General features: G+C 40.4%; 2 protein-coding genes across 3 annotated transcripts; both read left to right on the top strand.

The window, feature by feature from the left end:
• The first annotated feature begins 36,340 nt into the window (after positions 1–36,340).
• RBM24 (RNA binding motif protein 24) lies at positions 36,341–46,975 on the top strand. Its single transcript, XM_054285432.1, has 4 exons — positions 36,341–36,629; positions 37,145–37,268; positions 38,367–38,421; positions 44,885–46,975. Exons 1-4 carry the CDS (start codon positions 36,462–36,464, stop codon positions 45,204–45,206), a joined length of 669 nt encoding a protein of 222 aa, XP_054141407.1. The 5' UTR covers positions 36,341–36,461; the 3' UTR covers positions 45,207–46,975.
• A 27,484-nt stretch (positions 46,976–74,459) lies between these two features.
• On the top strand, positions 74,460–143,028 carry CAP2 (cyclase associated actin cytoskeleton regulatory protein 2). Of its 2 annotated transcripts, none has more exons than XM_054285418.1 (13): positions 74,460–74,823; positions 86,599–86,723; positions 90,304–90,404; positions 107,746–107,823; positions 119,978–120,121; positions 120,328–120,413; positions 122,124–122,229; positions 134,348–134,537; positions 135,372–135,547; positions 136,757–136,880; positions 137,102–137,184; positions 139,721–139,861; positions 141,447–143,028. In XM_054285418.1, the coding sequence occupies exons 2-13, from the start codon at positions 86,600–86,602 to the stop codon at positions 141,528–141,530; spliced, it is 1,437 nt and encodes a 478-aa protein (XP_054141393.1). In that variant the 5' UTR covers positions 74,460–74,823; position 86,599; the 3' UTR covers positions 141,531–143,028. The 2 variants fall into 2 exon arrangements, with proteins under 2 accessions (XP_054141393.1, XP_054141394.1); XM_054285419.1 differs by lacking the exon at positions 74,460–74,823 and adding an exon at positions 80,579–80,671.
• The last annotated feature ends 1,151 nt before the right edge of the window (positions 143,029–144,179 follow it).

Raw genomic sequence — 144,179 nt, 5'->3', positions numbered from 1 at the left:
ATTGTATTAGCAATAGAGAAGAAAACCTGAAAATCACCCTGTGTTTCCTGGAAATTACAATGGAGAAACAGGAAAATGAGAAAAAAACCCCTTAGAAAATAGAGAAGCTTTATTCAGCTGGTTCAAAATTTTCCAACAACCTGACAAATAGGAGAAATAAGAGACCTGAGGATACATTCTCTCTACACAGTTAACCCAAGCTGTTCCTTGAATTTTGTTTCTTAGGTACATTTAGCTAAGGTTATCTGGCCAGGTATGGAATAAAAGCTGTTGTATGCATATACACACATCCATACAGACTGTTCCACTCAAGTGCTAATAGTCTCCCAGTGCCTTGTCATGTTTTCAGAAGAGCAAATGATCATCTCTTTGCAGCCAATGCCATTTCTTCCATTATTTCCTGGGCAAGAATTTTAACTCCCTGCAGCACAAAGCCCCATAAACCCCTGATGATACAGAGAGAAAAGCATAGCATCAGTAAAAGTGCCTTTTTGTAGCAGGACCACTCATGTGGTTCTGTCTGGCTCATCTGTGTGTCACACGTGATTGTTAATCTCTCAAATCAACTCTGCAGCAAAGATACCTTGGAAAAAGCAACAAGAAGTGTAGTACTAATGGCAGGCTACCTCAGATAAACTTCCTAGAATCAAAAACTTAAGATGAAGTTGGGGCATGGTGTAGTTCAACTGGTGGGCTGAGAAGTGATGCTGTCTAGCTTGTCAGCTTTACTTGGGGAGGGCACAAATCTGTTTCAGAAGTGAAACACTCAACTTTTCATCCTGTGCACATCCAAGGACTTAACCCAGAGCAGGTAACTTTTCCACCTGTATCTATTGGGGCAGGGTGCACGTTAAAGGTAGGTAGCCTGGTACACGCTTTGTGAAGGGGTTGTTGTGTTGTCTGACCCCATTAGACCAGGGGAAGAACCATTCTGAGTCTTTCTAGGATGCCTTTTGGAAGAGGCTGAGCACTGTGTGGAAGGCAACTTCAGGGAAAAACCCCACATGGGTTTCTCCTTTTACAAACTTCACAACAACTTTAATAATTGCCTTTATTAGGAGGATCTGCTGAAATCCACAATTTCATGCTTTTTAACACAATAAGCTTCTGAGCCTCTTCCTGCAATACAAGATACAAACTCTTGGCTGGGCACACAGTTTAAATATTTTCTGGATTTAGAAATACTTTTAAAATAAAGACCAAATGTCTCTATTGAGTAAACTAATTTCTGTGTTATTAATAAGAGAAGCAGTTAAAGCCTGCCTTATTGAATTGTGTATTTAACTGAACACTGATCTAACTCCCACTGAAAACCATCCATGTCTTTCCATTACTTTCAGTGGATGTTGGACTTGTCTCTTGATGCTTAAGAGAATAGCTAAGCAGGAAGAACTCAGTTACATTTCTGAGCAAAGAAACAGCTTGCTGTTTTGACTTAGTTCAAGTGAACAGTACATTGTGAATATTCCTGTGTATAAAATTACACTGTGTGTAGCTGACAACTGCAGGGCTCCTCGCCATGGCTAACTGCACAAAAAAAAAACCAGGACAGCAAATAGGTGCCAGGTGTCTGCTTTTAAAATGCCTTCAAGTATTAGATCTCCTCCTGTTTGACTGCTGGGTCTCTTACCAAAACCCTCGGGGCACAGTTCAACAGCTCTCATGACTAAGCTCCACAGACTTGTGTCACAGTCACATTTGCACTGCTCCCTGTCCCTTGACAGGTTGAAAAGGCACCAGCAAAGCAACAGAAGCCCACAACTCCATGGCAACTGTGGAGGAGAGCACTGGTCTCCCTGTCAGTGGCAATCTCTCTCTGCTAGCCACGCATGGAGGGAGACACACAAGCCTAGGCAAGGGTGACTTGAGGAGAAGCATCTCTGGAGGTCAGCCCAGCCAGGGCTTGCTCTCCTCAGACATAACCACCACAGACCTGTTTCCATTGGAGTAATTTGCCTGAATTTATTCCCTTGATCTTTACCAGAGGGCAGCCAGCTTTCTGAGACTGAACTCGAACTGGCAGAGCAACCAGGTGAACAGAGTCGGAGCTGCAGATGTTTGAGTGCATCAGCATCACTGGTGCGGGCCAGAGGATTCCTACCCCGGCTGTTTGGGGACAAGCCCGCAGTCCCTGAGCCTCCTGCTTGCATGATGAAGAAATGGTCGGTGCACGATGCTGTAGCACGTAGTCAGGCTCCTCTGAGCACACAGGCTTGAGCGCAGCTCGCTGCTCCTGCCCTGGGATTTTCCCCGGAGTTCCAGCACAAGGCGCCCCCGGCAGGGGTCACCCTGTCCCGCGGAACTCTGTCCCGGCGCTGCTCCCGCCCCGGCACTGCTACCGGGGGGGGTCAGGTGTTCATTCCTGCGGCTTTTTTGTTTTTTCCCCCCTGAGCTTCTGAACAGGAAGGGAGAATATTCCGTGCCTGCTGTATTTATGCCGCCGTCCCTTTTAAGTCAGTTTCCTAAGATACCCAGCTACAAGAAAGATGTGAATAACTTCGTTCACGCTGTCACCAGGAAGAAAAGCGGGAGAAAAAATAGAGTTCCAAGAATACAGAAAGACAAGTTCAAGGGAAGTAAAATTATGTATGTACTATCAGTTTGCTTTTTCTCTTACTCCAGAGGCAACTCTGCCGCAGGGAGCAATGCCAGCCATACTCAGAGATTTTTCCTACAAGAGTCACCTCTGTTGAAGGGAAATGTTCTGTGTGATGCTGAAATTAAGAGTTCAAAGGAAGGGAAAGAAATGCTCAAAATAATAATCAGTGCATCAGGGACCAGGTTTGATTTTTTTGTGGGGTTGCATCTGCCTGAAGGAAAGGCAGTAGGCAGGATCCTGTGCTGGAGGGAGCTCGCAGTGCCAGGCTGCTTTGCCTGAGGCTGACCCTCGTGTTTGTCCATGGAGCTCATTCCAGTGTGTGAGTGCTGCTGGAGGTCCCTGTGGGGCATGGTCAGAGCTCCTCCCTTCACGAGTCTGTGTTTCTTCTCCCCCCCTCGTACTGATTTAGTCTCTTTCTTTTCCCTTCCTCATTTTGTTCCTCTATTCCTCTGATACTGTTCCTTATGACCCAGTTTGCCTTCTCTCCAGCATGCAGAGGAGTCACTAGGCTTTTTCCTGTCCTTGCTGCACTGCAGTTCTTTATACGCTGAACAAAAATGTTCCATTTAAAATACCAGCCATTGCTGCTGAACCACCAAACCCCTCCAATTTCAAAACAATGTCTGAACAGCTGGGACAAATGTTTGTCTCACAAAAAGTAAGACACAATTTACCACTATGCCCTACATCCTCGGGGAGACACAAAATACACATCTAGACCACATTCTCAAATAAGCCCCTAATAATCGATAGACAAGAGTAGCTGGCAGGAACTGAGATGTCTCCCGTTTTGAGGCATTTGAACTCAACATCCAAATGGTTTTATGTTGCATAAGTCCCTGTTTTATAAACAGCCTGTAGTGCTGAGACAGTGTGCTGCAGCAGCTCTTGGGAGCTCTCTCTTGTGAAGCCACACTGTTTCCTAAATTACTCTGTTCTCACTTTTAATATTATCCAGAATGATGAAACTAAATTTGTTCCTTACAGCTTTGCGTTAACTGCCTGTCTCTGTCAGTGCACTTCAGACCAAGCCAAAATACTGAATGGTGGGAGCACAATTGTGCTGCACAATGCAATGCTTTGGCATGAGTTCAAGAAGCTTAATGCCAGAAAGGGTCAGTAAATAATGTCATTACTCCCTATATATACAGAACTTTAAATTTAATTACAGACTCTAGTACCAAGGGTACAGAAGGATTGTAAATGAAAAAAAAAAAAGAACCAGGAGCCTTCAACCTCCCTTTGTTTTTCAATGTTACCTTTACATTTCAAAACAACTCGTCCTCTTTTCAACTTCTGTTAGAAGTGCTGGTTTCCTTTGAGGAGCCAGAAGTTCTTATTTCAGGCAGCATATCAAGAGAAACCATGTTTTCCCAGCACATAGTCAACAAGCACTGAAAAGAGACTTCAGTGACTGTAGAAGCAACTACTGAAAATATCCCAATTGGTGTAAGATTCCTACGTTTAAATGTGCAGGGAAGGTTTGGGAGCAGTGGGCATAGGGAAAGGGCAGGATTAATGAGGAGGGAAGGCTGGACCAGGGTGCTTTAGGATAGAAAAGTCCCTCCCAGAATGGCAGTAACAAACTTATTTCCCTCCTCCTTTTGAAAAAACAAAGCAAAGCAAAAGAAAACACGAAGTTTTGATAAAACAAAGAGGTAACTTTACAAAGTAAAGCCAGTATCAATCACACACGGCAGGAACTCCATTTAGCACAGTGAATTCATTCTCTTTTCCTGTTGACTTGCAGATTAGGAAGGCACAGGATAAAGAGATCCTGTCAGGGATATTAAGGGAGCTCTCCTGCAAAGATACCATACATAAGCTCTGGTCACAGTCTCTCCTTACCACGGAGCAGCCAGCTCTGGAGACGTGTTTCCAGCTGATTGACACAATCTCACAGGGGGTGAGGACAGAGACAAGCTAGAATGTCCTACCCAAGTGTGTGACCCCTGTGTGCCCTCGCTCACAGCTACTCCATTGCCTGGGATTTAATTCTCTGGAGTGATTTGTTCTGAAATAGGGACCTGACTGATGTATACATAGCAGAATAAACCTGCCCACTATCATCACTTTTCCACTCCCATTAAATTAAGTTTTCTCTTGTTCCTTCTGTGTTTTGTGTTTAACAGGCCATCTTTTATTTTTAATATTTGAACATCTCTGGCAGGTGCTAGATCTGTTCTTCCTCCCTGGCAGTTTTAGCATAAGAATTGTTTGGCTTTGGAGGAAAGTGGGGAAAGAAAATGAATAAGGTAAACATAAACAAATTCAGAAAAATATTTGCAAAGACAGCACTGGAAAAATTCTCTCTCCTCCACATGAGAGCCTTTAGTGCGCTGTGACAATATGTAGTGACTGGCCACTACAGTGTGCTGGTATGTCTGCTTCCATTATTTTCATTCTCTTTATATTCTGGAAGATATTAAAGCCAGCTAGTGATATGGAAGGTACTGGTTACTGGTGATGGCATCTCTGAGAGCTGCTTAGACATGAGTCACACTTCAAAGTCAAGAGTAAGATCCTGCTGCAGAAAGTCCTGCTGGCACTAAAAACTTCCTTCTGAAGTGGTACTCTCATTTAGTTGTGAGAGCCCTTACGTTTCCTGTAACACTCCCTGGATGCCTAGAGCTAAAAACATGAGCTATCAGAGTTGGAATTACTGAGCCAGAGCTCTCAGCCTGGGACTGCAAGGGATCATGATCCTCAGTAAAACACTGTGACTTCCTCTGCAGTGGGAAATTAAACATGCCTGGGGTCCAGTGGCATGGGATGCCAACATATATCCTATTAAATGGCCCTTGATCCAGAGTATCCTCTGAATTGTGCCTGGGAGCTGTTGGGACAGTGCTAGCTGGCCAGTGTAACAACTGCCAGAGGTTGTTCTGACATTTGAACTCATGACAAGTTTGTTTATTCTCAGAAATCTTCCTTGACACTTTCAATTACTAGAGTAGGCACAACCTGTCTGAAACAATGTTTTCCTCACGTTTCTGCCCAGTGTACTATTCCTTCCTCTATCCTCAATAAAATGTGCCTTTAACTGTACTACCAAAATACTTATAATTATCCCACGATTGAATACTTACAAGCTACTTTAGTTAATAAACAGCCATGTGAAATACGAAACTCATTAACCTGTACCCAGTCTGCTTGTCACAAATACTGTGGTTTTATCACCAGCTCTAGCAATTGATAAGTCTCATGCTTTACCATATTCCTTTTCCCTTAAGAGTTCCTGAAAGATCACTGCTTTGCAATGGCAGTTCAAACATTCTTTGTGAGCACTTGGTGGCTGACAGGCAAAAAGGAAAAAAAAATAGAAAAAAAGAAAACTTTCTGATGGATAGCCCTCATAAGCTAGGAAGTCAGTGCTCTCCAGCAACTAAGCTGCTCCTAGGCATATCCATATCAGCCTTCAAAAAACAAAGATATTTCATGATCCTATAGGATACTGAAAACAAGCACTAGATGGAGCAGTGGGTAAACTTCTGGACTCTCTCCCTGCTTTTATTCAATCCATGAAGTTACCAGATAGCCCTCTTGGAACCTGAGCTGACAAGCTGATGCCAGGTCAGTAGTTTGTGAAGACACAAGTGTGCCTTGGATAGGGCTGAACCATTAGTCCGTATTACAGGACTCTTTGGATTCAGGGCAGTTAACACTGATGTGTAATTGGTGGCCACATTCCGAGATGTACTCTTAGATGTTTGTACATTCTTCTTTGTCTAACAGTTCTGACTAATATCCATCCTTTTTGAAAGTTTTCACTAAGGATCTGTAAGTCCACAGTATCCCACTTATCATTTGACTGCTGAGGACGTCAGTCAGCAAAATCAAAACCAGACCTTCCTTTTTAATTATGGATTGTGCATTTTGCCTTGTCTGCCTTACAAAAATATCACAGCTTTTTCATAGCTGAGAGACAAGACTCTGGTCTTCCTTGGTGTTTGAAGATTCCCAATATAGGGTGTCCCTAACATTAGAAAACTCAAAATGTATATGAAGGGAGAGAAATTTTTACAAGGCATCTGGTCTGGGTTTCAGGCATTTTCCCAGTTGGAAAAAAAGTTATCTTGTTGGAAAGGAAAAAGCATATTGTTAGCAAACAGCCTCATGATTCTTAGGGTAACTTGGAGGGAAAGGGGAATGCTGAAATTAATAGCTTTTAAGCATTTGGGAATGCCAATGTGGACTTCAGCTTTCTTTAAAGTACAAGAAATAGAAAAGGGGAGGGAATATTTTCACCTCTTTCCTTGACAAAAACCATCTTTGTCGTGTCAACCAACAGCTAGTGCTGAGCTTATCACTGCCTCCACTCTGCCCTGCTCTCCCATCTCGGTAACCTGTTCTGGCTTCTGAAACTCACACCCTTTGGAACTGATTGAATAATGGACTTTTCACTTCAGGCTCTCTCAAATAAGAGAAAAAAATCCTGTGGGTTGCATATGGAGTTATTAAATCTAGCTTCAAGATGCTACATTTGAAAATTAATTGTAAAAATGAAAAAGGGTCACTTCTAAAATGAAAAAGAGGATTGTTTTGAAAATAACAATTGTTTTAAGGTCTTACCCTGTCTTGGTTTTTTGCCCTCTGGACTGTTTATCAAAACCTGCCCTAGTTTGCCAATTTCATAGCAAATGACTTCAGTTTTCCAGAAAGTGCAGATGTCCCTCACCAGATTACTAAGAAAATAACAGTATTTAATGTTTGCAAGAGAGGTATTTGAAGAATTATTCATGTCAGCAGTTAGTCATAAACCTTTATACAAACATTTATATCACCAGAAAGCTGATGACAACCCTAAATTCTTCTCTTAATTTTTTCCCCTCACTCTTCCCTTTTCTAATGTGCTTCCTAAATGAATCCAATGGTTTGTCCAGAATTCATCCATCTGACTTTATGGCTAGGATATGCTCCAAGGAGGTGGGAACAGCTTACAGCTTGGTTAGAAGGACTGAAAAATAAGTTTCTTTTACTCATGTGAACCTGGCATTTAGCTGAATTCAAGCATTGACAGGCTAATGGTTGTTGTTTAGCTGCAACACCAATTTATTTTACATTTTAAGACCTGATGTAGCATCATGCTCCATCTCTCAATAGCTCCAGAAGCACCTCAAGAGAGAGGCATCAGGGACTTTCTCTGCAAGGGAGAGCCCAGCCCACACAACAGTAATTATTGCTTTGCTCACCTTGCTCCCTTTCAGTCACTGGTAACAAGAATGGATGCCCAGACAGCAAAGAGTGCTCCAACAGCTCACTGTCATCTCCTCCAGCACAGGTACCACAGGCAGTCACTGAGGAGGATGGACCACTGGAGACAGGAAATTGCCACTTTTATCTGTGCCTGAAGCCGCTCCTGATTCAAGGTGTGATGGCAGGACGTGTCAACACCTGACAGCACCCTCATTTTCACAGTGTATGCAAGATGTCAGCAATAAAACCTGGGCCTGGGAAAGGTTTAAAATAAGCAAAGGAATGCTAAATTACATCTTAAAACCCTACTCCAGAGAAATGCAAAATGACAGTATTAACCTGGGCCAAAAGCACTTGATGTTGGAAGGAAAACCCAAGTGACAGTGGCTCAATTGACAGAAAAAAGACCTCAGTTTATGCAAATATGAATGACAATATTGATCAAGAACAAAAGCATCACTGTCACCTAATAGGAAAAGTAATCTGCATATGGCAATATCCAGTGGCAGTATTGCTGTAAATAATCACTCTGAAGTTCAATTTAGTAATGATTATCACTGAGACCATTTTAAAGAAGAAAAGAGTATAGGATGATAGCAAAGTTTTGTTTGTTACTTTTATTAATAATGATTTGTATAATGCCTTATTAATCATCATTTATATTTGTGTAGAGGCCTTCATTACAAAAGTCACTCTGCAGAGAGACCTAATTGATTCTATAGAGAGAACCACACTGATTTGGAAGACATGCACAATAAATATTACATCACTTTCACTTGCTCTTCTGTTGGCTGCACAGGAGAGAAATCCTCTTTCTACCACATACTGTCTCTGCAAAACTGTAGACCCAGATGTAAACAGAACTATGCTAAAACAGTGAGTACACACAACATACTCTGCATTTGCCTAAAATATACAAATTATTGCAATATGCAATTTCCTATTTCAAATGACAGTTGATCTGAATTATGATAAAGTACTTGAACCAAATTTTTACCATTTATAAACATTTCTTGAACTTGAAAGCCATGCACTTATTCAGCAGCATGCTATTCCACTTAATGGGATAATGAAGTGTAGGAGCAAACCAGGCTACCTGCACTTTTTGGCATCCTATGTAGCACTGTCATCAAAGTGATGCTGTGGCAAGGGGAACAGCTCAAGCGTATCACGAAGCCCTGAAACAAGCTGTGCCATTATGTGAAAGTTCCCATGAAGCCCCAGTGACTGTTAAATTATTGAATGTGAATTGCTTGAAAATACAGCATTTCCAGCAACTCCTTTGCAAAAGACTGAAGTGTTGCTCACTACTAGATGTCTCAAGCAATAATAAAATCAAGGCATGAAATCCCTATGCAACAGCAAATTAAAGAGAACGAAGAGAGCATATAGTATTACTGAAAAATAAAATTAAGGATAATCTTGTATTCAGTGTTTGGATTCAGTCTTCATCCAGAAAGAAAACCCTATAATAAGTACCTATGGATTCATCTTCTGGTAGCATGAAATGTCACGGCTTTCCCCACACTGTCACTGTGACCCTCTGTGCAGTGGAGTCAGAATTATTTGGCTCATTGCTGTGAACTCTCTGTTCTGTTATTGTCAGGACACAGCACTCCTTTTCTGTGGGATCTCAGTCTCTCAGAACTGGGGTGCAGGGTGAACAAGACCCCCCCCTGGGGGGCTCGGGAGTCCTGGAATGCTGCCAGAGATGTCTGGTGGCTGGACTTTGATCCCACATGGGAGATGACATCAGTATGAGGACGGGAGGATTTCACTGGGGTGAATGGTGAAGGGACAAGTTAATTGGAGTGTGAGATACAGGGCTTAAGATTTCTGTACAGGGGGGTCTAGAGAAGTAAGATGGAGGAATTGGGGCGTGCCCTTCTCCTTCTTCTTCTTCCTCTAGACCTCCATCTTCTGTGGTGATGTTGGCACTCCGGGATTGGACCTTACTAGGGGAACACTGGTTAATAAGGGTAGAGGGTATTGGAGAAAAATGATAAATATTGTATACGTAACTCCGGGTATAAAGATAGGTGACCGCCCAGGGGCTTTTAGTGTGTGCCCATGGCTGACTGCTGAGCAGAACTCTGTCAGGCCAAGAGAAAATCTTTTAGATAAGCAATTAATAAACACCAAGACCAAGAACAAATCTGAAGCTTCCTCTCGTCCTTTCGAACCCGGGGGCCCAAGGCCATCTTTGGGCTTTTCCCCAGACCATCTGAACAGCCCAGAAATCCCACAACTGGTGTCCGCTGTGCGGGCTATCTCCCACCAAACCTTTCGGGGGGGGGAAAGCCCTGAAGAGCTGAAGAGCCAAGAGAACAGCACTGATAACTCCAGAGGAGGGAAGCCTGAAGAAAGAAAGAAGAAAAAGAAAAAACCGGCCGGGAGAAGCTGCAAAAATCAGCAGTCACTGAGAAATCCCATCTCTCAGCTTCTGCTGAAGACAGCTCGTAGCAGAGCGGCCTGGACTGGGACCAGAAAGGCGCCTCTGATCCATCCCTCGTAATCTGCTGGACGGAGAACAAGGGCCTCCAGACCACGCTGGCGACGGATTCGGTAAGAAGGCCAAAATAAAAATAATGGGGGCAACACTCTCCCAAGAACAACGGGAAATCTTATCCACCTTACAAAGTGTAGCAGAATTATATACAGAAGGGATCCCAAAGAAAGAATTAAAACAGCTGTTATTATGGGCAAGGCTCAATTACCCACTTGCAGAGACTTGTCTGTTGTTCGAAGTCGGGTTTTGGCAAGAGATTAATAGGCATTTATATATTTTAGCAACAAAAAAAGATGAGACAGCGTTAAAGCTACTTTCGCCGGCAAGAATCATGTTACAAGGTATTTTAGTGCAGTCTAAAAGGCTGGAAAAGCAGCGAGAAGCTGCGGCACCCTCAGAGCAGGGGGCGGAGCGGCAGAGCTCCGGGAAAAAAATTGCTCTGGCTTTGAAAGGCCAGGGGGAAAAGGCTCTCGAAAAAAGAGAGCAGGAAAAAATATTAAAACCCCCGATCAAAAAATGCAACAAACCCCAAGGGCGTCCTGAAACTCCAGAGAGTGTGGAGGAGTCAGGAGCAGAAGGGGGGGAGCAGGAAGATAAGGGATCGGGGGGGGGACCTGCTCGCGGCGAAAGCGGCGACGCGGCGGCGGCGGCGGGCGCGAGCAGCGCCGGTGAGGATGAGGACACGCCCGCGGAGGGCGAAACTCGCAAAAACCGGGGGATAGACTCACATACCAGCGCGGGGGCGGCGAGCGCGCAAGGCGGGCTGAGGGAAAACGCGCAGCCCCGGAGGGCCGCCGCGGCGGGACGCAGGAGGCGCGCGGGTGTGACGTCACAGCCGGTGCGACGGTCAGCGCGAATCGCGGGTAGAGCCGGGGTGCCGGCGGGGGAGGCGAACACAACGTCAGAGGAGGAGGGGTCGGATTCTGGGACAGACCGAGGGGCGGGAACTTCGGAGGTGAAACAGGGGGGAGACGATGATGACGTCACCCTGGGGGACACCGGAAGTAGCTCAGAGAGCACGCACGCGCAGAGAGTAAGACGCGGGCGGGCCCGAGCCCGGTCCCCTGCGACGTCGCGGGTGAGGAGGGGCCGTGTTAGGGATTCTACGTCCCGCGGCTCCACACCGTCTCCAGATCTGGTGCCTTTAGTCTCGAGCCTCGGAGTTTCAGTTCCTTCCCCTCACGGGAGACGCCGAGCCGGAAGAGGAAGTAGGGTAGTCGAGATTGCACCGTCATCCGAGCCAGGGGGGCCGGTGACAGCGCCACCTAGTGGCAGGAGGGCAGAAGTGCACGACATGCCGGGTCGGCTCGGCGGAGCCACAGCGCCATCTCGTGGCGAGACTGCAACAATGCAGCAATTTTTTCCAACAATATATAAAAAGAAAAGCACCTCGAAGAAAACAATGTTAACACGACAAAGGGATTATCCATCCACTTCGGGATTTCATGAAGATGATGAAAGCTCAGATGAAGAACAGCTACAAGGGGAAGATGTCATAAGGATCACAGCATCGGAAGGTGTCCCAACATGGATGCTATCAGCAGCAGAAGCAGCAAAAAGCTTCTTGCATTCATTCGATACAGTAAAGAAGAAATATCAACAGGATCCTCGAGTTTCCTTTTCGGATTTAGGAGCAAGGCCAAAAACCTCAAGGCAAAAAATGAGACACTATGAATCACCGATGACATCTACAACACCATTATTCATGCAAATCCCAATGGAATCCGATGAAGAGGGGTTTCAAGAGCCGGTGAAGACAATGGATTGGAGGCAAATCAGAAAAGCATTGGAAAAGGAAAAGCATTTATTCCCGGGATCAGGGGATTTGACAATGCCAGTGACATATGATGCCCAGGGACAGAATCCAAGGTGGGAAAGGATGGGTCATGAGACACTCAAAGACCTAGGGAAGGCAGCTCAGACTTTTGGGCTGAACTCACAATACTTCAAACAGCTATTAAGAGGGACATTCTCTATGTATGATCTCACACCATATGACATTCGAAGTATTGTGGCAATGATCCTCACTGACACACAGAGTCTTGTCTGGGAAAAAAGGTGGAGAAAATATCTTGCTGAGTTGCGGAACAGATACCAAGGTGGGCCGAATGCGAACCTCACAGAAGGGCAATTAGCAGGGGATCCTCCAGATGACAATCCAGGGGAACAAGCAGCGCGGCTTCCACGGAGAGTGTTAAGCGACATCAAAGAAGCAGCGCGATTGGCAATCATGCAAATTACGCCGACAGGAGCTCCGGATGTCCCGTTCTCTTGCATCAGGCAAGGTCCCACAGAGCCATTCATGTCATTCATCGACCGACTCACGCAAGCCGTGGATCGACAGGTGACAACAGAAGAAGTGAAGAGGCCTCTCTTGGAGAATTTAGCTTTCGGCAATGCCAACCCGGATTGTCAACGGGTGATTAGCACCATGCCAGGACGGCCATCCTTGGCAGAGATGGTGGAGGCATGCAGCAAGGTGGGGACGCCTCAGCACGTCGCAGCGATTGTAAAGGATGAACTAAAAGAGGAATGGGAGAAACAGCTAAAGGGACGCTCAGAAGGGCAATCAGAGGACAAGACATTGGAGAAGATGTTCGAAAAATTACTCCATCAACAGGACGAAAATATCAACAAAGTTCTTGCGGCAATGCAGAAAAGAAACAGACCCCAAGGAGGACAGTGTTACGGATGTGGGGAATCTGGGCACATGAAAAGGAATTGCCCACGGACACATATACCAACGCCAGTCCAGAGAGCGGAAAGACCAATTTGCGCACGGTGCGGAAGAGGAAGACACTCCGTGAAAGAATGTTATTCCCGGACAGATGTGGAAGGAAATCCGTTGCCGCATCCGGGAAACGGGAAATTGAGCGCGGGAAATCCCCGGCGCGCTCCGACACAAATACTGGCGGTGTCACAAGAACAGACAGGGCAGTCATTAGTGAGCGACAAGCAGATGCCCTCAGCAAAACCCTCAGTCGATTCCACAGTGACCCAGACCTCCTCCCACCAGGGGCACAGTGTGCATTGGCAGCTTCAAAACTAGTATGCTTTCTAGATGAAAGTCATGCGGAGATACCAACAGGTATCCGCGGGGACTCATACAAGAAACAAGATTTTTTGATAGTTGGGCAAGATAAGTGCAGTATTCTTGGGCTCATTGTCTATCCAACAGTTGTCTCAGCAGACAAAAATACAGAGTTAACAGTTTTGGCAAGGGCGCTTCGTCCACCATTGACTGTACCAGAAAATACTGTGGTTGCGAGAGCCTTCGCACTGCCACCACATGCAGTTGGAGAGGTCATGTCAATCTTCGACGAAGAAGGTCTCCCTATGAAAGAGCATGTTGAAGTACATACAACATGGGTGAAGCACATAGGTCGAGACCGACCCACGCTCACGTGCCAATTGACATGTGGGGACAGGACAATATCGATCAGAGGTATGCTCGACACAGGGGCGGATGTAACAGTAATATCGTACATCTTTTGGCCACGCAATTGGAGCTTGGTCGCGCCATTGGGCTCTCTCTCAGGCATCGGGGGAGCATCTCTGTGTCTGCAAAGTGAGAATTCCGTCGTTGTCACGGGACCAGGAGATAAGACGGCGATCATTCGTCCTTTTGTCGTTCAAAAGCCGATCACAGTCTGGGGTCGGGACCTTTTGGCACAATGGGGCGCGAAGATCGAAATGGATTTTTAATAGGGGTCACTGCAGCACTCGCCACACTGAAGCTGACATGGAAAACAGATGATCCAGTTTGGGTGGATCAGTGGCCCCTTGAGCGGAAAAAATTGAGTGCTTTGAAAGACCTGGTCCAAGAACAATTGCAGAAGGGACACATCAAGCCAACAGACAGCCCTTGGAATTCTCCGGTGTTTGTCATCAAGAAAAAGCTGTCGGGCAAATGGAGGTTGTTACACGACCTCAGGAAGATCAACGAAGTCATAGAAGACATGGGGCCACTTCAGTTGGGACTTCCATCTGTCTCAATGATTCCCAGAGATTGGCAGCTTGTGGTCATTGACCTCAAGGATTGCTTTTTCAGTATCCCACTCCATCCAGATGATGCTCCGAGATTTGCCTTTTCAGTCCCGAGTATCAACAGGGAAACGCCTCTGCAGCGGTACCATTGGGTCTGCCTTCCACAAGGCCTGAAAAATTCTCCGACGATCTGTCAATGGTACGTGGCGCGAGCTTTGGCACCAGCACGAAAGAAATTTCCGAAGACGAAGATCATTCATTACATGGATGATTTGCTCATCGCAGCATCAACACGACAGGAGCTGCAAGAAGCTCGTGACTGTGTGATCGCAGAGGTGCAAAAGGCAGGTCTGGAAATCAGCATTTCAAAGATTCAAGAGGTTGCACCTTGGAAATATCTAGGGTGGAAAATCTCAGAGAAAACAATAAAGCCTCAAAAGGTGGAGATCAGCACAAAGGTCAACAATTTGCATGATTTGCAACAGCTTTTGGGAGAAATCAACTGGATGAGACCAGTTTTGGGAATCACAAATAGTGACATTCCAGCACTGCTTGATCTCTTGAGAGGAGACACAGACATTCGTTCTCCCAGGACACTCACACCAGAAGCAAGAAAAGAGTTGGAGAAAATCTCGGATGCGATACAGAAAAGGCAGGCACATCGATTTGTTCCATCGTTGCCTTTTCAGTTGGCAGTGCTGGGGAAGAAAACGCAGTTCCATGGTTTGATCTTCCAATGGGATGAATCACAAAAGGACTCTTTGATAATCATAGAGTGGATTTTCCTACCGCACAGGCCCGCGAAAACGATTCTCACAGATCTGGAGATGGCAGCACAAATCATCATAAAGGCGAGAACAAGGCTGCTGACAATGGCAGGAAGAGAATTCTCAGTCATCAGGTTACCTCTGAAACGAGACTATTTCGATTGGGCAATGCAACAATCGAAAGACCTGTTGATCGCATTGTTAGCGTTCCCAGGAGCTTGCACAATCCACTTTCCCCAACACAGAATACTGCAATCGCAAATATGCTATAGAGCAAAACCACAGATAAGTGAAGAACCTTTGGACGGGATCACCGTGTTCACGGATGGCTCGGGGAAGACACACAAGTCAGTGATCACGTGGAGAGACTCAACGACAGGGGATTGGGAATCAGACGTGAGGATGGTTCAGGGCTCTCCACAAATTGTGGAGTTGGCAGCCGTTGTCCGAGCATTTCAGTTGTTCAAACAGCCTCTCAATCTGGTGACAGATTCCGCATATGTTGCGGGTGTGGTTAAGAGATTGGAGGGTTCGCTCTTGAAAGAAGTCAGTAATGAGGTTTTATACTCATACCTGACAAGCTTGAAAACACTGCTAGAGAGCAGGGAAAGGGAGTATTTTATCACACACATTAGAGCGCACACAACACTTCCAGGGTTTTTAGCGGAAGGGAATGCTCGGGCGGACAGGTTGACAATGCCCATTTTGCAAACGCTGCCGGACATTTTTGAGCAGGCAAGGTTAAGTCATGCGTTCTTTCATCAGAATGCGCAAGCACTGATGGAGTCCTTTCGTCTCACAAAGAGTCAGGCGAGGGAGATCATTAGTGCTTGTCCAGACTGTCAGCTTGTGCAGCCACCTTCTTCTACCGGGGCCATCAATCCGCGGGGGCTGCAAAGTCTTCAGTTGTGGCAAGCTGATGTCACAAAATACCCATCTTTTGGGAAGCTCAAAAATGTTCACGTTTCTGTAGATACATTCTCAGGTGCAGTCTTTGCTTCAGCACATGCTGGGGAAACAGCAGACCATGCTTGCCGACACTTTCTGCAGGCATTTGCAGCATTAGGTGTGCCTCAGGAGATAAAAACAGATAATGGTCCAACATACACAGGCAGGGTGCTTGACAGATTCCTGAAAAGATGGGGTGTCAGACACACGTTTGGTATTCCGCATTCACCCACAGGTCAGGCAATCATTGAGAGAACACATCACACCCTAAAATCCCTTCTGGACAGACAGAGAAGGGGTGAGCCAGAGGCAACACCTCACATGAAATTAAATAAGGCATTGTATGTGCTGAATTTCCTAAATAGCTCATCCTCGGAACCTGATCCACCGATCGTGAGACATTTTCTAAACAACACACAGGCAAAGCTAAGGGAAAATCCTTTAGTTTTGATCAGGAACCCAGAGACCGGACAAATAGAGGGTCCTTTCAGACTAATCACTTGGGGAAAGGGTTTTGCTTGTATCTCCACAGATCGAGGTCTGAAGTGGGTGTCAGCGCGGCACGTGAAACCATTCCGAACGCGAGAACACGAGAATGCTGATCCAAGAAGCAGAGAGACGAGTACTCAGACAGAAGTCGAGACTCGGGCTGCGAAAAACGACCCAGAAGAGAAATGAAAAGAAACTAAGGACTTTGGGGGGTTTTCACATAAAAGCAAAAAAAAAAAAAAAAGGGGTCTTTTGGTGCAAACAGAAGGGGGAGATGTGGGATCTCAGTCTCTCAGAACTGGGGTGCAGGGTGAACAAGACCCCCCCCTGGGGGGCTCGGGAGTCCTGGAATGCTGCCAGAGATGTCTGGTGGCTGGACTTTGATCCCACATGGGAGATGACATCAGTATGAGGACGGGAGGATTTCACTGGGGTGAATGGTGAAGGGACAAGTTAATTGGAGTGTGAGATACAGGGCTTAAGATTTCTGTACAGGGGGGTCTAGAGAAGTAAGATGGAGGAATTGGGGCGTGCCCTTCTCCTTCTTCTTCTTCCTCTAGACCTCCATCTTCTGTGGTGATGTTGGCACTCCGGGATTGGACCTTACTAGGGGAACACTGGTTAATAAGGGTAGAGGGTATTGGAGAAAAATGATAAATATTGTATACGTAACTCCGGGTATAAAGATAGGTGACCGCCCAGGGGCTTTTAGTGTGTGCCCATGGCTGACTGCTGAGCAGAACTCTGTCAGGCCAAGAGAAAATCTTTTAGATAAGCAATTAATAAACACCAAGACCAAGAACAAATCTGAAGCTTCCTCTCGTCCTTTCGAACCCGGGGGCCCAAGGCCATCTTTGGGCTTTTCCCCAGACCATCTGAACAGCCCAGAAATCCCACACTTTTCTGCCAAAAAGCTGGGATGTGTGCAAAGCAGGAAGACTTGGGCCTTGCCCTTTCCCCCTTGCCTGTTGCCCCTTCCCCCTTCCTTTTCCCTCTCCTTCCCTTTCTGTGCTTTGCTTGGGACAGCAAAAGCAGCTGTTTTATTGGTGTGGTCCTGGAGATCTCAGATTAAAGGGTATCAATTTATACCCAGTGTACATATATATATAATATACATATATTTGTATATTTGTATACACAGCATTTCATATCAGCCAGTGTCACGTGATGATGGGACTTGGTTTGCTTGCTGGGAGAGTATAGTATATCTTTTATTTAATAAGAGGAGCATAGGTATTGCTGTTTTTCCTGGATGCCTCTTGGGAACTTTCTTTGACATCTAAAGCCTTTTTCTGGCAACCAGTTTGTTCTCTAACAACAGCAGGCTGGGAGTTGTGATAGATCCCATTTAGTCTTTTGAGAAACAACTAAATTCTGTGAGCTAACTTGTCTTCTTTTACCATCTAAGGAATATTGGCAGGCTGCAACCATTTTCCTCTGTTAGCCCTTGAAATGATTCTTCATGCTTTTGTCACATAATTAAAATTAGATTATTGCAACTCCCTGCTGGCTGGCCTTAGAGCTTTGTAAACACTCCAGCTGGCCCCTAGGTTCAGAGTGAAAGGGATGCTCTAAGCATATTCTTTCTTTGTCCTCTCTTCTCTCATCTGTGTTGAAATCACTGCACTTGCTAACTGCCAGCAGAATGTATTGGGTTATTGCTTTCTCAGGGCAGTGAACATAATGTTAAAGACATTATGTGCCAAAGTCTCTCTCAAGCTTTGCTTGAAAGAGCCTGGATGCAGGAGCTTTCAATCTATTTTCTCTTTGTTGGTGAGGTCTCTTTTTGCTGAAAAGAAGGGAAAGAAGGGGGAGGGAGTGGAGGAGCACAGGCTCTCCTAACAGAATTCAAATAGAAAATGCATAGAGCTACACAATTTCAAAAGCAGGGGCTGACTTTCATTGACCAGTGTGTAAATACCATGGACATTATGCAGTTGCTTCTTTTCCTATGACAAAATGACTCCCTTCCACCCCAAAACATGAAAGCCATTTTGAAATAACAGCCCTCCCACTACAGCTAGGCTTTCTGAGTTCAGTAGGCAGTATTCCTGGCTGACTTCTTTTTATGTCACATTTGCTTATGGACCGTTACTCCCACATTCACATCCAGCCAGTTCCGTCTTATAAATCTTGCATGGAACATCACAACCGTGTGAGATTTGCCTGATGAGCTTGTAGGGATATCATATTAAAGTTCTCAAGGGTCTGCATGACTAATTGTTAATGAGAGAGAACAATGCAGGGATAATGGTGCTTTAAAAGTAAGTAATACTAATGGCATAGTTTGTGTTTGGATGTGATTGTGCATCTTGCTGTCACATGTAGAGATCATCTCTTAGTGTCCTCTGGTTTTATGAGCCCATAACCTCAGCTCTATAATCAGATAGTCAGTAAGCACTTAACTCTGCTGAAGGAGAATTATCGTGGTGAAGAAGCACAGACAGGCAGTAAAGCTGGCAGTATTGAACTCTGCAAAACTATCAGAGCCTCATCACTAAAACCAAGAGTACATTTATTTGGGGTGAGTTTTTACACAGTCTTGGCCAGCCAGTGCTATGAAATGATGACTATGGCTGCAGAACCACTGGGGTAATACTGTAGAATACCAATATTCTCCTTATTTGTGCTTCACTTTATCTCTCATATTAATGATTTATGTTCCAGCATGGTCACCTCTGTGCCCAGTCATTTTTCTGTGCTATCTATTCCTTTAGACACCAATATTTAGTCATGCAGTGCTGTTACTAGCCAGGGGCTTGATTTTAAATCCCTTGGACAGATTTCCAGAACGACTCCCCCATCCAGCTGAAAGCATAAGCACTGTGGGTCTTTGGCAGCTCTGCAAATCAAGACTGCAGCTCCTAGAAGAAGTCTGAAAACAGTTGATTCTTACACTCAGCTTCCTGCCACAGTGCAGTTTGTGACTGCTGGCAGCCACAACACAACATAAGCTCCGTTTCTTTTCTCCCCTGTTTCATTGGGGATTTTGCTGACAGAAATACGTTACCACGGGTGAGCAAGTGCACGACGCCATGGCTAATGCAGAGAACATCCTCTCCTATGACAGAGATGGCATTTGCCATGCTCTGCTGCCTTCCCAGTGCAAACATCTCTGCTGGGGACCTCACCACTGCAGTGCTGGCATGCCACTGCCTTTGAACAGGGACGGTGCCAACCTCCCAGACAGCCGTAAGCATGCGAAGCCAAGACACCATGTATCAGGGCCTGTGCATGTGTCAAGGACAGGTTTCCCAGCCTGAAATGTCAAAGCAACTGTTTTTTCCCTCAGGAGGTGCATTTGTCTCTATGGTGAAGAAAATGTATTATCACAAGTGTTGCCTTTGAGCTCAGAGCTGGATAAAGACCAAACAGACACTGAATCCAGCAAAATTTCAGCATCCCCCTCTTCTTATCCTCTGACAACTTTTTTCTTCCAAGAACCAGTCTGCTTCCAAAAGGAGATAACTAAATACTGACCAACACACTCCTTGCTTCCAGACTTTACATGACAACTGCTTGGAAAGTGACACTTGAAGTTTGTTCTATTGAGGACTAGTCTCAAGTCTAGTGCCTTGTTAGCCAAATTGGGACTCCACTTCTTGTGAGCCCGTGTCTCCTAATACTGGCATAGATAAATGGCCTCTAACTGGGCTCTCCATTTTGCTCCTAACATTACAGACCCCACACAGAGACACAGCCCTTGGTTTCAGAGCTGGGGACTTGCAGAGGGCTGTGCAGTGATCCTGTTGCTGCTGAGTCTCAAAGGAATGAAGGGGGTGACTGATTCCAGTAGGCTGGCAAGCCAGCTAGGACTCCAGCTCCTGACCTCGCACCAGCTTCCTTCTGGGTGCCAGCTGCTGACTGCGGCTGACTTATTCACTGAGGAGAGCCAAAGGAGCCAGGACCCACAGGGTATTTCACTCTTAAAACATCTTGCAATGCTGCAGAAATGCAGGCTTGTGGAATAAAACAGACAGTTAAGCAGAAGATGGATACTTTATCCCTTTCTCAAAATGGGCAAGCAGAAAAATCTCTAGTTGCCTTTCACAAGTCATTTCATGTTACTTCTCCTGTGTTGCTCTGATGTTTTTGTTTCAAAGAGAGTGAGGGTAATGTGGAGTTTTGGTTCTTTCTTTATTTTTAATTAGCACCTCTGGGCAGTGACCCAATCAAAGCCTCATCTCCCTAACAGAAGGCTGTCTGACCACAACTTGCATGTTCCAATTTTCATTCACAGGCAAAGACTATCTGTTGTCCAAGTATTTTTACTCTGTCGTAATCAAAATACAAATTGTAGCTTAACTTAAAATAGACACGTCAGAAACACTTGACATGACCTGCATACCTGTCAACAAGTGATAATCAAATTTCCTTGCCATACTAAAGTTGGGCAGAAGACATTTATTTTAAAAAAACCCAACCCAACCTATTTAGTTTCCATATTATATTGAATTTCTGAGACACAATGGGAGTTTTTCTTTTATGCAAAGGAGTCTAAACAGAGTACAAGCAGTTAAAGGGATGTCTGCTGCAGCTGGAACAAGGGTACAACTTCTCTTTGAAACAGCTTACATGCAGCATTACTGAAACTAAAGAGCAGAGGTGGAATTATTTCTCTGCTTTTTCCATTTATTGATTATGCAAATACAGTTTCCCTTGTATAAATATTTAGCTTCTCCATTTCTCTCTGAAAATCAAACAGCAGCAGAGCTAGAAAAGCAGGGAACTCAATTGTAAAACTGGCATTACGGTGTATTTGTGAAAGTTGAGAGCACAAATTGTAGTGCATTTTTAATGAAAGTAAAACCCAAACTCACACTGTGCCTTACAAAATTATTGGGGAAAAAATGACACAGCGCCAAAAGGAAACTTCCTACAGAAGAAGATGATTAAAAAAAAAAAGTGGCAATGTTTAGCAGAAAAAGATTAGGAAAGAGAAATTATTCCAGTTCCTTTCTGCATAAACTTGCTCTGGAACTGTTTGCCAGAAACAAAAAGCTCACCCTAGGAATACAAACAAATAGGCCTCTATAGTACAGGGTTAAAATTATCCATGTCTCACTAACTTGTGATCCAGACTAAGCAGGGCATTAAAAAATCCAAAAGAGCACTGCTTCTTCTATTCCTGAAGAGACTGAAAGGGTACACTGACATAACAGTTTCCAACAGCTGTGATAACAGCCTGTGCGGGGTCATGCTGGAGCTGATGGACAACAGCCCCTTGCACGCAGAGCACTGGAGCCGTGCTTTGGGGGCTGCCTGTTGCCAGGCTCAGCTCTGGTTACCTTGTACAGTATATCGCAGACTAATCCTTCTGTACTTGTCTGATCCTCCTCTGAGGGTTCTCCCCCATCTCCTTTTCTGGTTTTGCCAAGGCACAGGAATGCCTTTCCCTGCCTCCTTTACTGGATTTTGCCTGTTTCAGCTTCTGAGGCAAAATGGCCCTTCCTCACCCAGAGGTGTTGTGAGATGCATAGAAGAGAGCTTTTCCTTTCCCCACTAATTGCATGGGTTTGATATGTAAAAGTTACAAACCTCTACTAAATACAGTACCAGAACAAATCATCTCTTTGTCATGACATTGCTGCTCTAAGACAGGAACTTACTGGGTTAAAATCTGAGACACTTCTTAGTTATTTGAACAATCTCCCACTAAGTTCAATGCAACTGTACTGAGAGGAAACTACAGTGAGGACTGCTGAACAGAAAAGCTCACAATTATCAAGTAATTATCCCAGGAAGCCTACTGCTGAGGGAGACATTGTTGCCCTTTATCCCATGAGACAGAAGGACCATGACACAGCAAGCTTTGGCCCTCTTTGCTAGCCTTAATCCCAGCTCTGGGAAGACTGCTGTTCCTCCCTGAAAAGCCACTCCATGGAAGAGGACTATAGAAGCACATCCCAGAATACTTCAGCAGGGTAAAACAGAGGGCAAGCTGCCCACAAACACATATGGTAAGTAAGGAAAGTAGATACCAGGCCTCCTTAGCTGATGAATATTCCAAAATAAATGTCACAGGAAGAGACCTTTCTCCTGTCCAGCAGCACAGCTTCAAGAGGGGCATTTGCAGATTAGGTGTTGCCATGGGATGCCTTCAGATACAGTCTCAGGATGTCTTGACTGTTTCCTGTGGATTCACAGAGCAGGTGAAAGAGTGAATTCTGAAGATATTGTCCTCTCTTTGTATGTAGTCTGAGGGACCTGGAGTCTGACTCTTCGTAAGTCTAAAAAAGTTGCAAACACCGTATCATTTCTGGCGGGAGGAAGTGCGACTGGCACCCCAGGGAGGCTGAGGAGCATTAAAAACTAAAACCCAAACCTGACTTTTTTTGCAAAGATGCCACCTGGATTCTGACAAAAACAGATTTGCAATGCAAATTTGCATATTTTAGGAAAGTCTGAGTGCAGAAGGTTAGAAAGGTGTCAAATGTCTGATATAAACTATGTTCTGAAAATACACGGAAGTAGTATGGATAAAGATGATGTCAGAGGTATTAATCAGTTTTCTGACTATTTGTCTTTGCAGATGGCACTTTATGTCAGTGTAATTTTTAAGCTGCTTGTGGAATTCTCCCTTTCTGTTCCTCCAGATTCAGCTGTCCATTGCAATCCTATCACTCTGGACCATATTCTAATGCCCTCTGTTGTGCCAAATGGGGAGAGAACCAGTTGCATATGTCATGTTTTATAGGAGGGGTAAAACCTATGAAAAGCAGCAGGAATTGCAAATTTTTAACCTTCTTTCTCACACAAACTGACTGTGATTGCATGAAAAGGCAGAATTAACATGTGAGAATACAGAGTCAAAGGATGGGGAATTCATCTTCTAAGCAAACAATGAAGAATAGCTGCAGGACTTTTGGCACCTGAGTATGATGAAGCTTTCAAGAGCATTTCCTCTTGAAGGAACCTGAACTATTGGAGATTACACATACTGCATACTCAGCTTGCACACTTACAGAAAAATTCCCTTTTAGGCAATTGTAACATGCATGTGTTTCAACCATTTCCCTGGCACTAGAATAAACAAAAATAAGGAAAAGAGGGCTGCAGAGGACGATACAGAGAGGCTGACGATTATAGGAAGGATCATGAAACCATGAAAGGTGTATATGCCCATATTTTCTCTAATGCTCACAGCAACTACTGAGTAAGCAAATGGCCACTCCTAGTATGACTAATGGTGTAACTACTTAAGAACTTATTTCCACTGAAGTTTATGAAAGTTAAATCAAAACAAACCACAAGGTTTAAAATAGAAATGTTCACTATCTGCTGTGAGGTGCAGCAGACTATTTCAGCCCATGCATGATTTTAAGCACACGTGCAGCTCTTTGGAAAGAGATGCGGTGCTTAAAACCACCTGCTCACATTGACTGCTTTGCTTAAGTGGGGTCTCCATCTGACCATACTGCGTTGCAAATCCAAAGTCTTTGCAACTTTACTTTGTAGGCCATTAGTTTTGGCCCCACGGAAAGCTATTTATAAATATCTGAAATAATTAAATCAGATCTGTACAGCAGAACAAGGAATCAACGAAATATGGTCACTATGGCAACAAATATTTTCTGGATGTAATTTCACTTCTAATCAGCAATGGCATCCCCATGTTCCTAACAATGGCAAAAGTTGTCAGGCTTTTTTCTTGTTTCCCTGTTTGTATTAAATGTGTTTTTACAGAGTAAAACAATAAATGTAACATTCAAGTATTTTAGACAAAGGTCCCTTTTCAGAAGTATTTTACACTAGTTGGAAAAAATATTAGGAACTTGAGAAATAAATCCATTGTTTTTCCATCTTCTTATTGCTCTCCTGCCTCCCTGGTACAGAGCGAGCCTCTGCTAGACTGAGAAATTTCACAGGCTCTAGCTCTGCATTCAGATGTAAAAGTGATCCCTTCACCACCAACAGCTCAAAGGACGTCAGAAAAAAAAAACCACCACAAACCAAATTGCTGTTTTTGACAGGCAGTGCTGGCTGACTCCTTTGTCAATATTGAACAAAAACAGAAAATAAAATGAGCTCACACTTCACCAGACCCCATCTGCAAAATATTCTTCTGGCCATGTCAATCACAAAAGTTAGGCTCTACATGCAGTACATGCTGGAAGTGTCCAGATCATGTCCTGTTCATGTACATAGTCTCTGAACTCACCAATTTGGCCACAGCCTTCTTGGAGTTTTGGAAATTTCATGCTTTGTGGATTGAGTCTTTGATAGGTTGTAGATTTCTCAGAGGAGTTTGTGAATTTGTCTGCACTTTGTGGAACTCAAAATCACCAAGGAGATGTCTGAGCTTGCTTTCTCTTTTATTTTTTTTCCTTGAGTACATAAAACAACATTTCAAAGATAGTTTGAAACACCTATGTTGTCCATTGCTAAATGAGAGGGCATTTCCAGGACAGGTCTGTATTTCCTCTCCGGTTTTACATTCCTGGTTTTTTTATAATCAGTGGCCTCAAAGGTATGCAGTCAGTTCATCGACTTTTTTCCTTCGCTTAAAAGCTAACAACTCCATTGGCAGTGTCAACCAAATGCAGCAAAGGAGGTCAGTCCTCAGAGATTGTCAAGATTGTACAAGTTTCATGAAAACAGTCCTTTAGTAGAGAGAAGTGATCTTTTCCATGCCATGACTACCAGAAAAGTTTGTTCACTTATCACCTGTGCAAGAATCTGTGTTAGCACTGGGGCAAGAGGCATAAAAGTACCCACGCTTCTATTGCCCCACTCAAGGGAAAAGGTTCAGTGGGAGCTGACACCTTTTTTAGACACTGATATAAATCATAGCTCTTCATGAAATCAGCCTTTGTGACTCCCAGTGCACCTGACCTTGCCAATCTTACACAGATGATTAAATTGTTAATATTGATCATTAAGAGACTCTTCACAGTTACCTGTGCCAACTCAGATGGGAGGTTTTAGATTGAGGTCACTCTCCAGTGTAGATTTATTCATTTATTTATTTATGATAATTATCATGTGATATTTTGGAGAAGAGAAATCTATTTATGCAAGAGAGGCATTAGGTTTGTAAAGCTCAAGCCACACCCTCCACACAGCCAAAACAGCAGCAAAGCCATACAGAGACGCCAGAGCAAAGGATATGCTCTGACTTGCAAAATTTGAGGGTTGTTTTTCTTCTCTTTTATCAATGCAGGAAATTCACGCTAGCAAAGGAGCTATAGCTGAAATGAGGTATTTAGAAAATCAGCAACAAAATACTTGGAGCTGACATGACCTGATCTCTAGCTTCCAAGCCCCTCCTGACACAACTCACCTTCTGGATACAGCAAAGAGAGCAAAGGAAACTGATGACCTCTCACCCACATCAGCACCCACCGCAGCAGTACCAGCACATTAGGCCAGGTTGCTCTGGGAATATACAGCTGGATTTTGGCATAATATTTATCTTCTTTACTCATACAGTGTCTTAAAGCAAATATTCCTGGTAAAATTAAATGCTACTAGACTTGTCTTATGTTAAAGAATGTCTTCATGTCCCCCTGTGCATGGGTGAGGGATTCATAAAATCTGAGGTCCTTTATGTTGCATTGAGAGGGTACCCCCGCCCTCAGTGTGGCTGTTTGTCAGTGGGGTGACAGCTGCAATGCAGGGTTATCTGACATTTGTTTTCTAATGCACATGCTGTTTCAAAAAGAATAATGCAAATGTAAACAAATGCAAAGGAATCCTGAGGACAGAAAAATATTTACAAAAAAAAACACAATGAAAAGCCCACATATTGCTCTGTATTGTTTCACTGACTATATATATATATATATATATATATATATATATATGTTAATTCTTTTAAGCCTCATTTGCCTAACAGCATGGAAACTGCCAGCATTTTAAGAGCTGCTATCAGACAACTTGAAATTACATTAGACAGACCATACAAACAGCACACAGACTCTAGTGACTGTTTCCTTGGATCTGATCTGAGGTGCAGCATGGTTTTGCTACATGTAGACTTTAAGGTTGCTGGACACCACCTGAGTCCCTAAGCTTCTGTGGTAAGAGAAGTTGCACAATATATTGCAAGCAAGGTCATGGCTCTGAGAAACGTCACATGTTGGGGACCGATCTGAAATTTTTATTTACACCCTTGCCAGTCCAGGGGGTTGTTTTTCCCTGCTTCTATCTTCTCATACTTTGCTGGCAATTCTTAGTCAGTGAGATGAGAAAACTGTTACATAATTCCTGAATTTCACTTTTAGGATTGTTTTCCTGATGCATCCAGGGTCACAGCAGTACAGAGAATCCCCAAGCCAGAACTCCCTGTGCTACACACTAACTCAAAACAATCACAAAGAGAGACAGGCGGTATGGATCTCAACCACAGAGATACTCTGAGATCTTGAAAACACTTGTGCATGTACTGAACTCATTAGAAGGAACTCTTTATTATTTTCTAGGGTCTTTTCACGTGTTTCAGAAGATGCCTATTAGGATGACAACACAGACAAAACCAATAAACTTACAAAGGATGCCTTTACAGAAGAGGGAGAAGAACAGAACAAATCCTCCAGAACAAGCTGTATTTCTAGCACACAACTATGCATCCTTTCACAAAGATTTCCTCCATTTAAATAAGATTATGAAAATATTTTTCCATCCCCTGCATATAATGTCAAATTTAAATTACTCTTCTTACTCACTAGTATTTCTCATGAACTTCTCATCTGGTTGCATTAAGGGTCTCTATTTTTTTCAAGCCAGCTGCCTTCCCCCCACCCATCCAATTTTAATAAAACCTGTTAACACGCTTGAGAGTCAAACATGAACAAAAATCTCCCATTCCCTCCAAAGTATGGCATTCATGAAGATGTCATGAATAAATAAACATTCTCTAGTGTTCTGTTTCTTTTGTCTAGCTTATTGGTGTTGAGAAACCCTCTTCTTCATTTATTTATGTTGGTATTTTATTTCCTTATTGAGTTTCAAAGATGAAAAGAGAAAAATAAGTACCAAGGAAATAGCTGATAGACTGAAATGACCAAGAATTTTCCCAGGGATGTTAAAAAAAAGTGCTTTAATATGAAGATGTTGGATTCTCATTATTTCATTTAATATACCTGCTTTTAATATGGAATGCATGACATTCTGTGTATGAGAGTAGACAGCAAGCCAGTATAGTAAAATCACTGTGCAGGAATGCAGTTCCTTCTAATTGTGATTTAATGATATTGCATTTTACACCCCGAAGCGACTGTTGTGCTCTGAAGTGAGGCAATCCTGCCTAGTCCACCCCTGTTCAAATGGTAGAATATGTACAGATCAGACAGCAAGTCAGTTTTGCACCAATCCACTGAGGTCCCCTGCGCTTGCCTGCAGCAGATGCAATATCCTTACCTTTCCCCAGACTCCCTAGAGACACAGTGCATGGCAACATACTTGCAGCTCCCAGTGAAAAGACAATGTGCAGGATCAAGTCAGCAAGTGGGCTGATCTCTTTGTGTCACCTCATACTTCATTACAGATCTTGGTAAATTGAGCAAATCTCAGAAAAATTATTGCTCAGACTCTAATTTTTAAACAAATTGATAAACCTCAGTGAAAATTAACAGACTTTGACAAATGCTAATTGTGTAGGCAAGATGCTTATCTTGAGTCTCAAAATACAGTCTACCTTTTGTGTCTTAAAAAATCCAAGCACTATACCTAATTCTTATATGCAACTAATATGAAATTTTAATTGTTTCATGTTGCCTGGTCCATTTTTCAAAGCCACAATAATTCTTTGGTAGAATTAAATCCAATTTGATCCTTCTACATGGCTTACCAAAGGACAGTGTAGTATCTTTTCTACACAGTGTTAACACACTCACTGTATTTTCTCAGCAAAAGTCCTTTCTAGAGGTGAAAATAGAGGCATTAGAGCACAACATGCTTTCTGTGTCCTACTTCATAACCTCACACCTTATATGAACTGTGAAACTTAAGACTAAGGGACAAACATGACAAACCAGCCAAACAGTACTATTTTTATTCTCATGACAAAGCCTGAGTTTGGTTGGTTGGGTTTTTTTACTTCTTTTTAAAGGCAAAAGTCATGCCTTTTCCAACTGAGGACAATAAAGGCTGTAAGAATGCTTAGAAACCTCACATTACCTTACTGGGTTGCAGCAATAAGTACGGAGATGCTACACTGACAAAAGTCCCGCTACTCAAGCGGTAACATGCTCTAACTTCCACTTACTCTGCAAAACAAAACAATAAAAAAAACCAACCTGCTGCATAGGTTTGAAGCTGTAGCCCTTGGGGCTGGAATCTTACAGGTTAAACTTACAGGTAAATTTTTGACAGAATTTGACTTTCAAATTTGTAGGGTAAATGCAGAAAGTAGTGGTGACTCAGTGCAGGCAGAGCTCCTCCCTTCTGAGTCACTTGTGCTTGGATGTCACAGGAAGACGGGAGCAGTGCTGCATTCCTGCAGGTGTCACCTTACCAAGGGATCGTACTACAGAGATCCTGACCTTTTGGCAGGGGGCTAAGAAAGCCTCCACGATCTTTTGCACATGGAGGGTTATTCCACTTTAGTGTTTGGGCCAAATTCTAACTTACCTCATTCCTACCTACCAAAGAAAGAAAACAGAAAGGGAAAAAAGATATCTCTGAAGCAGCAAAGATAATGTGGTCTGACAGTCCCTGAGGAAGAGGAATGCTGTGTTGCAGAGGAGCGCTGGCCGTACCACAGCAGCAGGTGGTGAGACTCAGCGCAGGGCAGTAAATCTCTCCAAGGTCCTTCTGGATTGAAGGCACTGAACAGCCATCACAGGCTGCTATTTTTTTTTAACAAATCACATCTAGTCCAACAAGTGGAACCACCTAAAAGCTATTGTTATATTGCAGCTATTTTTAGTTGAAGAAACCAAGACTGCAAAGTAAACTGGATAGTAAGAAGCACAGACTAAAAATACTTGACAGCAACATGATATCTTTGGATCAGAAAACATGGCTGAGCTAGTAAACAAGCTACTTTCTCCTACAGCACAACTCATGAGCGCAGGATGGGTGAGACTGGCAATACACTGTCTGTCCAAAGAGACAACAGCACATAAATGGGATGACCTCCAGCTAAAGTCCATCTTCCTCCTCTCTTCAGCCCTTGCAAAGAAAGTCTCAAGCTTTAGTCTGATTGTGCAAGTCACAACATGAAGAAGTCCTCTACATCCCTATCAAAAGATGCTGTGAGAAGAAGATGGAGCACAAACCTAATTCATCTGCATTTCCTCTACATGTCTTTGTGCCCCAGATACCTCCAAAGGAAAGGAGAGGACAGTTCTCTGGAGCAGTTATCTCTCTTCTTTGCTTGTGCTGTGATTAGCAGACATCCCTGGGTGAGTGCTGAGGAACACTGAAACCTCTCTTTTCCTCTTAATGAAAAAGTAGTCAAGGGAACATTTTGGACTCTACTTTTAATTGCTTAAGCAGTGAGGTGAAAGCAAATTTTCTTGCAAACTCAGTTTCCCCAGTACAAGCAATACAAGAAAAACTAAGTCCTTTAAAAAAACCCAAAGGGTTGGGTTGAACTTGACAAATGAGGATGTGGTATTTTCTGGCCATAAATTAGAACCTTCCAGCTCTCTGACAGGAAAGCACAAGTCACTCCTTTGGAGGGCTGAGAGTGCACGAGGCCACTGACACGGCTATTCCTGAATCCAGAGCTGCGTTCATGTCATCAGTTTCTCACTAAGGACTAAGGGGCTGAAGCATGTTTGAATGAGCTCTTCTCTGCATTTCTATCCATGTGTCCACATTTCATTTCTACTAACCTACTTCTGCTAAGAGATGTGCAGAGTTCTATGAGGCTGATGTCTGGCATACAGCTTGTCGACTGCCAGTTTAATCCCTTGTAATAATAACTGGCGAGGGTTTAGTGGCTGTCTTTCACCAGCATCCCCATATTTGTTTCCCCCCCACACTTATTTGACTGCAGGTCAGATGCAACCTGATGAAATTTGGTTTAATTTCTTTGCTTTTAGCAGTGCTTCACCAGTTTAGACTGATTGAGATTTTTTCTCAACAGTATTCTTTGTACCCGACTTCTTGTTTTGCATACAAAATACAAGTAAGTAATGAGTTTTGTGTTTTATCAGTCCAGGCTATGTGTATATGGCTCAGCAGACAGGTCCAAGCACTGGTTTTCCCATTGGGCACTATGGTGGGGTGGGTGTACAACATTTTAAAGATACACAGGAGTGTGCTTAGCAGGCAGTCATTCAGCTATCACACCACACAGAACACAATGGGATTTTGCAGATTTGTCAAATGTCTGTCTCTTAGTTGCCTGTGCTCAGGACAGGTAAGCATGAGACTCAGGTGTTTCACACTCCAATTTCTAAGTTTTAGCTAGTCTGCAAATCCCAGTTTATTGCTTCCCTGACACAACTGCCTTGCTTTTTGTCAACATTAAGAATCATTTTTCTAACCCTGAGCGTGTCACATGGTGGGTGTGAGAGCTTTGTGATTTTGCAGGTTCAGCCTCTGACATCGGCGCTCCCTCCATTACAGCATCATAGGACAACTTCAGTTCACGCCAGGCACCAGCTTCATTCTATTTTCTGAACTGTTCTAGCACTGGCCAGCACTGTTCAGTGTACTACCCATGACTTGGTATTCATAAACCCTTTTCCTTGGGTTTTTTTTTTCCTAACATACCTTTTCCTTATGTTCCCCTACAAACACAACATGCATGGTAACTTTTATGGATGCCTTCAACCTCTGGCTTCACTCATCATTCACCCCTGCCTCCCGTGACATGCCTATAATTTTCCTACAGATAGGCAATGTGTCTTAAATCTACAGTTCCTCAAGCTTTGAATTTTGTTTGCTGGATCACTGAAATTCTGTGTCACCTCTTCCATTGCCCTTTAAAGGGAAAAATATTCCCATCAGAAACTACACCTGGTGGTTGACATTTGGTGATTTAATTGGGAATAAGGACGTTTTCATAGTTGAAGTTCATGTGGTTTAGAGCTCTGATACTGTAACAAAAGGGACTTTGGAATATGGCATTATTAATAGGTATCGGGGAAAAAAAGAATCCTATAATGAAATCTGTTATAATAGGGACACTATCAGGAAAGAGGTGGTGGAAGCTTCCCCAGTTAGGAAACTTTTAGCAGAAATTCACAATTCAAGAACTTATCCTAGATAAAGATTGTAGATCAGCAAGAAGAGTGAGAAAATGATGAGGCTTCCAATTTTCCCTCACTGTGATCTGCTGGAACATGAGTGTACTACCTAGTTTATGCTTCCCTAGACAAAGTCAAACTACCACCCATGTAGCACACACTGAGCAGAGCAGAGGTTAGACATTCTGCTCTCCTCTGTAATGGGACGTGGTTGGTGGAAGTGCACAGATTAGCAGACAAAGCTGTGCCTAATGTTATTAGCCAAATGCTTTCACAGAGCTATGGCATTATGGAACTTCAGCAGAAATGTCTCACTGACCAAACTGATGCTAGGTTAACAGAGAAAGGATTACTTTTATTTTCAGCCCTGCATAACAAATCATGGTGGTTTATGCCCCAGGCATTCTAATAATAGTGTTAGCAAATAAAGTGTGCATTAAGTATATGTATATGAGGTATATGTATATAGAAATTCCAGCTGCATTTAATTGATGGTGCAGTGAATGTTCTGAAGACCACTATTATTTACTGAAATAAAGCACTAGCAAGAATGACTGGTGTGCAATATAATCACAGGTCTTTGTTGCTTCCAGAAACCTAATGAATGAACACACAACATCCATTGGTTTCCAACATGACAGGCATATGGTGTTCATAAATAAATAAAAAGCATGATATTACAGTTACGCTGATACCACTGAGTGGCAACATTTGGTAAACTGGAAAGCTGATTATTCTATCCTATCTTGACAGCAAAAACACAAAATCTCTGAGTAAAACCAATTAATTGTGACTGATAGCTTTTGGGGTTTCCTCCCATTAAGCTGTGTTACTAGGTTCCAAATGAAACACTAGATCACTTTTTCATTTATAGCTTCAGATATATATTTTAAAACCATTAAAAGTACATAGAACGTAATTGGCAGCTACAATACCCTTCAGCAACAATACCTCCATACCTAGGAGAGATTCCCAGCGATATATAAGACTGCAGCAGGAGCTGGGTGCCTAATCTACTTTGATTTAAAAGTGAGATCCTGAAAAGGCCAAAATAGCTGCCTGCAGGAACAATCCTGCTCTTTTACAGTGATCTGCTGTTTGTGGTAATTACCAAAACATGGGTAACCCTGGTTCAATTTCCAAATTTCCATGCGTTTAGGAACCTCAGTTTCACATCTCTCCCAGGAATGCTCTACCTAGACACTCCTCTTCTACATGTTCTCACTTCTTTCCCAAACTGCCACACTTTCACCAGTGGCATCATTCCTGCAAAATCTGCAGCATGCAGGAATACATTTCTTTCTGCTACACTTGCATTCTGAAGCCACAACCAGATCCCTAGCAATAAGTGTCAGCTGATCCATCTCAAAACACCAAAATACACCAAAATACATATTATCTTAAGCAACTGGGGACATGACACTTGTGAAGTTGTTCACAGACTTCCCTTCAGCACAATAAATGTTGTACAGTCCATGCCTTTAAATCTTAAAATCCATCAGTCTGACTGTAAACTTAGCCAGACATCCAGCATGGCCAGGTAAACACTATCCCATCAACTCAAGCTAACTTCAGGCTAATCCTCATCTGAATTCATCCAGATTCATCAGTTTTCTGTGGCACCTACAGGTTCTGTAGATAATTCTCACTCTTCAGGCTTTGGAGAAATCTAGCCCTACCACAAAGACACAAGCCCCAGTCAGTCCAGAACATTTTCACAATGGGTGAATCAGAAAGAACTCCCTTCCTAGGCTGTTCATGGTAACCTCCTTTGGGCTAACACTAGCCCAAAATCTGAAGTTAACATATGGTATAGGAGAGAAGCATACAGTATATTCCTGATCACTAAAGTGTTCAAATGGTCTTTAGTTAATTTCCATATGATAGAGGTCACCTTTCTCTTTGGGTAAACCTAAAGTGATGATTAAGACTGAGATATGGTTGGAAAAGATTTTTATTTTTGAGGGCTGCTGAAGGAGTAGATAGCCTGGTGCTAATAGAATCATATCAGCCACAGTTAGGTCATAAGATCATGCATCCAAGAGCTGGAGGCCTGTTTTTCACAGATTATGCCATGCAAAAATAAAGGCTTGTGTTCACAGTGGACTGAATGGATTAGAGGAGGTTGCAAATGATGAAGTATCACTTCTCTGGGGTTTAGGTAAGGATTCCTAGGAATCTTAAGGCTGGAAAATCTAGGCTGGAATCACCCTAGATTCTGTCAAGACCACAAAAGCAGAAAAAGGTCTGATGCTAGAAGGGATGTAAGGTAAAACTGAGTTTTGAGGAATTATACTCCAATAAGTAGGGGTTGTTTTCCTGTTATGGTGTTAGTGATACAGTTCAGTTATAGGAATGAATGGGCTAGAGAACTGTATTTATTCCTGAATTTTACTGGGATTGCCATCTTAAATTGAGGATGCTAATACAGTAGTAGGACTGTTGTAGCATAGCTTAGAGGATATATTTTGATCTGTTAATGGCCAGCTTCACTTCTGGTTTTACAGAAGAGGATGTGTTAGCCTGTCAGAGTAAGTCAAAAACTGTACTGCAGATATTTTGAATTAGCAGTACAAACAAGGGCTGCATGATGAACCCTACCTACATGCAAGAAGTTTGTCTTTTGTTGAGACTTAGGCATGGAAAATTAGGGGTTTTTTCTGAAAAAAAAAACCCAGGATTTTTTCTGAGTCCTCAAAGACCTGCTGTTGCTGCTAGACCAAAAAGCTAGATTTTGGGTTTGGGTCTGTCAATGTCATCAGTCTTCCCCTTGGCCTGAAAAAGCTGAATTCCTAAACACATCTGCAAGTATTTCTGTGATAGCCAAATGTTGCTTTTCTGGCCTTAATACGGGAGTTTGTGCAATGACTAGAAAGCCAGGCGAATTCACCCTTTGTGCAGACACCACAAGACACTCAGGAGTGCTGGGCACAGCAAAGGGAAAGGAAACGTGATGGGGTGGACTGCATTTGGTTTGAGATGAACGTTTTAGAAGTTCATCTTCCAGGTCCACAGGGGTCTGAGAAGGTAAATGCACTACTAAGTGGGCTGTGTGCTGCAGGGCTCCATTGAGCACTGACACCCTTAGCTGGGCTACTATTTAAGTTCAGGTCACTGGGCTAGAGTTTAAAGTTACTATTAGCCCTCGGAACAGAAGTGGTTGGAGTGTCAGGTTTAACACAATGTTCCAGACCAACAGGAGAGTCAAGCTGGAAGACATTTGGGGACAGAGTTAGCTGACCTAACCAAATTCAGGTGAATGTTAAGGGCTTGTCGTAATTTCAATTGAAAAGCAACATTTATGTCTCATCCTGCAGGCGCTGCTAGATTTCACTTGAGTTAGCCTTAACGTGTTAAACCTGAAGGGTCAACTATGGTTTAGTGACAGCATGGCTTAGGACTGGTATAGGTATAGGCCATTAGAACTAGGAAAACTACTGATGACAAAATCAAATGGAGAGCTAAGGTCAGATATGGACAAACAGGGCCTGAGCTTGGGGCTAAGTGCTCTCATTACAGTTAATGTTTGGTACCAGAGGGGCTGAAGAACTTAGTGAAAGTCTGTCCTGCAAATGATGCACTGCTCATTTTTCTAAGCATGAGAGTCTTCATAGGGAAAAGCCTAGCAGACAGAAGAAGAAAGAGGAAAGAGGCACACAGTACTTATCAAGACTTTGGGACTGCAAGAGAATGGTTTAGAAGTCTATACACATATGCACATCTGTTTTCCTCAGTCTTTAACCTTCGTCCCATCCTTCCGGTCTCCCTGCGAGTCTCCCTTCCCCCCAACTCCCACAGTCCTCTGTCTCTTCATGTCACACAGACATTCCTTTCTTTATGTTTCTCTTCATCCTACCCAGTCCCAGCATTGGGCAGAGGCAGCAAGAGAAGAGAAAAACAAGGGAAACAGCTTTACCATTTTTTTTCATCTTGTGACCAAACGAACAGCAAGAATCACAACCACCAGCACCACCACAATAAAAATGGACGTGTTGCAGCACCGTAGTCCTGCTAGCCGGGAGAGAGCAGTAAGTGAAGGCTGCAGAGGTTTGACCACAAGCCCTCGGGGAGGGATCGAAGCATTTGAGGACCGCCAGCAGCCGGTGAGCCGGCTGTGCCCGCGGGCTCTCTGGCCGGCCGGGCACCGCTGACCCCACCGGACCCTGTCTCCCGGCACTTGCTGTTTGCAGCAAACCTGCCTCGAAGGGCACCGGGCGTCCCCGAGGGGCACCCCTGAGGCCGCCCCTTTGCCCGGCGGCCCCGAGGCCCGGCTGCCGCGGCACGGGGGGCATCCAGCTGTTGCCAACAGCTGTGTGTCAGCCCCGGCCGCGCCGCGGCCGAGCGCGGGGTCCGCCCCGCCGGCGTCCCCGCCCCTGCGAGGAGGAGGAGGAGGAGGAACCGAGAGTGACCGACCCGGTGGCTTTTAGGGGGGAGGCCACTCAGTTGTTAGAGCCCAGGCCCTGCACTCCTCTTGCAGCTGCTGTTTCTGCTCGTTTCCAGCACTACGGCCGCCAGGCTGGCTGCTGCCCGGCCTCCCCTCCTCCTTTTGCCGGTACCTACCTCAAAACCGCCCGAGGCTGCGAGGCTCCGCTCTTGAAGGAGGAGGAAGCTGGGTCTGCAAAGGCAGAAGGGAATTGCATTGTAGCTGGGTGGCGGGGGGAAAACGGGGGGCGGGGGAAGAGAGGAGAGAGAAAAAAAAATTAAAAGGAAAAAAGGAGCGGGGCTGACTCTGGAAGCGGGTCTCGCCGCCCAGGACCCGCACGCCCCGGCCGCCACGCGTGGGTGCAGATCGCGGCGCGGCGCGCAGGGCCGGGCTGAAGATGCACACGACGCAGAAGGACACCACTTACACCAAGATCTTTGTCGGGGGCTTGCCCTACCACACCACCGATTCCAGCCTGCGCAAGTACTTCGAGGTCTTTGGGGACATCGAGGAGGCGGTGGTCATCACCGACCGGCAGACGGGCAAGTCCCGGGGATACGGCTTTGTAAGTGCCGGGGCGCGGGGCAGGGCGGTGGGCGGCTGCGGGGGGGCATCGCGGGGAAACTTCGGCGGGGGCCGCTCTGGGGAGCTCAGGGGCCGGGAAGGGCTACCGAGCGTCCGGCTTTTTGCTTTTCTCCCTTTTTTTTTTTTTTCCTTTTTATTTTTCTCCCTCCCTGCTGGGGAGTTTGGATAGAGGTGGAGGGGGTGGGGTGGGGAATTACTGAATAAGGAGATTGAGGGGGGGAATTACCCAATTCCTCGCACACCGCCGGCGCGCCTGTTGCTCGCTGATACGGCCGCTGCGGGGTTTATCTGCCGGCGGCCGAGCTCGGCCCGCGCCCTCCGCCCTGCGCCCGCCGCGGCTGCCGGCGCCCCGTTCCGCTCGGCGGGCGGGCCGGGGCCGGGGTCCGGCCGGGGGCCCCTCGGCGCCGCCCGCGGGCACGGCCGGGTCGCTGCTGTGGGCGGGAGGCTTCTCCTTCCCCGCGGAAAGGGATCTAATGCGCGGCATCGCCCGTTAAGGTCACCATGGCCGACAGAGCTGCTGCTGAAAGGGCTTGTAAGGACCCCAACCCCATCATCGATGGCAGGAAAGCCAACGTGAACCTGGCGTACCTGGGTGCCAAGCCGCGGATAATGCAGCCAGGTGAGGAAGCAGCCCTGAATGGCTTTTCTCTCCGTACCTCAGGTTTCTGAAGAGAGTAAAACTTCAAAAAAAGGTAGTGCTGCCCTCCACCTTCCTGAAGTACGCACACAGTTGGGCGTGCTTTGGTTTTGATGTTTAAATGCAGCATGTAGTAATTTTCTGGCTATTTTGCACATGTGCCTTATTTAAAAAACAAAAGCGATCAAAGATAAAATATCTGAAGCTCCCCAGGAAGACTTCCACAGCTCAAACACTTCATTGGTTATTCCTGCTGCTGGGAATGTGGTGGCGCTGACCATTTACAGTATCGTTGCAGGGTAAGATTGGCCTAGGAGTGAATCGCTTCCAATGTGTGCGGTCTTATTAATACAAACAATATCTTAATACAAACTTCTTGGGCAGATGGGAGCTATTATGCAGATTTTAAAATGAAATGGCTTTTCCTAAGACCACATCTGAGACAATCTGATGTCCTAGCCTCTTCCCAGACTGCTGCTTTGCAGCAAGAGTGAGAGGAGCGTGGAGTGTGTGCACATTTGTGCTCTAAAGGAGGTCATTCTGAATTCCCCCGTGTTTAGCCTGATGAACACTTGTGCGAGTAATTAAGTGCCCGCCAAGGAAAGACAGGGTTTACGCTAGGGTGTCTGGAGAACAGAAATGAAGTTGGGATTTGACCCCCTATGCTAAGTCCTGATGAGTAGAGGTGACTTAAATCTTTAAGTCTGTAGAAATTGCACAAATACACCAATGAATGAAAAGTACCACACAGTCATTCAGATGTTAAAGTTAGGGATCCAAATGGAGCACCATGTAAAATGTGAACAAAAACTCTGTACTTGTTTAGAAAAAGTCATTTTCCTAAACATCTCTACGAAAGCGTGTGCTTTACTGGTTTAAGTTCTCTCTGTGTGTGTGTCTATGGACTGATATATTTTACTTTCTAATTTGGGGTTCTACAGCCTTTTTGCTGTTGTTACTGCAGGCTGTTAGTAAAGGCTCTTACTCTGCGTTTTTTTGTGTGTGTGTGTGTATACATATAGCATAAATAAGTGGCCAAAAAACACCCATACAGAGAATGCGATGTGTTTTTGTTGGTAGGTTTTGCCTTTGGTGTCCAGCAGCTTCATCCCGCTCTCATACAGAGGCCTTTCGGGTAAGTCTCAATGGGACCTCAAACAGGGGAGGAAAACAAAAAATCTTTTTTAAAAAAAAAAGGAAAGAAAAAGTATGATTGTTGAAGGCCTCTTGCAATAGCATCCTTAAAGCTGGCCAGCAATGCTGAAGCTCTCAGATTTATAAATGTATACTCATAAATGCGCTCACCTTGTCGGTCATGTTCTAAATGCCGCAGCTGAGTCAAGTTGTGTGGGACGTGGCCCTTCCGACTAAGCACTCCAGTCCCACATGACCCTATGATAAAACAAGGAGGTATGACTTGATGCAAGATTGCTGTGCCCCATTTCTCTTTTTTCAGCTTGACTCAATGTTATTTATCTCTTTCTAATCTGACAGGGATCGTTTACAGTTAAGATAACTGATCAGAAGGATATGATGATAAGAGGTGGAATAGTTCTGTTTGGAATTAAACTCTGTAACCAGTAGACTCAAACACAAACAAGCTAAAATGGTGATTAACGATGCATGTATGTTTTTTCATATAGTCAATAGACCTCCGTGTGCTTTTTTTTTATTTATTACAGTAATGAAGTGGTGTTGATAGCTAAACTGTGTGCTTTTATTTAATTGAAAGAGCTGTAGTGAAAGTTTTTTGGGGGGGATCTTTTTTAATTTTGGTTTTGTTGTTGAGGAGTGACTTTGCCATGGGGAGCAAAGGGCCTTTTTTTTCCTTGCTTTCAAGCTGTAGCCTGTGACTTTTTTAACCATATTTTGTAGTGAGTGCTAAATTGTGTGACTTCTTGATTTTTAAGTAAATCAACATATTGCTTGCATGTTCATAATTTTTGGGAGGTTTGTTCTTGGGAAGGGTGTGGATCTCCTTATTAACGATGTGCGTCCATTTGGGCTTTCTAATTTGAGGGGATTTTTTCTTCAATCTGTCTTTAATATCTAGTGCATTTCTCCTGAATTTGAGTATAAACTATTCCTAAGTGGATCTAACTCTTGCTTTTTATAGGCATATCATTAGGAGTTGAAGTCTGCTTTTAAGCTTTCCATAGTGCCACTTCACTAATGCACAGTGACTGAGAAACTCATTGCGAAATAGTGTCTTTTGCTAATTAATGCATAAGCTAACAATTAAGTAGGGAAAATGTATCATATATGTATTTTGTTTATTTGGTTAGAATGGCTTTAGAATATAATACTTATCTGTTATTAAGCAACAACAGCTTCTCAGTAATTTGATTTGTCAGAATGGAAGGAAAAGACAGTTCCTATCCTGAAAACCATAGGAAAAAGTTTTTCCTAGAAACTTCATTTTAAAAGAGCATGCTGATTCTTCCAAGAGTGGGGAGGCTGTAAAAACTATCTTTTTTTTTTTACCTTGTTATGATTATCCTCTACTGTATTTTGCTTGCTTCTTTGAAGTGTGAGATGACAGTGTGTATGCAGTGATCAGTTTATGCTGCCTGCACTAAGGTAGGCAGGAGGCAGAACACCTCCTCTCCAGAGCTGTTAAAACACTTGTTGAAAAGGGAACTACTGAATTGTGCAGGGATCAGCTGTGGAGAGACTGAGTATTTGCTGAGCACAACAGCAAATTTGTTGTGGCAGTCCCTTGCTTAAAGGACTCTGCAAATGTAGGTGTCTTTCTTACTTTCCTTACCCAAAGCCAACAATAGATGACATAAACCATATTTAAGTCAGGGAAATCCTTCCAGCAAGCTGAATAAGGTTAGATTTCTAAAGCATTGCACATAAATCTGAAAGAATGTTTGTCACAGAGTATATATATAAATACTGGTATATATTTCATGTATATATGAAATTGGTAATTTTTCATTCATCCTTGGTTGTTGCATTTCTTTTACTATGTAAACAACAGAGATTACCAATCCTTCTTCCTCCTCAAAATTTCCAGTGACCTGTACCTTTATCTAAAGTATGTAGTTCAGATTAAGGAGAACAGCATTCATTAGGATGAATGAACATGTTCATTCACTTCATTGAAAGTAAGAGGGAATGTTTCAGCATTCTTTGAGTCTCCTTCTGTTGAAGAGTTCACTTTTGCTGTGTAGTTTGCATTGAAATACATGGTCACCCTAAAGCCTTTTTTCTTCCTGTGCAGTTGCACTTTGGAAGTACACTTCCCTGATACGCTGTGTGAAACAGGCTGTAGTGGTGATTCAGTGCCAATACTCAGCTAATCCATACACAAAAGCTTCAGATCTTTTGTGGTTGAGTTTTGGGTTTTTTCCCTTACAGTGCAAATTAGTGAGGTGCTGCCATATTTTGGTACGGTCAGCTGTGTTTTAGAATCACAGAATCATAGAATAGCCTGGGTTGGAAGGGACCTTACAGATCATGTTGTTCCAACCCCTGCCATGGACAAGGACACCTTTCCCTAGACCATGTTGCTCAGAGCTCCATCCAGCCTGGCCTTGAACACTCTCAGAGATGGGGCATCCACAACATAAGGTTTCACATCTATCAAATAATAAACTTAAAATAATTTGATTATGTTACATTACTTTTACTGAGAAGATGCAGAAGTTCAATATTCTGACTTAAGTACAACACAGTTATGGTGGAGGGAGAGAGAAACTAGATTAGCTTCAACGCATGATGCATTTAAAATGCAGGGAATTTTTTTTATTCAGTGCTGCAGAATAACATTTCTTCCTGCTCTTTACATTCAGCATCTATCTTACTGTTGATGTGTTTCATAGAAAGCTGTTTGATCACAGAATTGGTTATTTATACAGCTTTGTTTTCAGGATTGTGTACTAAAATACTGTTTCTGAATTCAACAGGAATTTATGGAGGGGGAAGATGACTTTGTTTCCCAAGATAGCTTTTCTTATTTTGCTGATCTAATTTTTACTTTAATATTGGTGGGAAAATTCAAGGTTATTCATAGGTATTGCTGAAGGACATAACTGGTGTGGAGATTTTTTTATTTTCTGTCTAAAACCTGTACTTATATCAAAATGAAAACATTCCCACTGTTTTCAGTAAGACCAGAGTTAAATCCAAAATTATTAAACCCATTATCAAACAGTTGGCTGATATGACATGCTTGATATCTTCCAAGATTTAGGCAAATCTGCCTTTCTTAAGAGAGAAGGAAAAGCACCCTCTTGAGTTTTTGATCAAAAGATCTGTATAATACTAGACTACAGATAGTCTGAAAAGAGGGAATGAAGCTGGAACAGTCAGAAGTTAGCCTGCTGTTATGTCCTCTTAGTGGTTATCAGATAAAAGGAAACATAGTAAGGGTCTTGTATGTTTAATGTTTATGCAACCTATTTCTCTTTAAAGGAGAGCTGTTCATTGGTGAAAATCTGCTCTTTAACTATGCTTACAAAAGCAAACAATGCCATGCAAGGGCCAAAGCAAAACATTTTTTTTAAAGTTGAATATCTAGTTTTTTTGTGAATGTAATGCTGAGAGTTCTTTAACTAAGATGCGCTACTCCTGCTGAATTTCTGTATGCCACAGCTCTCTGCATTAATCTCAAAAGTCTTCTTTCCTTTGAAATTATCATTCCCTTTATTGTTGCCTATAGGATTATTCTTGAGGTCTTTAGTTAAACATAAATCTTCTGTTATAACAACAAAGAAAGTCTTAAGGCACATGGCAGGGATGTAGGTCATTGAATTTTGAGTATCTCAAAGCTACAGTTATTGCTAAAGTTAAATATGGCTTCTATTTTCCTTTATTGCAAAAGCATAAAACAGTAAATACACATTCCAAAATAAAAACTACTGCCAGGAAAGAGAGCTTAAATCCTGTCAATTTCTCACACTATCACTTTGAAAAGTAAAGCAGCAGCTTTTATTTAAAATGAAGGATACTAAGGATTTCTAGTGTAACTGGGAATTGCTTTTTCAGCTTTTGACCTGGCAGAGCATGAAAAGCAGTTGGGTTCTGAATGGCTGAGATCTTCGTGTCCTGGCCTCTGCAGTAGGTAGAAATTTACTTTGGCCATATAAAGCCATTTTACTTGACTGAAAACAGTTGTAGCATGACAGATGATCAAAAATAGCCCCACTGCAGCTTATGCTGTCAATCATCATGTGTTAAATGGCATGGTGGAGAGGAGCCTGCACAGGGTTTATGTTTATTGTAGGGTAAGATGTGGCAAACAGATAATGTTTCATAACTTCACCACCTGTTAGTTTCTTGGCTTAAATAAACCAAGTCACAAGAGCTTAAGTAGAAGCACATGTATCTTTCTGTCTTTTTCAAGGATATGGCCGAGTATCCAAGTGTCTTCAGAAAATCTTAGTAACATCAGTTCAAGGCAACACAAGCAGCCTGAAAAGCTTTCTTATTGTCTCTTCTGTTAGAATTACTCTCTTCCACAAGTGCTGAATGTAAAGATTGCTTTGATGTGATGTTAAATGGACTCTTCGTGATGCAAAAGAGGCTCTCTGTGACTCAGATTTGTTTTTATACTTCTGTCCCTAAATGCTTAAGAAATATGGTGTAATGTTTATTAGAATTGTACTTGGTTGGTGACCAATACAAATTGCTTGCTTATGCTCATCCATATGGAGAGCTCAGGTAATGATGTGTATTTAAATGCACAGAGCCAGCTTAAGTATGCTTCAAATGCACTTCTGGCTAATCACTTCATAAATTAGGTGAGTGTTAAAAACCCAACTTATGGTTTCGTTTTATGTTTTCTTTCCCTTCCCAATCCCTCCCTATTTGTCACTCTTTTTTTTCCCCTTCCCACAATAGGAAATGAATTTCATTTACATGTTGGGTTTTTATGATTGTGGTGTTCATGTCTTAAACATGGCAACTGAACATTTCTCTCTGCTAATACTCCTATTCAAGCGACTGAGCTCTTTTTTTCTGAAAAAGAAAACTAAGCTGTTTTAAAGTCTATCACTTATTTTAAACTACGTTTTGCTATGATTCCAGTTGACAGTGTCCCCTCTGATTGCAAATGTTTCCTTGTTGACCACTTAAGTACATCTTAAAGCTGTTCTAAAAATGAAACAAAAAAATACCCCAACAAACCTTTCCATGAAATCTTGAATTTGGAGAATAGAAGACACTTTTTACTACTACAGTTTTCATCTGTGCCTAAAGTGTGTTCAAAGGTTGGTGCAGTCTTTAGAGGTGTCTGTAAAGGTAAAGAAAGTTCAGTATGAAATAGCAGTGAATCTGTACAGGAAGTTTTTCATGCATTTATAGAGATTCACTGGCTGGGAAGGGGTTGCATATATGAAGGACTTCTCTTTGGCAATCCAGATGCAAGACAGGGTTATGAATGTAAAAGTATTTTTTTAAATCATAATATAAAATCCAACCATGAGATTAACATGTATTTACACTTGTGTGCTAAGACAAAGATATGACCAGTTTTTAAAATTAAAGGGCTAAGTAAACAAGCCAAGAAAGCAAATTATGTGACTTGGACAAGATGGGAAAGTGTTTACTGATCTATTCAGAATGGTTCTTTCTTAAACTGTAAATTTGTGGTTTTTTTGCTTTTGTTAAGCACCAGATCTATTTAGACTTAATCTTATGCCCACCTCCCAAAAAACTCTATGCTGTATGTCTTGCATAGAAATAAACAAGCTGGCACAAAACAGGACATCAGTGACCTGATAATCAAACAGGTTTGACTCTTGTGTCCTTATGAACTTTTATAAAAGTGTGATGCACATGTACTTAGGAGTCACTGTTATGGATTTTAATAGCATCTATGTAGCTTCCCCTCAATGGCCTCTTGTGACGGAGTGAGCTGCACTATCGTTCGTTTGGAAAGTGTGATTCTTGCTGTGTTTACCACACTTGTGAACTCTATTTAAACTCCTTTGTCGCCTGTGTTGGTTTTTTTCTTATTTTTAATAAGGGTGACTGAGGTTGCAGAGAAATTAATGTGTGCTGAGTCTGCATAGCAACTTATGTAGGGTTGCCACAATACCCTCTTAACATGCCTCCCTGGGAAGACTTGACATAAAGTCAGAGTTCAATAATTTTGTTGCCTTATTGGCTGTTGTTGAACTCATTATAGTGATGCTGTCAAACTGCTCAGTTACTAATAATAAAAGTATTGCAGGAAGTAATTTTACTAAGAGTCAAATAGTTAAGAGAGAAGAGGGGTAATAAAAACGACTTACAGGTGATTTGAAAAACAAGTACTGCAATTTTCCGGATGGAATAATCAAGTCCTTAGTCCTTCAGAATTGTCTTAAAACAGACATCAGTAATGCTGGTACTTTGAATGGCCTTAAAGATAATATCCTTAAGGAACACCGAAAACCCCAGCTTAACTCAGCTACAACGCTGTGCTTTGGAGCGATGCATCTCTTTGGGCCAGTGAACTGATAATTGGTCCATCGAGTCAAGTTATTGTGGCAACCCTATGCACATAACAACAACTAAATTGAGTTTGTTTTAGTTCGGAGTATGGATATGACACTTAGGCGCTGACTCGCGTACCGACTCTAACTCCCTCTCCCATCTTTCAACAGGATACCCGCTCACTATGTCTATCCACAGGCTTTTGTGCAGCCCGGAGTGGTAATTCCCCACGTGCAGCCCGCGGCAGCCGCTGCCTCCACCACGCCCTACATCGACTACACCGGCGCGGCGTACGCGCAGTACTCGGCGGCGGCGGCCGCCTATGAGCAGTACCCGTACGCCGCCTCCCCGGCCGCTGCCGCCGGCTACGTGGCGGCCGGGGGCTACGGCTACGCCGTGCAGCAGCCCCTGACCGCAGCAGCGCCCGGCACGGCCGCGGCGGCCTTCGGCCAGTACCAGCCCCAACAGCTGCAGGCAGACCGCATGCAATAGCGGACGGAGTTCCGAAGGAAGCTCGCCAGCTCTCTCTTCCTCTTCTCGGCCTTCCAGTAGAAGTAGTTAACAGAGACAATTCGTAGTAACTAAGGAGCTTTAAGGAAAGCGATGCTATTGCGAAACTAAAGATTTTTATTCCGCTGTCTTCATACAGTATGCATCCAAATCTTGTTGTTAGAGGGGAAGGGTAGTGCGGCATGTCTAGTTTCAATTATCAAGCCAGAAGAAAATGGGGGAAAAATACTGTACTGTCATGAAAGAGTGGCAGGAGTACCAATGGGACTTCATGTTTTCAAACGAACAAAAAAGAACCAAAAAAAAAGCAAAGATGTACTTTCTACAGTATCAGGGAAGCAAAACTGCCTTTTATAAGTAAGAAAATGGTATCTGAAAAGTTTGAACCAGGGAAAAAACTTGAGTCAGCAATATGTAACCTTTAACTATTTAAGAGGAAATGAGCTTAAAGCACTGATTGTCCTTTCTAGCTTTCAGAAGTTGTCTTTGTGAGATAGGACCTTGTCACTGTCTCACTGACGGGCACCGAACAACCCAAGGAAGATGGCCGGCTGGTAAGATGGCGGACAGGCACCAAAGTTATTTTCTTCTCTGTCCTCTGGATGAGTGGAACTATGGAGCAAGTGATGTGGAAGTAAGGGGTGCAACAGCTGTAGAGACAATCAATAACACAGACAGTTCTGGACAGAACACATCACTCGTGCTCATGTGATGAGCTTGTCACATCCTAATCCCTCGCCCCATCCCGTTTCACTTTTGGGAAACTTTAACTGCTGGTGTCAGCTATTCTGATTCTAAAATAGGATCAGCCCTTTACTACAACAGCCTTCTCTTTCTATTTATTGCATCTATTCGTAACTTGTGAATAAAGGCAGGAAGAAGCCTAATTAATTAAAACCTTTTAAGAACTGTTTTAAGGGAATTTTCTTTTCTGAAACCATTTGTACAATTTTAATATCTATTTCAGGATTATATTTAAAGTATTTATTAGCAAATACACAGTACACAAGGCAACTTTTTGTTACCAAGACTGCAGTTCCTGAAGGGTTAATGGTATGTGATTTATACTGTGCCTTAATTGTTATGCTATTTAAAAAGAAATATTTATTTTGAAAGTTTTACTATGCTGCACTCTAAAGAAAGCGACTTTAGATGTGACACTGTAAAATTATGTATTCATCTCATGGTATAAATTATTTAGTAGGCTTAGATGTAGCATATTAAATATTAACCTAATTAACTAAGGATGTTGACTTGGATTTATTTAAATTCAGTATGTGCACTGTATGAGGGTACTCTTAAATTAACACTTTTTTAGGTTTTTACATAAAATATTGCTAGTTCATTCTTTTTCCCTCTACTAGTTATTCATGTAGACCTCTCAAATACATTAGTGCCATTTTCTCACTCATCTGTATGTAGACTGACTATTTTTCCCTTTGCTAGAAAATGCTGCTTTACATTGTCCTGTGAAACTACAATACTTGCAATTTTTATTCTTGACTGAAATGGAATTTAATATTTTACACTGTATTGGATTTTTTTATACTTGAACAATTTCATACAAGGGAAGACAGGATAGCATTTTTATGGACTTTATCCAATGTCACTGGATTTATTTGAAGTATTCTGAATACTAGCCAGTGTTACAATGTAGACGTGACTCTCCTGTGCATATTATTTATTCAGTATGTATATTGCTTTACAACATTTCAGATCTCTTAATCTATTCACTCGTATTAAAACAATAAAAAAAATGTTGTTTCATCCTGTCTAGTGTTGTTCTTGCCCAAATTGTCTTAGATCTTGTTTAGTTAAAACTAGAGGGAAAATCTTTTATATAGTTTTCCTGGTCTGTGGGGTGAATAGCAGCATGTACACTGACTTCAAATACACAGAATGATGGGAACTGTATTACATGGAGGAGATTCTGTTGAGGAGATGGAGAAGATCCATTCTGAGGTTTGTCATAAAGTAATTCAGAATGGAAGGGACTTTGGAAGGTCTGAGGTCCTTTATGTCTTTGTCCAGTCAGGTCTTTAAAAATCTCCATATGGAGACTGCACAACACTGGATATTCTATTCCACTACCTAATTATTCCCGTTGTGTCATTTTTTTTCTCCCTTCTATCTAACCAGCACCTCCCCTGCTCGTTACAGCCCTAGTCTCATAGTTTGGCAGCAAGCCCAGCCCTATCTTCTTGGTAATCTTCTGTTAGGAACTGGAAAGTTGCTGTTCTCTTCCATAGGCTGAACAAACCCCAATGCCTCACCCTCTCCTCACAATTTTCATGCTTCAACCTCCGGCCGTCCTGCTGACCCTTCAGTGGAGTCATTCCAAGTCTGCCACAGCTGTCATGTACTGGGAGCCTCTAGACTGGACCCACTATGCCAGCTGTGGTCTAATGAGTGCTGAGTAAAATGGAATAATCAGTCTCCTTGATCTGCCATCTGTGCTCCTGTTGATACAGTCTGATGCACTTTCACTGCTGCCAGAGTTTACCACTGACTCCTGTGCAGCATGCCCCAAGCCTCCCATGTCCTTTTCAGCAAAGCAGCTAACCAAGCTGTGGGGATTAGTCCACCTGAGATAAGGAGTGCTCTGTTTGTCCTGACTGAACTTCATGATGTTTCTGTTTGCCTAGTCCTCTGGCAAGTATAGATCCTCCTGAATGGCAGGCCTGATCTCTAGGGTCAAGTACACCCTCCAGTAAGTATACTCAGTCTACAGACCTCACTATACTGCATCCCATCTCTCCCTCCAAGTTCACAAAAGTATCAGACCAGCCAGATCCTGAAGAAACTCCACTGAAACCAGTGGAGACAGAGCATAAACCCTTTTGACCAATGATTCGGTTAGTTTTTTTACCTAACTATCGATTTGAAATTGGATACAAGGATTCTATGGGAGACTGCATGGAAAGCCTTGCTAAACTCAAGGTAGACAACATTGATTGCTTCCCCTCTTTGACAGATGAAGTCACCTCATCACAAGAGACAATTAAGTTGGTCTGGTGTGATTTACCCTTGTAAATTCAAGCTGGCTGTTTCAAATCACCATATTCTCCTTAATGTGCCTGGACACTTCTGCCAAGATGGCTCCATGGTTCCATGGATGGTTCCGTGATTGTTCAGTGTTTCCCTAGATTGTCCTGCATGCCCTTTTTCTGAAGGTGAGTGCATCGTCTGCTTTTCTGCAGTCACAGAAGACATGTCCAGCCTCCATGACCTTTCAGTGACGACAGCAAGCAGCCTCAGAATGACAATATCCTTGGGTGCAACCCATCAGGTCTAATGGTTTATATGGACTGAGCTTCCTCAAGAGGTCCCTGAATCAATCTCCTTCCACATCTGGCAGCTTTTTGGTCCTTGAACTCTTCCTACAAGCAAAGTGATGTTACTAAAAACCTAAAGGTCAGGACATCTTTTTGCATATAGTAATTGAACTGGGAAGCTGCTCAGATCCAGCTGGTGATGGATTTGTAATCTTTAGGACTACTTAACATTTCAGTGTCAGTCCAAGCCACTAATGACCAAAAGGAGTTGCCACCTGATATCTGAAAGAAGGCTGTGTGAAATGCATGGCAGCATTAGCCAGTTCTTTGAGGAATGGGGGGATGTTCATACAATCTTCACACTGAAATTCATCACTGCAGCTGTGACTCTTACTGTGACTTCAGCAGAAGCACAAGCTTGACTGCAGAATTTGAGCTGCTCTTTCATCCACAAAAAGGGTCTTTTTCATCTGCAAAAGAAGGGAGTAGTGAAATTGAAGGGATAGAAAAGATTTTTCCTGGTCTTGAGGTCAGACTTCATTTCACCATGGACAATTATGAAACTCCAGAACTGAAACATTCACTAACATCCTGGCTTGACGCTGCCATGGTTCTTAAGAAGTGTTTGAAGCCTGGCTGCTGAGAAGTGTTGCTGAACTGCCTTTTGCAATCTGACTTTAAGATCTTCGACCTCGCAGAGCACACTGTAGTGCTCTTTCTGCTAATAAGCGTGTAAACACCCAGCAAGGAAGTGAGCAGGAAACAATAAATGCCATTTTCTACTCTGTTCTTCTATTTCCTTACCCTGGTCTTGCTCCAAGAGGCTTGCATAGAAGACATGGTATCAAGCAGGAATCAAAGTCAGAAGTGCCTCTGAGAGAAAGGCTGAGCACGCTGCTGGCATGCTAACCTTCTCTTGGATACAGGATGAAGACAGCATCCTTTCCCTACTGATGCAAGCCCCTGACAATGTCCTTGGGCCTTCCCCTGCCTCTGCCTGGAGGTGACAGACACCCCCAGGGAGGGGTGTGAAGGGGAGTGCTTGCTGCCCTGGAGGGGTCTATCTTGTGGTAAGCCACAATGGGAACAGAATAAAAGTTTATGACTCAGCTTATAAAGATCAATTGCATGCTGGCTCTAACTTGACAGAATAAATAACATCAGCAAAAATGTAAATGTGTGAGCTCCACTAGCAAACTTAGCATTGAGCACACAACATGAACACTAATGCTTTCTTTTGATAAATGAGTAGCTGAACAGACTTTTGTACATAAAATACACCTCAGTAACACCTCACATACATGAAATGCCAACAGTTCACATTACCAGGACCAAAATAAAAAAACTGAGAAATAGCAGCACATAATTATTAAATATGTGAACGCTCAGGAAAAAATGTTATCATTTTACTTGAGAGATGGTATATATGCAAAAAGCTGCTCACAATAAAATTTCCAGTTGAGTTTCCAAAACCTTCAAGAGAGTTTCTATATCGAAAAGTGACCAGAGCCAAGTTTCAAGAAGCTGAAACTAGGAAACATTGCTAAGGAATATGTAGATCAAAAAAGGTGCAATATTTTGAAAGGTTACATTGATGACCTGGCTCCTAGAATTGCAGTTTTTCCTAGTATAGTTATTTTCCTATTAACTAGTGAACATAACTTGGCATTGCTAAACTTCATTGATTCTACTTGTTCTTGGGTTTTTTAAACATGTAGAAGGATTATCTTAGGATGAAAATAATGATGCAACCACTCAAAGCACCTCTTAGTCTTGTTCATCAAATGGTTACCCATTTTAAACTGAGCAATTCCCTAGCTATGCTCAAACCCTTGTGAGAAAAATCATTCTATTTTAAACTGATGTATCGGTTCTTAAGAGCCTGCATATGTTTAAAAATAACATGGTTATGTGTGAATTTACAAAATGCTTACTTAGACTGATGATTGGGCTTTGGGGGCTTGTTTGCAGATACTTTTATCCCTCCAAAATGCAGTGTAAAATTATGAGAAAAAATTAAGATTGACACGGTGTCAAAGAATAAGGACAAAACTACAACCATGACTGCATTCAGATGAGCATACAGAACAATTATCAGCTTTTCTCATCCTAAAGAAAATTAGCTCTGGAATGTTTCCCAGTTCCATGTGCCAATTTTGCTGAGATAAGCCATGAATTTGGGCTAGCTTACACTATCATAATTTTTGACCTAAACAGTCTGGGAAAAGGGAGGAATCCACCAAAGTCTGTTTCATCACCAAGCATCTGAAAGTCAAAACACGCTATCCAAATTAATTGGTTAGAGGTCTCTGATATACATATAATCCTCAGATCAGTATCCTCATGTTAATCTTTGGATCAGACTTCACTGTGCCTCCTGCTTCTTCTCTGTTCTCCACATGTGGCTGTTGTGGGTGATTTGTTCCCCACTCCTTTACAGGGCAAGGGCTCTCGCAGCTGCCCAGTCACTTCCTTCTTAAGACTTACACTAAGTAAAATAAGAAAACCCCATTGTCTTTCCCCTCAAAATTTACAAAATCTGGACAAGTCTTTACAAAATAGCTCTTTTTGTCTGCAGCTCATCTTCTTCTGAATTTGACGACTCCATTTGAACCTGAGGAAAAGATGTCAAAATACCAAAACCGACAGAGCTGGGTCATAAGCAAAGCTCAGTGAATCCATCAGCTCTCATTAGGCTGTTAAAAGAGTTTTTTCATTGCACTTGCAAGGACATGAATCAATCTTTATAATACATTTGAAGAACAGAACACATTTTTATCCAGAAATGCAGGTAAGGGATTTTGCCACCCTGTAAAAAACCTGGACTTTTGTTGCTGTTGTTGTTGATGATGTTTTTTAGATTTGTAGTGATAACAAAAATAAGCTGAAGTATAAAACCCTGAAGTAAACAAGATTATTTCCCATAAAACTGGTTAATTAAAAAAACATTTTATATTAACCCCCCTATTTTTTAAAATAACAAATTGCTTAAAAGCAAAATATCCCTGCACTTAGAAGCAGAATTAAGAGTAGATTGTTTTTGTTTTTTCCTGACAAGAACCAGTAGAATTGAAAGGCTTTCAACAAACACACCACTGCATATTCCAACTGCTACAAAGGGAAGGCTGATTACTTGCTCAAGGCTGTGGATACTATGGTGTTGCCAAAAACTGGGATTCCCTGGCTACTTGTTCAAACTGCTGGAATTCATCTACTAATTTGATCACTAATAATATTTCTGAATGAGGATAGAAATAATGGAAGTCTAGAGGAAAACCTTGTTTTCACTGAGGGTAGGTGGTCAATTTCGGAATCACAGAATCATTTAGGTTAGGTAAAAAATGTTAAGATCATCAAGTTTAACCATACTGTTTTATGCAGACAAGTAAACACGGGGAAGAACATAAGCATAACAAAGCTGGAATACAAGCTTTTTTCATATAATGACCAAAGCTTTTTTAAGTGATGGACACTCTCAATTAAAATGTAATTTCTTCATCGCAATAGCAATGAAGGATTTAAAAGTGACTGCTCTCTTTGTCCAGTATGCTCTTGCCCTAGCCTTGGAAGATCATAAGTAGCACATTAGTGGAATGAGGAATGTTTACAATTTCTTTTTCAATATATGATTATGGAGTAGTGTGAATTCCTTTATATGAATTCATGTTATGAGCACTATTTAAGGAAAATCTGTTCTTCATTAACCAAGGCTTAGGCATCATAGTATGTAAGTTTATGCATCAATCTTTCTTGATTTTCATCAGTATTAGCTTTTTCTCCATTAGAGAACTTCTTTATCAACTAAAATATTTTCTCCTTTTCTGTAAAGTGAATCATTTCACTAACCCAAGTGCCATCATCATTTATGCTGGTTTTCATGTTAAGTGAGAGTGAAGAGATCTCCAGGCTTTATTCTTCTGTAAATGTCACCAGTTCCGTGTACACTACTGTGTCTTGAAACTGGTTTTCCTCTGACCTTATCAAGAAGGGCTGTCTGCTCTAACAACACCTGGGATCTTGCCAAAAGAAATCAGAATCTGAGATAGAGTTCTGAGAACAGCAGCTGAGTGTGAAAACAGAAGTGTGCCCACCAGCCTTCAGAGGGCTGCTGTCAGCGGGGAGCTGCCCCAATGTGGCTGCAGTGGGGTGAGCTGAGCGAGCGCCTGAGAAGGGCACGCCACAGCTCAGAGGCTTTCTTTGCCTGCATGCATCAGCTTAGCTTAGCAAAGGCCAGTCAAAGGGCAGAGAAAGCAGCTCTGTAGTGTCTTTCTGGGGAAGAATGTCTTGGTGCCCACTAGAACTTCAAGAATGAAGCTGGCTTCAAAGATCTTGTGTCTTGTCTTCAATATAATGAAAAAAAACGTACCAAGTGCCTTAGCCAGATCCCGACAACAGCAGTGGTGCTTGCCAGCAGTTCTCTAAGAATACAGGTTGGCAGAGATACAAACAGTGTGTGGAGGAGCCTCAAGGAATCTGGCTTTCCTAAATGCAGGGAGTGGCAGTATTAGGCAGAAGCAGGCGCTGTCTCTATTGCATTTAAGATATGGTTTATTTGAAATGTGGCTGCTCTGTATTAATGACCCCTTGTTTCAGCAGGACAGCTGGGATGCTGACTGCCACAGCCATTGCTGCAGAGAGAACAGAATAGCAAGCTTTAGGCACAATCAAATGAGCTTAATTTCCAGCCAGGGCCCAGACTGAAAACAGAATGCATGAATGTGCCCTGAGAGAACTGCAGGAGACCAGAAAGTTTTGCTCCAAAGGGGTAAAAACTAGTCTGCTTGGTAGTGGTGAAAGTACAACTAATTGCAAACATTAAAAGAGTTTACTGGAGTCTCAATATTTATTGTGGTGTTTAATGCGATTATGAATATGGTATGATTGTCTAGAGATCAAAAACTGGATGAGAACAAGGGCAGTTATTGCCCATTTGTTGACGTCTGAGGACAAAATCATAAATATGCCAACATGAAAAGAAATTGTTTCTTGGTGGGATGTTCTTCAATCTAAGCAGGTTTACCTACAAAGTCTCCGGTTCTGTCACTCATACAGGTAAAAGATCTAATGATACTGACTTTTAATTCCTAATTCAGCAGTGATCTCAAGCAAAGAACATTTAACTGCACTGCTCACTTATACTGGTGTTCAGAAGATTCTTGGTGTTTGCAAGTCTGTCTGGCTACCCCAGAGAACAACTCATGAGGGCCTTGTTGTGGAGCAGAGCAAGCAGCATGCAAACCCTTCAAGCAGCTTTGTGTTCTACCAGGCATTGATCAGCTCTCAAACTTACAGAATGGGAACAACTCCTAATACCTGTGTGGGTTTAGTGGAAGAACAATTCTGCTGTTCAATTGGATGTGCTGGAAAGAAGAAAAAGGCAGGAACATGTTCATGTTTGTGATGAAGGGTCCTCTTCAGATAATGACTCGGTGTAGAGGAGAGGAGGGGAAAAAGAAATATTTAAGCGATGCTCAGTTTCTTTCCCAGAGTTTGAAGCAAATCATCAGTAGTAAAATTTCACACGTTCTCAATTTTTGAGGAACAGTAAAAAGCAATCTTGGGATTGTTTGAGAAATGATGTTTTGAGTAAGATCACTCACTCAAAGAGCAGAATGTGTGGAAGCCATGCCAACTATGAAATGCATGTATCGTGATCCATTTAAACGGAGCTGCCTAAGCACATCCCTAGTCTGTAGATCTCACAGAAACTTGTCTGGATATACAGGTTCATGCTCCTGCTGCAGGAGGTTCTGCAAATTCAGTCTTTCCATGACTGCCTCATTTTAAATAAAAATATAACTGACCAAACCATTTTTCGTTCTGCAACTGGAATCCTCCTTTCTCAAATTCTACAGCTGCATGACCCTGGGCACCTTTCCTGGGGGGAAAATTCTCCTAAGTCACAAGGTGGTGCAACCTACAGACAAACACCTTCTTAAGGTACAGGCTGGAAAGCAGGATGTGCAGAAGGCTGAGTGATTTCAACTACCAAAAGCAATGCATTAAATAAACCTAGCTGGACAGTGCCTCCCCCATTATTTCTCAAATCCACTATCTCACTTCTTTTCAGATACGTGCACCAGCGCTCACTTCTCAATTTACTTTTTTTTTTTAAAGCAGAAGCCATCTATATTTACACCAGAATGTAGAATAATGAATTGCCTAGTCTGCTGCTAATAATGGAGAAAATAAAAAAGTGAAGATGAAATTTCTTATTCCAAGAGAATAATTTATATAAGTATAAAACATCCAACACTACATCTTATATGTAGAATTTCTTGCAATTTTTTTTATTAATCAATTTTATTAATTGCTCCTGTTAGAGATATATAATGTCAAAGACTTCCAAAAAAAATAGATCTTATTTAAAAGACACAGTCAAAGGCTTTCAGGTGACTGAAAACTTAATTTCAATGCTTTCATTGAAAACAATTCCTCTGCACTATGAACATGCTTTTTACTCACTCCAAGTATTTTTCTCTTTGTCAGACAAGCATAACTTTTCATTACTGGAAAAGGGAAAGTGCTTCCTGTGCTTTCTGTCTCATTTAGTATTTTATCATATTGGACTGTAATCCTTTGACAGGACAATATTATTTTCCTTAATTAAAATTTTTAGTATAAGCTGCATAATGAATTATATTTCAGCAATATGTGGTAATAATTCAGATCTCTTTAAAAAAGGTTCATTCTAGTATATTTTAATATGCAGTTTTATACTCTTTCCCCCTTTCAATTTGCTCTATTATATTATTACTCCACAAGTCTATTTTTATGCCCTTCAAAAATGCTGTTGCTCTTCCTGGACACAACAGTGTGCTTCAGGCAGCATAAAAGATATCAAGAATTTGATGCCTGATTATGGCTTTGTTGTTGCAAAATAATTATTAACTATCTCGATTCTCTTTAATGTGTTTTGCATCCTTCTCTCAGTTGGCTATTTTTTCTTCTCACAGGTTTCAAGCTGAAACTATGCTCTCTAACATTTTCTAGTTCATTGGAGGTCATTAGCAAACAGCTTCAGAGAAGCTAGACAGCACGTTTGCTCTTTTCATGTTGCTGTATTTCGGATTTTGATGGGACAGAATCTATTAAGATCTTCTCCTGTACTTTTTTTCTCACATAAGCTCTTTGTTCCTTATGATCTATAGGGAAAAAGTACATACATACTGTCTCTTGCTTTCACAGATGAAAAACAGTAGACAAAGGTAAAGAACATGCTATTGTATCAGATATTGGCATATGTCTTTACATCACTGGTGCACACACCTCCATAGATTCAAATATGTGATCGCATAAAAGTAAACTAAAAATTCTACATATGGTAAAATACATACAAAAATACACTCGCAAGTGTAAAACCTCGAAAATCTGTGCATTTTTGAAGTTGACTTTCCAAAGTCACCATGTTCTTACTACAAACTTGGTTTAGACCCTGCCACATTCTAGAGGCAGCTGCCCAGGCCTGCCAAGCCTGCCAGCTCCTCCAGCTAGACCTCTGTAATACAAAGCCATCTAAATCTTACAGGTCCTACCCAGAATGACACTTGGAGCTACTGAAATCCACCACTGCCTGTGCATTTCCTTCACAGAAAATGATGTTCCACCAAAAGGTTTTCACATTCACAGTAACAGGCAGGTGAGGAAACAGACAAATAAGCAGTTAAAATTTTGGTCTTAGAGACTATGAACAAATGAACTGTATTGTTCAGAAATACTGATTTTCTGTGGAGGAAACAAAAGGTCAAGAGGAAGAAGAGGCAGCAGAAAAAGCCACTTGCAGATTCTGAAAAAGATCTGTGAAAACAAGAGGAACTTAGGAGAGCAGAGAGGAAAAAAAACCAAGTAATTAATTTACCCATTCAATAGTCAGCAGAATTTGCATATCCATCCCTTTGAAATTTTGTTTTTCTCCAGCTGTTTTACTTATCATTTTGGCATGTTTTCTCATCACATGCAGCCATTTAGCTCTCAGATGCTCTCACTAACAGACTGCTAGCACCTTTCAGCTGCTCCCAGGCCTTCTCTTTTAAATCTCCCAGCTGTCTCTCTTACCCCTCATAACATGACTGGCCTACCCGATTTTTTAAAAATTGTTTCCAGCTGCCACATTTGTTGCTCTAGATATTTTCCATTCTCTCCCCCAGAATATGATATTTTGGAGTGTTTCTGTGGGCTGATGGGATGACAGCAGATTTCCAAAGCCTTTTTCTACCCTAATAGGAATCTCATTTGAGTCCTTTTGATATTTTCATGCACCAAACTGAAATTTTTATTTTTTTGCTGTTAGTGGATGCTGGGAAGCTAAGAGGAGGAAGAGAGCATGGTGCTAAATCACCAAAGGGGTAAAAATACAATGATCTATGACCAGATAATCAAATCTCACCTCTTGCTGTTCCACAGATCTCATGTATCTTGGTTCTGCCTTCTCTTAGAACCTGTCAAATCTCCCACACTGTATGCAACACCTCTGAAATTTAGAAGAAATTTCAGGTCATTTCAGCTCACAATTTGGAATCACTAGCCCAAGAGCATCCCAAATCCTTACACTATTCCTGCAGACTGCAACCTCTGGAACTGACATGGAAAAGGCTCTATGTATTTTTAAGAAACGTAGATTGGTACATGTTAGTCCTTTAACTGTCACAGTCAAGAAAAAAATCTTTATACACAGATTCCTCTTAACTGCATAAGACAGTTTAGACACACCTGGTGGTGATTCTCATGCAGCCTTCTCCACTTTAGAAAGCAGGTAATGCTTTCATGTAGAATGGTTTGTAAAATTTTGTCCCAAACTTATATGGTTATAGGAAATTCTGATTGCCATCTAATTAAATGTACTCAAATTTCAAAGCTATTTGTCTTCCTTTTTTTTTCCACATTTGGGCAAAAGTAAAATGGAATCTGGACATACGAGGCATTTAGAAATTATAAAATCCTAACTGGATTTTAACAATGCCGTTTGAATAAACATACTTGAATGCTCAGAAAAGAATAATTTTTAAAACCCCAAAGATCTGCATATCATTTAAGTTTCTATGTGATTCTCTCAGAGCTGTTCTTTTTTATTCAAGACCTTTTCTTATCCAGACAGAAGCTCAGATTTAGCCATGGGAGAGGCCTGGGTGAAGAATCTTTGTGCAACAGGTGCCCACTGTGCCCAGATGAGCCAGGACAAAATGTGTTGGCTTCTGGCACTTATTTTGAAATAGGTCATGAACTCAGAAAATCCATTTATAAACATTGCACCAGGCTGTAGAACAAGGCACATGTTTGGTGGTGTCTGAGAAAGGAACCCTTCTCTACCATGGTGGAGGAAGGATTCTCTGCTCATATTCTTCCATTCTCCTCTCTGCAACTCATAGCACAGTGCTGCAGTTCCATTCTAACTGGAGAACAACTGGCCAAAATCAGGACACACAGGAAGAGGAAAAGGACTTCTGGATCTGTGTGCTCATTCTAAAACTGTTAGAGGGAGAAAGGAACAGTATTATGAGGCCTTGAAAAACACTAAGAGCAGCTTGCACCTTGAATTTAAGAACCAGTTAGGTCACTACAATGGCCATTAGAGAAGCAACCATAGAATTGACAGGCTCAAGCAGAAGGAGAGGTAGGAAGAGAGGCTTTTAACAGAATCACAAACATTTTCATACTGTCTGAAAGCAGTTTCCCTCTCAAAGGGTCTAGTGGTGTTCTCCACAGCACAGTGAAATTATGGAGAGCTCTCCAGATACCTTCAGAGAACTTTGTGGTGGGTCTTGTGGTCTTGTCTTCAGATTAGATGGATATAATAAAGTGCATTAGCAGACGTTTTTAAAAACACCTTAAAAGTCATAAGAGCTGTGAGATCTTTGCAAGAAATAAGATTGCTACCAGACCTGAGAACAAAAATCCTAGGTTCCTTCCCAGATTGGTTCTTACTGCTTGCAAAATGCTTCTCTGGTACAAAGAGAAGGAATCTGGAAGTCAGCTCATGAAATAAAGGAGAACCAAATTTTACAATTAACTAGGTGTCCTGGTTTAGGACCATCATCTAGCACACACAGTTCTCCATTCCTGCCAAGTACTATCAATACTCTAAAAAGAACCCTATTACTAAGAAATGTTGTTATTTGGAATAGACAAAGTTGGGGTTGCCTAGTTCCAAAGAAACCAAATATGCTGACCATGACACAGCACTCTGAACTTTCCACATGAGATCACTAGATATCTTTGACAGTGAGAAATGAGAAAGGGATTACATATTCAGTATACAAAACATAGAATCACTTTCTATATCTAGGCTGCATCAAATTAAATGGCAAGAATGGATTTAAGTACTTTCCTTCTTTAAAAAAATCAAATAGTATATACAGGATAGTATATATCCTGTTCCTGTAATTAATTAGACTAGCATTAGCAGATAATGACAAATGCTATGATTCTCTATCTTACATTTTAGCACTGAATACTGTAGTCTGATGCAAAGCAGAAAAATAGAAACAAATTGAGAGTCATTCCCACAGGCTTAACTTTACTCAAGAAAAATTGCCCTAGTCCTATTTTGTGGTCAAGAGACAGACACATAAATCCTCTGAATTACTGTCAGAAGGATCCTCTTTCTCCTGCTTGTAAAAGGATGCAAAGAGGACTAGCTCACCTAAGGTAAAGTTTGCTTCTGTAGTGTTATTTTCTCAATGTAAAAGATTTTCTGCTGTTTGTTTTGTTTTGTTTTGTTTTTTCAAATAGAAATAGAAGACAGTCATTGCCTAGCTTTGCCTCTCTGATTAATACTGAACTAAATCCTAAAGACAGTTCCTAGAGACAATCAGAAAAGCAATATAAAATCACAATAAAATATTAATGTATTATATCAACAGCAACTCTACTGCTAACTCACTACCAGGTTGATAGATATGATATCAAAAAGTGGTGCCTCCAGTACAGAGTTCTTTAAAAAAAAAAGTCAAATAGAAATAAAAAATGGAAGGAATATGTAGCGCCACACTTCTCAAATTTGAAATTTTGTAAGTACATAATCCAATTAAATGTTCTTTTATGAGGGCAAATGGAAGTGCACAGTGATCTCCAAGTCCTTGGTGAGAACTATATATTTTTGATTTGGTTATTTTCAAATTTACTGGTATATCTAGTGTCAGCATCTAGTTAACAGAGCTGACACAGTGGGGATGCTGTACAATATGCACATTAAATGTGATATGTAGTCCCATGTAGCTTCTGCAAATGAACATTTGCAATTCTCTAAAGACCCCAGACTGTAAGTTAAGAACAGATGCCACAGACTTGAATCCCTATCATGAAATACTAGGGTATGAAAGAATTAACCAAATATAGTAAAAAATTATCACTTAATTGCATATTGAATTTATCTTATGCATGATGTGGAATACCAAACATGTATGTAACACATTCACTTTATGCATACAACATGTATTTTTTAGATATTGGTTGTTTTGTTCCAATCCACAAATTGTTTTACTGCTGGCACAGAGTTTCCTGTTTTCCCTTACACACATACAGCCAAACATAGTTGGGTAAAAGTCAAAAGTCTTTTCTACATAGCCTTTTCCTGAACATTTCTACTTTGTTTTGTTGCTCAGTGTGTCACCTGTGTTTAGTCACTTCTGCTCACTGCAGTGTGAACACACACACACGCATGCATCTGTGTGTGGACTGAGAGCCAGACAACATGTGGAACAACTAAGATGTACTTGCCAGGTATCTAGCACAGGTGGAATGCTACAAAGCTGCAAACACAAAAGCCTCACATGACTGTGTACATGAATTTCAAATAAACTCAGTGTCTGTGGGCCAGGTTTTGTTCTTGTGTAGCTTCACCGAGTTTATCTTGTGACATATTGTTGTGGTTGTGGTTAAAAAAAAAAACCTGCTAGAAAAAAACAGCATTTTTCTTTACAATAAAAAGAGAAGGGTGGATTATACAAGTTATTTTGAGATATTTGAGCTGGAATTATTGTGATCTTAATAGCCATTTCTACCTAGCCAAGACAGTGAATCAATACAGTGTATCTATTTGTTAAAGGAATTCTCTTCAAACAAAAGAAAGTAGCAGGCATTTAATGAATAACTAGTCATAGCAAACCCATAACTTTTAAAAGATGGGCTAAGAAGTTGCAAAAAAGTGTAAAAAGTTGTGGCATATAAACAAAATTATGATAGAAAGTTTCATTTCTTCACAAAGCTGCGTCAGATTTTCAGAAATGATCAGGGACATGCAATGAAGTCCAACATTCCCTCAATTACTGAAACACTAATTGTATTAAGTTGAGCATTATCTGATGCACTACCACTACTATCCTTCCTTTTTTTTTTGGACAGCACCACAAGTGTAGTGTCAGTAGTTACAACTTGTAGAGCCAACCAAATGTTTGCTGTTACAACATGTTCATGGAGCTGGTAATGGCCAATCCCACCTCATCCTGTACAACACTGGCCAAAATAGCCAATGGTGCTGCCAGACTCAAATTCTGTCACTATGTCCTCCTGATAATACAAAAGGACAGAGTCCCACAAATTCAGATCTGTCATCCTTTTGAAACAGATGGACCCTGACCGGAAAATTATCAAAAAGTTAATTTAAGTCAATTGAGCCAACTGAATAATAAAAAAGTGAAACAGCCAAGTGATGCATATTCCCCTGCCTTTTGCCATAGACAGGCACAATCTACCTTTATTCACTGCATATACGATTACTGGTATGCAGGTTTGATGACAAGCTATTCCTTAGAGCACATAACAAATTCCAGGTGAGTGTATTTGTGTTGAGCTGCAACACTGCAGAGCTATCTGAACCCAGACCCTGCAGCAGCAACAGGTATCACTGGAACTCTCAAGTGCAACTTATTCTGATAAAGCCCAGTGCAAAGTTCAGCCACTGAGCTTTTGATCCACAGGATCTGGTCTGTGACTCACATATTCAAATTTTGCTATAAGTACCTTGATTGAGGCTTCTGAAGTTAATAAAAAATTATGAGGTAACATATTTGACTGATCTCAGTCCACAATTCACTGATCCCTGTCAACACCTCAGAGTTCCCACTTCCCAGGGTCATATCTGTGTCCAGAGTCTGAATTCTAGGTCTAGCAGGAAGTCTGTGTGACCTAAATGACCTAAAAATATTCAATATAGAAGCTATGTTTGATTGGCATGCATTTTTGCTACACCAGTCACACAAATGAAGTTTTAAATCCTTAGCAGCATACACATTCCTAGTTTCAGATCATATTTTAGTGAAATAACTCCATGGACACTGGGTCAGATGTGCAGTAGCTATAAAGCAGCAGATCTCTGAGCTTCCTGTAAGCTCTGGAGACCTAGAAGAACTGAGCATTTAACCCGAAGTGTACTAGGTAAAAACAGAGTCTCCTTCTAAAATATCAATGGAAAAATTTACTGAATTTGTCTCCAAAGATATACTGGCTGAATAATACTACCTGAACTCAGTTCTTGCCTTAAACAGGTGCCCTAATCTAAGATGCAAATAAACACAGATAAAGGAAAATAGTGAAAATATTATACTGGAGAGATTCAATACAGTAAAATCTGCAGCTTTCACAGCCTTTTCAGTATTAAGGTCTATTTCTCAGAAAAACAGAAGTTTGAAGGAAGAGGGGGAAAGATCATATATTTGTCATGGTCCAAATTTAATCTTCATTCAAAACTAAAAAGCCCCACAACACTGTCAAAGCAAAACTGCCACCCCAAGCCACCTCCAACTGTCAAAACATTTCTATTAATCTGTTTAAAATAACTTTAATGGCCTCTCCAGATTTCTTATTCCTAAAATGATCCTCTAAAATAAAGGAATTAAACCCCTGTGTTTAAAAGGTCATTGGCATAGGAAACAATGAGTTAACAATAATGAGGTATTAAGAGCAGTAATGAGGTAATTTTTTGATCCCAAGCTAATCCAAACAGTTGGAAGATAATTCCCTAATGTGCCAAATAAGTTCCATCCCTCTCAACTTTGAGAGAACAAAAAAAAACAAGCATGAAAATAGGAGTGAGGTTTGTACAAAAACACATCCCATGAATGAATCTAGGAAATCATTAAAACTGTAATAAATTGGAAATAACATATATGGAGCCACAGGATGGATTTTTAAGCTCTTTCAACACAAATTTTACTTCCATTTACTGAAATCCCTCTCACTTAGTATGAAACTTCATTTGACACACATATTGTGCCTCAGACAACAAAAAGCAGTGGCTTGGCCAAATTTCCTAACAGATCTGTGGATAAGGCCACAAAGCTTTAGTCTGCAGGGAAAAGCAGTTGACTTGGCAAGTCTGCCTATGGCTCGCTGACCTTTGTTTCAGAAAAGGTCACTGCAGAGTCAGGTTCTTGAACTTCCCAGGGATTCTGCAACTCTAAAGCTAGGGATCTTTTAGACTATAGCATCATGATATCCTAAAGAAACATGAATAAATAAACCCTTTTTTAAAATTCCCACAAAACCTTTTCAGAAGTCCAGGAGCAATCAGGAGTGATACCAGTCCAGTTCTTGGTTATCAGCAACCAAGACATTGTTGAAAAGCGCTGTAAGAAGACACAAAACCAGCTGCATGTAGGTGGAAGGCTGAAGGTTTCTGTGTTTGTGTGAGGAGCTCTGATTGTCTCTTGTTTGCCCTGAGCACAATTATGAGAGTTTAGCTTACAGTGCTATCAAGCTGGCTCTTCTTGTTACATTCAATACAACAAAAAAATGAAAAGGCAGTGAATTTTTTTCCCCAATTATTTTCAGTGGAAGAATAGAACACTGTGCACCTTCGGCTGCAGGAATTAAGCTGTGAGCCAAGGCAGATTATAATTGATTTGCTAAAGGAGCAAACAGAAACCCTTGAGTTACACAGCATTTTCAGCAAGAGAATGACAGACTGAAACAGGTTTAACACTGATGCTAGGTTAAATCTTAAATTAGGCATGTGCAAAGCCTTTCGGTTTTTCAGGGTGTGGCTCACATACGGAATGAACAAACCAGTTTTTAAGAGGTGACACCTCCACAATTACAATGGTTATTTTAAAGAATCATAGAATAAATCAGATATGGAATTGTAAATGCTATAAAAAAATCATCCTATTATTATTAGTTCAAAAGGACCAGTAGCTGCTGACACTGCTGAACTTTGTGATCATTCTTCTAGATTAAACTACTAGTAATTTTCTAAAAAGTGAGTTTCTTTTCTATACTTTATGTAATTTAAATCCTTATCTTTGGTTTCTTTTTTAAAGATGCATCAAATAAATGGTTTAAATAAGACAGAAGAAGCTGTATGAAACTAGTCTTGCTGAAATGGAAAGGTTGCTTTCTTTGGAAAAAAAAGATAATTTAGGGGCCTGTGGATTTGATGACCTCAAAAGGTCCCTTCCAACATAAAAAATTCTGGGATTCTCTGATAGATATTTTTATATATTATATGTTCTATACTTCGTGAATTTAATAAACTTTCTCTTTTATTTTGCTTATAAATATTAGTTAATATTAAATATATTTTCATTACACATTATGCCATTTTATGCATTGTATTTTACATATTCTATCATGCAAATAAAACAAAATCAAACAAGAGATAATGTGGCCATTTTTCTTTAAATAAAGTTACAAACTAAAGAAGTACTGGAAAAAATTAGTAAGAGAGAAAACCAGATGTTCCTGTGTTCTTGATGGAGTATTTTAACAGCAGTCTCCAGTTCAATGTGTACAGTGACAACAAAGGAGCAGCCACCATGACTATTAGCACTGCAATTCCTTATACAAATGGATCAATAGATCCTTATACAAATGGATCTGTACACACACACACACACACGAGACAAACCTGTCCCAATAGAACACTGGTTCATTTCCATTCATAATTCTGTGTGCAGTCACACCTTTCCACCTATCCTGAAGATCATGAATTTGCATTTGGTGGGGGGATGGATGTGTATTTCCAGCACCCAAAATTTTTGAAAAGGGGAAACTGCAACTGCTTTCCAGCCAAGTATTAACACCAGGCTGCATCCACCGGTGCTGGATAGAAACTGAGTAGTCCCGACCTTTGCAGGCGGAGCGTGGGAGGTGAAATCCACCGTCAGTGAATGAGGTTGCTGGGCAAGACACACACACACACTCCCACACAGCAGCTGCTGCTGCTGTTCCTGTCAATAGCCCCAAGAGAAGGAGAGAGACTTTTTCAAAGGTGAGCTGATTCAACTGCACAAGGGTTTAAGGACATTTTTACTAATTATTTCCTGAATTAGAGCTATCTTCCACTAAATAATGGTAACTGCTCAAGCGGACTTTGGCTGGAACAGGAGCGGACCCCTAAAAACTGCCACCCACTCTCTCAAATCAATGACTAAACTTGTGCTGACTTCAATCACCCTGGAATAAACATACCTTTAAACCTGAGGCTCTCCCTCAAACAAAAATGGACTAAAGTCAGCAGGTATTTTGCTCAGAAAGGCTCCAGTATGAACTTCCAACTACTAAAAACAGCCCCTGGACACATAGAGATGCACTGCCCATCATCCATCAAGTCTCTCTACTGAAATGTAGTCTTGTAGAAAATCTAAACATCTCTGAGGAGCTGAGCTTTTGCTTATCATTCTCCTTCTGGAGAGCATCAGGAAACATGAATTAATAAGTGTATTTTCACCTGTACTAAGGGGGTCTAACGCTTGTTATTTGTTGTCACTCAGCAAACAGTCAGAAATGTGACACTAACTTTTGAGTTTTGGTTGTACTCTTGAAAATTAGTGTTTGCATTTCAGAAAATGAAAACATTAAAAAGGTTGAGACTGATGTTATAGAACTGACATCCAAAATGACAACAGGAAAGTGGAAAATGTAGAAACAAATATCAAAACAACTAGTAATACCAAAACAGCAATTGTCCCTTCTTTTCTTCCCTGCTTTTATTCATTGAACAGTAAATTACCACAGAAGATATGCATACAGCCTTTAGGCTGGAGATCTGTATCACACAATAATCAGTATAATCAATCTCCAGCAACTCCCATATGTGCAGCACATCAGGTTCTCTACCAAATTTGTTCAATAACTAAAATTAACACTTTAAGGAAGATATGGTATGAATACCACAGGGATTCCTGGAAAAGCTGCACTTCAGGAAATATTTAAGCTTCTTAAATTTTATAACATTAATGCTGATGAACCATTATAAACACTGATGAATGACTCTAGAAAGGGATCATGTGTTGTTCAGCCCAGCTGATGACATAGATGAGCCTGTGGTTCCAGGAATGTTAAGGGGACCATCTTTCCCCAGAAGATTTCACTCCAGTGTTCCTATGACACATTTTAGTTTCTTTTTATGAAGTGCTTAGCAGAAGAACTCTCTGCAATTCACTCCCTGCTGCTGCTGACCCCGAGGCCCCAGTGTGGCCCCTAACTGTGCTGATCTCTAAGGTACATTCACAAGAGGTGACAGCAGCCACAGACAAACCACTGATGCACACTGAGGCAGCCAAGCACAGGCAAGCAGAACAGGTTTAGCTGATTATTGTAGCATGAATGAAGCTGGTGGCTGGAAGAGGCTGGATTGGTCTGCTCAGAAACCCGAACAACCATTTGTAAGCCATGGCACAGATGAGTGCCTACTGGCTTGACTTTGTAATTACATTCCTCATGGCAATACCCAACTATTTGCATTAAAACCATTTAACCTTTTATAAATACCACAACATGCAGTTTTGATGCTTTAAACACACTTCACTCAATCTGTGGTGCCTGAGTCTATCTTATAGCGGGGAAATGAGTTGGAAAAATGTCCCAGCTCAGCAGCTGGGCAGTAGAGGTAGGTGACCTCCTACAGACCAGAGGGACAAGATAGACCTGAACTTCACTGGGATGCGGAAAGGTCTCTTGCTAATCTGATGTGCACGCCAAATGAACAACAGTGACCTAGTAACAAGCATCTGTAGGCCACAGATCATCTATGAAGGTGCTTCTAGGTTTTTTTCCTTTGCATCTAAACTATTTATATTTCAACCTAATGGGATATATAGGAACTTGGATTAAAAGTTCTTTTATCAACTATTTGTTTCACAAATATTACAAATTACATACTATTCACAGTTTTATTTAGATTTTACTCCAACTATTTCTTTTCTCCCTTCAAAACCTACATATATAGTTAGCCTTATTAACTCGAGGTTAAATATCAAATCTTCATCATATTTATTGTTCATGCTTCTTTTCATACTCTGCGATGTCAGTTAGAGTAGTGGAAATCTGTATATAATCAATAGTATTGTTCCAGAAGTACTGAAACAACTGAATTAGAATCAAAACTGCAGTTCTTATTTACACCAAGGTTTTATATATTTTTACTGTTCATGGTTTACCTCATAAATCAGCCTTAGAGTGTTGTTTTCCTTTCTTTTCCTTTATGAAGACACAAGAATGGCACACTTGATGAGGGATTAAAAGAGAACTCCAAAATAAATTATTCATGAGAGCAAACAATATTCTTTTCTAAAGAAAATGATAGCTTTTAGAAACTCAGTGCAATATATGCAGACCCTTTGTAAATACAGAGAAGCAAGAAAATAAGAATGAAATAAATGACTGGTTTTGAAACAAAAATAGTATTTCTGGTACCTAATGATTGGCCTACATTTACTCAAGGAAAACATTCATTCAGACATGTAGGCTGAAATGCTGACCCTGTCAGCCAGCAACAAAACACTTACTAACTTGAGGAGAAACAGGATTTCATCCCTTCAGTGTGAAATATTTATAGTTCCTCCAATCCATTTTAGATATTAAAATTAAGCATATTTTGTTACTTTTCTTTCTGTTTTGTTACTTTACTTTGCTCCCCCTCCCTTTTTGAGAAAGAAAAAAAAAAGTAAGGTAATGTGGCTATTTAGACTAGATGATCATTTGTAGGTCCTTTCCAACTGAAATATTCTATTCTATTCTATTCTATTCTATTCTATTCTATTCTATTCTGTTCTATTCTATTCCTTAGCTTGATTCATCCTAGACCCTTTTTTGGCTTTGTATTTCCAAAATAACACCTTCTTTATTCAACAGAGGAAATCCTTCTGCCACAGATGTTTGGAGAAATCATGTATTGAGAAAGATTTCAGAACAGGGGCCTAGCCTTAAAAAGCTCTCAAAATATTTTAAAATAAAAAGATGCCACTCCACTTGCTATGAAGAACATAAAAGCTGGAGTAAATGACTGTGCTAGGCTCTGTGCTGCTGTGCCTGATCAGCTCTGTGTCCCTAATCTAGATAGTTATAAATTGCAAAATAATAATTTAGTCTGACAAAACTGCATAATAATGTAAGTAATGTACTGTACCTAGGGATCCTTGCCAGCAGTGTCATTTTGCAGGAGGATATAAAACTGAGATATCCTGACTCTTCAAGTTCTTGGCTGAGGGAGAGGTTGAAAGATCAGGAGAAAACTTGCATTGCTGTGGGCCTGGCAGGGCCTGGCATTCTGCATGGGGAAAAGCATAAATCACCTCAGATTCTTTCAAGAACTAGGTAAAATATTTCAAAGACTCACATTCAAAACTCATGGGTTTGCCCCCCTCTATTAGGGTAGTAGGTGTATTTACAGAAGATAGCTGTCAATAGCTGAATGGGTTCTTACAGGAGAAGACCAAGCACGGTGACTATGTTGACGTAAAGGTCTTTATTTACTGCCTGAGTGAAATGATCTAACAGGGACTAAGTGCTTCTCTTGCTTTCCCCTCACCCACACAGTGAAAAGGAGCTTGGAGATGGACAAAACCAACTAGGAACAGCCTTGGGAGAAGGGGGTAGCAAATGTCACCTGGCAGCTTATTAACAGTTGAGGAAGAACAGAGGAATTCTGTCTCTAAGGGGCTTTTTCTTTGATTTACTTGTCCTGTAATGACCACAACTGGGGTTACACTACTTAGGAACCACTGTTTAAATAAGGGCACAGTCTATGTAAATGCTTGGAGCAACACTAAATTTCTTTCAGAATACACATTGGTTATCTGTCCTCATTGTTATTTGATCTTACAAAGTCTTCTCTCTGTAAAAAAATCTTATTAAGTTATCAATTCATGTGATTTTACCACAAATATTGCACAATTAGGTGTTTTCTTTGAAGCACCATTCCCTAGAATCAGGCAATTCTGTATTTTAAATAAACAAAAAAAAGTTTCAAGCCCAATGGTTTGCACAGTAAATGTTGAATTTATTAACAAAAAAGAATCTCAAATATCCCCAGTTTTTCAGGAAAAAAAATCTTATTTTTTGTGCATCTGGATTTTTCAGTACCTCTGCTGCACCAGCTGTCAGGGCTTTCCTATGCAACAAGAATATTGAACTCTGGTAATCATTTTTAAGTCTTCCCAGGAAAAAGTTTAGAGCTGACTCCATGCTTTCTACCACTAGCAGATGGAAAAATAAAACAAACTAGAACCTGGATTTACTGGGGGGAAAAAAGGAAGTCACCTCCTCAGCAATAAGCAAAAATGACTTTGACTGATCACTAAATGAGTGATTTTAACTGTCAGTAGTACATGAAGAAGACTGATGCATTTTACTGATGTCGTAGACACAGCAAGCCTTGACAAGCTCTGATCACAACAGTGATCCCATCACACACACATGGTGATGAAAGAAACACAGCAGCAGACAACAAGGAAAAACATGTCACCTACAAAGAAAAAATGCAGCTGCAAGAATACCCAGATTAAAACACCAGACTTCCATGCCTGACCCATTTGCACATTCTGAAAGTGACTGGAGCTTCAGGGATAGTGGGACACATAAGTCAAAGAAGCTGTGGCATGCAGATGACCATGAAAAACTTTATTTAACTTCCAGCAGTGTTTGGGTGCACTTGCATTTTTCTCTGTTGCAGATGGCTTACAAAGCACTGGCAAAGACTAGGCTGAGAGCGTGAACATTTAAGTAGCTGCAATTATCCTGCTCAGATGGTTCACAGCTCACATCTGGGTCTGGAACAGTGAGCCAGCATCATGGTAAAGTTGTCCTGAAACTACCAAAGCAGAACTATACATTCAACTTCTCAGCTGGAAGCAGTAACTTGCTCTGTTTAGTTGTGTTGGGGCCTCACTAGAGAATACTGCCAGTCTCTCTTTAACAATCTTCTGCATCCCAGATTGAAAGGAAGGTGAAAACAGAACCAGGAAGCTTAAACAGAAATGCCAAGATCCTAAAATGAGAAAACTAACACTGACCAATGAGTAAGACTTTGTTATTCCTTTTGACTACTGCTTCCATAGCTTTGATCCACAGCAAGAGAGATCAAGGTGGCACAATAACACTACACTCACATACTTGGAAGATTTGCTCAGTCAAATCATCCTCACTAGAAGTTCCTTGCAAATTTCTTCCTAATTAAATGAAAACCACAAAATTTCACTTGAAATCCATATCAGAATGCAGTAGTGTACTAAACAGGTTGTTTAGCAAAAACACAAACATGAGCATCAATAGACAGGGCAATGTAAATACTTAGCAGAGCTGAGCTACCATATCCACTGAGGAGCTTTCCCAAAACTTCTGTGGAACTGAATTAAACCACACAACTACTATTAGTAAAAGTAGTCACAAAGATTAGTATTTGTGAGATCAGAACAGTTTCCCCTTGGAAACAGCAAAGCCCTTAAACATATACTGAATTATAAAGAAGTGAGTAATTCCATCCCTATGTGACAAGCTGCTTAAATACAACAGGAATGCTTAAGTGCTCTGCTACACAGGGCTGCCATTACTCACACACTTAATGATAAGCGCGTGCTCATTACTTCACTTTTTGTGTTGCCATGTCTAAAAAGAAGCATGCGACTAATTAATGTACAATTATGAGAGCCCACACCCCCAGAGCTCACTGCATAAAAAAGAATAGATAAAAAAGCAAGAGAATGACAGCTATGAAATGAAATGTAATTTGAATCTGCCTGCATATCTTACAGGTGAATGAATGACAGATTTCACCCCAGTTTGAAAGAGGAAAAGCTGTCCACTTCTTTGGCAGAATCTTCCCTTAATTTTTTCCTGCATGTTTTGACACTTGATCTGTACAAGATAACCACAAAGGGCTCTTCAGGGATCCATTTTGCTAATTAGCTATATGTTGTTTATCAAATTCTGTAGACTACACAGCAGATTTGGTAAGCAAAAACAATCCTGACATGTCCTGAATGCACTCCAATATTATTTAAGTACCTCTAGCAAATCACACTACCAATATTTTCACATGATAGTCCAATTTCTTTTCACATCAGTAAGTGCTTCTGCAATTTTAATCCATATTTTCTGCATTGCCCCAGCAAAGACAGACTGCATGAAATTAAGGCAATAAGCAACAATATTTGTGGTTTTCTCCAGACTCATCTATGAATCATTTAGGTGCAACTTTCATCAATAGAGAAATTTTACAATCATATACATTAAAAGTCCATTTTCAACACAGACTAGGAAAGTAACAATTAACATTTTTAAGTCTTTTGCTGTGGAAAAAAATGTATGCAAATAAAAGATGCATCAGAGTATTTTCTTCTAAGTAGGTTACAATGCTGTCATTCTACAGAGATTTTGATAGCCTGCATCTACGGCTTCTGATGTGTTCTTTGGGATCCCTGCACAACTTTAGAAATACACTCTTCTGTGAAAGGGAATAAAACATGTCAGCCTTGGCACAGATTGTCTGCAGCAGCAATGTTAGGAAGTAAAATGAAAAAAGAATCATAAAGTTGTATTAAATCAAATCTACTACACTCCATGAACTGCTACATTTTAACAGGGAAACTTCCTGCAAGAGGGCTATTTCCTCTTTGCACCTCTTTGCTTAAGAGGAGCTCCTCAAAATTTCAAGAGGACTATGGCCCAAGTTAGAATTTTAAGGCTTCTTTGGAATGTTTTGATCTGGAAGTTGGTGACCCTGTCTTCACTAAAAAAGTACATCAATAAAAATCTTTAACTGTTAATGTTTCAATTACAGGCATCAATGTAATTTCTGTATATCTGAATGTATTGTTAGATTGAGGGCAAAGTGGCCAGTCCCAAGGCCTGATGTTCCAGTCATTCCTTGCTCAGTGCTTCACTTGACGTCAATTCCAACACCCACTTTCAAAACTTATTCTTTAATGCTGTCCAATCCCTTTTCCTGATGGAAGAGAACAAATGCATGCTATCTACTCAATTTTTTGCACATATAGTATTTTGCAAAGTCCAAAATTTGCACATCTTTCATATTCTTCTCTTTAGGGGGATGTTGCTCAGCCTGAATTGAAAGTTCTGAAGTTCTTCAGATCACCTTTATTTATTACAGAAACTGCAAGGCTTTCTTCTCTAGCATTTTCAGGCACTACATCTTATATCTTTGCTTGTCATTGGGTTTCCTGCTTTTTATGAGGTCACTTTACAGTTACTGAATCTCCCTTTTTCCTCTTCTTACTAAATTTATTACTTCTTGTTGTTCCTTTTACCTTAGACTAAGCCTTTTATGTTTGCCAAAATTCTCCTTGTGGTAAGAAGAGTTAAGCTGACTGTTTTGTGAAGAAAGGACTAGAAGACAGGAGCAAAGATGGATTACAGACATGTTTTAGACATGTAGGGCATATGGTCATTTGGTAGCCTCATAAAACTTTCCATAGAAAAGAAATGCCTCATAGTTTCTCCTTCTTTTCTGTATGCCCATTATATAAAAGGATGATGTGAAGTGCTCAACTGAGCTCTTACAATAAGAGCTTATAAAAATTTTCATCACTGTTATGTTTGCCCAGTTATCCCATCAGAAAAAAACCAAACAATATTAGAGGTAGCAGCAATTTAATGGGATATTTTAGAAAATATATAAAATCGGATGCACTTGAAATATTGACAATATAATTTGATTAAAATAAGGGATAATTTGGTCCCAATAATAGCGCATAAGCAAAAGAGAACCGTGGGGTACGGAGGGCAGGGTTCTGGGACCCTTGCCACCTCATGTACGAGCTTGCCAAGTGAAAATCACCCCTTATATGCCATGTGCCAATGCCATCTCCTCCCATTTCTGATTCATCACGCTTCTACCTCCGCCCTCATCACCACCTTCACCACGCATGCTCCACCACTCATTTAGGTGGTCACACAAGTCTTCGGGGGTCGTTTTTGATGAAGACCTCTCCTCTTCTTCGATGTCCTTCAACTCACCCCTGGGTTACGCATGCGCGCCATGCCAGTACAATGTAAGCCAAAACTAACTTATTACTACATTTAAGCATCAAAGCAATAAATTTCTTATAGCTGGCATTTTCCTGGGACCCAAACAGATCTTCCCTTCTTTCTGTTAATTTTTAGTAACTGTTATCTCTTGCTTTTTCCTGTCCTTGAACATCTGCAGGATGGGGGGGGGGGGGGGAGTGAACCTCTCCTCTCCCTTTCTTTCTTGGCATTACATCTTTTAACTGTTTTATTATTATTTTCAAATATTAATTACTGTATCAATATTGATTACTGTTTCAATTTTGCATGAATCATACCTATTTACCACATCACTTAACCACATTTTCTCAAATTAAACTGAGATTCTACAGAAACTCTACTGCATTTATCATCCTAAAGTTTCAACTTATTATGCAGCCACTACACAAGTCTTGAGACTTTTTTTTCCTCTGAGTTGTAAGAAATACAGACCTGGAGCTTTACTCTAAGTGTAGTAGTTTCACTGTTTCTTAATCCTTTTGGGTTTTCCTTCCAGAAGGAGATCTTCTGGCTTGTGTCTTGTCTCTCTTGAGTAGTTTCTGTGTTCTGTGCATTTTTTCAATCAGGTTTTCAATTCCATATTACCTTTACCCTTCTGGAAGTTTTGGCAAGACCCTCTGGTTAAAACATGTGCTGTTCTGTTGATTTCATCTGTCTGCTTGTACACGCCAAGGAGAACTAGTTCGTTTCATTTCATACGGGAAACTGTGCCACTGATTTTTTTTGCAATTTCCAATGCCAATTACATTGTCTGCATTACTGAGCTTGGATCCCAGACAGATCCTTGCAGTCTGCTTGCTTTTGCTTAACATCGACTTTAGGCATGTGAGGTCTGTGAACTGCTATTAACCATGGCATTCTTGTTAAAATATGACTTTCCTCAGCCCACACTTAACTGCTGCACAATTAAAACAAATCTTTGTGTTCTATGTTTTACAGTGGTGCTGTCAGACCATCAGAAATGAAATATAAATTCTTCTAAAATAAGCTATATATATGACAGAAAAATGCGCTACCGTGTTTCACATAACCACATGGTTGAATTGAAAAATATATTGACTTGAAAAATATATATGGCCTTTTTTATAATCACCATCTAACAATTTTTTTTTTTTTCCATTCAGAGCATACTGTTTTTCTAGAGGCTGTGAATTCATGGTCCTCTCCCAAGACTTCTGCGCAGAAAAGCCAATTCATTTGCTATGAGCACATGAAGCAGATTTCAGGTGAAGGTCCCTTTGGACCGTGTGGTGACAAGCACCGCACAATTGCAGAACATTCACGCTTCCATTGGGCGCGGGGTACAGACTGGTGCGAAGCCCGGCGAGACTGACAAATGAGGCCTAAGCACCAGGGTTTGCCCACTGAAGTCCTGATTTCACGGCACACTGAATGAAGGCAGCAGCCCCACCATGGGCCCAGCTAAGCTGTGGTCAGGCTGACACAGTTTAGTCCAGCCCAGAGCAGGCAATGAAGTATCCAGGTGTACATGAGGATGTCCTCGACCCTCCCTGCCGTGTGAGGTGAGGGGTCTGATGGTTTCGACAGGAGCCTCACCCTTCCCACTGTGGACCAGAGCAGTGTCTTGTGGGATGCTCACTTCCAACCCTCTCAAGCTGTGCCCGACGGGCAAAAGCAGGGCCACCGTATCAGCGGCCATCCACCCTGGGCTGCCTGCAGTGTCCCCTGCTCCTCCGTGATGCTCCACGCATCCATTTCCCCACAGATTCCCAGCCGCCGCCGTGAGACACCTCTCCCTCTCCCTCTCTCTCCATTTTCACACTCCACCCACTTTTTGCTTTCTTTCTCCATCTCTGCCACCGTCTCTCTCCCTCTCTGGACTTGTCTTTATTTGGCACTCCCGGAAGCCGCTGGGCATTGCTCTCCCTGCCTGCCCGGGCAGCTGATGTGACTGACTGACACCGGCTCCCGCTGAGGAGGAGGAGGAGAAGGAGGAGGAAGAGGAGGAGGAGGAGGAAGGAGAGCAGCGGCGAGGCGAGGGAGGGGGGGAGCGAGTGTCCGGCCGCGGATTTTCGTTGCAGAGAGGAGGGGGGAAAAAAAGGCTACGCGGGTCATCAAAACAGGTAACTCAAGAGCAGGCGGCGGCGGGAGGGGCGGGATGCCGGGAGCGGCCCGACCCCCTGGCCCCGGGCAGGCGCGGCCGGGCCCGCGGGTGCGCTCCCGCCGGTGGCGGCGGCAGGAGCGGCCTCAGCGGACATCTTGGGGACGGGGGAAAGTGATGTGGGGGCGACTCCGGGCTCGGCCGGGGGTGGCGGGGCGGCAGAGTTATTCCTTGGGCGTGCAGTGCTCTGGAGGTATCTGGGTCAGGGACCCGCGCTGCCCCTCGACTTCCCTCTTGTCACCTGCGCCGGCCTGCGCACGGGAAACCTTACCCTCCCTGCCTCCCTCCCTTCCCCCGGGTGCTGAGGGGAAGGGAGTAATCTGGGCTGGGAGAGGGGAGACCCGAGCGAAATACCACGGCATGCGAGGGATCCTCTTTGGGGCCGAAGGCGGATCTCCTCCGCCGAGCCCCCCGTCAGCGCAGGGAGCGACTCCGAGGGGGCTTTCGGCTGCGGCCCAGTCCCCGCCCCGGGTCCCGGCAGCGGACGGGTTATTAAAAATGCCCTCGGCTTGTTTGTGCAGACCTGGCTGTCAAGCGGTGCCGGTGCTGAACTCTCCTAATCAGCGTAAGATGATCTAATTCTGAGGCAGGCGGCTGTAGTGCCGCTGGGTGTTGGGGCGCCGAGCCCTTGGATCCCCCTGCCCTTGGAGCCCTTGGAGCCGGAGGTGTGTGTGTGGTGGAGGTGGCCGAAGAGCCCGCAGGTTTAACCCAGAAGAAAGGGTTAAATAGCATCTTAGGGTGAGCGACCTAAAGGCGTAATATATACCTTTACATAAAAATACGTAAAGGATACTTCAAATACAGGTAGCTTTCAGAGGGGGCGAGAGGAAGGTAGAAGTGAAGCCGAGGTCCTGCATTTTGCAGTATCTTGACATCAGGAGCACTCCTCCAGAGACGCAGCCAGCACAGAGCCGAGAAGAACTTGTTGTGACCTCACCCAAAAATGTGCAATCTGTCCTTTGCTTTGGGGATTGATGTAGATTTGTATCTTGGCATTACAGCATGAATACTGAGGATTTTTATCAAGTAGAATTCAGATTTTGTAATGTGTAGGGGCAGTCTTAAAAAACAGACCATCTGGTGAAGAAAGCTTTTTTTATATACCCTACCTAATTGTTTTTTGAGTGATGGAAAATGTCAGAAAAAAACCCTTCACAGAGGCCAGTCCATTTGGAAGTAGTTGGAAGGGATCTGTTTAGCAGGGGATCTGAGTGGGATAAACCTGCAGATTTTATAAATTTGTTTCTAAGCCAGGCAAAAGTGACAGTGGTTTATGGACTACCATGTTTCATTGTTTTGTGAAATTGTAATGAGAAGACTCATCCTACTTCAGAAATGTAACTGGAAAAATAATTTAGAATAGTAACATGGTAGATGGAATGAGTTGGAACTCAGTACAGTACTCTCAAATATGGCTTTTTAAGACATTACTGTGATACCCTAATTCTTGTGCAAATTTTATCCTAGCATTTCCTTTTAATTGCTTATTATGCAAATGATAGTAAACTTTTTTCTGGTTTTATGCATTTTCAGTAGCAGGATTTCATAATACTGGCTCTATTTTGAGCAAGTTTGCACAAAAACAAAGGCAATCTACCTTCTGTAACAATGCCAGGCACATACAACAATATGGTCTTTTTGGTCTTGAGCTTAACAAAAATGCAAGTCTTCTGAATACTCCTATGATTCCTTTGTGTCTTTCCCCTTGAATGCTGCTCAGATGTGGAAGGTGGACAGGCAGAACTCCGAACTTAATGAATAAAATATGTTTTCTCAATTAAATAAAAATGAAGAGGATGTGCATTATTTACTATAATGGTAGAACCAACCTCTGACATGTTTTCATTATTCTTTGTCAGCTGTGGCTCTCACTTCAATGGAGAAAAGTGCTTCTTATTATACCATAAGGAGCAAGGGTACTAAGATTACATGTATTAAATTCCCTCCCATCATTAGATATTCTGATCCCACTGTATCATTTTTATTGTCCATGCAAAATACATTGGGCACCCTAAGTTTAAAAAAAAAAAAAAAGTCATTAAAATTCACCCAGGTCCAAAATTCTTGGTAATCTGAATTAGCAGATACTGGGAAAGTAAGAGTGAGTAAGGAGGACTGAAAACCAGGCAACTTGTATTCAACTCTCAGGCTCAATGTTGACTTGCAACATCACCTGAACAGAGTCAGATAATCTCTGCTTTAATCTGTGGCCTATCAGTGGCAATAAAGTTGCAATTGGTTTGAACTCTAGGGAGAGAAATGATGAACTGCCAAATATGTTAAAGAATATTCTTAGTGGTTCTGCACGAGTTCTAACATCACGTGCATCAACAGCAAACTCAGTAGCTGCAGCTGCTGCCTACTGGAACATCTGACTATATGAAAGAGAACATTCTGTGCTTATTGGGGCAGACCAAAGAAACACCCATGATAGATAAGGCATACATTTTTTGCAGTTATTCTTCTGCTTTATTATGAACTGGTTAAAGGATTTTGCCTGATAAAGTACCCTGGATATTTAAAAATAATTTAAATTCCTTTTTCTAAATTTTCAAGTGCATCTTTTGCAGTAGAGGGAACAAATGGGAACGTGTCATTTTCATGTGGTACGGAGTCCACTCCAGTTGCTTACATAATACTTCAAACTCTAGAGATTCAGCTCTTCAGAATATCACTGCTAACAACTATACCAGATTAGCGACACCTTTACTAAGCACTGTATGCTGAAGTGACAAAAGCATGCGTGAGCACAGCTGCATCTATGGCAATGATTATGCTGATTCAGATGCTTCATCAAGAGTAGGGAGTGTGGAGCTTCTTAAATCTCTGTGACCACTGTCACCATTTAGCAAGACTTTATGGCACAGACACCACTAGAGTCTACACATACTGCCTACTGCTGCGTTAATTTCACCTGTATACTTAAGGTATTCTGACTAGCAGTTTCAGGGACTTTTTGTTATTTAAAAGGTCCCATTCAGACTACTTTCCTGAGTATATGCTAATGGCAATTGCTTTGTCTGGCCCACAACTTTTCAGGGAACAGCAAGCAAAATAGGTTGCTTGTAGAATTCCAAATACCAGTAGTATGCTGGGAATTAAAGCCTTAATGCTTTTGTGGGCTATATAAAAAATTGAAACAGGAAAATGCTCAATTACATAATTAAATAGTGGCACATTTTTCCAAGATCTGCTCAGATCCTAAGCTTTAAGCTATGTTTTGTATTAGTTTAAATATTTAATTAATTGCTCTTTGGAAGGAATGCAAAGAATCATTTACATTTCTGCGCATAATCTGTCATTGTCTAGAAACAGCAGACTAATTCACCTAGAGCTCTGGGTCCTCTAAAGCAACAGCCACCCTCAAAAAGGCTGACTTTTACAAGCCTCTAGGGTAGGTCCAGTTTGATTGCTCTGTGTTTAGCAAGACCTCACGCTGAAATACAGGAGGGATAGACAGTTAAATGTCTAAGATCTTGTATGTGAGCAGGTTGTATGGATTATCATTAAAGCTTAGGACCTCTTAAGCAGTAACCAGGTTATATCCAGAAATAAAGGTCTGTTTTAGTAGCAGCTGGCCCATTTCATCCTGAATCAGAAGCAAAGGCACAAATTGTAATGCCAGCAGTATTGCAAAATCAGTGGGATGAGTTTTAGAATGGGATGCATGAAGACCTTAAGTTTTTGTGACCAGTAAAGATCCCAATTGAGCTGCAGAGCAGAGGGAGGACTCATGGCAAAAGGTTTGCTTACGCTCCGTTGGCTGCTGCTGTGCTGGAGGAAGAGCCACTGGCTACGGGCTGAGTGGAGCAGCCATGATGAGCCTGAGACCATCAGACACAGATTGCAGCAGAGTGTTCTGGTAAGAGCAGGAACACTTGCAAACTTGGCTGAAATCAAGCCCAACTATTCAGGCTTCAACATAATATGGATATGCATGAGAAGTAGGGTGTGGAAGTTTTGTGAAAGGCCACCAGCACAGCAAACAAAACTTTTACAAACCTTGGTACTGAATAACTCTAGTCTTTTCTTCAGAAGTAATTTCACAGTTTCTGTTTTTAGAGCTTGCAATACCTTTCACTTAGTTTTAACTCCCTCCTTTGTTTTTTTCCTTTCACATCCTGGAAGTACTGAAACATTTGTACTTTGGAATTTACCCTTTCAGAGAGTTCACATTTACCCTTTCAGGGAGTTCAAATTCAATTTGTTTGGAACCATAGCATAAAGATCTTACTGTTCAGTTATTATGAACTGCACTGAAGCACTTGAATAAAATCAATGCCTGCATACAGTATTTTCTCGGTTCAGTAATTGGACTTGTGACAGGTAATTAAATGGCTTGTAAGGCCTTTAGGATGCTTGATTACATGAAGAGCACAACACTAATATCTAGTAAATGAGGTGGCTAAGAACACTGCATTTCTGTTGATTGCACAGATACTAAAACTCGTACACTTCATTTGAGGGAGAGAAGAAAATAAGTCCAATACAAAGACCATGAGCAGTGGTGACATGAAAAGTGAGCATAAAAGGAATAGGAGAATGTACTTAGAAAGTGGGTTGCCTTGGTTATTTTAAGTCAATCATGCTTACACAAACTGTCAAGCAGTCTTGACTGCTTCAGTATATCATTAAATAATGAACTCGCTCTTTGTGATCACAAAATTCATGACAGTCAAAATTATTCAGCAAGGGATAGAAGCTCTTCACAGAACTTCCCAATAATTAGGAAGTGAACTGATACTCCAGGAGATACTAAGCAAATACATGAACACATGCCATATTTTAAAGAATTCATATTAAATTATCAGAGGCCTACTTGCAGTCCATGTTGTTATTATTACATTGACTTGTAGACATACAGCTTGATGTGTGCAGTTACCCATATTATGGGACTAAACTGGGATGTGATAAGAAATCTAAAATGCATCAACAGTCAGAGGTATTTGTCAAAACAGAGATTGGTTTATGATGCAAGTTTTACAATTTTTTCTGAACAGTGGCATGAATAAAGGGTTCTGTTCTTTTTCAACATGGTTTTGTAGACAGCAGCCTGATCACTAGGAGAGGGAGAAAAGCAGAGGAAGAGCCAGAATGCAAACAGAAAATTATGCTTTGTGGTACCAACAGCATAAGGCCAGACAAAGGAAAACACTTGGGTTAAATGGGAGAGATTCAACATGAACCTGCTTTTACTTCTATGCAAATGTTTTTTTGCTTATAAAAAGTAGCCCTTTAAAAACACAGAGGTTAGGCCAAAGAAAGAAGTCCACACACAAGATAGTTGATGTAGCACACTCTTATGCACAGCCATAAGGGACTCATTTTATAGCATAACAGTGGCTTTAACACACAGAGTGAGCTACAGACAGAAATATTTTATGACGAGTATGCTAGAGTCAGCCAAGACTTCAGATCAACTTAATAGTGAAAATGGCACATTCATGCACAAAAAGCAAAAGTCATACAGACATTTTTGTCTTTTTTGCTATTTCAGTTATAACTGTCCATTTTAACAAAAAAAAAGTCAAAATTCTAATACTGTTTGATATACAAAACTAAATATTTTAACTAGGTTTAAAAATTAATTAATTCTCTATACTTCAGAATTAATTGCTCCCAAATGAGGTTGTAGTAGATTTAGGGGTGAAACAATAAAAAAGGCTCTGATTTGAAACTCAAATCATTCTTCTCACACAGGGCCTTACTGAGAGGTCTTCTGGTTTAATCCAAATTGACATCAGTTTGAGAAGACTCTGTTTACATTCCTCCCCTACAGCTAATGGAAAACAAAATACAAACCATACAAGGTAATGTTCCTATTGGTCTACCAACACATACTTTCTTCTCACCACCGTTCCCTTTGCATTCTCTGCCCAGAATCTTTTGTGATAGCAACCCAAAGAATTTCAAGTGCTCCTTCTTACCACCCACCCAGTACTGAGCTGCTTCCAAGCTCTATCTGGGAATGAGGAACTCCAGAGACCCCAAGCCAGAGGGGTTCTGAACAAGAATGGGATGCAGCAGGAATTTGGGTCTCATGGCAAAGGTGGCAAAGAGACTGCTTCCTCAAAACAGCTTGGATTTTTTAGGTGTTCGAATGATGATATAGGAAAAAGAGCCATTTCAGACCCAGGCTGTCTGTGTTTGTGTCAGAAATGAAGTGCTGTAAGATGCTTTTGTAATTTGAGGGGATGTTCAGGAATGCATTTCTCCTCCCTTGATGTATGTTGACATAAATTGTACAGAGGAACTCTCAGAGGACACGGTGCTGTAGATCTATGAAATGTTCCTGACTGGCTTTCTGATAGCACCAGCTGGCAATCTGGGGAGGTGTGTATTTTATTTAATATCTTGGTAGCAATTTATTAAAAGATTAAGAGAGAAAGCACATGTGCAAGGTGCTGTACTTCCAAGGACAGTGTGATTTTCCACTTCCAAGGCAGTGCAGCAATGGTGAATACAATTAATATGCACATTGCTGCCTGTATTCTGGTTTAGGCATCTGCCCTTTTTTTGAATAGAGAGGAAATCCAAATCTGACATGTAGGATATCAGATGATGTGCATGAGTGAGACCTGGCATCAATTTTCAGATGCTAGATGAATTTGGAAGAACTGGTACTGAGTGGGCCAGGGGAGGAAAGCGAATAAATTAACAGGACATTTCTTTTCCTTTCAAATTAGTAGAATGCTAGAAAATAAAAAAAACTGTGGAACTTTGTATTCTGTCTCTTGCTGATCTTTGTGAGAATCATTTCATGCTTTACAAGGTAGCACCACTCCTTTGTTCAAAACTCCATTTTTACATGCCTGGTATGTCAACATATGGGGTTTCCCCTTTATGCTGCTGTACTGCTTTTCCCTGTGCATTCATTACAACTTGTTTCTTCTTGAAGATGGAGCAATATAGTCCTCTGTTGTAAGTCACATACAGTAGTAACAGGAATAGTATGTGTGTGTTTTGACTTACAGTTTGGTGTTTGGGATCAGTATGTCAGGAAATTCTAGTCTACAGCCAAGTTTTTTTCCCCGATAATAGATAAATGGTGCTTTGAAACAGCTGGGGAGGAAAGCAGTGATCTCCCAAGGCCTGTCAATAAGAAGAAATCCACTCTTTGAGTTTCAGCATGCTTTCTTCTACATGGTTTTGGCTTTACTTCTTTTGTGGAAGAAATGACAGATGGTAGTACTACCACATGCCTTTAGCACTCCCAAAAAAGATACCACTAACAGTAAATAGGGCAGAGCTGTGGATCTTCTGTCTTGATTTTGTGCCCAAGAGACGGTTACCAATGTTGTGTTTAAATGATTTGTCAGTAGATGTGTGTTAACACCTTTCCTCACTCTTAGGTGACCTTACTTTCAGTGAAGGACAGTGTTCTTCACCAGGAGAGCAACTGGATAAGGATTATATGGGAGTTAAAGCATTGTTATTTTTGACTCTTTACAGGTGGTCAGCATCAGCTCTGGGTAAAGATACATGGTTAACCCTGATAATCACTTCAAATCTTTAATTAAAATCCTGACAGGTGAGATAGAGAGTCTGTCTTGAAGTAAAAACACATTTTATGAGAGTGGAAGCATGCCACAGACATATTTGCATCCTCTTTTCTTTAATGTGCAGAGATTTAATTTGACACTGTAAGTAGACCAATCTTATTATTTATTTATAATATAAGCTCTGATGCTGTATCATGGCAGATAGTATCTTCAGAGTCAAGCTTTGCCATTTGTATTCTGATTCCTTTTGAGCTGTGGCTTTGTGGTGTCTCTTTGACCAGGCAAAGTGCAGTGTGGAATAAGTAATCAGATAAACAGCTGAATATAGGCCAAGAAAATGCTGAAGCGTGTCATAACATGAGCCAAATATGTAAATCTCAATGTATGGGCAAACATGTCAGTGTTTAGATTGAGAATGGATGAAGAGAGTTTTCATGCTATTGTTCAGTGGATGTTTAGAACAGTAACTTGAATTGCTGTGTTGTTTGTAAGGTAGATAACACTGTGTCATTTAATGGTAAAGAGAGGTGTAAATGTAAGATTTGAATATGTACAATTGATTGCTCTTTTAGTGTTATGGACAGTAATCACAAAAATGTTTTTGCACTTTATTCATACATGACAGGCATAACTGTGTGTTTTCTTATGTGCATGTACATATATGTATAGAAATAGATGGAAATACCATGTACTCATGGTTATATAAATCTACAGATAAAAAGGTAGACGGTGTAAAAATGACGATTATTGAGTGTAATATTCTATATAAAAAGAATAGAAACCTGACATCCCTAATATTAGGGTAAAAACAGTTTCTACATCTGTTTAAAGACCCTGACAATATATTATTCTATGATTGTTGGTGATGCCTGCTTTTGGAAGAACGTTGTAGTTCTCCAGTTAATGGGACTAGAATAAGACAGTGACCAATATAGTGAGTAAAAGGCTATGTGGTAGCAGGAAGGTATTGCATAAAAAGATCCTTCAGGTTTTTGAGCTGGGTTATTCCCCTGAACTTCTGACACCACAATGTGTAGTTTTGCTGCCTTACAGAAGGTCATTTATTGGGTAATACATTAGAAGTCTGCTCATTTGTGAGACTCCTCAGACCTCCTGGTGTGTGCACTCAAATCATTGAGTTTGTCATCAAACAGTCGGATTCTTTCACAGGCAAAATCGGGCTGAAGAGGCCAAAAAGTAACAGGTCCTCCATAGAAGTTTGTGCATAATTTTTGTGACATTTGATGACATCATCAAGGAAAATTTTAAGGCAAATGAAAAAAACTCAACTTACTAGACTGTATCTTTACATAAAAAAACAGGTGCTATACTAAAAAAATATTTTAAAATACTGATGAAATTAGTTGACTGTATGCTATGTTATGTATTAGTATGCTATGTTACACCATCCAAACTTTAGAGTGATTGAAAACAGAACTTTTAAAATAGACACTATTTTAGGCTTTTATGTAGTAGGGTAAAATGTGAAAAGAATGTACTCATAATATTTTTTAGGATTAACAGTGCTTTGTTTTAAGAAAAAATTTAATATTCTCATAAAAGTTTGAATATTTCAGAAGCTCCTCTGATCCATTCATCTCATTCCTGCCAATATATTTGTAACCTTACAAAAATTTAAGGTGTGTTTTTTTAAAGTGAATTGATTTTTCAAACAGAATAGTGTGCATTTTGCAGTATAAAGAAAGTACATTGCCAGTGGGTGAAGAAAGGTGATCCCACCCCTTTGCTCTTCACCTGACTGAACTCTTAGGTCAGGTCAAGAATACAAGCAGTTCTCATGGATAACTCACCTGGCATGGTGAGCTGTCTCCTGTTCTGAAAGCAGCCCTGGTTCTGCAATACTGTGCTTGGATAAATACAGATTCACCTAAATGGACTCATTACATGACTAATGAGCCCTGGTGAGGTCACACCTGGAGTGCTGTGTCCAGTTCTGGGCTCCTCAGCACAAGGGAGACCTGGAGCTCCTGGAGCAGGTCCAGTAGACAGATGCAAAGCTGACCAAGCAAGTGGAGCATCTCTTCCATGAGGAAAGGCTGAGGGAGCTGGGCCTGTTCAGCCTCAGGAGGCAGCTGAGGGGGGACCTCATCAATGTCTATCAGTATCTGAAGGGAGGGTGCCCAGAGGGCAGATCCAGGCTCTTCTCAGTGGTGCCCAGCAATAGCACAAGAGGCAGTGGGCAGCAGCTGATGCCCAGATGTTCCACCTGAATACGAGGAAGAACTTCACTGTGCAGGTGACCAAGCACTGGAACTGGTTGCCCAAAGGGATTGTGGAATCTCATTCACTGGTGATATTCAGGAACTGTCTGGATGCAATCCTGTGCTATGTGCTCTGGGATGACTACTTGAGTGGGAAGGTTGTACCAGATGACCCCTCTGAGGTCCCTTCCAACGTGACCCATTCTGTGATAAGAGAAGAGAGCCCCTCTGAATTTTTACACTGTTCATGTGCATCCTGTTTAATGTCATCCTCCTTGGGGATTTGATTTTTTAATTTAATATAAATAGGAAAACTCCATAAATTCCAAACAAAACTTTCTCACAATAATGATTCTTTCAAGGATTTCGTGCTGTAAAATCTTCTGCTTCACTTTTAGGTCAAACACAAACCTCAGTACATTGATAAAGTCTGAAAGTCCCACCCTGTTTGAAAGGCAGCATGACTCAGAGTACAAGAGCTTTGCACGTGTTTCCACAGTCCTAGTAGCTAATTTCCTCTCATGCTTAAAATTTTAGTAGAAAAATATAACTGTATTTTACTAATAAGAATTAGTAGTACTTGTTTGTAAATGAAAACATTTATTTCCATGGTACTTTACTTATTAATTATAATATTTAGGCACTCTGCACTGGCTGTGGAGACACTGAAGCAGCAATGTTTAGTTTGGTTGCTGAGTGTTGCATAGTGGTGCATTTTATTGGAATCTGCTATTAGGCTTTAATATCTCTGCAATACTAGCAGGCTGTTCTTTAGGAACTAATACATTTACACTTGTGTTCCATGTCTGCCTAACTATTCTAGTCTCTGAGCCATAGAGGATTCAATGTCTTGTGGAAGAACACCACAGGATGATGGCCCCAGAGAGCCTCTGACTCGCTGCTTATTCCCCTGTTGCTCCTGCCTTTGCACATCCCGGTGCTGGGCAGGGGATGCAGCCTGGTGTGGGGGCTGGGCTGGAAGTGGCCACAGGGAGCATGTTAATCAAGAGCCATCATCACCACATGCACCCCTTGCCAAATGTCACTTATCAGGATCAAACACTCCCAACCTTCAGTGGGGAACATGTACCTTAAACTCGCTCTATTAAATGATAGGGGATTTAATCATAGCTTTGCCTTTGCTTATATAACTTTCTCACTCTGTATGGTATACAGCACTTTCTTCCCAAGAGATTGGCCAATATTCAAAAATGTCAATGCCTACACTGCCTCACATGTAAGAGAGTAGATAATCACATTGTGAAGAAAGAAGGCAATGTGTGAGTTGTTAAAAATGTAACCTAATTTCTATTTAATCTTAAACCAAAAGCACTGCAGCAGTACTGCACAAGCAGGCCTCTGAGGGGTTTTTTCCTATCCAAACGTTAATCAGCATATGATTTTAAAAGCTTGGGAAACACTGGTTCATATCGGGTGCTTCTGTAAGAAAAAAACTGATGGTAAATCATATAAGAAAAATAAACTGGAGATCTTCTTGGATTTTTGTGTAGTCTTCAGTCAAGTGGCTGGGTGCTTCTAGATAGTATAAAAGACCGAGGCAAATTTCAGAATGAACCTTTTCAAAAATCTGTGAGTATTAATTGTGTCTGTATTTTAGTCTCTGTAAATGCTGACTCAAATCATTGTAGGCATAAGATTTTACCAATTACTTTTATGACTATTCCAGTTGTTTCAGTATCTGGCTGGGAGCATATATTTGCATTTTGTCATAAGCTGTTCACGTGCAGACAGTTGAAAGGTACACTAGCAGTGGTTGGAACCTGCTACTTAGAAGGAAGAGCCAGAATTGAGTGCTGATCCCTGCTGACAAAGAAGCAACTTACCCTTGAGAGCTGCTTCACTGCAAATGTTTATGTGCCAGAAAGACAGTGCTTAAAAAATGAGAGTTTTACCATAAAAGAAAAAGCCACAAGATGAACAGAACTGCAGCATGAAGCAAGGGCTTTACTGAGAGGGGTCTAACACTGTTTCTATCATAATGATTTTTTTCAGAATGGCAGAGACTCATGGCTTGATGGAGAGATTGGAGAAAGCAGTGACTCGACTTGAATCATTGTTTTCAGATTCACACAGATCTGGTGGAATGGAGTGTGATGGCATCAATGGAGTCAATGGAAGTAAGTATGTTATTTTGAAGTACCATCTCTCTGTTATTAAAAAATTACAAATAATGTATATGTTTGTCTTCTAAGAGGGAATGTGATCCCACCTCCTATAAATTCTGTATCAAAATTAAAAAATTTTAAAAATTATTTAGAAATACCATGTGACAAGCTTAGTAGCATGCACAATTCTAAACTAATATGGCCTAGAAAATTAATGATTTTACTGTTTTTTTAATATACTGTCCATGTCTTAAGCTTTATTACTTTTTCCATTTTAGCAATTATATTTACAACTTATATCATTGTAAATAACTCCCCTGGTGAAGATGTCTGCTTGAGCCCAATTAGCAGAAGAAATGAGACATCCCCTAAATGTGCAGCATAAATATTCCTGTAGAAGTCACCAATGTAACTATTGATTTGCCAACTCTCTCTGGATTTCACAGTGCAGACCCACTTAATTTGTTTAACATCCTTAATCAAACATGAGTTTGTCTGGAAACATTTACTCACTATAAATCCATGGCTTTACATTCTTACCTCTTGAGCTCTCTGTTCTCAAGTGGCTCTCCAAAGCACTACAGTGGAGAATATACAAAAAAAAGCTTGTTCTTTGTCTACTTATATCATATCATATCATATCATATCATATCATATCATATCATATCATCATATTTTCTTGTGCCTTAATTTTGTGGTACCTGAAGTTATAGGCTAAATAACTTTACATATGTGGTATTTCTAAATATGATGGAATAGAAGTGCTCTTTCCTTTCTCCAAAACTTCTTTTTTTGTCCAGAACCCCAATATGCATCTCTTTATTAGCTTCATGTTCATTGCTTTCTGTATTCCTTGCCCTTTCTTGCATTCTTCATAGAAGAGCACATCCCAGCATGGACTCAGCTGCTGTACAGAAGCTGCAGGACACATCTGAAGTTGCAGGCAGTTTCCTTTACTGACACAGCAACAAGTGAAGTGTGTGAGGTGCTGTGTTGTCCCCTATGCCAGCTGACACATGTGAGGGATTTTCCCTGCACCCTTGTGTGCCATGGGCCTGCACACTGGCAGCTGCTGTGGGGCAGCTGACTGAGAGCAGTGTGTTTCTGTGGCAGGAAAGGAGCATCTTGCAGCAGCCTTCCATGGCAGATGAGTTAGCCAGACACAGAAAGCTTCACTAAAAAAAGTGCTTGCAGTCCAGAGAGAACCTAGGCAGCTAGCAAACTGTAGCAAAGTCAGGAGAAATATCCATATACAAACTGACAAATAAATCAATCACCACTAGGAATTGTGCAATTCTCAATGAATTTAGTAATGTAATGAGTCCATTTAGGTGAAACTGTATTTATTGCAGAACCAGGGCTACTTTCAGAACAGAAGATAACTCACCATGCCAAGTACTTCCATGAAAACTGCTTGTATTCTTGACCTGACCTAAGAGCTCAGTCAGGTGAAGAGATTCACCCCCCAGGGAACCAGAGCCTGAACGCCCCAGCAGATCCCTAGAAGAAACCAACTGAGAAGCCTTGTTGAAGTGTGATTATAAAATACACCCACTGGGAGACTGCAGTAAGAAGCTGAGATGAGCAGCACCATGGGGTGCTTGCCAGGCTGCATGATGTCTCCAGGCAGAGCTGTCTCACGCAGGGACTCAGGAATTAGCTTTTGCTGGTGCAGTTGGGAAAGTCTTCAGTTTGTGTGCCTGGTATGCCTACAGTGCCCCAAACACCACTCTGTGTGCCTGTGTCACTGTGCCTCTGCAGAGGTTCACATTGCCACAGACACTGCAAAGGATCAGTCTTACAGGTATCTTCTTTCTTTTTCTCCTTCAAAACTGTCACTCAGGCCAGAGTGTGACCTTTTTAAAATCTCCAGTTGAAATGGAGGTATATTTCTTCAACCATGACCTCTATCCCCTAAAAGACCATTCCATAATTAGAGTTAATAAAAAAAAAATAACCTTGGCTTTTCAATTAGTACATTTTCAGAAACAGGATGGGAGATCTGTACCTTTACTGTTTTCCTAAAGGGCATTACAGCAGCAGAACTGCAAATAAATCATTCTGTTGCTCTGCACGGCCCACAGCAAATTCTAGTAATTGCTCCTGGGAGCGAGCTGCATTGAATAGTAAAAAATAGCATCGTTGCTTTCTAGTTCTGCATAGGAGAATTTGGTGAACTGTTATGTAAAACTCTGCTCTGAAAGGAAAATGTTACAATGAATCTTTTGGAAGAATGCACAGATTTTGAAAAAGAACATAAATGTGCTTTGGAAAGCATCTCCACAGCTAAAACCTTTTGTACATTAGGTCATTTGAGGGGTTTACACACAAACACTTAATATGGAGGAAAGCCCAGAAATTCCTCAGAATTATAGGTGAATGGCATCAAGAGAACAAAAGGAGCCTTGAAATCCCACCTAGCTGACTAACTAAATGTTCTTTTTCACACAGGCCACTGCAAACTCCAGTTGCCAGAGCCTGTCTTTTATTCTGTCATAGAGCCAGATGACTCTTGTGGAATAAAGGGGGCTTTCATAACTGTGAATTTGGACACAATTGTTATATAGTGCCAAAAGGTTAAAGCAAATTCTCTGGGGAAAGCTTGGTACCTCTTCAGAGTAATCCTCAGGCTTTATTAATGAGGGAAAGAGGCAGGGAAGAATTTTAACCTTGTTCTCTCAGATCCTACATATGTCATAGATTCACATGTGTGTCATTCATGCTGGATCTGGCAAAGGTTCTGAGCATAGACAAGACACGAGGGAGTAAAGGAAGGGTTGGAAAGCATCCAAGGAAAGATTATTTTTGCTATCTTAACAGGTACCACATAGTACTAGGTAGAAGCCAGGTGCTTAAGAAACTGAGACTGATCTGCATTTTCTGATTGTTCACCTAATCAGGAAACTGCTCTGTGTACCATATAGAAAATAGCAGCTTTATTCTTTCTTTGTAATGTATAGTATATATAAAGTCAGTAGGATATGTTGTCTGGAAGACTTGTTTGAGCTTCCTTTACCCAGTGACAGTTTCGCAAGGTGAGACAACAAAACGAGGCCATTACAAAGCCATATCTCACTGCATAAATCTACTGTCAACCCATTCCAAAGACTCTCTTACTGGGGATGGAATTGGTTGCTATTAAAAGCCACCAAACATCACAGAGCTCTTCAGGAATGGAGTAGTATAAAAATAGTTGTTAAGTACAGTGCAGGTTCTTTTTAGGGGATGATATTTGGTTAAAGTACAATAGGGGAATTTTGTTAAGAGAATTACACTCCTCAGGTCCTTTGAAGGGCTGAGAGATGTTTGTTTTAGCACATGTTATTTTAAGACAAAAGAGGCTTCCCATTGCATTATGCACAGGAAATTTTCTTACAGGTTCCTATTCAAATACTACCAAGAGCAGGATTTTTTCCTCTTCTTTCTATCTAGGACGGAAATAATTTTGCATCCTTTTTCACTGATTTCATAAATCAGAAATGAAGTTACTGAAATCTCCTCAGTTTCTATGATACATGTCCTCCATCTGCTACACATCCTATGCATTATATACTTTATGAACCCATTATAATGGAATGTTCCTCTTCTACAGGCATAGCACCATATGTGGAGGCCTTTGATAGGCTGCTGAATGGAAGTGTTGCTGAGTTTCTCAGGTACAGCAAGATTCTTGAAGGTGATGTGAAGACACATGTAAGTATTGACTCAGATTTTCCTGTGATGGTGGAAGTGTACAAGTCTTGGAATCTGTGTGATCAGCCTTGATTTCTGAGTAGAGGAGTATCTTAATAACAGAACAACCTCTTAAGTTATTAATGCTTGTAGTTGAGATCGCCTGGCATTACACACTGAGTACAGTTGGTTCGGGAATGGCACAATGTTGTGTGGATTCATAAGAAGAGATTGCTTGCCTTCTACAGCACCAAAGTTGAACACCATAAAATGCAAAATATATAAATATTCTCAGTCACAAGCAATTTGAATAGTTTTATTGGCTGCTGAGCTCTTTGCAGGACAGGAACAATTAAAAACATGTGCCAGCAAATCAGTAGTGAACAACAGGTGGGCCCAGGCAATGATATCTTCCTGTGGTTGTTTTTCTAGGCATGTGTATCATCATTCCAATTAATATAGAGATTTTGTTCTGGTTGTTTGTTTTATTACTCACATCTCTTTCATTTGTAACAATGTAGCAAACTAAAAATGATTCAGCCATTTAAATGACCTTCTGTTAAAAATATAAGTTGCATCAAGGAAGTACTATGGTATCATTTTCATGATGAGAATACTTTCTAACCTTATGATCTTAACCTTGTGATCCGAACTTGTTTGTGTTGTTTTATTTTTTTAAGCTGCTCTTCCCTAAAATGGGTGGTGATGTAATTGACAAGGGATGGACTCATTTTACCAACAGCTTACCAATATAGATTTGGGGAAAAAAAAAAACAGAAAGCCATCCCACACACAAGAGAGCTGGGGTCAGTGCAGGCTGGATCTGAAGGAGTGTGATGCTTTTGACTTTTCCAGTAGATCCATGCCATCAGGCCTTCCTCTGTGTGTACGGTTCCCAGTTGATTGCTGCTGCTGCTCTACATAACAAACACTGTAGCCAGAAAAACATGCAGTCCTACAAGCTACTGAGATTCATGTTGCAAGGCCAACATAAATATTCCTATTTATGTCTACTTACAGAGAAAGATGACTGGATTATTTTGTCATCTGTGTTTTTTTCCTCTGGTGTTACATCTTCTGATTTGTGGGACAGAGTTTCTGACCTAGTTAGGCCTAGAAAACAGGAGGGAATAGGAAGACCAGACAATCCTAGATGATCTTTGTTTTTCTAGGAAATGCTTCACTCCCTTTCTATTTGAAAAAGGACAGACAATTATACTATAAGCTACAATATATGTACTTTGTTCTTCAGAGAAACTAGAGGAAAATAAATAAATGGGAGTCGGAAGGTTGGAGGAAGAATTATGGACCTAACTGAACAGAGGATTGCTCCCTGGAAAGGATTGATTCTAACTTGGTTTTTACATTCATTAGACATCATTATTTTGCAGTTGATTTCTCAACAGTTTAGATCTGAGTGATACAAAAATAGTCTTCCTACCAATACTAAGCAGGGAAAGGGATTGCATTAAACATTCTAAATTGCTAAACCCTTTTTAATATACACTATCTGTAAATGTTTAAATCATTAAATCAGTAAGTGTATTAATTTATGCATTTGTCACTATTTCTTACTCATAATTGAGTCCATATAAAAGATTATTAATAATTTGTCAGCCAAGTCTGTGCACAATCTCTAGCATATTGTTGATGATAGTGTAATGCAAGCTGTGATATGGAGTATTTGTTAGTGCTGTGAGCTTAGACATTGCATTAGCTTTCTTTACATAAAGAAACCGGTGATTCTGATTGCAGCCTACTAAATATTCTGAAATCTTAAATTCTGCATTTACAACGTTGAGCAGACTGTGGTTGCCTTATGCTCATGCTTATCACTGAAGCAACATCTGTGCTTTACCTTAACAAGTGGAACAAGGAGTATTTTTTTTCTGGGTGTCTTATAGACCATGTGTCCTCAGCATTATACTTGCAGCTGCTGTCTCTTTCACATAATGAGCTGAAGGGAAGGTTGTATTTTATTTCAAAAAACACCTGTTGCCTTGAAAAAGCTCACATACCTGATGGACCAGAATGGTAATATGAGAGAAAGAGAGACTTCATATTATGCTAAAGAAATGAGGGATTTAACACGATGTGTTTTGGCTGTAACAGTTGTGTGGTTTGTGTGCCTGGCAAAAGGAAGAATTCAAACACAACTGGTATCTGTTGGGGAGCCTCCTTCCTATTTTTTCAGCATGCTGTACTCTAAAAAGTCTGCTGAAAGAGAACAAAACAAACAAACCACAAAAAAGAACTAATAGCTAGCTTCTGGCTCTCTTAAACACAGCAGCACAGTGGGCTTTACAAATATTAGTTTATCAGAGTCCTGCTTAGGCTCAGTCTTGAGAGCAAGATTATTTCTCATTCAAATTACAGTACATATAGTGGTGAATCTCTGAGGTCAACTGCACTGAAGCAATGAACCACTTTTGAAAAGACAAGGAGAGTGGTTAGGCTTTTACATACTCTATTTAAAGCAAATTACCCTAAACAGCTAAGATAAGATCTTTTCCCTATTCTGTCACTGTGGAATAAAGATCTGGTGATTATATGGATATTTATATGAAATGCAAAGTCCCCTACAGGCACATGTTTTATGAAACCACTTTCTGCTGTCCATGTCACAACTAGAGCATGTGAAGTCAGTGAAAGAGTGAAAGTCAGGACTGCCACCAACCAGCTGTCTTTGGCCTGACATACCAGTGTCTTGGAGGCTGTCACCAACCATAACAGGCTGTAACAGCCCTGAAGCTGACTCTCCATACATGCCAACACCAAAAGCTGCCCTTCTGTCAGAATGAGGGAAATTCAAAATCAGTATAAAACAGATTGTGACTCTACAGCATAGGCCATGAATCCAGCACTGCAGAAAATGTGTTAAGGATGGCAAAGAGCTGCTTGTGGAAGACATAGTGTACCTTTAGATTGTGTCCCAGTGAGGAAGCTGGGTTCAAGCAGGTTTGCTGGGCTCTTCTCCTTGGCAAAGCAAAGAAACCAAAACTTTAGAAGGCCAAGAAGCAGGTTTTTGTAATGTGTTTATTATGAATTTCTTCACATTATTTTTGTTTATGTGCTATCTCAAGTGGTGGAATACTTTGGCTTGAATTTGATTAATGTACCAGATGAGACATCACGATAGGAAGAGAATGTACTGGTTCTACAAGAGAAGGATAGATAACCTCACATTTCCATATTTTTAGTATTTTTGTGGTACAGAGCAGAGCATAATTGCAGCCTTCTGTCAAACACATAAGCTAATACTTGCCTTTTAAAAAATGTTTATTTGTAAAAATCTTTTAACCTCCCAACCCTACCAGTTGAAAGAACAGATTGTCTGTGTGATTCATTTATGTTCCCTCTTCTCTCATCCAAGCCTATTTATCTTGGAATGGAAAACTATAAAAATATGGATGCCTTTTCCCTCCTTTCTTCCATCAACTTCCAGCTGCTGAAATGCAGAGCTCAAAACAAAAGCTGAAAGAGCTTGGAGCATTCAGAAATGAAGTGGTAGGTGGTTCAGTTGCTCCTTATTGGAAGAGGGTTTGGATGCAATCCATTATATGTATGACTGCCTGAACAAGGTTAGCACCGAGAATTAATTCACAGCACATTATCCAATCTGCAGGAGTTCTCTGTGTGCATGCACTTGTTTCTTATCATGGTGAGTAGAGAAAGCAATGTGCACCCCACAAATGTCATATGCACATACCCAGAGAATTTCTTTATCTGTTACATGAAAGCAGTGACATTCTTCTCTTCTTCCCAGTAAAGTCCACGTAAATAGAGAGCTGAAAGCAGGAGATATGTTTTATGAGATATATATGCACTTTGCAGAGTGCCACTCTGGTTTGGATTGTCAGTGAAGTTAAAAAATCCTACCTTTCTGGTTTTTTCAAAAGAGTAGTTATGACACATGAAATAGCTGCATGTTGTCTTTTCATGTGAGAGATGCTGTAGGAGTCAATGATGTTCGTAGCCCTGAACTTTGAGCAGGATGTGCTGCTGTCTGTGCTACACCAAAAAAACCCCACTTTTGCACTTTATCTTAGCTTATCTAAATGCAGACTATCAACCCCATTATTTGACTGATTCCTCATTCACCAGGCAATTTGCTTACAGGGCAACAGAATGCACAAGTGTACTCTCGTGTTCATCTTTTGTGCTCAGAGGCTGTGCGGTTTTAGGCATTGTGTTGAAAGTTGAATTAGAGCTCAGAGAAGAGGATGATGTCAACATGCCCAAAGAGAAGCTTGCTGTCAGGCTGCCTTTGCATTTCTGTGAGAGGTATTTTCTGCTACATGGAATAAACACCAAACCAAGGTGCTAGTGCAGGACTGGGGAAAATGGAATACATAAAGAAAGAATAAAAAGGTAGATATTTTTGACAGCATACAAAGTGCACTCAACTGAGAGAAAGAGTCTTAGAGCGTAGAAAATGGTACTGCTGTCCAGCAAACGGGAAAATAAAATAAAATCATCGGCCTTGGAAATCTGTCAGTGTTAAAGTTGATTTTGTAATGCTAATTCAGCTATGTTTCTCACCGTATGTATGTACTACAAGATACTTCATAACATGAGCAATAAAGAATGTTCACTTTAATAGAAGAAAGATGGAAATGCAATATATACAGTCTAGCTGAGAGGCTAATTTAGAGGTTAGTTTAGAAAAAAACCTGACATTTCCAGGAGTTTTACAACTTTTGATTGCTCTGTTCTAAAGGACAACTTCCCATATGGCCCTAGGGATTGAATCTGGCTTTCAAAACAAGCAGGATTTGTTGAGGCAGGTGCACTGGTGTGCAGACATGCTTGTACCTGTTGGACTGTATGACACCTGGTTGGGAATAAAGATGGCTCCTGAGCAAGAAGGACCTGTCCATTCCAAGTCTAGAACACCACCTCCTGAAAGAGTGCGTGTTTTTCCAACAATTATAATGGATCAGGGTGTTAGTTTCTTGACACTGACATTGCAGTAAATACCACTTGTTTTCCTTATTATTTGAAAAGGCAAGGAAGAGATAAAAGTCAAACAAGTATTGAAAAATCAATGCCATGGTGGCCAGTACTGAGCTTTGAATTGTGTATTGCTGGCACGAGAAACATGCACCTGTAAATCTGGTGGGGGATAGGGGTGGGAATATATGAGAATATTCCATATGGCATTTAGTCAGAAACATAAGAAATCAGAAATACAAACACTCAAGGTTGTCAAGAGTTATTCATAACCTGTTTTCATGGGGGTTCTTTGAATGTGGAGTAGTTCCTGACTTAATCCATAAGCACTGATTTCAAAGTAGTGCAGTTGATGAGGGACGTTACAGACCATTTTTGACCAAGGTCTAAAATTATTTTCCCCTAAAAAGGATATTATGTGTATATGGTTACTCAGTGCAATGGGATTTTCTGATCTCCTGAGTATGCTAGAAAAAGATATCAGAATTATTTCAGTGGGTAACTTTATATGCAGTGTGAAAACAAAGAAAAATCCATCATGTTTGCCCAAGAAAATGTTAGATAAGTCACTCTTATGAAAAAAATCTGATCATGAAGGGTTCTTGAATTGACCAGATGAATTCAGAATAATATTCAGTGTTCACACTAGATATAAGGTCCGTGTTTTACCAATCAATTTACTTAATGAATAGAACAATTAATCAAGGCATGCATTGCATTTTTGGCCATTTGAAGTCAACGTCAAAACTGATCATATGCTTTAGCTCATGCTAATTTTGCTATCCCTATACAATTTTTCATTGAAGCCCTTTAAGAAAGTATTTGAGTCAACTGGCAAGAAATCAGTTTTTCTTGGTGGTTTTCCAGGAGAAGCAGTGTACAGACTAGAGGCATAAGAGTTCCACAAGTTGAAAACCACTGCGTCAGCTTAACCAAAAATCATAAGGTGATAAAATTACATGGCTAAAAGAGCGAGCTAAATCACAGATGGCTTTAGAGTGTGAACCACCTACACTCAGAGCCACAAATACAGTGTGAGAGTGTCTCTCCATGAGCCCGTTGCAAAGCCATTGCCTAGGACACTTGCTGGTGTAAAGTCAGGAGAAAACTTATCAGGGAGGATTGAATATATGGAGTTGGCACAGAGCCAGGGTCCATGAGGAAGCCTTGGTAATGACTTTTCTCTCTGTTTCAAAGCAGTCTAGGATCTAGAGAGTATATAGGTGACAGCCATCTCAGGCACTCAGCGTCACAACTGCTGTGAGGTGTGTGGTTCTCACAGCAGTAATTTCTGGTGAACCACTGCCAAGTTACACTTTCTTGATCCATCAGAAAAACAAAGGCAGCCTCCTTGCTATTGTCATCAGCATGAACCTCTTGCGATTGAAAATTCTTTTTACTGGTGCTCATAGTGCTTATATCTCTGGTGAAGATTATGAGTTGGAGTGGTAATATAATTCAAACCCATTTGTTTCAGTCTGAGAAATACACATCCATGAATGCTTTTTTTTCACTTTTTTGGGTTTGTTTTTTTTTTCTGTTTTGGGACACATGCTTGAATGATGTCATTTGTTGCTACAGGCTATGAGTAAGTCTTTTATTAATTTTCAATCTCATTCTTTCTGAAGAGCACGTGTACACTCTTTTCACTCATCTGCCTCCCCATCCCTGACCTGCTTTTATTTGGCTAGTTGGTTGCAACTGTTTTGAGTGTATAGAAATGCTGGGCTTGGAAACTGAGAAGGCTGTTCATTGTAGTCAGCAAAAAATCAAACAATGAGCTCAGAATCTGGCTCTTCAGTCAGTTTCTAGTAAAAAGGAGTTCAGTGAATAATGAGAATTAAGCCACAAGGGAAACCAGTGTGCGGTTTGAATGTTGTTTTAAATAAGCTGGGAGTGCTGTCAGGAGTGATGAGGGTATAATGTGGCCATAAATGTGCATTGCCTCTTTTTATCCAGTATGAATTGCATGATCAATATGGTCACATTTCTGAATGTTGAAGAGTCCATTAGGATAGATTAAACCATGTCACTGTCACTGCTAACTTCTTTTAGTCTACTGACACCCATAAATGGCACTATGTATTTCCACAATTAATCTCCACTGCAAAGCAGTTTAAGTATTGGTGCAGAGTTTCATAAGCTTAATTATGTGTTTTATCCCAGAGACACAGTAAAAAGATTCATTAAGCATCTTTATGTAGAACTTTGAGGCTGAAACATTTCTTTCTTGTTGCTTTAATACACACTTTCTGTTTTTAAAAACACCTTAGTTCAGATCTGCTTTTAAATCACATCCTTGCCTTTCAGAGAGGCTGAGGCTCCCTCTCCAAGTACATGTAGGGTTTTGTCATTTAGCACCTCTGAAAAGGAAAATATGGTTCAGGTGGGAAGAAATACTAAAATATTATTATAGATGTCTGAGCTTTGAACTGACTTCCACGTTAGCAAATTTTGGTTGGGTGCCTGGGATTCTTTCAAGGTGATGAAAATGGAAGTGAATTTACAAGGAGACAAGTTCTGGCACTTTCAGCCTTTGAGTTGCTTTCAGAGAGCTCAGAGGGACTACTTGCAGAGTGAGGTGGCAATGTCACCAGTTGTCTTGAAGTGCATGAGAGGCAGAACATAGAAAAAAGTCTTATCTATATAAGAACTTATTTGTCCAAGCTTTCTCTCTAAAGGTAGTACAATTTCTTAGAAATCAGTAGGTCTTCAGTCTTTATCAGGCAACTTGTCAGACAAAGTCAAGAAATCAGTTCTTCACAAGGGTGCTCAGTGATAACTGCTTGAAGAATATTTCTGAAGTAAAACCTCAAGAAGTGCCATAACCTTTTTAATTTACAGAGAGAAGCATCTGAACTTCCTAGAACTTATATTTGTTAAATCAGGGACACATCTAAGGCCTGTGAAATTTTAAAGTCTTTTCTGAAATTCCTTTTATATGGATTTGGACCTTCACAGAGAAGGGCTTCTGACAGAAGAGCTGGTGATAGAGAGTGAGGGCGCTCAGCAACAGCCTCAGGGACAAAGCAGCCCAGCAGAGAAATAACCAGAGTGCCTGCAACCAGCACAGCAAAAGCGTGTTTGTGCACATCACAATGAGACCTGCAGGCCCCGAGATCTCTGTGGTTCTCTGATGTGCTGGCTTACAACACGTGCTCCATGGAGGAAATGTAGGTTTGCTTTTCCTCAGGGAAATGAGGTCTTTCCACAAATAGTTCCTCAGTGCTAGCAATCAGGTCCTCCAAAGAACTCTGAGCTCAGATGTTCATGGGAAAGAAAAAAGGCACCTGAATTTGAAAAACTGTTGATCTTGGTAATAACAAAGTTTAGACTTCATTACTTCAGTGTATTATATGCAGTTTCTGTTTATTTAAAGAAATAATGCACTTTTTCAGAGAGGCATAATGTAGCTCCAGGTAACAGGAGAAACTGTAGGCTTCAAAGAGCTGTGAAACGTTAATGTACCCCACTTTCTGTTCTTCAGTCAGATCATGAACTAAGCTGGTTTCCCTTTGCCATCACTCTAGGAGAAACCTGCTTGTTTTTTTGTACACTAGTCAGGATGAAGAGCTGTAAGAGCTCTGAGGAAGACTGTGGCCAACTTCCTCCCTGTGCAGGTTGGGGTGCTTTCTGTCTACTCTCCCTAATACAGATTACCAAAAAAAAGAAAAAACATTCTGCCATGGCATAATCTTTGACATGTGATACAAAGAATATTCATGTAATATTTTTACTTAAATGTATTCCCCCTGGAAAAGCCTTTCATCTCAGGAGTCCTGGGGTATTTAACAAAATGGAGGCAGGTCAAATCCCGCTTATCACTGATTGCTCTTACTCATACTCTAATGCTTATAAAATACAGTATTGACAGTCTTTGGTTATTAGAAGCTCCAGCCAACAGTGGTGGCCTGGTATTTTAGTGATGAAGAGAAGCCATTTGTTCATATGGTGGTTTTATGCTTGTTTTTAAAATGTTTGGCTCTTTTTATCTGTTGTTTGTTTCTATGGTGATCGCTAATGACATATTACAGAGGCAGAAAGTGACAGCACAAATCCTGCACAGCTGACAAACAATTTTGTGGCTGAGTCTGGTCTATAGAAGAGCACCAGGGACCAGGTGCTTACATCTAGATCAGGTGCTGCAATGTGACAATAGCACCCTTTGCTTCTACTGATGTGGAGACCTCTAAACATGGATCCATGGCTGTGTGCTGTGCAGTGAGGTGGCAGGAAATCTCCATCAGGTGACTCGGCCCTTGGCAGAAGTCTGCGATGGAAATGGCAAACTTGAATTCTTGAACATTTTCAAAACTGCTCAGAAAAGAAAGGTGGTGTAAAACCACCAACACTTTAGTCTGTAAATAGACCACATCTTGAGTAATGAGTGGACTTCTTATTTTTGTACACAATTCTCAGCATTTTTCTGTAGGAGAATAGAATATAAGAAAATAAAGGTAGTGTAGAAAGTAATCTTACACCTAAGGAGTTGCAGCTGGGCCAATTATCAAAGATTAGGAACAGGCCTGACTTTAACAGGCCACAGCTGTAACCCATGAGAAGAAGAGTGCTATAAAAGAATGGGGTGGCTGGGTGAGAAGGGAGTTTGAGTCAGTTGGCTCCTTTGTGAAGAAGAAAGAGTCAGTGCTCTGAGGAGCTGCCTGTGAGAAGCACCGAAAAGGTATGAAACTTTTGTGATAGGCGACAACAGTATGGAATCCCTGCAATAACATGACAATGTTTTTCTGTGCTGAATCTTCTGGAATCCCTAACTATCAGTATGTTACATCTGTTCTTGGAACTTCTATGTCAAAGTTGAAATGAACAGAGGTCAAGAGACTCATATATTTTTGGCTGTTGTCAAAGAGATTAATGAAGAATTTGTGAATCTGGAAGAAAAAAAGCAGTCTGAGCTTTAGGAGAGCATCAGCTAGTCAATAGCTTTGGTCTGGCCTTGCTCTTCCTCTCTTATGGGTGGTGAAGGTTATTTGAGACATTTTTGGAGAATATGATCTCCTATTGCTTCACTTGGCAAAAATAAATAGCTGCAATGGCCCTAAAGCAAAATATTTATGTCCATTTGAAACAGTGACAGATGAACAAAATAATTGACTATTTCTGCTACTAATATTAATAATTATTTAATTAACAAAGCTGACATTTCAGTAGTATTCATTATGTTTTAAACTTAACAGTCCCTTGAAATCAATCAGAAAAGTACGTCATTCAAAACGGAGAGAGTTTAGAGGAAATTCTGGAACATTGCGGCAAACTTTGTTGGTGCAAGTGGTGCAGGACATTTATATTCTTTACTCAAGGCAATTAATGTAAAAACAACTGTTGTGTTTTTAAATATCCCTTTTTTCTAATTCATCTGTACAGTTCATGTTTCAGATGGAGAAATAAAATGACAGCAGCAATTTACCCCAAATGATTCTATCCATTTTACATCATTAATTAGCACTGAGAGATCTTAAAGAATGGTATGGTTTGAACTCCACCAGAAGTAAGAGCGGTTTAAGTCACAGTGAAGCTTACTAAAAATTAATGAACAGAGACATGGCTGCTACTCTGAAACAAGTAATACTGTGCACTGTTACATGACACAGTGTTTAATACACTGTCAGAGATAAACATCCAAAGAGACCAGCACCCAGTTGACAGCACTGATTGATACTCTACAGGCAGCAGCACTGCTGAGAAATTTCAGCTAAAATTCCCTAATATAGACATAGCCATAAAGACTGAAAAACACCAGAAAACCTCAGTATAGGGAACAGCTAATTGGTGGGAGTCAATGTATCTGTCTGAAAGTAGAAAAGAAAATATCTCAGGTGGTGTCTTGTTCTGTGAATACCAATGGCAAATCTCCCACTGACGTTGATTTTGACTTGAATTTCAACCCTGTTTTTCTGCATGGACCAGTGAGAGAAACGTGACAGTTTTTTTCTTTTTTACTTCTCGTTTTCCAGAGTAAAAAGTGCTTTGTTTGTAGAACTGCCAGTGACTCATTAAGGATTGGTCCAGTTTTTAAAAATCTCTGTCAGCCAATTAGCTGTTCAAAATAAATACTGTCTATTTGGCTAGCCTGGGTGGTTTCTATAGCAGCCCCATCTTAACTTAAACTCCATTATTTTTCCATTTCTTTCCTCTCCCTTCAAGCCAGCAGCCACTTTACCACTTCACTTTGAAGATGCTTTTGAAAGCAAAATGGAAAAGACAAACTGTGTCTCTTCCTCTGGTAGTGCTGTTCCTCTTAGAGAAAGGCTGGGGGCAAAGAAACTACATCTGTAGTTTTCATGAGCTGAAATGAAAACTACAGGCAGTCACTGTGTCCTTTGCTAGATACAAAGGACCCATAATTGTTTCTGCAGAAACTATATTTTGAACTAAGGACCACTAAACCCCATTTTTCCCTTGCGTCCTCTTTACTATCTAGAACTGTATTTTGATTTACTAATTATCTCTGTTAAAGTTAGCACGTCTATTATTCTCCAACAATAGAAATCCAGTGGATTCTGATATTTATACTGTGCTTTTAAATGCTATGATTTTGAGGAAATGCGGTATTAAATACAATAGCATTTGACAAATTCAATATTATAAGGTCAGTAGGGTAATTTTCTTGATTAAAATTTCATAAGGAAATCTTATGTTTGTTTCTCTTATTTCTATTTAGTTTTGGGTTTTTTTCAACTAGTGAATTTAAATGTAACTTGATCAGAGTGCATGTGCCTGCTTGTTCTTGTAGCTTGCCTGGCACATAAATAATATTTCTTTATTGGTACTTGGATACCAGAGTGAAGGTCAACTTAGATTGAACAGAACATTTAAAGTGAGAAAGAGACAGATCATGAACCAACATATGCTCTGGAGAGCTGAACCTCAGCAAAACAAACTGGAAATTTAAGCTTCAGGTCCAGTGCATCTCCATCTACTCAGTTTGAAACAGTGCAAGTTTGAATGGAATTTGTACTCATGCTCCTTCAAACAGGTCAGCAGTGTTGTCTTCATTAGACATGTCTCACAGAGCCTCTGGCAATTTTTCAAGCCAGAGCTTGTCAGTGGCTTCTGACAAATATCAGAGTTTGGCATTATGTTACGACAGAGAAGGTTAAACCAGTTGCTATTTAAAAGATTATTTCTAAATACATATGATTCTTCCATTAACCTCTGCAGGCTTAACTGAGAAGAGACCTGTGCTGTTACTGCAGTGGCAACAGAGAGATCACTCACTGTGGTCAGCCACAGGTTTCCACAGCCTGGAACTGGGCTGTCATGGCACACATGTCCAACTTCAGCTCTTCCAGCCACATCAGTCCCCTGAGTCAGCTGTCAAACACACCTGAGGTGAAGGATTAAGATGCATTATTCCACACTATACCAGTGGGGAAATTGGGGTGGTGCATGGAATGCCACATGGTTCTGGAGTTCAGGTCCTAAGTCAAAGCTGTCTCCTCCAGCCTCTAGAACAAATTGCTAAAAGCAGAGTAGGAAATGCTGTGAGGAATTTGTTTCCTTCAAAATATTCACCTCATCTGAGGAATCTGTCTGATGATTGATGTGTCTGTATGTAATCCCAGGAATGCCAAAAGGATTACCCTGAGTTATCAAGTGTCAATTTTCTGGTTCTCCAGAACATGTCCATTTTTGTCTGCAGATAGATGTGTGCAAGTTGGTGGTGTACTCAATTCTGATAAATTTAATCATGATTCCTATACTATTTTTGGCATTCAAGCTTCATTATTAGAATTTAATGTAACTGAAAAGGTTTCAGCTGATTTCTTCTGTAGCAGTCTTTTGTCTGAGCCACACAAGCTGTTGAGAAAGATGCCCTCTGTTGCTCTGTTGTGTTTTCACTCATTAGTCTTTGCTGCTTTGGGGGGGGGGGGGGGGGGGGTCTCATGAAAGAGTCACTCCCTCCAAAATTGTAGTGCTGCCTGCTTAGTTACACAGCCTGGCTGCTAAGCACAAGGAGGTAGCAGTGAAGTGTCACATTTGAAAGACTACAAGAAAGAAGTGGAATGGTGATAGACTGAACTAATGCATTCTTAATGAGAAGAAACTCTTACTTTGAAGGGATGCAGGGAAAGAAATACAGCATGCTCAGAAACAGTAAAAGTCTGAAAGCTGTTTTTAATGCTGTTGCAGAAAGAAGGAAGTCACTGTGGCAGAATTCTTATAAAATTCTACTTGTTAAATGCAAATACTGTGTTAGCATGATCGTTTTATTAAGATGTATATTCAGAAGTGGGAGATCTGGCTGCTCTGATCCCTACGCAGTTAAAAGTTTTGGGAGAGGATAAATTTTGGGCACATAGCACAAGCCTTGCAATCAATATATTGTCTACTGACAACTGAATGTTTCAACCATCTTGTAATAAATTTTGAATAATAAAAAAAATGCAAGAAGCCACCATTTAAATGTAGCATTCTTTTGAAGTAACTCAAAAGAGTGTTACCTATGGCTTGTGTGCACTCAATAGCACAAGATTTCTTAAATACTGTTCCCAGACATTTTGAGAAAGTGGCCTTGGCCACACTCTGCACTAGAGGAGAAATAATAGAGTTCTGGAGGAGAAGTGAATCCTGGTTCCACATCCAACAATAGTTTTCACACGCATGTGAGGCATAATCAAGGAATGTCAGTCTTTTAGGAACATCCGTGTGTATCATCCAATGGTCTGTCTCCAGCTCTAACCAAATTCCAGTGCTTGATCAAAAAGAAATTAACAATGAGACAAGAAATCAGTTGTTACTTTGTACTCAGAGTGGAGGAAAAAATCCATCTTCAGCCTCCATAGTGACCACTGGGATCCCAAAAGTGTGTATTTAATGCAGTGCAGACAAACTGCCAGACAGACACATTTTTCAAACCTCATTGATGTTACAGCTCAGTATGTGTTCAAGAACTCAATAAACAATCTTAACTTTCTATATCTAAGGACTGTTTTCTCATATTTATGATCTGTTTGATCAGCATTTAAAGCTCTGTCTTAAAATAATGCTGCCTCTTTGGAGGAATTGGAAAGATCCCTTCTGAATGTCACTTTTTGCATTGTTGGAAATCTTATAAATTTGAGACCATATTTACTCATGGCCTAGATTTCAGACCTGTGATTATGTGCTGACACTACCATTTTCTTCATTCTCTAGTTGCATTGTCTGTGAGAAAGAATTGTCATATTCCTCAGCTGCTTTCTTGCTAAGAAAAATAAGTGAAACTTACATTTTCTTTGTGTGACAGATAGTCATTGTTTTAAAAATCCAAGTAGCTTGTTTCAGCATCAACTCTGATTTAAGCTCATCTTTTTTTTTTAGCACAGGTGACTGTTAATTCTGTGCACATAATTCCAGAGGAGATTCTCTCTAATGACACTTCTGTAGATCTGCTAACAATACTTTGCCATATCCTCTGTAGAACTGCATATGTTCTTTTCACAAAGCCACCTTCCTGGCATTTATACTTGTGTTTTCCAGTTTTCAGCATTTCCATTTAATCAGTTCCATATTTACACTGAGAACTATGCATTGTTTTAAAAAGGTACTAGGGAGGATTGGTAATTTTTTTCCAATTCATATTATCTGTACCAACAGAATTGTCTTACTCTTCTTAAGTGATGAGCGAGTCCTTCTTGACTGTGTTAAAACCTCCTGAACTTGGGTTGCCCAAGAATGTTATGAGTGCACACCTAATTCTTGCTCTTATGACACCAGAAACATATTGATTGCTCCTAAAATTAATCCTTGAGGAGAACAACTAGCAACTTTCCTCCTCTCAAGTAACACCATCTGTAATATACCTTATTATTGCCTCTGCTTATCAAGCTTCTTATCCAACTGAAAAATTTTAATACTAATTTGTGTCATTTCCACTCAAAGTATGCATTTCCCATGAGGACCCACAATAAGCATTTTATATGATACCCAGAAATACTAGATCTGGCACATTATCTTTGTGTAAAAAGTAATGATTTCAACCATAGGTAATCCCATTGTAGTTTCTTCTGCTTTTCATTTCCATGTGTTTTAATTATTTGTTTCAAATCTGGTTTAAATGTTCATGGTGCTGAAGTCAAGCTAACAGTCATGATATCACTTGATTTAACTTCCCTCCCTCTTCTTGGGCATCTTTGCCATCATTGTGTATTTCTGACATGTAGTACTATCTCCAAATAATATATATTGAAAATATTTTCTACTTGTGCTTCCATCTGCCAGTGTCTTCAGTAGTCTGGAAAAAAAATAATGTGGACCCAGCATACCCACAGCTCAGTGATTCTGTCACTGAGCTGTGGATATTTGACTTCCCTTTCAAATAATGTAATTCCCATTGATTTGCCATCATTCTCCTTAGCTACCCTTTCAATATCTTTATGGACATTGACTTCCTTGAAACTGAGGAAGAGCATGTTATTCAGCAGCAGATAATCTATACATCAAAAATAATGTAAACATACCAAACTTGCCCTTCAGAGCAGTGTCAGGGCTTCACTTCATTGCTTTGTTTCTTTATTGTTCCAGTAGCTAAAAAAATACATCTTTGTTTTACTTTCCCATGTGAGGTACAGTTCAAAAAAGCCTTTATCCATCACTCCTTTGCTGTATGTGTTACAGTGCTTGAAAAGAAGTTCTGCTTGATAATCCAGGCCTCCTCTCACTCTGTGAGGGTTTTGTACCTATTCTTATTATATTGCTTTCATTATTTGTTCATGTAGAGACTCTAACCCTTTCCTACAATTTCTCCCTCCTGCCCATTGCACACAGGTTATTTCCATTCTTAGTGTAAATCCATCCTTTTTCTTCATTCAAGTAATTAAGTTCCTCAGACCAATCATCATCTTTCATTGATTTTTCTATTTTCTAAAAGCTTGCCTTATACTAAGCCTTAGTTACAGATTTATTTTTATCCATTTTGCAATCTAAGCAGCACTGAATTCATTCATAATCACTTCCTCCTCAGGAATATCAGTTTTTTCTCAGCTGTTTTACAAGGTTCTCCTCACAGACACAAACCCCCCCAGTCTTAAAATAACTCACACCTTGTTGTTTTATGAATTTCTGTACCAAAAAGAAGTCATCTGAAATGTCTAAGAATATCTAAACCTTGCTATTATTGATTATATTTATGTCTCTGGAAAATTTAGGCTTCCTTTATTATTTATTCCTTTATCTATTTATAGAGATGATTATACCCTACCAAATCTCAGCATGTCAGACCATATTATCCCTTTCTCCCCAAATACTGTCCAAGCTGGGTCTCTTTTACCATCTTCCTTGCAGTGACTTTCATCCTAACAGATTATGTTTTATTCATGCCATCACATTTTAAGATGAATAAACACAATTTAGCTGTTTTACTTTGCTACAACATCAAATTTCCTGACTTTCATGTATTTTAAGTTGCATCCACGTGAGTCTGTATATATACTTACCTTGTTTTCTTTTTAGATTGAAAAAACCCCAAGGAAAAATGGCATGCACTTCCCCACCCTTTCACAAAGTGATTATAAATGTACCTATTCATATTAGGTTAACTTAACAGCGTTTGGTTTGGCTTGGTTTGTATTTAGCAATATATACTAGTTATGAATAATTCTTTTCTATGCCAGTAATGCTTTTTCCTAGTCACTACCCCTCCACCTGGATGAGGTAGAGGTGATACTGGAATACTCATTCAAATCAGTGTATATCAATAAGAATGTACAGAAAATGTATAGGGTTCAAATAAACGAAAAAGACCAGAAATTTGAACATTAGTAAGCAGCCATGAGTGTAGAGATTTATCACCCAGCCAGACTGGTGACATGAAAGCATACTGTCAGGTGCAGCTCTAACCCAAATGCTAGAGTTCTGTGAGTGGAAAAGTGCCCAAAAACCTTCAGCCACCATCTCTCATGGCCATCAGTTGTGCCCACAGATCACAGGCAAGGAATGAATTACAGCATACTCACTCAGCAAATGTGCCAAGCTCAACTCATCCTGAACATCACCACAGCCTAAGCTGCAGTTCAACACAAAGCTTGCAGATTGCTGTTCCCAGTGGTAATAAGTTCTTGCTATGCACTTGGGTATAAGCATCACCATTAAAATGCCTAGACGTACTCTGAAGTGTTAAAATTAAGTCCTCTGTGACTAAAAGTAGGAATTATAACTAAAAGCTTATAACTGCTTATCAATTCATTTTATTTCCTGTCTGAAGAAGATAGGGAATTTAACCTTAGGTGTAAAAAAAAGAAAATTATAGCTAAGCTAGTACTTTAATACATTTCTTCCAGTCAGTGTTGCTGTGATTTAGATGAAAAGCAGCAAGGAAGATTTGAGCTGTCACACTTAACTTTCAGCTGCCACAGAGAGGCACTGGAGGTTACAGGCTAAGGTTTAATTTATATTCCTCCTTTTGTTACAGGCAGAGATGGTACGTGCTGCTTTCCAGGCGCAGAGATCTTTCTTGCTGTTAGCATCTCAATGTCAAGAGCCTCAAGAGGTAAGGAAAGTGACCTGGAGCTTCAAGAGGCAGTGTATAAAAGAGTCTGTGTTGCCGTATGTTATTGATCCTGCATTTGCTTTGTTTGTTCCTTTATTTATACAGTGCACTTGGGGGCTTGCTTTCACTTTCATAAGCATGGTGTGCTGTAATAATCAGAAAGCCATGGTCTGGGGTTAAGAACCTTTTCTGTGATGAACCTGTGAATATAAGATCATTGAAGAAAGCAAAGGAGTGTCCACTTTACATTTGTAAGTGGGATCAGGCTTTCTCTGGAAGCTGGAAATGGCTATTTGCCACTCCCCCAGGGATGCTACGTGGTAGACATTGAAGTCAGAGTATAAGCTAGTGAGAGAAAAACCAATATTAGCCCATACACTCAGTATTCCCCAAACTGAGGTCCAGGTTAGGCCAGTTCTGGGAGGAGGGGAAAGCATTTTGTCAAGAAAATGAAAACTAAACTTTTATCAAGTTGATTTATATACTTGTTTCAGTGGCAACTGTTTAAATTCTCCCCTCACTAGAAAGCTCATGGAATCTGTGGAGTTGTTATGAATCTCATTTGTAGCTTTTAGAAGGCTCAGGGCCAATAGCACTTTATCATTCCTGGGAATAGCAATCAATTAGCTCTTCTGTGGGACCACCCTTGAACCTTCCTCCTTGGAGTATGCAGAGAATTGTCTTCCCTTGCACAGTCTCATCATGGCCTTCAGTTCTGCCTTTTTCCACTAGTTCCCTGCTCCAAAGTACATTAAAATCCATTTTTGCAAATCAGAACTCTCTGCACATGGTATAATTTATTGAAGTTATGCTGTCATTATTGTTCTTAGAGACACAAATTGGAAGTTTTTCCAATCAGTATGTTTTAATGGCAAGGGTGCTTAAGGAAAAGAAAAAAAAAAGCCCATAGATATTCAAGGGTAGACTTCAGAGTTCCAAGCAAGAAGGGATCAGTTGTTTTTCCAGCTGTCTCTGATCTCAGGGAGTAAAAGTGGGTCATGGCTCACACAGAACAGGCAAAATTCCCATTGGTACAGGCCTCAAGCAGTCATTTATATTGGCTGTGAATACAATTGCACCTAGTGGCCCACAAAATTCTACATGTTCATAGGTAAAATATTCCCCAGTGACCAGTTTCTGAATGGCCCGTAATGTAATGCAGTGTTCTTGAGTGTTGGGATTGTCCCAGCTCTGGTACAAGAATAAGCTGTGGGTCCTGCTTTGGCCTCCTGTGCTGATGTGCTATCAGTAGGATTCTGTCTGCTTTTCCAGTGAAAATGGCAATGGCTTCTGCCTACTCCTACCCTTACAACATTCTGACCTCATGTCAGAGGTCAAGTTTGAGATTTTTCAACTGTAAAGTTTAGAAATTTTTTTTAATGTCAAAAAAACAATGCTAAAAAACAAACAACAATGAAAGAGTAGAGGTAAAAAGAGATTCTCTAGCAATCTGGGATGATGGTTACAGAAGCATTAACAAAAGCAATTAATAATAAAAATCTTGTTAAAAACATCACCAGAGCTGGCCATCCATATGTCTTAGTTGTACATTATCAGGCTTGCATAGATTTCTGCATCTTGCTGAAGGCCAGAAAGTACACTTTTATCATTTAACTATCCTTTAGCACAGAGGACGTGCCACATGATATGTGTGTACACATCATTCCAAAGTTAAAATACCAGGAATATTACAGACTAAATTTTCTTTTTATCAGTGAGAGCAAGCCCAGTCCAAGTTACTTACTTTTTTAAAAACTGTTAGCTACACATTTTTATAGACATCAAAACACACACTGTTGTCCATTCTTTTTCTCTTTTTGCATATTTTTTTTTGCACAGATACACTCAATTATACTATGGACAGATGTGAAAGTAATTGAAGGCTGCCTGTTCTGTGCAAATTGAGAATTTTTTTCCCACTGCAGAGAGTGATGGTTCCAGGCATTAGGTTTTTTATATCTCCATCACAATGAGGAAAAAACTTTATAATAGAAAGTCACATTGGTTAAGCATGTTGAAAAAGCTGGTAATCACCAGCTAACCCAGGAGAAGGAAAGAAATAGGCATCCTGCCCCTGCTCCCCCGGGGCCTTACTGCTGTGATGTCATCTCGGCTCTGGTTGTATTTATAGCCTAGAGCCATGGAGTCAGTGTGGAATCCAAACAGGAAAGCTGATCATTAGTGTATCAGAATGCACAGAGTAGAGAAAAGCAAATGAAGATGACAGCATATCTATAAATGCAAGAGAAAAGAGAGTAATTCTGTCATTCAGCTGTCTAGACTGTTTGCTTTATAATGTAAAGCTGTGAATGAGCCAGCGAGTTGCAATTATGGCATAGGAGCTTTGTAGACATTCAGAGACAGCGGTGTGGAGACTGAGGGGATTTACTGAGTTCCTGTCAGGTTGGGATGTCATACATGGTGCCTTTAAAAAAAAAAAGAGGGAGGGGAAAATGTGCTGGAAAAATAAATTAGCTCAGCTCCTGCAGCTTACAAACTAATGAATAAGGATTTCAAACAAAAAGAAAGCTCCTATATCTATAATAATCCTTGGATATTTTTGTGCTCAGCAAAGAGAGAAACATGTATCATCAAAAAGTGGTATTTTTTTCTCTCTATGAAAATGGTGAAGTTATAGAATTCATTTCACTCTTTAATTTGTGCTCTGAGTCACTAGCAAACATTTTCAAACAGTCAAGATTGCTAAAAGTTGCTTTTGTGGAGTTTTGCTTCTTGTTAATAATGCTTTTTTTTTTTTCATTTGGAATCTGTTGCAGTGCACAGCCTTTATTATCTGTATATGTGAAAATAGTAGGAGCCAGGAAGGTAATTCCAGCTGGCATACCAATCTAGCATCAACTGCAATAAATTACTTTGCAGAGAGCATGTTCTGTTACTTTTTATGGTCATGTTCTATATTTGTGTGTGCAGTGGAGGAGATCACATGACACAGCCACCAGTTGATATTCCTATTTGTGTATGTCCCAGCTAATGGCTGCTAGATACAAGCTCATTCAGCAAGATGGGATTTTTCAGTCCATCTACTTACCAGAAATTATTATCTGATACAAAACTTCAAACATTAAAACAAAAAAATGTCTGTTATAAATTGTTTACTACTATAAATAGAATAAGATAATAGATGAGCTCATAAAAGAGTGCAAAGAAGATGGGAAAATAAATTAGAATATTGCTGTAATCTGTGAGAAGTTGTTTGAAAAGATATTTTCAGACCATGTGTTTGCATGTTGCTTGAGCTATTCAGAAGACAGGTTTTAGCATAAACCTTCACAAAACATTCTAAAACAGTTTGGATCTGCTTTTCTATTTCCCACAGTCTAAGCCAAATGCAATTCTGACTGAAATGTGTTTTTTATTTCATTGCATAATAATTTTAAAAGTTATTAGTGTTCCTGAGCAAATTTATCTGTTTAACAACTTTATTTAATTTGCAGTCATGAATGCCGATCACTGCTCAAAGTCACTGCATTAAATTCTTTGTGAATGGTGACTCATATACTGCCTTCTCTTTATGAGTTGTTATATTTCACTTTAAACATTCAAACAGTTTTAAGAGTTGTTTTGAGGGCTTGAGGAATCCATTGTTCCTATGCTGAGAACAAGTTAATGAGATTATGATTTTTGTGAATCAATATAAGCATATGCAGGGTGAGCATGTTCATGGTGAGAAGTACTTCAAACAGATTTAAATGACAGATGCAGTTCAGACTATAAATGATTACGTAATTTCTCATTAGAGAAGAATGCTGAGTTCATATGACTGCCAAAGCTCATGGATTTATTCCTAACATTGTGCAGACAAACATTCCAATTAAATACCTAGCTTAAATATCCAGATCCTGCACACAGGTGGGAGGAGAGGGGTGGAAAAAAGTGAGAGGTAAAGGAAAGCTTTCCCTTTTTTTCCGAGAAAAGGGAGACCTCACCACACCTCACAGAAACCGAAGAAACTGTATTTGAATTCGGACTTAGAAGAAAGAAAAAGTCCTTCTGTTTTTATTTTTATAGCCAAGCAAAAAGGAAAAATAAAATCTATTGTAGGACTAGAATAGTTGTGGCAAAATCTTCGAAGAACTAATTCTCAGGATTTTTATGTAGAAATCAAAAGATGAAGATTCACAGTTCCCTACTCTCTGTCAGTGCGGGATTGCTCATTTTCTTCTCTATCTATTTTAAAGTACTTCAATAACAGGACTCCTGGGACTTATTATTCTGCATTCTAGCAGGATTTGTTTTCTAATTACCTTGACTTGCTTATGCCGTTCCATTTCCCCCTACTTTTCCTCATGCTTACTGGGATCACCCTTACTGTTTTCCAAAAATACAAACAGTAGGATACTTCTCACCTTGTTAATTTAGTACATTCTAATGCAAAAGAGTTTGAGCTGAGTTTCAATGCCATTCTCTCAGCTGCTGTGAGTTCACTGCTGCTAACCTGCTCCTCTGTGTCTAGAAATAGCTTAAGGAAGAATTTAGTTCAAGCCTTTTAAGGCCCTCAGGCCTCAAACTCAGAGAAGGTGCCAAGAGTGACATGGACAGGGGCCTGAGAGTCCTGAGCTCGAAAGGGAACCCCTTCCCCGGTCCTGTTCTCTGAAATCTTGCCAAACTGTTGGCATACTTCTGTTATCTGCAAGCCTCCAACTGCATGTGACGCGTGGTCACAGCCGCAGGGACGGACCAACAGTTTCCAGTCTCTAACCTACTGCAGTGCAGAGTTCACAGGCTCATTTGTGGGTACTGTTGCAAGCTCTTGCTCTGTTTCACCTCCAGATAGCCCCTGACACCTGTTACCTCGTAATTCTGTCTCAAAATCACTCATCTGCATTTTATCAGCCTCAAACTCATTGTATTTTCAGTTCATAGAATCGTTTAGGTTGGAAAAAACTTTCAAGTCATCAATCATAAACCCAGCACTGCCAACTCCACCACTAAACCGTGTCTCTAAGCACCACATTTGCACATCTTTTAAATACTTTCAAGGATGGTGGCTCAATCTCTTTCCTGGGAAGGTTATTCCAGTACTTGAAAACCTTTTTGGTGAACAAATTTTTCCTAAACTCCAATCTGAACTTCCCCTGTTGCATCTTGAGGCCATTTTCTTTTGTCCTGTCACTTGTTACCTGGATGTAGAAACTGACCTCCACCTCACTGCAACTCCCTTTCAGGTAGTGGTAGAGAGCAATAAGGTCTGTCTGAGCCTCTTTTTCTCCAGGCTAAACACTCCCAAGTCCCTCACTGGCCCCTCATAGGATTCACTCTCTAGATCCTTGACCAGCTTCATTGCCCTTCTCTGGACACACTCCAGCCCCTCAATGTCTCTCTTTTAATTAACTTCTCTAGGAATCCTCTCCCATTTCACTTTCTTCGCTTGTGTTTGCCAAAACCCCCAGGTCAATTAAAGGTGGATGCATTTGAGATTCACTTGTGCCCCAGGGGCAGTGCACTCAGCAGTAAGAAGGCCAGAGGCACTCAGGGATCATGGGAATGCAGAAGGGCCATGATCAGTGCAGCATCACCCAGCTTGCACAGAATGGAGGCAGAGATTCACATCAGTGGCAGCTCTGGACTGGCTCACACCAACATCCCCAGGCACAGACTTGCCAGCAATTCCCATTCTGTGCAAGAATCAGGCTCCAGTAACCAAAGGCTCCTTGCACTTGTGACCTCCAGTGTACCTGTGTACTCTGGATCCTCATTTGACATGCTAAGCAATTCTGGGGATCTGCAAGCCTTTACTGGATTTCTGCTGTTTGTAACATAATGTCCAAAAATCACCAGGGTAGTTTTCAGTCCCTGTAGCAATGTTCATATTCAAACTGTGCCATGTAGACCCTACTGAGCTAAGCTGATAGGACACTTCCTCTCCCATTGAGTACCATATTCTTTATTTCTGCCAAACACAAATCCCAACTAGTACTCTCCTTTCTCTGTGTTACACAATTCTTTCCTGGGATTTATGCATATAACCTTCTAAAAAGGAAAGCACAGGGGGTACAGATGACTGAAAAGCAGGGCTTTTTGATTCACAAGTTAGTTAATTATTTTCTTTTTTTCAAATTTTATTTTGGTCTAAATCAGACCACATTTGTGAATTCCAAAAGTTATGTCAGTTCCAGGACTGCTCAACAAACTGGACAGTCTTACAGTTTGGCCAAAGATGGAAACTTGCAACATCTAACATCTCTTTCCTGGGACATGCCCCATGAAAGGTGATTGCTCTTAGCAAAGATTCAGAGGATCTCAGACGTTGTGAACAAAGCAACTGTGGCTTAACAGAATCTCCTTGCTACCTGGAATGCCCTGGACCCCACTGACATGGACTATAATCACAGCAGCAGGATTGAGGAGTAGTAAATCAAAAAGTTGAAAGCAGTTTATTAGTTGTCATTGTTCTTGTTGATTAATTGTGGGGTGTTGCCTGTGTGCCTAAAGCAGGAGGAGCCTTTCTTGTTGAAAATACTGCGCACAGAAAGCTGCAGTGGACAAGAACACTACACACAGAACATTCAAGTCAATTTAAAACCAACCAGTCCCAGCCAAAGGCAGTGGGTGTGATTCTGCACTGCTGTAAACTGATGCATGCAGGTTGTATCAGGCCCTGGATTTCTCCACTGGTTAGAAGTGATTTGTCTTTCACATTCCTCTCCGTTTGCCCTGCCTCAGAGTTTATATTTAAAAATAAACCCACAAATGACTGAAGTAGTAATTTGTCGTGTGGGGTTGTGGTTTGGTATTCCCTGTTTTTTCCCACAAAGGACAAAACTGCCACAGCTGATATTGGCTGTTAGATTGAGAATTTTTGTGCTATCTAAGAGGAATAAAAGCCAAATACCAATTAAGTCACTTTGGAAGCACACAAATGTGTCTAAGCTTCTGTGCTGATGAAGCTAACCAGACGGTAATGCAGATTTGTCTCTCTGTGTCATAGTCCTGCTGCTGCACAGCAGTGAGTTGAAGTGGCAGAACCTGTACTGTTGATCAACACATCAAATACTTGTTACACCACTGTGTTGAAAATTTACAGTCTAAAAAAACTAGGCCATAATAAATTAATGTAGTTAGGTAGGAGGAGAGGTTTGAACCCTGAAAATATCGGAATACTAGAGTATTAATGTAGTGATCTCAGAGAAAAATCTCACTTATGGTCTCTACAGCCAGTCAGAAAATAGTCACAGAGAAAACATTGGATTTAGGTGGAGTAGGGTAAAAAAAAAAAATATTTTATATAAATTTAAATAAATAGGTTATTTCTTAACCTAATCTGAACACTGATTCCATCCAGCCTATGTATGAAGGCTTAAAGAAAAACACAAACCTTTCTTAAACTGCATACCTACAAAAAAAAAGTATGAAGTTAAAGTCTTCTTTGCGTATTTTGAAAATATAAAAGAAAGGGAAATTACAGTTAATCAAAAACTATTTCAGTTCTAGAATCACAGCCACTTATAGCAGAAATGCATCTCACTGGTGATCTTAGACACAGGATGGGCTTCTGCTCATCATCTTTAAACTGTCAGGGTAGGAATGTTGTGTAAGGTATTTTTCTAGGCTCTCTTAACAGTAATGGCCAGCACCTCTAGAGTCCATTTCTTCACATCTATTAATATCTTCTAACATATAGCCATCTAGTATCTATTAATGTGTGCAAATAATTCCTCAGAGATATTTCTTTCCTCATTTACAGTAGAAGGAATCAAGTCTCAGCTGAGAGCAGATGCTGGTCTGTTAAATTGTTAGAGCTGAGTGTGGTGGTTGCTATCCGTGACATCTTTCACCCCTTGAAAGGATGGGGTGTGGGATGGGACTGTACTAGGCAGTTTGCCGAGATAATGGCTGTGTCTCTGTTAGTGTTTTGGCTCACTGTGGGACTGTATTTCTCCTTCAAATCAGCCCTGTTTACTATGTCATGGTTTACATTATAGAGCAGCCTAAGGTGTACAAAGTGGGTATCATTCTGAGGTTAAGTGGAAGATCCACTCCCAGGCAGCATCTAAACCACAATTTACAGCTAGTCCCAAATAGCTCCTCCCTTACATGCATACTGTGAATGTTGGAGCCTCAGCACCAACTGTTTTGCTCTGCAGAGTCATTCCTGTTAGGCTGCACTGCTTGCCAACACATACAAAGGCACCTGATTCAGATCAACTCCATGTTTCAAACTTGCTCCTTAAAACCACAAAGCAAGTGTGATGGAGATTTTATGTAAGTATGAAGGAGAAACTAACAGAACTGTGCACCATGGAATAAAGGTTGTACTCACACTGTTCGGGTTGCAGCTGAGTAAAAAGAAGGGGCTGTTGATTCCAAATTCTCTGAGTTTTCTTTTGCTGCTCCTACACCAGAGGTTGCCATGCCCTCATTTTGCATGACTTAAAAGAGTATTTGTTCTCCTGACATGTTTTTTTCATAATAGGTCAGGTTGATTTGAACACTGTAATAGTGAGTCTGAATTGTATTGCCACTCATCAACATAATTCTTCACTAAACAATCTCACCCCTCAAAACCATGTAAGATTAGCTTAAAAATATATAAGATCTTTAAAACTATAGTTTTTATTTACCTGCTGTGTTTTGTGCCTTTGTGATTCATGCTGGCAGGTTTCTGCACAACATTGTCCTGAGAAAATACCCATTTTCCCAAATTAAAGCTGAGATTTTCAAGTAATCACTGGTTCAACCAGTCAAAATGTAGGCAAGCCATTCAGTTTAATGTGACTTTACAGGCAGATTTCAAACATCACAAAATCCAAAACTTTGGCCTTTCTCCTGAACTGAGTGTCCCTGTCCACCAGTCCTATAAGCCTGTCACCTGGGGAATTTCTTGTGTGGGTATTTTCTCCTTCACGATTATATGAAGGAGAAGAAAGTCTGTGTAGTGTGGTCTGTTGGGGTACTGGTATTTTTGGAGTACAGGCTATTTTATGACACTGGGCTGAGACTCTTAAGTCTCTGCAGCCAAAGCCTTCCACTTCTTTGGCATGCTGGAACTTTTTTGGAGTGATTTGGCTAATCATGGCAATAGTCTTATTACTCTTGATTTTCTAATAAGAATTATAAAATATTATAAGTTGGTTGTCTAGTTATTTGTGTTTAAAGTGACAATCTTGGTTTTAACCATTATTTAAAAAGGAAAAAAAGGATACTGGGAATTACTTCTGATATTTGTCAGTTGTGCTCATGTTGCATTTTTAAGCATTTCAGCAAAACTGATATTATAATAGGAATGGTGTTTATAAAGAGATTCTTAAATTTCTGTTAAACAACTGTGCTGTGTCTTAAATGACAAGAAATTTTATCTAGCACATGCCAAAGGCATGCTGAAGATTTTTCCAACAGTTCTGATTCATCTCCTGGAATTCCCTTTTCTTAGAGATACAATATAGACATTAATTTTATTAAGTCAGCTGTTTTAATATGCATTGCAATAAAGAGATTATTCTTCTTGAACCCTCAGCACAACTGTTTCTGCATTGTAAAGCCAAACAAGACTGATTACTGCCAGAATTAATGAGCCTTTCTGTGCCCATATGCCATATACACAGTAACTCATCTGCAGTTTAATCACTAACTAAAAATTTAGAACTGAGACAGAACTCAATTCAGTGATTCCTTGCAGGCTGTGTTCCTGTGTCAAACCCTTACACAGAAACTTGGAAAACAAAAAGCTTCCACAAACACACACATTTTGTGCAGCCATTGCAGAACAGGATGAGTGCAGAGTGAAGGGGAGGCAGACTCTGCTGCTCTGCCAAGACCTCTCACATGGGACAGAGCTGAGCAAAGCCTCCAGCCCACTCTGGTGTCACTGCAGTGCCAAGGGAATGATTACTTTGAGAAAGTTTCCCTAGCAATACATATTTCATCTTGAAAACTTGCACAGGTTCTGTGAAATTAAATAAATCCACTACATTTTTATAAACATTTCTTATAAATATCTAATCACTGGATAGATTAAGTCCTGTGTTTTGAGGGACAGAAATAATCTCTGTGCCACTGACAGAAGATCCTCAGAAAAGTGGCTGAGAGCTTTTCTAGAAGGAATAGGAGGAGGTTTGGGTCATTGTGAGTCATTCAGAGAAATTTTTTGACCATAACTTTGCCTTCTTATCTATAGAAATCCAAGTATTCTACAAAATAAAACAGCTGTGTTAACACCATTTCATATCTAGGAAACTGAAGCACAGAAAGCTAACCCAGCTTTACTGAAACCTGATGAAATTTGGTGGGAGAGCTGCAAAGAGAACCCCCCTTTAAGGACTCCCACTTCAGTGCACTATCCACAGAAATGTGCTGCCTCCCAGTGCTGTCTAGATATAGCAGGCATCTGTGGAGCTGTATTTTTAGGCCTGATATTCTCTTTGTCTGGAACTGGGCCATGAAGATTCACAGTAAGCTCAGGACTGTAAATATCCCTCAGACTTTATGGGAGGAAAACTGGCATAATATCAAAGCAGAACAAGCACTTTCTTAAATTTCAGTTTTGTTAACTACTGTCATACTTGAAAGATTTCCCTGAAAAATAAGAAAATACCCAAGAAAATACCAGCTGCAGCATGTTGTAAACAAGCAAAAATTAGAAAGGAGAATTTCTGCAGACTTTATCATGTTATGGCAACAAGATCATGTTTTCAGAACTACAAATCATGGGAGTTTCAGGGCTTTTTCAGACTTAATGACTTGTGCTGGTCATTAGGTCATCAACAAAAAATTTTACAATTTACAGTAATACTGTAAATATTTGTTTTCTCCCAACCCATTTTGTTGTAGGGAAGATCACATATCCCCATATATTTCTGATGCATAGGTCTTTCTCAGAATTACTCTACCACTAAAATGTTCAGGCTCTGTAGGTAGATCAAAATACTTTTCAAAAATGCACAACCTCTTTTTGACACGTTTTTGCCGTGTCTTTGACCTGTGTTGATCCATAGTAAACATGCTTATTCTAAGATGATATAAAATTCTCTAATGCTGAAGTCTTCTAGAAAGGTGAAAAGAAAAGCCTTAAGATGACAGAGATCAAGCAGGACATATGTGCCCATCATTTTTTGTGTGTCATGGCAGCATTAGTCCTCAAGATCATGAAGATTAGTTGTCTCCAGCAAGCACATCACAAATAGTCCTGGAAAAGGTGAGAAAAAATGCAGAATTCTGCTGCAATCCTGAGTGGTTTCCAAGTGAAGTGCCAGGGAGGATCAGAATGGTGCCCTGCCTTTGGTGGGACATTGTATGGGTTTGGGGAGCATACTTTTGCAATGTTATAAGGTTGCAAGGTACAGCAGTTGTTTTGCCTGTAAACTGATGATTCCATGTCCCTCAATCTGCTGTTTTCTGAGTGGAAGAATTTTCCCCAGTGAATTAGTGCTCTAAATTAGTTTTTCTGAGACACTGGGCCAGTGTGATTAGCATTCACTTTGCACAGGAAAGAGTTTGGATAGCTTCTGCATTCTTTTTGCTTTTCTCTTTGCTCCAGACACTATTCCTTCCACTCAGCAGTCATTCCCATGGATACCATTCGTTTCTGATTAACCCAGGAGAACTTCCCCAAACCATGGCTTGCAGGCAGCAATTTCCCATGAAATCCTCCTGCATTGCTTGCAGCCAAAACATTAAAATGTACCAAGAAGGACAGGTAAAACTGATCTTGCCTACAGTGTCTTACTTTCTCAGTCTTGTTGCCAGATAATAACAGGCAACTAACAAGTAGTTTGTGTTTCTTGGGAAAAACAACTTGGTTAATTACATGAAAAATTCAAGAATCTGAAGAAGTTCAAGGGATATCAGATGAAAATGACAGTCATTCTGCTGAGTCTGACCTATGGGGTTGATATGGGTCTTAATCTGGGCAGCATGTGAAAATGCTGCCAGTGCTGAGAACAATTTTTGCTACAACACATTATTAATACTTAATGTCTGTGCATTTTATCACTGCAACTGTAGGAGGGTAATTAAACTGTTGCTGTAATTTATGATGACCTTTCTTTATAGATGTAAATCAGAAGGCAAGGAGGACAATATTAAACTACATGGTGCTTTTGGACCACCCACTGTTAACATCAGTCCCTCTCCTCTCCTCTCCTCTCCTCTCCTCTCCTCTCCTCTCCTCTCCTCTCCTCTCCTCTCTTTTTTGCAGAATGAGGTGGCAGTGCTTCTCAAGCCAATATCAGAGAAGATTCAGGAAATCCAGAACTTCAGAGAAAGGAACAGAGGAAGTAAAATGTTCAACCACCTGTCAGCTGTCAGTGAGAGCATCCCTGCCCTTGGGTGGATAGCAGTGGTGAGTGACACATGGTATGGTTGGGAGGGCTGTTAAGAAGCTTCTGGATGGTGCAGCCCAGGATAGTTCCAAATCATGCAGTGCTCTGCAGTCTCTACTACACCCAAGCAGGTAATAAACCTAGTATGTCAGGGGAGGTGTCTGACTAATGTTTTACTTCCTTTCTCCTTCTGTTGTTTCCTGCTACCATGGGGTGATGGTCCTAGTCTCCTAAACCAGGCCCTTATGTCAAGGAGATGAATGATGCTGCTACCTTTTATACTAACAGGGTATTAAAGGACTACAAGAACAGGTATGTTACCAAGCTCCAGTGTGGACTAGCCAGAGAACAGAGCATTAACCATACCAGTAGGGTTCACAGTGCTATCACAGGAAGTGTTTTGTAAACTAAAAAGCATTTGATGAAACCTTCTTGCAGTAGCATAGTTTCCCCTTTCACCTCTGACCTGCAGCATGCTGCAGTGAGAATGGCAACAGTGTTAGCAGTGCTGGTTTTCACCCTCTGCACATTTTAAGATTAGTTTTAATTTTTCTGGCATTCCAGCATCATGAGCTTATATGCAAATGCCTGTTTACATAGCGACGTGTGGCTAGCTGGCTGCTGTGCATCCTCCTCTCCTTTGTGCTCTCATACTGTTGCTGTTCTTGCTCTTGGCTTGAAAATGTGTATTAGGTGGTAGATATATACAGATTCAAATTCCATAGCTCCTGATTTGATTTTTCTCTGCACCACTTCACTATTCTTAAAGAGCACAAGGAATTCAGAAATAAAGTTCCATGAATGATATCTGTGAACTGATGGAGAAAGAGAAAAAAATTCAGGTCCTTCTTTGAAAAGTCATGTATAAATTCTGCTGACTTGATGCTTTTGAAGGCCAGATTTTGGGTCTTGATTTTCATATCCCAGTGAAAAACGGTATTTGCTATTGAATTTTTCCTCATTAGTGGGGAGAAGGTTTTAAGTATTAAAACCTTTCACATGTATTTATGTTTCTTGAATATGTATAAATATAAATGATATGCTGTATCAGGTATGTTATTTTATATATATTATATGTTATATCTTATTCCTAAAGCCTGAGTTTACCTACTGAAGGTAGTAACTGATGCTTGGGTAACTGATGATTTTTACAACATAGTATCAGTGTTTACACTGGAGAACAAAAATGTCTTCTGTAATGGTATAAATGGAGTACATTATTTAGGTATTTAATTCTTCCTTTAATGAGGAATTATTTCCCTGTTTTTCACTGAATCAAACCACAATGTCTTCCAAAGTATGGAAGGCTTTCCCTTGACTTCAGTAGGCTTTGGATTAAACCTGTTGACCCAGGTCCTCCCCATTATTAAGGATAAAATTCCAAAGGAAATAAATAGAAGGTAGACACACAAATCCTTGTAAGCAATCATTATTCACTAATAATTTGTTATAACTATGGACTTCGTCTTACAAGCAGCTTTTCTCTTCATTATTTCCTGGTTTCATTAATGAGTCCCATTGAAGGACTAAAGACAAAGATTCTAAAGCCAACTTTGACTTGTACTTCAAAAATTCTTCATGTATAAATATTTTAGTCTGATGACTGTAACATGACCCAGTATTGCCCTGGCCACATTTGAACATGGCAGCCAGAATATCTTACAGAATCCATGGCTATTTAGTTTTCTAAAGTTCAGCACCCTAAAATTATGTCTGGTTACCTGCTGTAAGGCTCAATGTGCCTTTAGTGATTTTTCAGTTGACTTTGAGCCTGAGAAGAATGGTGACACACATTTCTAGCAGGAAGCACTCTCTGCTAGAGGCATCCTTTGCTCTTGTTTGTCCTCTAGAAGGATCTAGAAGCTTTCCAATGTAGTAGCTTCAGTCTTTGCAGCACTGGGCTGGTTGTCTGCCTGCTAACTGATTTGTCCATATCATTTGGTTTACCTGCTTTAAGCAAGAGTAGCACTGCTCTCTGATTTTAAATACATTCATAGATAAATATTGCCTCTGTTTTTACAGTGACACACGCCATGTTGATTGGGTGAAGTCATATCTGAACATCTGGTCTGAGCTTCAAGCTTATATCAAAGAGCATCACACCACAGGTCTCACCTGGAGTAAAACTGTAAGTACTGTTTCTTTCTTAAAGAAGAACCATAAAAAGCCAGTAACCTCTTTGTCTTCTAATGTAGGTCATTAGCTCAGGAAAAATAAATATCTATGCCAGGAACAGAAGTCATGGTCCATGGATTTCCCAACCAAGGCAATAAATGTTTGAGATATAGGTGGAGATGTTCAGGCCATTATGGTACACGTGTGGAGAAAGAGAAAATAATTACTTGGGATTATTATAGACATAACCCTCAGCTGCAGATGGTAAAGAGAGACAGACACAGTTCTTCATGCCTGTAGAAGGTATGCAAAACATTGAAGGACATGTCAAACCAAAGGAAAGGGAGGGAGCGTGTCATGGAAAGAAGGATGGTGGGAAGAATGTGAACAAAGAGAGGGATTTAATAACAGGGAAGACAAAGACAAGGGATTCATAATATTGTAGACATATAGCTTTATAAAACTATTATTTTAGATGTATAGAAATAGCTTCTGGAAACAGAGAGAGTAAATATAACTGCATACCTAATTATTTATGCTCCTTATATAACCTGCTTCTGTGTGTTACATATGAGATGGTAGCAATGAATATTTTTCTCTAAGAGAGGTATAAACATGAAAAATTAATTTTATATTGGGTATAAATGTAAGAGTTTATGTCTACCATCTACATTGATACAGTGTTCTATTTTACTTTAATAATGTGCTTGTGTTTATCATCTGATTAGGAGAACTGCTGAAATATATTAAAAATGTAATCATCCTGCTCTTTACTGATACCATCTCCTAAACCTACCATATACTTGCACATGCAGTTTTTCACACCAAATTTATAATTTTTTAGGTGTACACAAATATCATTATTTTTAATTTTAATATTCAGAGGACTAATGCAGGTCACCATTTAGTTCTCAAAACAAACAGTTTTAAGAACTTGGGAACATAGGGAAGTGAAGTAGAACTTTCAGATTAATGGCCTTCCAATCCAAACCATTCTGTGATTCTATGAAGTGTAGCTTAACATGGAATAAGAGCTGCAACACCCTTCCTATGAAGACAGGCTGAGAGAGTTGAGATTTTTTCAGCCTGGAGAAGAGAAGGCTTCATAGACACCTTTTTGCAACATTGCAATATATAAAGTGGGCTTGTGAGAAAGACTGGGAAATACATCACCAAGGCTTGTAATGACAGGACAGAGGGCAATAGTTTTAAATTGAAAGATTGAATATAAGGAAGAAATTTTTTATTTTGAGGGTGATGAGACACTGGAACAGGTTGCCCAGAGAAGCTGTAGATGCCCCATCCCTGCAAGTGTTCAAGGCCAGGTTGGGTGGGCCTCTGATCAATGTGGTCTATGAAAAGTGTCCCTGCCCATGGCAGGGGGTTGGAACTGGATGATCTTCAAGGTCCCTTCCAGCCAGACATTCCCCTGATTCTGTGGTACCTGGAAATGTTGTTTTCTCTCTCCCTCAATGGAGGTTATAACCATGTAAGAGAATGTAGGTTACTTGTGCTCAGCAACAGGCTGCAGCTTTCTCTTCATAGCCTTCATGAGGCACTGTACAAGGCCTTTCAGTTCTCAGGTATCTGAGTGCAGGTTCAAACATGGGAGAGAACTGTGATCTACATGTACATCTTAGTCTGAAGCAATGCAAAAATGTTTGAACAGGATAAATTAGAAGACTGTAATTATTAGCTGCGTTGTAAGTTTCTATAGTAAAAAATGTAAATATTAAGCATGATTCCTTTATTTAGTACAGAATTTCACACTTGGTACATCCTATTCTTTTATGATCTGTGAACGTGAGAAGATCTAATGATTTCTAAATTATTATTACATAAGGAAAAGGAATTGTAGTACCCCATTAGCTGAATTAGCCTGAGAATCTGGGATATCATTCATTCTGTTAATACAGAAAAAGAATAATCTTCACCTTTAATAGAACTTCACTAATATGGAGATAGTGTTATAAGGTAAAGGCTTGTTACAGCCATTTGGTCAAACAGGAGGAGCTCTCGGTGCTGGTGAGTACTGGTTGTCTTACTCAGAAGGGTAGCTGTTGAAGATTATGTTTGACTGGTCCTTAAACCAGTACCTCAGCCATTGTGTCTTTATATTTCTCTGTCTTCAGCTGTCCAAGAAATTGCTGAAATCTAGGTGTGACTCGTTTATTTATATTAAGCATCATTTCCTGCCAACAGTGCTCATTCCATCATGAGTGATGAGCCCATCACTGCATGTGAAGTACTGATTTCACTTCACTTTGGATATCACTCATATCTGGAAGTTGTCTTGGAAGTATGCTTCATTTAAATTATCCTTTATGTGATACAAGTCTCAAAGATTAAATTGCAGACTCATTTTTATGGATGTATATATTTTTTTAAGTTTTACTAAATGTGTGTGTAAGAAAATTAGAATCCAGTAAGTTAGCAGGTTGTTTAAATCGCTTAAATGTTATTTAAATATTTCTATGAAGCTTGGTAACAAATACATTACAGAAAGTAATGAGCTGCTCAAGTGATAATTTCATTTTTGTTATACATTTTAAAGGGTTGAATGGAAGTCACAGATTCATTTTGTGTGAAGTTAAGCATAAAGGTCTGCAGAAGCAGGGTCTAGACAAAAAAATGTGATATATAAAAAGGCTGTAGATATATTCCAGACACAGTTGTTAATCATTGCACACAGCAGCTTCCACTTACATGCATAAAAGGAAAAAAGGAAAAAGCATTAGTTTGGCAAGGTGTTAACAAAGTGGAACGTTTATGAGAGGCAGACATTGGTGTAAAAAAGGTATTTTATTATAGAGGGGGAGAGAAAGAGAGAAATGTCTTGGGGCATGTAAGTACAGATTTCAAAGTGTATTATACCAATAATTTACCCTTCATATCTGCTGAAGTCAACAAAGCAATGCATGAAGTTTCTATAAAAAGCTCTTAAGTAGCACATTTGGATATTTCTAATGAGAGTGAAGAGTCAGGAAGAATATTAACTATTTCTTCTCTCCCAGCTGTATTGTCAATGCTTGAAATCCAACCAAACCCCAGGAGCATAAGCCTAGATCAGAGGATTTCCTATGCTTGGGTTTCCAAAAAGGGGACAGTATTTTTGAGTTGGTGCCTGGCCCACTAAGCTATACTGTGGTGTGCATATTTGTGTGCATGCAAGATCCCAAAGCTGTGCCATTTCCAGCTCCCCATACCCTTCCATCAAGCTGCACAGGGCAGCTGCAGCCAGCCTTGGAAGAGATCACTAGTACACACAGGAAAGTGTTCCTGGCTCTGGCAGCAGGTACACAGGCAGACACTTCAGAGGAAAGAGAAAAAAAAGCCTTAATAAATTAGAAGACAGACACAAAAACTGGTGCAAAGGGTTGACATAATGTTCAAGCAGTCACTTCTGACAATAACGCTTATCTCTATCTGCTTTATAAAAAGTTTGTGATAAAAACAGATGTTCATGGATTTTTGGATCTAACACAGTTCTGTCTTACTTTGGTTGTGCCAAGTTGTGTGACAATATTTTACTTATTAAGGGCACTCTATTGAAATGTGTGACTGTGTGGGGAGAAAGCCAAGGAAATAGTGAAGAATGTAGTGTATTCAATAATACACACAGAAGGAAATAGTGTAGTTAAGGACCTTTAGACTTCTGTGCATCTGAACCTGTTTTGCTCCTCGTGTGGAGTGGTGGTACAGAACCAGACTGGACTGTGTAAATTGGCATTTCAAGGCATGATGGATGTGGTTAGTATATTTGATGGTACTGTGCTCACAGAACAAAAGTACGTATCTAATATATGTTCGTGAGCAGGATTGTCCCAGAGAGTAAAAAGTTCCATGTGTTTTCAGCACAATCTGAAATAGTCATTTTCATTCATTGATTGTGCCTATGGCAGAGAAAATATGCTTGCCAGTGCAAGTCAGATGGATCTACAGTATTTCCTTAAAAGTGTAATTTTGTAGTTCGTTATCTTGGATGTAAAGTGTCCTTCTGCCTCCTACACCCTGTGCTGAGTGGCCATTCACTATACTCACTACATCTCAATTTAGCTATCTTGACAATGGGGACAATAAGCAATTACCAGCCTAATGGAGATTTGTTTTAATTTGCTACCAGATGTGACATTCGTAGATGTCAGTGAGTCTTTGGAAAAAGCTGTTGTTACAGTGAAATATTTTAAGTGCCCAGGGTAGCATTTTACCTATGCAGTAATTGTCATTTTTGCTTGCTACAGCTTTCTGTTTTTAACAAGCAATCCACAGCTGTAATGTGACCTGTCCTTTTTCAGTTCTTTCTGATAAAGAGCAAGTGCTTTTTTTTCTTTCTTTTTTTTTCTTCAGAAGGGATTCTGTTGAAGCATGCCTCTTTCTACCCTCCACTTCTTTTTGGTGATGCAAATAAATGAACAGCTGTAATATAAGCTCACAAGAATGCCTAATGAAAAGTTTGTTTGCTGCAAGACCTGCATGAGTAATCTGGGGGAAGTGAATCTTCTGCTCCTATTTCTGTAGGTTAACCTTGCAGCAAGAAAACAACCAGTAATAATAAGAGACTGCTGTAGTTTTCCATATATCAAATAAGAGTTAAGACACAAATCTTGCTCAAAGATAATTGTCTTGAATGTTTCAGTTGCAGGTGGATCTGTACTTAACATTTTGTTCTTTGTATACAATAGTAATTTAGGATAGATTTTACCAGCAGAATACAGAATTTCACTCAAGTGATAAGTGAAATCCTCTCCCTCTTTACAAATCAAAACAACTTAGGATGAAGTCTGCACATCTTTAAAAGCAGTTGAGATTTATTTAAATCCTGTTACCATTGAAGCCAGTGTCTTCAAGTCTTTTTTTCCCCCTGAAATAGCGTTTTTAAAAACATTTATTACTCCTTAGATAGTACTCTAAAAACATTCTTTAAAAGCTGAAAATCTCCACAAGCTCCACACCAAGAAGTACCATCATAATTCCTACATTAGCCTTATTGAGTGCAATTATCCTAGTCTCAGTGCAGACTTGGGCATTTTATTCTAGTCTAAAATAATTATCTCCAGACATTTTCTTATAAATTGGCCCGGCCTTTCTCCTGTTCTATCAAAACATTTTCCTGTAATACATCATCTCTGTACATATTGATGTGAACAAGCTGCAGAAGACCAACTTCTGCGGGCAAAAGCCTCCTATTATCTGTCCAGTATCTCTTCTGTGCTGTGTTTAGTTTGACCTACTTATCAAGCAGCCATCGTCTGAGCCACTTCACTAAAGCTAAAGGTCAAAACTGTAGTGCCAAATTCCAGCCACAGCCAGGACTGCAATCCCAGAGGCCTTACTCAGATAGAAGGAAGGGCAGCATGGATATACCAATTTAGACACCTGTATCTCAGAGAAGACGTAGACATTTCCACAGCGCTCAGTTTTTTTCAGTAATAGCCTTTTCTCTCCTTTTCTGTATACCTTCCATTCCTTTCTCTACCCTTCCCCTTCCCTATTCCCTATTCTCTTATATTTTTTTTGTTGAAAAAATTGCATCCTTTAGGTGCAAGTGTTTCTTTCTCAGACAATAGGCAGTGTTCTGGTTTTTGGTACAGGGTCAATTAAAAAACTGGCTATCCTGGCACCTCTACAATAGTTGCCTCTTTGGTGGAGACTGCCTCAATCACATCCCTGTCCCTCTGAAAGAAAGTACTTTTACTCTCTTATTCTAACAGTGGGTGAAAATATTTGTCTTTACTGTTTATCAGTTGTATTCTCTAACTTGGACCAAGCACCATTCAGACATGTTAAGGGAAAACCTGGGCAAGGCCTGCAGCCTAGTTCCAGTGGAAAAGGGAAAGGAAATACAAAATTGAAAGTGTGCAAGAGAGAAAAGGAAAGGTATATCTATTAAAACTTCACTATCTTGCTAAACAGATTGGTCTTTTTTTTACCCAAATTTTTCTATAAGTAAAAGATGGTTGAATCTGCCTGTTGGAGCACATTACGTGTTGGCGATTACATTATCATACAGTTCTCAAATGATTTAGAGAGAGCATGGCTGTATAAAACATTTCTGGTTGGGTAACTCTGAAGATGTAAGCACCATTTTAAATCCTGAACAGGTGATGAACGGCAAAAGTATATTACAGGGGGCTGCAAAGCTTGAAAACTCTGCAGATAAATAATTCTGCTGAGACTCAGTAACAAGAAAAGAACGGAGCCGGGTTTTTGTTGCTTTGTGTTTTAACTGACAACGATTACAGGCCCTGCAAGTCAGCTGCTTCATCCAGTAAATTGCAGCTCTCTGGGCAGCATAACTCCTTGCAGACAGGTGGCTTAAACAGAGTAGGTAATAGAACTGTTGTGCTAAGCTACTTTTACACAAAAAACACCTTAACAAGAGCTCTGTGCCTCTGAGTCACAGTCCACCTGTTCCCAGAGGTTGATATGTGATATTTTGAGCTTCACAGTTCTTGTCTTTGGCTGTGCATATGTATGAAGAGAACAATACAGAGTGCTGTAATCATTTTAGGTGTGAAACTAGGATTACTATAAAGGGGGAGAAAACAGCTATAATCTTCCTTTTTTTTGGGGGGGTGGGGGGGAACAATATATTCCCCATTAGGATTCCTGTTTGTCTGCTGCCATGAAAAGAAGGCTTTTCAATAAATTAAGGGAGGGATTTCATGGCCTCTCTAAGCCACCTGTTGCTTCAGCTGCAAATAGATACTTACCTCTTAATAGGAATGACCAACAAAATAGGTACTGTATATCATACACATGCATGTATCATTTCTTTAAATGCATTATATAGATGCTTATAATCTTCTGGCTCAGAGTAAAATCAACCATTGCAGCTACAAGAAATGCATTGTGTCAGATGCTCCCCAGCAGGTTCCCAGCACAAGAACTTTGTTGCCCTCAGTGTCCAAGCAACACTGTGTCAGCCAAAAGCTGGATAAACACAGAGGAACGCTGCGGGTGTTTGTACAGGGTCTGGCACGTAAGCCCCTCATATCCCCAGAGATAGGAGCGTCTAACTGGGGCTCCTTGCTGCTGCACTTCTACAAATATAGTAACAGTGACATGGAAGGCTAACCCAGGGAGCTGTTCAGCAAGAATAGCTCAGGAAATAGTAACATCTGCGATAAGACATAAAAAGAAGTTCTTACTGTCTCTCGGTAGCTGGGCTCAGACCTGAAGACACGTCAGGCTGCATATGGCCACTGAAAATTAGTGACAATGTGGCATCCAGAGCACTTGTGTTATATCTGAACAGCGTTTTGTTTCTCTAACAAGATTGGCTTTGCCCTGTGCTCCGGGGGAAGGAAGCCTTTAGGAGAAATGTGCTTAACAAGGCCCAGCTTCTCAAACGGCTTCGCTCAGCTCTGCTGTAATTTCAAGGGAATGAAATGAGAATTTCAACCAGGCAGCTATCTCAACATAAACAATCATTTCTTTCTTCCAGCAAGGCAGTTAGGTGAGAAAAAGAAATGTACCTCACCCTTCTGCCAGTTGTACAAGATGAAGGTGGAGAGATAACATACTTTGAGGTTGTACCGCAATCCTGCAAACCCTGCACAGTGAAATTTATCAGACCCAGCAATGTCAGCAGCATCAGACACTGTTGCTAAAGGAAGCTTCTCTGCCACAGTCAATGGGAGGGGGCCCTTGGGCCTCTCTGCAGATGGCTTGGGGCTATCCAGTAAGGAGCAAACCCTGACCCATTCCTGTCACCCCATTTAGAGCATGGGTGGAAGCTGAAGACAGCCCTGGGGGAAATTTCTGAAATGTTTTATCCCCTACAGAGCTCTTAGTACATGGCCACAGGGCCTGCATCTCCTGTTCCTGATAGGACCTTACTCAGGGAATTACATTTTCCTCCATTTCAAAAAGCTCCAGGAGCACATTTCAAAGTGCTCAAGTTCACTATGATGCAAAGCTACCAGGTTAAAAGTTACAGCTTACTTTTGTGTTATATTTTCACACAGTAAGGATGATTCTATCTGTTGTTCCCTGCTAATTCTCACTAGGGGCATATTTGTAAATGATGGAAAAATGACCACACAAACTAACATGTTAATAGGAGCAGTCAGCAATCAGTGTAACTTGACGTGGTGTCTGCAGACACCACAGCACTGAGAGCAGCAGCTGTTGCCCAGGCAAACAGCTGAAATAAAAGAGGAAGAAAGACAGCTTGCAAACAACCGCCTTCACTGGTCCAAATGGCTCCTAATACTTTTTATGTAAAGACACACTGTTGTTAACATCTGCGTGAAGTTAATCTGAAGAGTTGTTTGCAAATAGCAAAGCTGCTAAGCACCTGCTGCTTTAGGATAGATGAACTTTTGTGGGCATGTAACATGCTATTTTATTCCCAGCAGCTCTCACAAACACCACCCTATACAGAACAGAAATGAATGGACTTTGTTAAGGGAACTTCTGTTGAAATTGGATAGGACTATACACAAGTATTACCAGATACCAGAACAGTTTAAGAACCTGGTTCAGAAGTATCCTAGAGCCTGAAGGGTGTAAGTTGTCTTAGAAGAGGAACTAAAGAAAGCAAAGTAATTGTTGGTGACTGAGGTTGGTAACTTGGAGCTTCATTTATTAATAGATGTCAAAATGAATTAAAAAAAAAATCCTGGAACTACTTCACTTGGCTGATTTTTAAGTTGCCCTTTACATCAGTGTGACTGAGTGCAGCACAGGTCCCATCTTCCTGGCATGCAGGGAATGCAAGTGAAATGTGTATTCTACATTTCCAGTTACATTTTGTGCTTTCTGCCCCCTTTTGAGAGTTTCCCTGAGCCACTTTCCCACAAAGAATTTCACCTCATTTGAATTTTTATTTGATTTCAGTTAGGTACGTTAAAATGGCAAGGAAAAGAAGACTGTAGCCAGAGTTAGACTGTACCCCTCTTCCCAGCAGGTCTGGGCACCTTCTCATTAGTGAGACTTGTCTGTCTTTTCCATTCCATTTTATTTCAATGGGAGATTGCCCTACTGGAGTCCATGTTGTAAGATGGGAGATCTACAGTGGAGCAGTTAAACCATGTACTTTGGAGACCTTTTTTCCCTGTGATTTCTCTTTCAATTTTGCCTGGCCTAATTTATGATTGAAATTGTTTGCAGTTTCCAGAATGGCCCTAGATGTTGAAAATAGCATGCTACAATATCAGTTAGCTTGTGTAGCTGTAACTCAGGTCTTAAACTAGACAAGATTTGCCATGCAGGAGAAAAGCTAACAACCAGGGTTCAGTCTGTCTTTTATTTCTATGACTGCACAAAATAAAGGAGTGGGAAGGGTGACAGAACCTCTGGTGTCTTTACCTTGTGATAGCTTCTATATTCTTAATTAGATCTAACTCAAAATCTTTTGTGCTCAGTGGAGATAACCACTGACTTTGGTGGAGGGACCAGGCTTGTAAAGGAAAGAAGAGGCAGATGAGCAGCATGAGTGCAATGAATACATTTTTTTCTTACTTTTGAAATCCACTTAAAAGGACTAGAATGTCTTAGCTGCTCAGGTCAAGAATTGAGATTTTTGAGTAGACTTGTTTTTCATCACTACTCCACTAAAAGGAAAAAAGCTCCTAGTTTCCCAGATCCTTTCCTACCTCGTCTGTTCCTTGAAAATAAATATAACAATCTCCAGTCATAGAAAACCATGTCAAAACTTAACTAATGTGTTTAAAATCCTTCCTTTTATCTGTACTTTGACAAGGAAGTTCTTTCAGAGTTCTGAGACAGAGATGACCTCCTTCCATAGATAAACCCTCCTGAGTTTTAGTTCTGTCTCATTACATGGATATTCCCGTACTTCAGTTGCCATTTGGGAAACTGCCTTTGATACACTACTCAGCAGAATTCTAGCCCAGAGTGTCTTGCACTGGTCTGTGATGGCCTTGAGTTTGACACTTGAAGCAAAGACACTGCCAGAGTGACCTACCACCCTGTGTTACATGCAGAATACGCAGATAGCTTCCAGAAATTTTTTCTCTAATGCACCTTTGCAGCCTTTGCACAGTTTAGATGGTGTAAATTCTAAGTGGATGTGTGAGTCTTACACAAGTTTCTGGAAAATTACAGCACTGTACTGGTAGGCAGGTGGAAGCAGGAGGTATTTTTGAGAAATCAGATGTCAGTCTGGAATTTGGCAAGCGAATTTTCATCTCAGACTAAAAGTTATTAGCCGTTAACACTACTGCTATTAATTGCCTTTCATAAAGTGTACATAATTCATAACTGCATGTTCACACTGTGAATGGTGAGTGCCATTTCTGACTATCTGAGTGTTTTAAAAAGCCCTGCAAATGCAATGTTCGTAATTCTGGATAACCAGGGCATAGTGGATTCAGTTGCTATGGTTGCAGGCAACAGAAGGGGAAGATCTGTATTGCACCTCAGGCAGCAATAACTGATTGTACCACTAAATCCACTTACATTCTTTTTTTTTTAAATTACAATAATTCATAGTTCTGCTGACTCTGCTGCAGGTAACTTCACTGGCATTAGGAGAGGCAGGGAACAGGCACTATAAACTGAGGGCCCAGTGAAGAAGTTGTCCCCAGCCTAAGACACTGACCTGTAATCAGGAAGTATGTAAGCAGAAGCTCTGAGCTAAATGTATCCATGCAACACTTGAATGTCTCTAAAAGCAGTCGACTTTAGTTCCAGTATATCTTGACAATAAATTATGATTGGTTCTAAAAGGAGACTCTTCTCATTTGTTTACATTTGATCAAAAAGATTTAATAACAAGAAGAGAGCTTATCCCCATAGGAGATCTTGGACTTTTATTTTGTTTTTAAAGTATATCTGAAGAGTAAGTTAAAAAGGAGTATGTGGACCTCAGCCCTTTTCCTGTTATCAGTTTGGGATTACAGGCCAGAACAGGTTTTACTTTTTAAAAAATAGCTGTAGCTTCCACTCCCATGAGATGCATGAATCAGATCAATGCTTTGCTGTTTCAGTTTAGTGGAAAGCAGAAAGAGTAGTACCATAAATGGTTAAAAATATCCTCAGAGGCCAGCTAAGCAATATCTGTTTCCAGGATGGATTACCAGGGGCACACTAAAACCTGTATCTCTTAACAAAGGCAGCCAGTTAGAGGAGCTGTGACTCCCTAAGTCGCTGTAATTTTCCCATTGTATCTGCCCACCTGTTAATATTTGCTGCTGCAATGCACAGTATCTCTGTAGCTACCTGAACTCATCAGAACCAATCTAATTTTCTCAATAGTTCTTTTAGAAGTTCCCTCTGTGCTGCAGAGAGGTAGGATCAGAGTGACACTCAGTGGCAGGATAGTAAAAGTGATTCTCAGATTGTCTCTAACATCTATTGTTAGGATGTTACAGCATTCTTACAAGATTTTAGTCAGATAATTATTAGTATTTCTGTCTTTTTGATGAAATTCTATGTAAGAACTGTAATTCAGAACAAAATATGTACTTTTGGTTATGCAAACTGAAAGAAAGATTTAGTTACTTACTTTGCCAAAGCCTCCTTCACTCCTAACTTGTGTGCTGTGATCTACTGCAACTGAAAAAAAAAAGGAAAAAAGAATGTAAGAAATTGAACTAAGAACTCAAAAATTGAATTTCAGAATCAACATACTTGAATCAACATAGTTTTACATTCTGTGGTATTTGAATCTTTACAGATAACTTGAACAGTTCTAAGAATAGCATTTTACATCTTGCATACAATTTATCACGTTCCCTATGTATAACTGACAGTTCATGAACCTCTCCGTTATTTGTGTTGTACCAAAACATCATCTTTATAGGGAAAAGGGAGATATTTTCCTTTTTGCGTAAGTAAACACTGGAATAAATTATGGAATAGTTACTGGTAAAGGTTTTTAACATCAGCCCTTAGAAGTGTTTAAGACAAATATTTTAGGTGGAGTCGTTCTGCAGTAAGGGTAGAGTGTGGGCTGTCAGTCTTTCTAGCTGTGCTTGCGCAGGTGCAGGGAAGGATTCATAGGATTATATTCGATTATGAAGCCAGAAATTCTCCTGAGCCTGTGGCTTTCTAGAGTCACTCGAACCTGCAGCATTCAGGGATGTTAATAAATAAGAGCTGTTGTGATACAATGTTCCTTGAAACACCGTGTGTAAAATAATTCCCTCTGTCTCCAACAGGGTCCTGTTGCATCCTCCATGTCCATGCGATCTGTTCTAACCAGCGGCTCCGGCCTTTCCCCGCCACCTCCGCCCCCGCCGCCCCCGGGACCGCCCCCCATCTTTGATACGGAAACCGCAAAGGACGAGGGAACCGCATCCCGCTCAGCCCTCTTTGCACAGCTCAACCAGGGCGAGGCAATTACCAAAGGTCAGGAGACAAGAAATCGAATTGTGATCCAGCAGTCAAACTACATCAAGAGCTGTTACATCTTTCACAGCATTTCACAGCTTTAACAGCATTTTTAAGTTACATTCTGGCAGCTCAGATCCTTCTGAGGCTTGCAATGGTTCGATGGAGAAGGCTGCTCCAAAACCTCCTTTAGAAGCCCTAGCCACCCAATAAGTTCAGTATACCTGACATTCACACCATTTGGAGGTATCCTTTTAATTTTAAGGCAGCCAAACTGGATATCTTCAGCCCCCAGTAGTTGATCAGCCTCTTAAGTTACAATTGCAATAAAGTTTTATCTCTCTTTCTGACTCATATTGAGTGTACAAACCTGTGTCAAAACGTCTTACATGTCAGGTGAAATAAAGCTTTTTGTATTAATATTGGACAGCTGTAATTTAAGTATGTATCTGTGAATTTAAATACATATGATTGATATATTTGCATTTAATGCTGCAGGGATAGATCAAATATTGTCATAAATTAGAAAAATAAACTCTCATGGAAAAACATTATACAACAAGCTCTCAGAGCTTGCTACAGACAGAGAGGGACCTAGAAGACATTGTGGAATTTTCTGTTGAAGATACTAAGAGCCCATCCATAGTAGAAGAGTTTTTATATGATCTGCTAAAAGTATGTCAGCAGTTACACTTCAGGTTGTTACCCAGGTAAACCTTGAGGAAATTTTTTTAAAAGGTAATTTCAGAGAATAACACAACTACAAACAAACTTCTCATGCTTCAATATGAGCACTTCAAGGATTGGAAAATAACCTCTCTTTCACAAGCACCCTTTCTTTTTGGTTTTTAGGGCTTCGGCATGTCTCTGATGACCAGAAGACTCACAAGAACCCCAGCCTACGTGCCCAAGGTCCACCTGTTCGTTCTCCAACAAAAAGCCATACTCCAAGTCCTACCTCTCCCAAGAATTCTCCACAGCAGAACCATCCCCCTGTCTTGGAGCTAGAGGGAAAGAAGTGGAGAGTGGTGAGCTCCAGTCACACCTCTGAATTGCAACTTGCACATTGCAAACCAGGAGGAGCACTGAAACCTCTTGTCTGTCATTCACATGCAACAAAACGAAGTTGCAGCTAAAAAGGGCTGAGTCCTCCATTTCTTTGCATTTGCTACACTTCAACTTTTACTATTCTGTAGGATTTTAAGTTAATTCATTTGTCTCTGAGAATCACTTATTAATTCATCTCACTGGAGAACATCAGAATCGGCATATAAATTCCTTGTAAAATCAGACAATGCCCCAGAAACAAGCCCATTAGAGAAAAACACCAATTAAAATCTCTTCTTGCACGCCATTCCTGTGAGTGAGAGAGAACAGTCATCACAGTTTCCCTAGCCAATGGAATTATACATTTATATTTCATTGCCCATTCCATGCAAGCATGTCTTCCGTGCTTAAAGTAGAGGAGTGTTTTCCTTTTGCCCAATCTACAGATGGAAAGAGGAGATTTGTTTTAAGTTTGGGTGTTAATTTATGTAGGCATATACCAAAGAATCTATGAATGAAAATTGATGTGACTGCTGGTTAAGAGAGAGCAGAAAGAACATGCAGTTTAGTCATGCAGAAGGTTATATACACAGTCAGTGTATATTACAGTGGAGTCCAGTTTGCATAAGGAGCAGTCAGTGTTTGCCTGTGGTATGTTGTTATGGTTCTACTACTTGGAACTTCCCTTGTGGATCTCTAGGCTTTCCTGGACATCCCTGGAGTGTAATTGTTCTTTTAAGCCTAGTGAAAGGAAGTTTATTTGCCGATTACTCCATTATTGTAGATGGTAATGCCTGTATGTGTTCAGAATATTATATAACACTTGGGGAAGGAAAACTTGCTCTGTTCTTCAGTCTGAATCAGATGGGAGCCAAACAGCAGTTTTGTGAGTGCCTTTTTTTAATTGTTGTGAGCTTAACATCTTTGCTGCAAAATTAATGGATTTTATTGCTCTCTGTGCTAACTTCTTCAGCTCTGCAGCTCTAAAAGATACAGTGTCATCTAAGGGTCACTTAGGTGAGATATCTGGTCACCAATCAGATTAGGATTTTAAGCCACAGGAAGGATATTGCTGTGTTGTAACTGAAGATGCAATGACTCGAGGATAAATTGTACTAAACTCTGTCTGACTGTTAGCTAAAAACTGTTAGTTAAAGACAACCAATTAAATAAACTTTCTTTTGAAATAGGAATATCAAGAGGATAAGAATGACCTGGTCATTAACAACACTGAACTCAAGCAAGTGGCCTATATTTTTAAGTGTAACAAATCTACACTTCAGATAAAAGGAAAAATCAACTCAATTACTATTGGTGAGTGGGTAGCTCAGCTGGGCTTCAAGCGAGTCTTGAAAAAACTGACTTATGTGATTAATAATGCATCTGAATCATTCCATTTGTTTTAATGATTGATTATGAGAGTAAAGTCACTCAGCTATGCAGTGCAGGACTGGGAATTTTCATGGTTAATGTAGCAGGTGTGCATGTATTTGCTTTTGTCTTGCCTTTCTTATTTATGATTGCTTTTATTTTAGACAACTGTAAAAAGTTTGGCCTTGTGTTTGACAATGTTGTGGGAATCGTGGAAGTGATCAACTCCAGGGATATTCAAATTCAGGTAAATATCCAATTGAGAGATGAAGACAGACTTAGAACAAGTGGGGGTGAAAAAGCCCAACATATAGTTACAAGAGATTTTAAAAATTCACAGAGCACAACAAAAGTAAGAAGTGTCCAAATGGATCTTTATATGCTCTAAATTCTGTTGATGTTTTTAGAAAATGCTTGTGAAAAGAATTTACTATCACTGAACCAACGTCCCATAGCCTAGTGCCTTCTGGTTCTGGTGAAGCTGAGAGATCTGTACACTGGCAGAACTGTTCCTTCTGTCCCGGATCTGCTTGCTTTCATGCTAAGCAACTCCCAGCACTTGGAAGTTCAGTAGTGCTTACAGAAGAAATTCTAGCAGTTAGCTAATTGACTTCTAAGTGCACAAGATTTTTTTCTTTACTTATCCTCTCAATGGAAATGTTCAAATAGACTGTCAAAGGACAACTAAAAGCTATAACATAAAAGTAGGTGCTGGGATTTCAAAAAATCTCCCTGGCCAGTGATGTGACACTTTATATAATTAAGTAGTTACTTATTTGCCTTCAAAAAGCTTAATCAGACATCATCTTCCTTAAGATTCTCATGAAAAGAAAATACACATATTTTAAATCTATACATTGCCCTCTCTAGTGGGGACACTTGTCCTGCTCAAAATGTACAGTCTACCTGACATTTACAGCACTTCAGTCATCCTGTTCCACAGAGGTCTAACTACCTGCTCTAATACTGGGTTGTGTCTGACACACACTGTGTAATCTCAAGAAGGGACTCCAGGACATACTATTTTGAGTGAAAAAAATGTTAATTATTACATTAAACTGCCACTCTTCAAAGTGAGGTCTTTTGTTTAAGAGGCTGTGCCTGCTGTATGACATTAAATATAGGCAGTCCTGCTCCATGCTTCAGAAGTAATGGTCACAGCCACCACAGGGAATAGGAGCAAGATGGGGTTTTTATATGTTGAACCTTATACAAGTGACTGAAGTGTAACAATCAGTTTTATTCATGATCACTACATGTCTTTTTACAGCAGATGAGACAGTGAGTTATGGATCCCAGGCACTTATTTGAGCAGTTTTAAAATAATTATATTGTTTTTAATCATTACCTCTTAAACTATTCATGAAAGCTGAAAAATTAGTATGTAATAAATAGCAAAGCCCCAGCTTGCTAATACTCAAATAAAGTGGAAATACCTTTTTTAAGAATCAAAATTCTTGGAATCAAAATAAAGCATGTTCTATGAATATTGATAAGGCTTCTATGTATATCAAGGAGCAGAGGGGGCATCCATTTAGGAAGGCAGGATCTGGCTTATCTGCTGTATGCTGCTTGAATCAGGCAGCTCCCACAGGGCTGGTGTATGCCAAGTGCTAAGCACCTCAGTTTTCTCAGTAATTTGAAGACCTGAGTTCAGAATGTCCAAATACATAATATGTTATGGCAACAGATTTCAGTAAATTAATGCTAGAGATTTTGCTATAGTGACTTCAGTGCCATATTGCTTGTCTCTCCTTTATCTCAGTGGTATATATTTTTCTTGCCAGATGATTGCAAAATTTTTTAAACACTCCTTCCTTCTGTTCTTGATTGCATAAGAACCCATTTAAGAAGAGGAACTTTAAGATACATTGATCCACTGCATAGCTCATACTTCAGGATAAGGGTGGGATGCAAGAGCACAGAGCACTTGGTTTACTGCCACATTTAAGGAACTGAAGTTGAAAGATACTCTTTAATTAAGTGATAGGAGACACTCTCATTAAGAAGTACATCTCTGTCACGTGCTGTCACTGTTCTATGGCTTAGGATAATCTCTGGTGTTTTGATGTCCAGAGTATATTGCTGCCCTTGCTAGAGAGGGCAGGAGCAGGAATTTTACTGACAAAAAGTGAGTCAAGTCTGTTGGCCATGAAGACATCTTTCAATCTGTAAAGTTGTAAACAAGAGAAGATTTCCCTTCCTCGCCTCAAGTAAATCCTGTGCTTGCTCTTCAAGAGACATACAAAATAGTTTTAGAGATTTAAATTAGTTGATCTTAGTACATATTCAGAACTGTAGCTTGCCTGAAGAGGATAAAAACCCTTTCCTGTTGCATGCTACAAGAGCTTTTAAGTCTTCAGAGTGTATTACAAATCCCTTGTTGAATATTACTTTATGCTGGGGTCTTTCCTTTGCCCTTACTGGGTTGAAGTTGCCATGTTTGACTTCTTAGCCAATACTCACTGCTGAGCAAGGTGAACACTGCCTAAATATCAGCACAAAAGTATCACTGAAATTACAAAGAATCAGAGAAGTACTGTCATCAAACTGTATATTAAAAGCTTGCTGTACATTACAGTTTTGTTGTTGTGTATAGGTCTTTGTTACCACCACCAAGAATTTTCAGTGTCCAATAAATCAAATAAAAGCATCACACAGGCAGGTGACACATAGATCAGGTGCTGGTGGCCAAAATTAGACCTAGAAGGCAATGAGGATTTTATTAACAGTATCTCTGTTTGCATTTTAAGATTTGATGTTAAGTAGATTTTATTTTGCAGGTGATGGGGAAAGTGCCAACCATTTCTATTAACAAAACAGAAGGCTGCCACATCTACCTCAGTGAGGAGTCATTGGATTGTGAGATTGTGAGTGCCAAGTCATCTGAGATGAACATTCTCATCCCCCAGGACGGTGATTATGTGAGTGAGATATTTTTTCAAATTTCCTTTCTCTTTCATACTAGTCTTGGCAGCTAAGAGCACTTAAGCTGCTAGGAAAGAAACTGATGTAACACACATAATTTTGTCACCAAAAATGATCCAAAACAATTTAATTTTTATGTGCCTGTATCTCAAGAGGAAGAATTCTTTATTTTCTGGGGCACAAAGTAATTTCAGAGATCAAAAATCATGTCCTCTCTTTCCATTCTGATGGCTTCATGTCCTATCCATTTGATCTTTTTTTTATATCTAAACATGGTCTCCCAAAGAAATTACCTTCACAGAAGAGCACTTAAGTTGGAAGATGATGAGGCCAAAACTAAGATAAATGTAATGCTATTACAGGTGAAATAATACAGTATGATATACTTGTTTTTTCTACAGCTATTGATACATGGGCAGCAGCTGTAGTACTTTGTACTATTTTCAACATATGTCCTTAAAAGCCACTTAAACTGGCATTTTTCCAGTTCCTTTCCCGTTCTAGTAAAATTTTCCTACTGTGCACAGTGGCATTTCTAGTAAAGTCATGCTCTGTCACTTCACACACAAGCAGGCAAAGTGTGTGTGAAATAACAGTTCCCTGGTGTCGTCAATGGAGCAGAGTTGAAATTGCAGTGCATGGCCATAGACAGAACTTCAATTTCTTGCTAGTCTCTTGGGCTGGAATTTAGTACAGGGGTTTAGGCTTTATGAAATAAAATGTGTAATGAGAACTTTTGTGCTTCACATTTTCAAATGTGACTGCTAGATGGCCAGCTTTACACAAGTAAAAAGGGAACAAGTTTTAATGGGCTCATATTCACTTATTTCTTTTTTAAAAAGAGTCCTTTTGTTCAGTCTCACCTCAAAATCACCATAACATCAGAAATTACTGGCTACCAAAACATCTCTTTGAGGTCTAAACAAAAAACTCTTCTCTTCACATATTTTTTTCTTTACTGGGTACAGAGAAATACTCAACAACATCCCCCATCATTTCACTGAATTTGTAGAATAGAGGGGTATTTTATTTGATGTTCTGCTTCATTTGTGTACCCCACAAAGGATGCTGACTAGTTTGATACTAGTGTATCACACTTAAAATGACTGGGATATTTTATTTTATTTTATTTTATTTTATTTTATTTTATTTTATTTTATTTTATTTTATTTTATTTTATTCTTCCTTATTAGAGTATTGCTTTTGTCCTTAAAATTGGACTCCTGGCTTAATCTCCATATCTATATCCTCTATACTGTCTTCCAACCCAGACATCAATGGAATCTGAAGTAATTTCTGACATGAGGCTTATTTACTTTGTTGATGCAGATAATGGTGTGAGAGAGATTATTGCAAAGTCATACCATACCAAGGCTGTTTGAAACTGGGTAGCAATCAGCCTTTTTCCTGTGTGGCACTGTAAAATAACTTCCTAGGGTAATAAAGAAGGCTTCTCTCTAATCCTGGCATGTCTGAGCTATCAATGCTTTCGCAGTCATGTAGAACTAATAGTATTCCACCAGTTTTCATGAGCTATCCTCTGTTTGTTTAACCATCATTGTCGCTTTTGTTTCCTACCAGAAAGAATTTCCGGTTCCTGAACAGTTCAAGACAGCATGGGATGGATCTAAGTTGGTCACTGAACCTGCAGAGATTGTGGGTTGACTTCCTCATGCCATGGAGCACTTGCTGACCGCGGCCAGATCGCGGCCAGCACGCACAAAGCAGTCGTGTAAAGAACTAGAGGTAGCAGGAGTTCATGCTGCTGTCATAGGCCTTCAAGCATTAGCTCTGCATGCTAGGAACAATAACACATCTGGCACCCTTTTGTTAGGCATCCCGGTCCTGGTCACATCTCCACACAGTTTGCCTTCACGTACAGTTTTAATTCTGAATGAGAATGCAATAGGTTAAACCCCCCCACCCTCCAGTCACATCATTGGTTTGAAATTTTGTAGACGTTAAGCCAACGTACTGCATGATACACTTTTTTTAATCATCTTGCTTCAGTGCATTCCTTTTTGTATTTCTGCTAATCAAAAACAGCATTAAGACTTTAAGGTGTTTATTTTTGCCTATTAAGCAATTCCTGTCTGATGCAGCAAAAATGTACCTGTAGAAAGTATGCAATTTCTTGCAGTTCTGTGGCAATCATAATGTGTTTCGTTTCAAACAAGCAAAAAAGGACAACTGTCACCACAGCAATACATGTAAAAATGAAAATGAAAAAAAAAATCTGGTAGTTTAATAAAAAATGTTTTTAATATGCATATTTAGAAGATCCCACAGTTTTCTGTGAAGATTTTACTGTGGTTCACAGACTTGCTGCTGCCTTCTCTTTTCTTGCAAATTAGTAATTTGTTCTAAGCTAGGGCCTCATAAATGCTAAATCTTGCAGGAAATTACTTGAAGGTTTTTTGCGCCTTGAATTTCTTTTTTTTCTCTTTTTTTTTGGGTGACACAATCTCTCACTTTTTAAAATTTCACATTTTATGTTGCATCTTATACAGAAAACCAAGACAGACAGACATGTCTGATACCAGCTAGTTTCCCTTACTTATGAAGTTCCTTTAAAATACTTGTATTGTAACTCATCATGTTCATTAAAAGTATCATCCTGGGGTTTTTTCCCCACATTTGTAGTAGTTACTCAGTTTCAAATACATTCACAAAACAAAGCCATAGATTTATGCCATACCAATTCTGAGCCCAAATAAAGGACTGGTTTAGCCCTTTGACTCTGCTTTACAGTCCCTACAATTTTTTCTTTTTAACAAAGGTGGAGTATCGCATACATTTGTACTATTTCAGCACATAGTACAAATAAAACTTAAAAAAATTTAAAAGTCAATTTATGTTTTTGATCACTTGTAATACTTTGTATCACTTAAGTCACAGTGAGATGCTTGCAGAGCTAGTTACAAGCTAAATTTTGTGCCTAACTTACCTTGAAAGTACATTAACTCTTAAGGGTTTTTAAGCATACCTTTGATCGTAAGCCCTATACAATATAACCAGTAGTGCTCATTCCTTACGGTTTTGCTATCTGATGTGTAACCTATGTGTATAATGTGTTTGCTTTAATATATATAATTTTTTCAACAGTAAACTTCTTATGAAATAAAAAGGAAAATGTACTTGTTTAAAAACAAAGTTGTTCAGAGCTTAACCTATTGCACTGTTTGTCCTACAGGCTTTCTCTTCCTTAAACCCTGTTTCAAAAGCTGGAGTGAGAAAAAGTAGCTCCTCCTTCCATTTCAATAAAATATCACCACTCTTGCTGCCATAATCCACCTCACAGTGAGTAGAGGATATTCTGTATGCTGGCAAATAAACCTGAAGTGTCATGCACATAACTTAGGTGACAGCCAGCAAATTGAGCTTTTCATGATTGTCACTTCTAGGTACACCTGGATGTTCCAGGGATTATGTTTAGGGAGATGATGATGATGTAGTGCAAGTTGGTATGGTTTGCCTTCTATTTTTAGCTTTTCCTGCTTTTCCTGTTGTTTCTCTATATGGCTTCAATCACAGGTGGTCCATTCTGTGTATCACTTGGATGTGCCTCATCTCTGAAAAATGGGCATCGCATACTTGTCATGATAAAAGGATTGTTGAAGGGCTGAATCCTTAAATCATAATTGTAATGTGTTCCACAAAATAATCTCCTTCTGGAGCATTCTGGCCTGAGATACTGACTTTTTCTTTCATACAGCATCAAAGAGGGAACAAGGCATTATGCAGCAGCAGGATGCCACTTACTGCTTTGGAGGTAAGACACAAACCAGGTATCAAATCCTGATGATAAACAGAAAGCAGCAAGACAGCCCTTAATCACTACAGAGGCAAATTCTTATAGTTCCTCTGAGGGATTTAACTCCCCCATCAAATACAAAGTCCATGAAGGCTGATCTGATTCTTCTTTAAACATTTGAAGGCAAACTCCTTCATGGCTAGACCTTCACCTTAACATTCACGTTAAGCACATTGCTTTGACTGGTCATTTAGCAGAAATAGATCCTGTAAAGCAACAAAACATGCCTGACAGTCTGAGCACACCTCAGACTTTGGTCAGAGGGCAGAAGTTTAAAAGAAAGGAAGAAGGCCTTGCATGGACAGACCCAAGGCAATTGCTTCAACTGAAGAAAAGGGTACCAAGTCAATGCATGACTGGACACCAGAAAAGTAGGAGAGAGACCTCTAAAATAGATTATATCCAGCACTCTTAGTCACCACATAACAACAACAACAAACCTATAACCACCTTTTGTCAGTTCAGTTTGGTCATCATAAAAAATACTTGTCATACATTTC

Source organism: Melozone crissalis, unplaced genomic scaffold, assembly GCF_028551555.1.
Source record: "Melozone crissalis strain CALT ecotype California unplaced genomic scaffold, PUWL_Pcris_2 ptg000042l_1, whole genome shotgun sequence".
NCBI classification, from domain to species: Eukaryota; Metazoa; Chordata; class Aves; order Passeriformes; family Passerellidae; genus Melozone; species Melozone crissalis.
This window is presented reverse-complemented; position numbering and strand designations above follow the sequence as displayed.

Coding starts and splice junctions, on each gene's coding strand:
- RBM24 (XM_054285432.1), top strand. CDS start 36,462: ATGCACACGACGCAGAAGGACACCACTTACACCAAGATCTTTGTCGGG. Junction 37,269..38,366: donor GCCGCGGATAATGCAGCCAG/GTGAGGAAGCAG, acceptor TTTTGTTGGTAG/GTTTTGCCTTTGGTGTCCAG. Junction 38,422..44,884: donor CTCATACAGAGGCCTTTCGG/GTAAGTCTCAAT, acceptor ATCTTTCAACAG/GATACCCGCTCACTATGTCT.
- CAP2 (XM_054285418.1), top strand. CDS start 86,600: ATGGCAGAGACTCATGGCTTGATGGAGAGATTGGAGAAAGCAGTGACT. Junction 134,538..135,371: donor GGGCGAGGCAATTACCAAAG/GTCAGGAGACAA, acceptor TTTGGTTTTTAG/GGCTTCGGCATGTCTCTGAT. Junction 136,881..137,101: donor AATCAACTCAATTACTATTG/GTGAGTGGGTAG, acceptor CTTTTATTTTAG/ACAACTGTAAAAAGTTTGGC.